This window comes from Thalassophryne amazonica, chromosome 18 (genome assembly GCF_902500255.1).
Source record: "Thalassophryne amazonica chromosome 18, fThaAma1.1, whole genome shotgun sequence".
Classification (NCBI taxonomy): Eukaryota; Metazoa; Chordata; class Actinopteri; order Batrachoidiformes; family Batrachoididae; genus Thalassophryne; species Thalassophryne amazonica.
The window spans coordinates 23,502,512-23,646,690 of NC_047120.1; the positions used below are offsets into that span (position 1 = coordinate 23,502,512).

Consider the following 144,179-nt stretch of genomic DNA (forward strand, 5'->3'; position numbering starts at 1 on the left):
AAAATTAGTAAATCGCAATATTAATAGTTATAGTTAGTTCTGGGTGAAAACACGACTTTTTTCATGTGTGTGTTTTTTTTTTTTGTAACGAGTAACGGCATGGCGCATAGAAAATATATCGGAGTAGAAGTATGCAATTAAGGTCGGAAATGTAGTGAAGTAAAAGTGAAAGTAAGCTGAATTTTAAAAACTCAAGTAAAGTCTCCCAAAACGTACTTAAGTACAGTAGTGAAGTATTTTTACTTCGTTACTATACAACACTGCACTTTTCCATCTGAAGCAGACTCTTCAAGTGCTTTATAACGATGCCTTACATTCACCCATGCACACACATACACTGATGCCAGCAAGGCACTCAACTGTGCAACAGGACCAACGTGGGCATTAAGGCCCAAAGTGCCTTAGTGATTCATTCAAGGATCCTTTGGTCACAACTTCTCTAGCCTGTAGATCCCTCTAACCTCTCTCTGTGGCTGACACTGGAAAATGGTGACACAAGATCCACAAAAAGATCAATTTCACAGAGATTTTTTTAAGGAACCTCTCATGAAGTAATACTACTACAATATACTGTTACTCACCATATGGCGTCACTGGGTTCTATCGTAGTATCTCAGAATTCTGCAGCACTACAGGCTCTGTAATACCACTGAGTGTCGTACCTGTAGACTCTCCCATTGTGAAATGTGCCTTTAGTTGGGTCGCCCAGCTTCTATCTGTATTTATGTGGAGACAGGTCGTGTCATCACGTTCCAGTTCAGGCCATTAAAGACCAAACGCTCTGTGGTTCCTGTGGAATGGACAACATCTGCTGAGACACTCAGGACAAAATATATGAAGTGTGAAAGTCTGGCAGGTGCTTTAAGATATATCCAAAGAATGTCAAAAGCTGAGTGCACGTGCGCCAGTTATTCCAGTTGAATTAAAAAGTGGCACCGCCAGTTTTCCTCGGTTAAATATAAAAACAATCACGTTAAAAGAGCCAGTGGGAATATTTTATACAGTATGTTTGTTTGATGGCGGTAAACAGATGAAATCTGAAGCTGATTGCAACGAGAGCAAATATTCAGTTGTGGGCCCCCGAGAAACCTGATGGGGTATGGAGGAGATGGACAGATATGGAAGAGGAGGTGTTACAGGAACATCATTATCATCTAAATAGCAATGCATCAAAGTCAAGCACACTAGGCTTTTTAAATCTCTGATGGGTTTAATTCATGTTAAACCTCAAACACACCCATGATGAATGAACCCTCTTGGGTCCAAGGGCATTTTCTACCCATTAGTCTAACCATATTCTACCATAGCTAATCCCCCCTTTAAGGTACTTACATATAGTCAGTGGTGGGCACAGTTTCGCTAATCCGCTAACTGCAAATTAGCAAAGCTAACTTTTTTGTTAGCAGATTAGCATTTCAGATAACTTCTAAAAACATCAGCGGACCAATTAGCTTCCGCTAAATTTAGTTCTGCTAACTTAGTCCGCTAACATTTTTTTTACTGGCAGAGTTAGCCATCTACTGGATGGCAGAACACTGGAGAGCGCTGAGTGGGCGGGCCAGGCTAAGCCTACCTGCATGGCTGTTGGCTGGCACCCTGAGCAACGTGACGGCGCAACAACAGAAGACCAGGGGGGAGGGTGCGCTGCTCCGTGTGGTGTCCACGCAGATTCATAAAAGTGTACTCTGTAACAGCTTCGCTGTGGGAGAGAAAAAGCTTGAGTATCGATCTTTTTACACAAGGATCATTCAATATCAATACCAGCGTTGGTATCGATATTATCAATATTAGGATCGATCCACCCACCTCTAATGGACAGTGAAATCAACCCAACATATAACCTGAATGGCATTAAGACACGTAATCGTGAGGATAACTTTGTTATGATGATGAAACTCAGCAAAATTAAATGAATTGCTGCACAGCTTGAAAATGTTTGTACCTCATTCACATGCTGAATATCTATATATTAAAAGCGTGCATGTGAGTTTATTTAGTACGTTCATTGTAATTACATAATATAATTGTAAATATGTTAAAAACACATGCATGACACAAGAAAGTGAAAACACTTATTTCCATTGTGGTCCATTTAAAAATGAAATGACAAAACAGATGTAATAATAAAAGAAAATAATATTAATAATACAGATAATATTAATAATACTAATAATAATACATCCATCCATCCATCTTCTACCACTTAGTCCAATTAAGGGTTGCGGGGGGGCTGGAGCCTATCCCAGCAGTCATAGAGCGCGAGGCAGAGTCCCTCCTCTTACCAGTTTGGCACCTTAGGAGCTCTCTTAAGGCCTAACGTGCTTTGCGGACAGCTTGCATCTTACCAAGGGAAATTTCTGAGAAATGTCTAAGAATTTGAGGAATTCTAAGATTTTTCTTAGATTAACATCACTAGGAACTATTTTTAACCTTACGCTGCTTCGTGGATACGGGCCCTGGTCTACAGTCTAACACTGTGCATGTCTTTATTTAAAGGCAGCACCATTCATACATATTTAAGTAATTATTTAATGACACATTTAATAAGTAATTATATAATGACATATTTATTTGTTTAATTTTGGCACTTTTATTCCTCCATACATACACTCCTCACATAAGCTGGTTATCGCTCTGCGTCACTTTTTTTGTGGTCACTGTCAACATAGACCCAATAGTATTTTTGACCATTTCTCATCTACTGCTCTGTTCACTTGAATAGTAAAATCTGACACATACAGCCAGGTCTATACGTAATTGGACAATGACAATTTTTGTAATTTTGCTTTTGTACACTACAGCAGCGTAGATGAAATGAAATAATCAAGATTTGCTTGTAGACTTTCATCTTTAATTCAAGGGGTTTAACAAAAATAGCACTTTACCTTTCAGGAAACTATTTTTATTGCCTCCACATTTAGAACCCATTAGTTGTTAGTCAAACTATTATAAGGATTATTGTCAATACATATTATCACTTTCACAGTCTTTAGGCAAGTCCGGGGATAGATAAGTATGTAAATATGTATTTCCAGGTTTACTGAATACTGTAAATCTGACTGGAGTAGGCAGTTTTCAAAAACTGATAGACTGTGCAAGAAGCAGACTAGTGAGGGAAGCCACCAAGACATGCATGATAACTCTGAAAGAGTTATAAGCGTTTGTGGCTGTAACTGGAGAAACTGCAAAGTGCAGAGTTTGTATGTTACTTCCAGTGGTGGGCACAGATAACCAAAAAATTAACTTTGATAACAGATAATCAGATAACTGAAAAGTTATCTCTGATAAAGATAAACCACCCAAAAATGTATCAGAAGTTACAGATAATCAATAACCAATAAATTCCAATATTGTCTCTGGTACATTTGCAACTACTAATACACTGAATTTGAGTTTTAATGCCACAATAGCTTCTAATAATATTAAAAGTAACAACAAACCCAAACAATGAGGCCACACTTTTGTCTTTGAACACCCTGCCCCCTGCTGGAAGCTCTTGTTTACTACACAGCTTCCAGTACAAAAACAACCTGAGAGCAGCCATAAAAACCAGCTCTCTATCAATCACAATGCTCCGGTCAGGCGGAGGTCTTGGAAAATAAAGTCATGCTGACTTATGGTTTTGATTTATAAATAACATTAATACAGATAGAATAACTCCATTAATGTCAATTCTGTCATTTTTACAAAGTTAAAATATAACATATATCTTTTAATGTTGAATAATGCACTAATTCTGAGGTTCTGTAACAAACACAGACAGATCACAAAGGATTCTGGGTAAAAGTGCCTCTGCAGTTTTGGCCCTTTTTAGATGATTTTTCATTCGTGCGAGAATTTTTTGTACCGGGTTTCAGGTTAATCACGCGTCCTGCATCGTGTAGTGTACATGGAGTAACAAGCTGCGTTTAACATCTCACGACCACCTCCAGATCGCCGACCGTATGGTCGAATGAAAATCAAACCTGCTTGATATTATTCTGGTCGGCTGTCGTGAGGGTATCCTGCTGCTGAGGGGCTACAAGCGTCCAACCATTCGCACTGTGCCTGTGCAAACACCGCAGAGCTGTCTTGTAATGTTATTTTTTTGTTATTTTGTTTTTAAACTTAATTTGTAAAAAAAAAAAAAAAGAAAAAAAAAAGCCATTTGCAAAGCCAAAAAGTTGATTTGACAACCATCTGATATAACGGGGGGTCAAAATAAATAGAACACTGCCATCTACTGGTGCCCAGATGCTTAGTACTTAGGGCGAATACTGCCATGAACACTACTGGCCAGTAGATGGCAGTAGAGGCCTGAAAACTTGCCAAAACAAAATCCCAGATAATCCGTGTCTGCTACATTTAAGATGCGTGGAATTTAACAAACACAAATACAACAACGTCTATAAACCCAGAGAATATATTCACGAGAGTTTTAGGCACTAGAGTTTAATGCTGTTGTCCGTGGAGCCTGAACAGAGTGTCTGAAATGCATTTGTCCTGTCGTGAACATACTGAGATTAGACTATCCTACCCATAATGCACTGCTGGGCACAGCATGTGCTCACTAAAACCTTAAAAATGAGCACATTACTTTAAAACTAAAACATATATCTGATATTTTCACTTTATAAAACGTCAGACATGACAGTAATTTTAAATAACGTCCAAAATTAGTTTGGTTAAAATTTGAACCATAAGTTAGGAATGTATGCCTCTGGATGACTTGGGTGATATTGCCAGCATGTTAGTATGGTGTTAAAGGAAATTTTTTTATTTTTTTGTGAGAACAGTTCTCTTTTGCCTGCAGAGGATAGAGTGGTTTCTTCTGTAAACAGCTCTCCTGTTTGCAGCGGTTAGAATTATGCATCTGTTAAGAAACTTTTAACAAGTAGGTGCTCAACTGGTTTTACATTTTAAAAGTGTTTGTCACTGTTCACCTATATTATGTTATAGGTCTGAAAGTTATCGGACAAAAATGTATCGGAAGATAATTAGTCTGATAATGGTTTTTAAAGTTATGTAAAAAGATAATCCGATAATGAAAACATGATCTTCGATAATTATCTGTTATTGGATTTTCGGAACTGTGCCCACCACTGGTTACTTCAACAGTTACACAGTGTAGAGTACAGAGTAGAACAGAGAAAGAATGTCTCAAAAAGAAGGCTTGAAATTTCAGCTACAGTTGGCTAGACTCAAGCCAAGACAGAATGAATTTTCTGGGATGAAAATCCTTCTGTGTTCCAGTCCATCATGAAGTTGTGATTGGTGGTCACATAAGCTGCACAATGCAAACTTTCTCCAATCACAATCACAAAAGCATATAATGCCTTCAGCGTTGTCATGGGTATCTTGGTTGCTTCCCCACTTGTCTCCTTAGCATGGTCTTACATGGTTTTTGAGCAGTGATGGGCAAAGTTCAGCAAGTCAGCTCACAGCTAATCAGCAAAGCAAACTTTTTCATTAGCAAATTAGCTTTTCAGCTAACACTGAAAACCATTAACAGACCAGTTAGCTTCTACTAAATTTAGTTCCACCAACATTATGACAGTTGGCAGTTTTCAAAATAAAATTTAACAGTTAAAAACATTTATAAACCCTAAAATCATACATTTCCTCCTGTTCTCGAGGTCGGTGCCACATCACTTGGGCGAGGTGGCCAATTCAAACGCGAGAATTTGTACTTCCGTGACTAGCCGCTTGGGGAAAACTCACTCGGGCTGCATTGATTGTTAGTTTGCTTTTGTTTCTAACTTGCTTCTAACAGCCAGCTGATAGCTACCATGACCTGGAACAGTGAGATTTATACACTAAGATGACCTGAAATTAACCACTGTACATTAAGATGACTTAATTTATGAGTCTGACCCCTTTGAAAAGTGACCAGATTACATGTATTTGTATCGATCTCGTCACCAACAAAACCCGCCCCTCGAGGTTAAAAGCCTGGATGACCGACCTTGAGAACTGGAGCTTATAGGCTAATCCACTAAGTGAAACTGATACATCGTGCGAAGACAGCAAGCGTCACCTCGCAGGAAGTCAAGCCACTGTACAATACAAACCATATTGTCGCTCATCAAACAAATTACATCCAGAGATGTAACATGGCGAATGCCAATCCGAGTGAAGGCAGCGTGAAATATTTTGGTTGGTTGCTTGAAAAAATAATCCATGAAGGTAGAATACACTTCCTGAAAGCTGTGAGTGTAAATGTTATTAAAATGTAAATACTTTAAAATCTAAAAACCCTGTTTTGTAACTAGATAACACCCCTGAGGTGCATCTCATAAGATGCTAGGATGAACGATAGCTAGCGATACAGGAATATCACAGTCAGTCAGGAGGTATAGCGTGTGCTGGTGCTAAACAAGATACAGCCAAATTGTAGATTACTGTGACAATACCACGGTATAAAAAAGTATAAAATATAATAAAATAATATAAAATAGTGGGGGAATAATGACATTATTAGCCCACGTTTGGCAAGCATCCATGCAAGGTCATGCTAACCTCCAGGGTGTGGCCTCGTAAATGATAATGTTTAATACTTCCGATAACTACTCTTTAATTTTTTTCCCTTAATTATTTATGTACACGATTATCAGCTGACAATGAAATGATCAGATGATGAAATTTCAGGCTTTTAATTCTGTTTTCTAGGGTTTTAGAGCCAAAAAGAAAACAAAAGTTAAAGGTTAGCGGTAGCATTAGCTGTATATTTTAGTGGCTTAGGGGTTTAGCGTTCTGACCGTTAACTTTTCAGTGAGATGACTGGTTTAACTGTGCTCACCAGTGTTTTTGAGAAAGACCTATTCCAGACACATTTAACACAGCACAGTTTGTATTTCTTAATGGCTGATGAAAACACAGTCTAAAACACATTCAGTGACACTAGTGAGTCACATTTTGGACTCTGAAAGCATGAATGACTGGAGGCTTTGCACTTTTTATCACCTGTGTGGGTGTAACACGGGCTGAAAGCACATTTCACTTTGCTTGCCAGATTACAATGAGTAATGGGCTGCGGGTCATTGGAACCTGGTTGGAACCTTTATTTAAATGCTATCACAAGTTCAAAATGACCTCTTCCATTCCCTGAACTAAATATGTGACATTTTCGCCCAATCCTGACTCAGCGCTGTGTTACACACAGCCATCTTAAACCATCTGGCTTAAATTTCCTGTGAGGTTCAAGATGGTCGGAGAGTTTTAAAAAAAAGGAAGCGGAGGCTAATGTAGTCAGGATGGACCCTGTCACTCGGTCTATCGCAGGCTGCTGACTGAGGGCAGTTTCAGCTGTAAGCAGTCCATGATTTATAGTCACCGCCTGAACTTTTGCAAGCTGAAGCCAACTCCAGTCCAGAGCAGTGACTCGGTCCGCTTTTGGCTATGGCCCGCCTGCGTTTTCTTTCCGTCCGTGCCAAAGTATTTCGCACAGCAATTAGCTGCGTCCTCATTCGGGTCTGCTGTCCCACCGGGTTAGTGAAGCCATTTATCATCCTCGGGGCTTGGAAGTGTGCAGGTACTTTCTGTAAACACTCATTGGCCTTGCTCATTCTGTTCCATCAAACCTTTGGAAGAGCCAGTCAATTTTTGGGGGGGAGGGGGGGGCGGTGGGGGTCCTGCCATCCATCCATCTATCAGATGCTTTTCCTCGACAAGTATGAAGGCAAAAACTCTGTCATTTCTCATAGCTTGTTTGCCCTAAAAGTTTATATAACAGCTGAGTGGATCCTTGTCATTTGATTGGTGGCTTGTATGTCACATGACATGGATTATTCGTACCATTTGCCGCTGTTTCATTGACTGTGCAATAGTTCTTTTTTAGCGTGCAATTTTGGTGCTACATGAAATGTGCTACTGCACGCCTCGACCACCACACACGCTCACACTACGGGCGGCATTTAGCTAAACATAGCAGAGTTTGCATTGCTGGCAGATGACAATTTGAAGGAGCTAATTGGCGCTGGTAATTCTTGTAACACACACAAACAACCAACCAAACAAAAAAATTCCACCACACTGTAAGCCCTCTGGAGGCATGAAGAGCTGTTAGGATGAAAAGCTGGACAAATTTTTGACGGGATTTTTCGCTGGACTGAGGAACTAAAGTCTTTTTTTTTTTTTTTGGAAGTACCCGAAGTCAGTGCATGGCATCACGGACTACATCATCTCGATTTTGGACCCGTGTTGGACTGTTAAGCACCAGTGGAACACCAAAATGTAAGTCCCTTTTCTGTTGCTTATAAATTCCTAAAATATCAAAAGACAAGGATATATTTTAGCCATTATATAAAACAAATAATGAATGTTTTTTTTCATTCTTTCAATTGAACATATATTCATACCATTGAACTCATAAATATTCATTATTTGTATAAGAAATAGAGTGGGTCCCCTCCTCTTTTTTTAAAAGCCCCACAGGGTCAACTGCTTTCAGGTCGAATGTCGAAACGTAAAGTTCGGACTTTGACAGCGCGGCTCAAATCCTCCACATGGCTAATGAGAAGGGAGGACTGTGGGTTTTATTTATTTATTGTATATCATTAATGATGTGAAATATTTTACTGAGAAAAATTTCTGCTGCTTTTTAATAGCAGACTTGACATTTAGCACACGTTTGCACAGATACAGATGTAAGATATGTAACCTTGTTAGGCGCCCATTAAAGAAGTGTTCGTGTTTTATGTTGCTCTGTGCTTTGAGTTATACTGAAACATAAGCGTTGGCTCTGCTGCAAGCATTTATACAGCCTGTAAGTGCCTGTGGGGCGTCGTTAAAACGCATATTTGAGCAGGCACAGCCATAAACTTATGCTGGATACATTTTTGTGTTCTCAACTTTTACTGTTTCTTCATGGGGCAGAAATTTATCCTTTAAGAGCCATTACTGCACAAACAGCTTCCTGACTGAGTCCGAATCCATCGTGAACTGAAGCGACATGTGTCTCAGCTAACGTTGCCCGCGTGCCTTCTAGCAAACTCAACCCTCGATTAGCTCAACTGAGGACATTACTGTTACATTTTCATGATAGACTGTTTCAATAATGAACAAACCCTCCTTGACGTCAATAAGAGCATTTCAGAAGAGCGAGCTTGAAGTGTCAGTGGCTCTAAATGTCGCCATCTTGGCTAAGTTTGACTCTGCTAATCCTTGCTAAACCATAAATGTGTAAAGAGGTGGAACCTGGCAAGACCGGTGTGATGAATAACACCCAAACAAGCCCATTTATTGTGAAACTATGCTAACAAGCTAGGTAACCTGATTAATGTATGATTTTGAGGACTGGGCAACATCTACAGCCAGCTTGGATACGGGTATTTACAATGTAAAACCATGGTTTGCATCAGTGTTGCTAACATTTTAGCAGCTGGAGTTTTAGCGGTGTAGCCTACACCTCTGCAGTGTGTATGCTACAGTGTCTGCTACACTGTGTAGGTGAGGAGTTTAAGCAAACAGGACGTAACCGTGTTACTGCCACAAATTTATCTATGATAACAGAAATACCAGATTCAAGTTCTTGCTAACAAAACACCTTTTGCCTGGTTCTGCGATTTATCAGCTGATTTAGCCACAAAACATAATTAAAAATCACAACATTATTGAAAATACAGGGATAAAACAAATTTCACTGAAAAAAAGCAGTTTAGAATTGCAAAAATGCCCCAATAACCCAGGTACTATACGTGTAGCTACTGTTAGTTCTAACATACAATAGTGCTAACATGCAAATTAAACAAAACTAAAAGCTCACTCACTGATGTTTTAGTTGGTCTATTACTACAATTAACTGCACAGAATTCTATTAAATTGCTCAAAAAAGAGCTATGTCCTGCTAGCACCATGCTAGCAGCTGGCTGTACAGCGATCATCCACATCTACTCTGTCACTCAAACTGACCATCCCCCTACTTATGCATACACATTTGTTTTGCTAAAATTTGAACTGATGAGTAATTGTCAAATTTACCCACCGTATGGTTTCATGAACAGTGAAGCTAACTACAGAAACCAAAACTGTGTTTCGTACTAGACAAGCATGTTTATTTCTGCTGTGATGTTGGACATTTTAACATGGGGCTCTATGAGGACTGACTCACATTTGAGTGGCCATTTGATTAACTGCGGATTTTGACAGTTCTCTGTTGGATTTACAGCAGAGGATTGGGTGTGATATGCATTGCCTTTTTAGGGAACAATAAGGTTATTTGAATCTTGAATCTCCATGTCAGCACTGGAGGTTGCTGCTTGGTTTTCACCTATATTTGCCTGTTCCTGGAGAAAATTACTCCAAATGTTTTCACAAATGTTGGTGTAGTAGTATGGCATGGATCTGGTGTTGAAAGAATCAAATACATTTTGGTAGATCTGGATCCAGCTCCATGAGAGGATGGAAGGACAGAGAGACCACATAGTACATGTGATTTCTTATTTTGTTTTTTTTTTTTAAATAAATTTGCAAAAATTAAAAAAAACTTTTTTCATGTTGTTATTATGGGGTGTTGTGAGTAGAATTTTGAGTAGAATTCCATTTTGGAATAAGGCTGTAACATAACAAAATGTGGAAAAAGTAAAGCTCTGTGAATACTTTCCGGATTCACTGTATTTGTTCCATTCACCCACTAAACTAGCTGATTGTAATTAGTTCAACTCTTCAGGCAGGTAGATGAGCTAACCAGTGAAATCACCTGTTATAGGTGCACAGGTGGATGCAATCCATTATAGGACTTGTACTCACTGAAGCTGGGGTTACCCACCTCAGGGTTCTGGTAGCTGATCTGCCAGCCTGGATTTTAATCATCGATCCTCCGTAAGATTGCAAAGGTGGCGAAAGAGCTGAGGTTGGGAAAACTGCAGGGACCTGTAGTATTGGGGTAGACCTCCACCAGGCAGATGGAGATGCTGCAATCCTTGCTTCCATTTGGGATACTGACAGACTGAAAGAAAGGATTTGTCATCTTAAAAGGAAATAGTGACTACATGGATTGTTGCATTTACAAGGATATTGCACTGCTGTCCGTGCTGGGTAAGGAAAACAGAAAGGTCTTTCTCAATAGGATTACATCCCAGATGCTTGTTTCTCAGTAACCAGTCTGGATTTATGCACATCAGTGATCAACTGCATCCTACTGTAGTTCTGGGAGCCCACAGAGCATGCATGACATGATAGCTGGTGACAGGTTCTTTTTCTTCTTCCTGTCAGTTCTGGTCTTTATCAGGCATGTGTTCTGCTAGTCTGTTCAGTGCATGCATGGGTTGGGTGTTTGGTAAAGACTCCGGCCCTGGCCCTGGACACTGGGGCCCCTCTTAGTCAGGAAAACTGCCCTAACATTTAAAACAATGCTATGATCTTTGTGGACTCAATAGAAGACCTGGGTGCAGTGCTAAAGAACCTGAGTGAAACGTCAGTGCCTGAGTTTGCAGTTGTCCAGGATGAAGACCAACATAAAGGCTTTCAATGACTTCCCGGATTCATCCATCAGAAATGTATCCATACATTGTGAAAGTCAAACTTGTGAGAGTCCCTGGGAGCTTGGCCTGTGTGGTCATGAGATGCCCCAGACCATCGTGAATCTCGGCAAGGATCCCAGTGCAGTGAACCACAATGTATGATGGTTTGAACAGGTTTCATTGTCCATAAATAATGATTACAGTAGCAAATGTGACTAGAATGGATGGTCATATGCGGGTTGCACTATAACAGTCCAAATTAGCTTCAGCTTCTCTGAGGGTAAGGTTCAGATTCGGTGAATGATAACTCGTTCAAAATTGTCCTCACCTTCTCTGAAGGTAGAGATACAAAAACGTAATCCAGAGGCAGACCATGTTCAGTAACCAGAGTGCAGTTAGTGATAGCGGTCTTTCCAGGAACTAGGCAGTAGCAATGTCCAAAATACAGAATGACGAGGAGGTTTCATACCATAGAGCCCATACAGCAGGTGAAAACAGAAGTCCGGAATGGCAGCAAGGTTTGATAATGTAGAGTTCCAACTCACTGCAGCTAGATCACAGGACAGGAGGAAAAACAGAGATCCAGAACAACAGCAAGGTTGGTAACACTGAGCCAGTAAACACAGGCACTTAGAACGTGAGAAAGCAGGGCAGAACCAAACACAATCTGGCAACCAGGAGACATTTTCAGAGTCCAAAAAGGGCGCAACTCGTTTACATTCAGAAGTGCGTGGACATGTGAACGTGGAGGCCAACAACCCAGAAGTCAAAACTAAGACAGGAAGATCATCAAAATAAGAGCGTTACATGTCAACACCATGAAATAACATGGAGGGAAAACACACCAAGAATGACAATAAAGTGAACACAGAGAAATATGACAGGACCCAAACTGTGAACCATGACATGCACGGACTTATGGAGTCATGACGTCACTCGACAGAGGTGTTTGTTCATTTTGAAGCTTTTGCAGGAGGATGAAGGTCCAAGTCTTGGGTTTCCTGGTACTTCTACACCTATGTTTTCTGGTAATTTATGCTCAGTGCCCCAACTTATGACATAAAACTGAAAAAATACCCTCCACCGAATGAGCATGGTCTTTATAATTTGAAGTAGTTTAATTGGTGTCCCAGTCCAAAGTATGCGTGTGTGTGTGTGTATATATATATATATATAGTTATTTACATTCATTAAGATCCTATTGTCTTACTTACAATTTGTACATTTTTAATAGAGCCCCTCTATCAATCAATCAATCATAAACAATATTTACATTCATGAGCTTTTGACAAGAGCAGAAGTTAGCTTTCAGTTAGTGGAAGTTAGCATGCACACTGATGTCCAGCTAAATCTCTTGTAAATCCTTCCAGAAGTGTTATCAGGTTACAAAAACAGCATTTTCAGTTTTAGAAGTGTTTATTTTTTGCTAGCTCTTATATAATATATGACAAAGACGTTTTACACACAAAAATGGTTTGCGGCTAGCCTTTGACATAACCACGCTCACGTCCGCAAACTGTCTTGTAAATCACTTCAGAGGGTTTATTAGGTTCCAAAAACAGCATTTTCAGTTTTAGAAGTGTTCATTTCTCATTTTACTTTACATAATATATGATAAAGACGTCATCTTTACACACAAACGAAATGGTTTGCAGTTAGCCTGTGATGTAACGACACTCAGGTCCGCAAACTGTCTTGTAAATCACTTCAGAGGTTTTATGAGGTTCCAAAAACAATGGTTTCTGCTAGCTTTCACAGAATATATGAGACACATGTCATATAAACACATAAATGAAGCAGTCTTACAGAGACCTGCCACTGATGTCACAGTGCCGCTTTGATTGGCTGTCAGCCCCCCCAGTCAAAAAAAAAAAAAAAAAAAGGTACAGAATGAAACAGAATGTGACTTTTTAATCTCTTAAAATAGTTCAAGGTTAGTTACCTTTGAACTTTTCCAAGGTCTGTGTCCCAAGAATGTTTCCTGTGAATTTGAAGACTCTGGTAGTAATAGGACTAGACTTATGCTGTACACAGTCAGACGGACAGACGAATGGACGGGCGGATGCAAAGTCTTCGTGATACCCGATGGCCACATTTGATGGCCATCGGGTAACAACCAGCCGCACTTGTGTCTTCAAACAATGACTGAGACGGACAGCAGCAGAAGTCACTCCTGTCAACAATAAACGGAAAACTGAGACTGCGGTAGAAGCAGTGGTGGGCACAGCTAACCAAAAAGTTAGCTTTGATAACCATTAATCACATAGCTGAAAAGTTATCTTTTATGAAGATAAACCGATAAACTGCTAAAAAAAAATTATCTTTATTACAGATAACCGATAACTATTAGTACTGATTTGGACTACACTGTCCGCTTCTGATAAACCAGTTTCACTTTAAGCGCCGCAGGGGCTGCTGGGTAAATTCAAGGATCACAAACAAAGAACACACGAAAAATGAATAAATAAAAAAATAAAACCCCAAACACTGTCATCATCTTCCAAAAGAAGTAAAACAGTATTAGAAGTCACAGTTTATCTCGGTATTAGATACACTGTCATTTACGAGCTAAAAGCTGCCGCTTTTTTCGCTTAATGCATTGATTGGCAGAGTAAAATACACGTAGTAAATATAAATTCTTACCTGTTAGTTTCAGTGGGATTCATCTGAATAAATAATCCACATAACGCATCCTTTTTTAAAATCCAAAACAGTGTCTAAACATGAAGAAAAGTCTCTCCCTCTGTACACACAGCTGCGCCATGAGAGCTCCTCTCCCCCACCGAGTCTTGGTGATTAAATTACAGCCACAAAGAAATAAAATAAAATAATGTTAAAAAATTAGTCTGTTTTGTTTTTGTGTCGAGTGGACAAGTCACTGTAACGTCCAAAGTGAACCTGAACTACACTACCCACAATGCTCCCAGTGTCGACCGGCCAATCACGTCTAGCGCTTAATGATGACATCATCAGCAAGCGACAGGCAGCCAGTCTGCTTGGTAGGTATAAACGCACAACAAACGGATTAAAATGTTTGATTTTAGGGTTTACAAACGTTTTTCACCGTTAAACTGTCCCCAGTAAAGAAAATGTTAGCGGACTGAAAGTTATCGGAACTAAATTTATCAGAAGATAGTTAGTCCGATGATGGTTTTAAAACTTATCTGAACAGCTAATCCGATAGCAAAAATATTAGCTTTGATAATTATCTGCTATCGGATTAGCTGAACTGTGCCCTCCACCACTGGGTAGAAGATAGTAGAAGATCGTCAACACTGCTTGGTCTGATGAGTCTTGGTTTTTGCTACAACATTCAGGGTGTTGGGACTGACTGAATATATTAGGTTCCTGTTCAACAGTTCAGGCTATTGATGGTGGAATGTTGTGGCAACTGCATGATGCTGTCATGTCAACGTCACCCAAAATCAATGGAATCATTTCCAGCATCTTGTCAATTCTACGCCAGGAAGAATTAAAGCAAAAGCTGAAATCATAACTCTTGTGACAGTATCCAAATATTTCTGGACCTAAGGACCGTCTTTGTTTCCATCCTAAGCGGGGTGGCTGTGGCTTGCAGGCCCCGGGGTTACAGCGAGTATCACACAGACTAATTGTCAAGGTTACGTCTCTGAGAATGATTGATGTGCGGCTGAGCTGGGTTTTTTTTCGGCCTGTCGGACGACTGGAATGTTTAATGTTCTCATTATTGGTTGCTGTGTTGTGTATATTTCTCTGTCAGCGCGCTGAGCCATGTGCACAGCCAGCGCACTTCAAAAGCCCGCAGGTCATCCGTCTTCCTCCTGACGCTCTGAATGTTCAGCCTCAGCTGAGTGCTGCTGATTTGTTATGACTTGAGCGCCAGCTGACAGACAGACAGGTCTCCAAAAAAAAAAAGAAGAAAAACAAGAAAAGTCAACCCATTTCCCTTTTGTCATGCAGTGAAAGCATCACTGGAATAAAGGGGACAACTGTCACAGCAGGCTGGCACCTGACAACTCTGTCATCTTGCTAATTTGCAGACATGATGGCTTGAAGTAGTTTGCCTTCTTTTTCTTTTTGGTTGAGTGCATATTTGCTTGTGGTGTTACAGATTCTTGCAGGTCACCATCTGTTTCAGAGCACTGCGGAGAACAGTGCTGAGGAGGGATCTCTATATTAAGCCACATTTTCATATTCATCATTAGTTCAGGGCACTAAGCAGAATGCATCATGGGTTGCTCATGGCTACACAGCGCAGAGTAAAAACATTGGACAAACCATCCACAATGTCACCCATAGGTAAATAGTAAATGGACTGCATTTATATAGCGCTTTTCCATCTGCATTGGATGCTCAAAGCGCTTTACAATGATGCCTCACATTCACCCATTCACAAAAACACACACACACCGATGTCAGGGTGCTGCCATGCAAGGTGCTCACTACTCACCGGGAGCGACTTGGGGATTAAGGACCTTGCTCAAGGGCCGTTAGTGATTTTTTGGTCAGGCTGGGGTTTTTAACTGAGGATCCTCTGGTTTCAAGCCCAACGCTTAATCACTAGACCATCACCTCCCAAAAAGTGTTCTGAACAGCTGGTTAGAAGCTCAAACGTGGTGGCTCCATATATTGCCATTTTGCCAACTCCTGGCCAACCAGTGTTGCCACAGTTACTTTAAAAAGTTACTTTATACAGTTACTTCATTAGCAGCTTTATGCAGTTACTTTATACAGTTACTTCATTAGCAGCTTTATACAGTTACTTTATACAGTTACTTCATTAGCAGCTTTATGCAGTTACTTTATACAGTTGCTTCATTAGCAGCTTTATGCAGTTACTTTATACAGTTACTTCATTAGCAGCTTTATACAGTTACTTCATTAGCAGCTTTATGCAGTTATTTTATACAGTTACTTCATTAGCATCTTTATACAGTTACTTCATTAGCAGCTTTATGCAGTTACTTTATACAGTTACTTTATTAGCAGCTTTATGCAGTTACTTTATACAGTTACTTCATTACCATCTTTATACAGTTACTTCATTAGCAGCTTTATGCAGTTACTTTATACAGTTACTTCATTAGCATAGCAACTTTATACAGTTACTTCATTAGCATAGCAGCTTTATACAGTTACTTCATACAGTTACTTCATTAGCAGTTTTATACAGTTACTTTATACAGTTACTTCATTAGCAGTTTTATACAGTTACTTTATACAGTTACTTCATTAGCAGTGTTATACAGTTACTTTATACAGTTACTTCATTAGCAGCTTTATGCAGTTACTTTATACAGTTACTTCATTAGCAGCATTATGCGGTTACTTTATACAGTTACTTCATTAGCAGCTTTATACAGTTACTTTATACAGTTACTCCATTAGCAGCTTTATACAGTTACTTTATACAGTTATTTTATACAGTTACTTCATTAGCAGCTTTATGCAGTTATTTTATACAGTTACTTCATTAGCAGCTTTATGCAGTTACTTTATACAGTTACTTTATAGTTACTTCATTAGCAGCTTTATGCAGTTACTTTATACAGTTATTTTATACAGTTACTTCATTAGCAGCTTTATACAGTTACTTTATACAGTTACTTCATTAGCAGCTTTATGCAGTTACTTTATACAGTTACTTCATTAGCATAGCAACTTTATACAGTTACTTCATTAGCATAGCAGCTTTATACAGTTACTTCATACAGTTACTTCATTAGCAGTTTATACAGTTACTTTATACAGTTACTTCATTAGCAGCTTTATACAGTTACTTTATACAGTTACTTCATTAGCAGTGTTATACAGTTACTTTATACAGTTACTTCATTAGCAGCTTTATGCAGTTACTTTATACAGTTACTTCATTAGCAGCTTTATGCAGTTACTTTATACAGTTACTTCATTAGCAGCTTTATACAGTTACTTTATACAGTTACTCCATTAGCAGCTTTATACAGTTACTTTATACAGTTATTTTATACAGTTACTTCATTAGCAGCTTTATGCAGTTATTTTATACAGTTACTTCATTAGCAGCTTTATGCAGTTACTTTATACAGTTACTTTATAGTTACTTCATTAGCAGCTTTATGCAGTTACTTTATACAGTTATTTTATACAGTTACTTCATTAGCAGCTTTATACAGTTACTTTATACAGTTACTTCATTAGCAGCTTTATGCAGTTACTTTATACAGTTATTTTATACAGTTACTTCATTCGCAGCTTTATACAGTTACTTTATAGTTACTTCATTAGCAGCTTTATGCAGTTACTTTATACAGTTACTTCATTAGCAGCTTTATACAGTTACTTTATACAGTTACTTCATTGGCAGTGTTATACAGTTACTTTATACAGTTACTTCATTAGCAGCTTTATGCAGTTACTTTATACAGTTACTTCATTAGCAGCTTTATGCAGTTATTTTATACAGTTATTTTATACAGTTACTTCATTAGCAGCTTTATACAGTTACTTTATACAGTTACTTCATTAGCAGCTTTATGCAGTTACTTTATACAGTTATTTTATACAGTTACTTCATTAGCAGCTTTATACAGTTATTTTATACAGTTACTTCATTAGCAGCTTTATACAGTTACTTTATACAGTTACTTCATTAGCAGCTTTATGCAGTTAGTTTATACAGTTATTTTATAGTTACTTCATTAGCAGCTTTATACAGTTACTTTATACAGTTACTTCATTAGCAGCTTTATACAGTTATTTTATACAGTTACTTCATTAGCAGCTTTATACAGTTATACAGTTACTTCATTAGCAGCTTTATACAGTTACTTCATTAGCAGCTTTATGCAGTTAGTTTATACAGTTATTTTATACAGTTACTTCATTATCAGCTTTATACAGTTACTTTATACAGTTACTTCATTAGCAGCTTTATACAGTTACTTCATTAGCAGCTTTATGCAGTTACTTTATACAGTTACTTCATTAGCATAGCAACTTTATACAGTTACTTCATTAGCATAGCAGCTTTATACAGTTACTTCATACAGTTACTTCATTAGCAGTTTTATACAGTTACTTTATACAGTTACTTCATTAGCAGCTTTATACAGTTACTTTATACAGTTACTTCATTAGCAGTGTTATACAGTTACTTTATACAGTTACTTCATTAGCAGCTTTATGCAGTTACTTTATACAGTTACTTCATTAGCAGCTTTATGCAGTTACTTTATACAGTTACTTCATTAGCAGCTTTATACAGTTACTTTATACAGTTATTTTATACAGTTACTTCATTAGCAGCTTTATGCAGTTATTTTATACAGTTACTTCATTAGCAGCTTTATGCAGTTACTTTATACAGTTACTTTATAGTTACTTCATTAGCAGCTTTATGCAGTTACTTTATACAGTTATTTTATACAGTTACTTCATTAGCAGCTTTATACAGTTACTTTATACAGTTACTTCATTAGCAGCTTTATGCAGTTACTTTATACAGTTACTTCATTAGCATAGCAACTTTATACAGTTACTTCATTAGCATAGCAGCTTTATACAGTTACTTCATACAGTTACTTCATTAGCAGTTTTATACAGTTACTTTATACAGTTACTTCATTAGCAGCTTTATACAGTTACTTTATACAGTTACTTCATTAGCAGTGTTATACAGTTACTTTATACAGTTACTTCATTAGCAGCTTTATGCAGTTACTTTATACAGTTACTTCATTAGCAGCTTTATGCAGTTACTGTATACAGTTACTCCATTAGCAGCTTTATACAGTTACTTTATACAGTTATTTTATACAGTTACTTCATTAGCAGCTTTATGCAGTTATTTTATACAGTTACTTCATTAGCAGCTTTATGCAGTTACTTTATACAGTTACTTTATAGTTACTTCATTAGCAGCTTTATGCAGTTACTTTATACAGTTATTTTATACAGTTACTTCATTAGCAGCTTTATGCAGTTACTTTATACAGTTATTTTATACAGTTACTTCATTCGCAGCTTTATACAGTTACTTTATAGTTACTTCATTAGCAGCTTTATGCAGTTACTTTATACAGTTACTTCATTAGCAGCTTTATACAGTTACTTTATACAGTTACTTCATTGGCAGTGTTATACAGTTACTTTATACAGTTACTTCATTAGCAGCTTTATGCAGTTATTTTATACAGTTATTTTATACAGTTACTTCATTAGCAGCTTTATACAGTTACTTTATACAGTTACTTCATTAGCAGCTTTATGCAGTTACTTTATACAGTTATTTTATACAGTTACTTCATTAGCAGCTTTATACAGTTATTTTATACAGTTACTTCATTAGCAGCTTTATACAGTTACTTTATACAGTTACTTCATTAGCAGCTTTATGCAGTTAGTTTATACAGTTACTTTATAGTTACTTCATTAGCAGCTTTATGCAGTTAGTTTATACAGTTATTTTATAGTTACTTCATTAGCAGCTTTATACAGTTACTTTATACAGTTACTTCATTAGCAGCTTTATACAGTTATTTTATACAGTTACTTCATTAGCAGCTTTATACAGTTATACAGTTACTTCATTAGCAGCTTTATACAGTTACTTCATTAGCAGCTTTATGCAGTTAGTTTATACAGTTATTTTATACAGTTACTTCATTATCAGCTTTATACAGTTACTTCATTAGCAGCTTTATACAGTTATTTTATACAGTTACTTCATTAGCAGCTTTATACAGTTATACAGTTACTTCATTAGCAGCTTTATACAGTTACTTTATACAGTTACTTCATTAGCAGCTTTATGCAGTTATTTTATACAGTTACGTCATTAGCAGCTTTATGCAGTTACTTTATACAGTTACTTCATTAGCAGCTTTATACAGTTACTTTATACAGTTACTTCATTGGCAGTGTTATACAGTTACTTTATACAGTTACTTCATTAGCAGCTTTATACAGTTACTTCATTGGCAGTGTTATACATTTACTTTATACAGTTACTTCATTAGCAGCTTTATGCAGTTACTTTATACAGTTACTTCATTAGCAGCTTTATGCAGTTATTTTATACAGTTACTTCATTAGCAGCTTTATGCTGTTACTTTATACAGTTACTTTATAGTTACTTCATTAGCAGCTTTATACAGTTACTTTATACAGTTACTTCATTAGCAGCTTTATGCAGTTACTTTATACAGTTATTTTATACAGTTACTTCATTAGCAGCTTTATACAGTTATTTTATACAGTTACTTCATTAGCAGCTTTATACAGTTACTTTATACAGTTACTTCATTAGCAGCTTTATGCAGTTACTTTATACAGTTACTTTATACAGTTACTTCATTAGCAGCTTTATACAGTTACTTTATACAGTTACTTCATTGGCAGTGTTATACAGTTACTTTATACAGTTACTTCATTAGCAGCTTTATACAGTTACTTCATTGGCAGTGTTATACATTTACTTTATACAGTTACTTCATTAGCAGCTTTATGCAGTTACTTTATACAGTTACTTCATTAGCAGCTTTATGCAGTTATTTTATACAGTTACTTCATTAGCAGCTTTATGCAGTTACTTTATACAGTTACTTCATTAGCAGCTTTATGCAGTTACTTTATACAGTTACTTTATAGTTACTTCATTAGCAGCTTTATACAGTTACTTTATACAGTTACTTCATTAGCAGCTTTATGCAGTTACTTTATACAGTTATTTTATACAGTTACTTCATTAGCAGCTTTATACAGTTACTTCATTAGCAGCTTTATGCAGTTACTTTATACAGTTATTTTATACAGTTACTTCATTAGCAGCTTTATACAGTTACTTTATACAGTTACTTCATTAGCAGTGTTATACAGTTACTTTATACAGTTACTTCATTAGCAGCTTTATACAGTTATTTTATACAGTTACTTCATTAGCAGCTTTATACAGTTATTTTATACAGTTACTTCATTAACAGCTTTATACAGTTACTTTATACAGTTACTTCATTAGCAGCTTTATGCAGTTACTTTATTAACAGTCGCCGACAACTTGTAACTAATAAGGTAAATAGTAATCTAACTTGGTTACTCTTAAGATTGAATAATCAGTAAAGTAACTAACTACTAATTACTTTGTTGATTATTCAATCTTAAAAATAACCAAGTTAGATTACTAGTTATTTTTTGAGTTACATTCTGGAGCTGCCGACAAGTTGTCCACAGTTGCTAATGAAGCAATTGTATAAAGTAACTTTTCAAAGTAACTATGGCAACACTGCCGTCAACCCATTAATAGATAAAGGGGCGGAGCATAGGCAAGACTGTGCTGAGGTGGGCGGGACAAATGGAATACAAACACCTCCCCCATTTCAGAGTTCTCAAACAAATTAAAGCTAGCAGGCGAAATTTGGTCTGAGTGTTTGATTCACACATTTTTTTGCAGACTGGACGGTGGCTTCGTAATATGTGGGTCGGTGCAAGTACAACAAAGTCTGACCTTAATAGGGAACTGTAGTCTTGTATGAGGGTGGGCGATAAAGCGGCAAAATGAAAGCGGCATACGTACTTCCGGGGAAAGCCTCAGTCTCATTATTCACATTAAATCTCACAAAAACCTACCGACACAACCTCTCCCGTGTGCCTCGTCTTCCCGTCTCCACTGGGAACTGGAAAAAACTGCACTTTTTGCGGCCGCTTCGGTGATTGCAGCCGAAAAACAAAACAGTACACCATTTTTTTTCCCATTAGAAGTGATGCTGTGTTTGCACAGGCTGTCCCAGGAAGTGGTCAAATCCCGCGATATCACGCAGGGGTTCAAAAGGGACTGTGGTGCCCAATTACAGTTGCACCATCGGTGGAGCTAATTTCTCATAGCTGCCGATACCTGCTAACAGTGCTAATGGTGCTAACATACAAATTAAATAATAGTAATATTTCACACACATATTGACCACACTCCTAACTATGTGCAACTTTATGCCTTATTGGGCAGCGCAGTCTCGTTTTGAAGGCGGGCGCTAAAGGGTAAAATATGATGTATATAACATAATTTCTCTACTTCCGGGGACAAAAACACAGCATTTTCTCTGAGATTTGGGGCAAATTGCACGCAAACAAAATTAAAATACAAAGAAAAACTGACAATGTGGTGGGAAAGTGGACATGTGTTGCGGTTTGTTTATGACCCGGCACTCAAACGTTTTGAGGCGGTTGTGCAACCGAGAGAATGTAGCTACTCTGGTTAGCTGTGTAGGCTAACACTTACTGACACGAGGCCTCCCATTTGCCTTGTTTTTACCTTCTCTACTGGGAACCAACAACAACAACAAAAACAGTTTTTGCGAGTGCTTCGGTGATTGCAGACGAAAACAAAACAGCACACCATTTTCCAGTGTGAAGTTATGCTGTGTACATATTGTGCAACCATAAGTTGTCAAATCCCGCGATATCATGCAGGGTTCAGACGAGACTGCGCTGCCCTATTAAAATTTAGACTGCTGACTTATATACAAATCCACCCACCAGTCCTCTGTAGTTTTCATGAATGGGAAATGTTTATTTCTGCTGTAAAATTGAGCATTTTAACATGGGATTCTATGGCGAATGACTCCATTTTGGACACAGCCTCAAGTGCTCATTTGAGGAACTGCAGGTTTTGGCACTTCCACGTTGGCTTCCTTTTAACTACAGCTGAGGTTTCCGCTTGTTACAGAGCCACTCACGCACAGAAAGTGAGAGGTGATGTACTGAAGATGTGAGGAAAGAAAAACCAGAATCTCAGTTCTTTTCCCAGGCCCTTTTCCAAGACTGATTGTTTTCTGCTGATCTAATTTTGGATCATACCACAACAGCCCATTTGTTTTAGAGAAAAATGATGTGCCACATGCCGCAGATGGAATCTTTTTTGAAAGCTGAAACAGATTAAAGACAAACTCTGCTCCTCGGAGGCGTAGATGACTCTGTCAGTTTAACCAGATGGCGGGTTTGATTCTGCAGACGGTCCTGTATGCTAATGAGCAGCCGTCCGTTATGTTTGACTGGGGAAAGTGAAAGGTCCATCACCTGTAATGGTCTGCCAGCTGGCATTATGCATCTTGCACCACTTTGGGTCCAAGCGGTATTTTTCATTTGAGGCATTATTTTGTTCCCTGCTATTTTCCATCACTGTCATTCTCCCAGTAAATATTTCCTTGGCCAGGAGGGTCACCAAGCTGTGTCCACAGCTAATTTCCTCTCATAGGTCAAGACAATAATTCTGGCACTAAAACTGTCGCGCTGGGCAAAGCACACGAGTTCGATAGTAACTTGATTAAGTTAGACTGTCGACACACTGCAAACACTGCAATACAGTATGTTAACAAACCTAATAATAGGAGGGAGGAGATAAAGTGGAGATGGCTGCTGTGTTTCTGTGTCACACAACCACCATCATTTCAGCAAAAGCAACACAATATGCTTTGTGTTGAAATCTAATTATTGTAAAATACTTTAATTTCTGCTATTGCTGGTAAAGTATTTATTTTTGGGGAATTCCACGGCAGATATAGTGAGTTCGCTTCACAAGAACAAGTCCCAGGAAATGCATGTGCAATGTTCAAAATTCTTGCTGCATTCAATGGAAACTGGGAATTTCCAACTTAGAAGGGGCGACTGAGAAGTTTTGAACTTGTCCAAAAAAAGTAGGGGGTGGTTCTCCATCTCTTACATACTGAGAAACCAACATTTCTCAACATTGCACCCAGCGAGTCAAAACAAGAAACTTCCCAATCACCCCTTGTTGAACTACAAAAAAATATATCTAACATAACTATGACAAAACATTAGTCTCTCCATAATTTTGGCAAACCAAGTAAAAATGCGTGAGTGTTGTCTTACCCGTCCAGCAGATATCCAGCAAAACTTTCAAATGAAATTTGTCCAGATTTGGTCAGGGTTCTTTGCAGTTGGATATCCGGTGGCTGACTGGTTGTGCTGCTGACTTCCTGTTTGATTTTATGTTGCTTGATGAAGGACAATGGCACCGCTTCACCTCCACAGTGTTAACACTCATATATTAGTCCATGAGCCACTCATCAATTTTGACCAAATCGGTACCACTTAAGGGGAATAAACAACACTTAGAATCCAGCCTCAGTGTATCATGGCCTACACAAAAATGTATGATCGCCATCACAGGGTGGTAGCTGGAGCCAGGTAGGGGTCAATGAAGAATTACACAAAGGTCAAACTTTAAAAATGCTCCAATCATGTTGAAAACTATATCACATTACTTGTCTGATCATAATGATTCCAAAAAGGTATAGTTTGGACCATCTGTGATGGAATGTTCTGGAGTTATGGGGTAAAAACAGCAAAAATGGTGACAAAGGTCAATTTCAGTTTGTACAGGGGTCAAAAATTAAAGTTGAAAAAATTCAGTAAAAAAATGATGCAAATTATTGTTTGGGTTAATAGGGTTCTAATAAGGAGTAGTTTGCACCATCTGTCATGCTTAGTTATCATGTTACAGATTAATATATGTCACATGTCGTAAAATTCAATAGATTTTGACCTTGTTTGACTTTTACTTTGGAGACCAAACATTCAGCACAATCAGAACTATTCCATTTATTAGTCCTTTTATTTCAACCAATAATTTGCATCATTTTGTACTGAAATTGGAGCAACTTTAACTTTTGACCCCTGTACAGACTGAAATTGATCTTTGTCACCATTTTTGCTGTTTTTACCCCATAACTCCAAAACATTTCATCACAGATAGTCCAAACTATACCTTTTTGGAATCGTTATGACCAGACAAGTAATGTGATATAGTTTTCAACATGATTGGAGCATTTTTAAAGTTTGACCTCTGTGTAATTCTTCATTGACCCCTACCTGGCTACAGCTACCACCCTGGGATTGCTATCATACATTTTTGTGTAGGCCATGGTACACTGAGGCTGGATTCCAAGTGTTGTTTATTCCCCTTAAGTGGTACCGAAAACCTGCTTGGCCCATGGACTATATGTAGTGTAGCGGTACCAGCTAAAGATTGGAAACTCTCCCAGCATCATCTGTCTCAGCACCACAAAAAGCACATCATGGTGTCTTGTCAGTATATTTTAAATTAGAGAAAAGAAAAAGTAAATTCTATATAAACCTTGAGGCGCAGTGGCATCGGTGCTCATCTACGGACACTGTAGCATGAAGTGGATGAGTCTCCAAGTCCCCCTGGATTGGACACCAGATGAGTGGGCTCGCAGCGCTGCCAACCATCCCACATTGGGCGGAACAGTCCCGATATTTACCCCCCATTTCCCATGTCCCTCATGGGTGTGTGCGTGACACCCATTAATCCCGCGGTTGTGTGGGTCCAGGCAGTGGTTCTCATAATGGCTTTCTATGGTGGGCATTCAAAATTATCACCTTTATTTTCTCAGTAATTGTGCATTAATGGGACCTTACAGATCAAGCTACCAACAATGGCTATTAATGGTAACACCATTATTATACAACATTAAATAAGACAAGAATTTATATTATATTGCAGCAGAGACGTCTGTTGTGTGTGTTGTGTGGGCCGCTGAAGAGGAGGTACTGCTGGCCCACCACCACCAGAGGGTACTCTGCCTGGAGTGCGGGCTCCAGGCACCAGAGGGCGCTGCCGCCTAACAGGAGTAGCCGGGGTGACAGCTGACACTCATCACCTATGACAGCTGTCACCACTCATCTGATCAGCATCAGTATATCAGCAAGACGTCATCTCCACCTCTTTGCCGAGATATCGCTTTACCAGGAAGGTAACGTTCTCAGCTGGCTGTGAGATTTATTCGACAGTAACCTTTTGTGACTTTTTGTGTATCGTGTAACAGACTCTTTTTCCAACAAGAGGTGGAGTTGGTTTTCCTGCCGTGTGAATTGCTGGGTGCATACGCGCCCACCTTTAATTGTTTTTTTGTTCTTCGCCAGCAGTACCAGATCCGACACGCGGAGGCAGTGGCCACCTGGGAGTTCGGGACTTGGCGGCTCCAGTATTCCCGGGGTCTGGTGGCGGAGGAAATCGTGTGGTTCCGGTTCTGCTTTGGACAGACGTCTCCTATCTTCGAGCCTGCCCACACGACACCTGTTGCGATTTGACCTTTTGTCTATTATTGTAATCTGTTGTGTTTGTTGTGCCCTTTCACAACAGTAAAGTGTTGTATTTGACTTCCTCCATTGTCCGTTCATTTGCGCCCCCTGTTGTGGGTCCATGTACCTACACTTTCCCAACAAGGTGATCCATTATGAGATTTCACCAAACAACAAGCCATATTATTCCAGGCGGTTGTAATAAAATACTCAAAACAACAGACTGCATTGTGATGCAGACTGATGAGACGTGATGAGAGTCAGAGGCGTTTAGCTCAGCAGCTGTCACTCAAACCCCTAATTCTGCATAGCTTTATGGTTTAAAATGTCTTAACCTAAGAAGGTACAAATCCCCCCCACGCAGTTCTCCTGGAGGGGAAAACTATCTATGTAGACCAAAACTGTTTTTGTACCAGCTTGTGAACATGTGTATTTCCGCTCTAAAGTTGGACATTTTAACATGGACTTGAATGGGAGCCAGCCTCAAGTGACCAGTCAAGGAACTGCAACTTTTTCTTCTTCCAGGTGGGCTTCATCTGATAGCATCCAAACTTAGTGCTCAGCATCTGCGAATATTTTCTTTTCTTTTTAACACCGTCTTCAGGAGAAAGCACGTGTGCACGTGCATGACCATCTTTGACCTTGCGTCCACGGTAGCATCCTTAAGATGTCTTGTAAATCCCTTCAGAGACGTTATCTGGTTACACAAACAATGTTTTTAGATTTAAATGTGCAGATTTAAACAGAGGGACCACCACCCCGGTCTGCCATTCCAGAGTCACTGTCCCCAATCGCCACGCAATGTTGCAGAGGCGTGTCAGCCAAGACAGTCCCACAACATCCAGAGACTTAAGGTACTCAGGACGGATTTCATCCACCCCAGGAGCCTTGCCACCGAGGAGCTTTCTAACCACCTCTGTGACTTCTGCCTGGGTAATGGATGAGTCCGCCTCTGGTCCCCAGTCTCTGCCTCCTCTTCGGAAGACGTGACGATGGGATTGAGGAGATCCTCGAAGTACTCCTTCCACCGCCCAACAACATCCCCAGTCAGGGTCAACAGCTCCCCACCCGCACCATAAACAGTGCTGGTGGAGAGCTGCTTCCGCCTCCTGAGGCGTCGGACGGTTTGCCAGAATCTCTTCGAGGCCGACCAATAGTCCTCCTCCATAGCCTCCCCGAACTCCTCCCAGACCCGAGTTTTTGCCTCTGTGACCGCACAGGCTGCGGCATGCTTGGCCTGCCAGTACCTGTCAGCTGCCTCTGGGGTCCCACCTACCAACAAAGATAAGTAGGACTCCTTCTTCAGCTTGACGCCATCCCTTACTTCCGGTGTCCACCACCGGGTTCGGGGAATGCCGCCGCGACAGGCAACAGAGACCTTGCGACCACAGCTACGAGCGGCTGCATCAACAATGGAGGTGGAGAACATGGTCCGCTCGAACTTCATGTCTCCAACCTCCCCCGGGATCTGGGAGAAGCTCTCCCGGAGGTGGGAGTTGAAGACCTCCCTGACAGAGGGTTCCCAGCAGACCCTCACGATACGTTTGGGCCTGCCAGGTCTGACCGGCTTCCTCCCCTCCCAGCGGATCCAACTCACCACCAGGTGGTGATCGGTCGACAGCTCTGCCCCTCTCTTTACTCGAGTGTCCGAGACACGTGGCCGAAGGTCAGATTATACGACTACATAGTCAATCATCGACCTCCGGCTCAGGGTGTCCTGGTGCCACATGCACTTATGGACACCCTTGTACTCGAACATGGTGTTCGTGATGGACAAACTGTGACTAGCACAGAAGTCCAACAACTGAACACCACTCAGGTTCAGATCGGGGAGGCTGTGCTTCCCGATCACCCCCTCCAGGTCTCACTGTCGCCGCCCACGTGGGCGTTGAAAACCCCCAGGAGAACAATGGAGTCCCCAGTCGGAGCGCTATCTAGTACCCCTCCCTGGGACTCCAGGAAGGTCGGGTACTCTGCACTGCTGCTCGGCCCGTAGGTCGAGACAATGGTGAGAGACCTGTCCTCGACCCGAAGGCGTAGGGACGCGACCCTCTCGTTCACCGGAGTGAACTCCAACACATGGCGACTGAGCTGGGGAGCAATAAGCAATGCAACCCCAGCTCTCCGCCTCTCCCCATGGGCAACGCCAGAAAAATGAAGCGTCCAGCCCCTCTCCAGGAGTTGGGTACCAGAGCCCATGCTGTGCGTGGAGGTGAGCCCGACTATCTCTAGTCGGTATCTCTCAACCTCCCGCACAAGTTCAGGCTCCTTGCCCCCCAGCGAGGTGACATTCCACGTCCCAACAGCCAGGGGCTGTGAGCATGGACTGTGCCGCCGGGCCACCTGCCCTTGACCGCCACCCAATCCTCTCTGCACCCGACCCCCATGGCCCCCTCTGCAGGTGGTGAACCCACAGGAGGGCGGGCCCACATTGCTCCTTTGGGCTGAACCCGGCCGGGCCCCATGGGCTAAGGCCCGACCACCAGGCGCTCACGCACGAGCCCCAACCCCAGGCCTGGCTCCAGGGTGGGACCCCGGCTCCGCCATACCGGGCGACGTCTCGGTCCTTGATTTTTCAGTGGTCATGGAGGTTCTGAGCTGCCCTTAGTCTGACCCGTTATGAGTTAGGATCACTCATAACTAATTTTGAACTAAGGATGAGGATCAAAGATCATCATTTACAATCAAGACTAAATCATACATCATAGATGGGTAGTCAATATGAAAGAGTCAAAGAAGAGTGGCTAAAATCAAGTGTCAGCTATCAGGATCAAATGTCAGGTTCAAGGATGAGTGGTCAGGATCACTCATAACACATATTGAACTAAGCTTGATCATTAGGATCCAAGATGATTGTTTATGACCAGTAATTGGCTTAAACAGTCATTGATCAAAATGAAAGTTTATCAGTCTTGTCTAAATTCAGCGATAAGGATCAAAGTTCAGGACCAAATATCAGGATCATAAATGAATGGTCAATGTAAAAAAATTAGAGCCAAACTTAAGTGATTAGGATCAAGTGTCAGCCATTAGGATCAAAGGTCAGGTTCAGGTATGAATGATCAGGATTAAAGGTACCTAGTCTGGATCAAAGCCAACAGTTTAGATCAAAGTAAATCAGTCTGGTCAATGTTCTGTGATCAGTATGAAAGATTACAGTCAAAGAGGCAATTAAATCAAAGGACAGGATCAAGGATGAATGATCAGGATCAACGATAATGAAGTGGGAACAAAGGTCAATGAAAGGTCATAATTCAGGATCACCAATCAGGTTCAAAATTCAGTAATCAAGCTCAAAGTTGATCAATATGGTCTTAGTTCATCTATCAGGATCAAAAACCTGGATTAAAGATGAATGATTAGGATCAAGCGTCAGACATTATGATCAAAGTAAAGGTTGAAGGACGAGTGATCAGGAGTAAAGGTACCTAATCTGGATAAAAGCCAACAATCAAGATCAAAGTTCATCAGCCTGGTCTATGTTCCATGATCAGGAACAAAGATGAGTGATCTGTGTGAAAGATTACAGTCAAGCATGCGTGAATGAAATCAAAGGTCAGGATCTAGGATGAGTGATCAAGATCAGTGGTAACTAACTGGGATCAAAGGTTGATGAAATATCATGATTCAGGATCAACAATCAGGTTCAAAATGTAGTACTCAAGATCAAAGTTGATCAGTATGGTCGTAATTCATCAATAAGTATCAAAAACTAGGATTAAAGATCAGTAATTAGGATCAAAGGTTAGCAATCAGGAGGAATGCTAAATGATCAGTATCAAAGCTTAGCAATCAAGATCAGTGATTGGGGTCAAAGGATCGGAAATGAGTTATCAGCAGCAAAAATAAGGATCAGGATCACAGGGAAGCAACCAGAAACAACACTGAACGATAAGAATCAAATTCACAATCAAGATTAAATGTACGATAAGTGTTCATGATCCCGGGATTGTTCATGTATAGGATGCACTTTGGTCCTGTGTTCAGATCATGATATGGATTTGGTGAACAAAAATTGACTTTTGTTCAGGGTTGGTCCACTGGAGTGGATCAAACTTTGGAAAAGGAAGGAAACTGTGGAGTCTTGGTGGATTTATACATTCTTTGAGTGCCCAACTACTTTAATTTTATTGAAATAGAACATGTCACATGGGACAACATTTTCCAGCCCGAGCTTGAATAAAACACAACAAGGTCAGTCTTCTACTTACTGGCTGATTGTCTTCATCTCAGATTGTCAGTCTTGAACACATTTGCCAGCACACATGCATAGAAATTCCCTCCGTGCATATGCCAAGACTAATGTTACGCCAACAGCGGGAGAGCTTTGGCTCGGTTTCCCAACCGGAGAGCACGAACACAATGCCAGTATGTCATACGTCTGAAGAGTGTTAAATTAAAGGCTGTTTACCGTGCGCACAGACCATTCATCTTACTCACTGCTCGTCTGCTTCGTGCACATTTGTCAGTAAGAGCTTCCACATGCCAGGAGGGAAAGTTTGGCTTATCACAGGCGGTTTTCATCGTCAGCCTGCAGTTAATTAGCCACCTCCACACAGAAAGGCCAGAAGTCATTAATCACCCGAGAACACATCCACTCACTGTGAGCAAGACGTTCAGAGACAAAAAGTTTGCCGCCTTTGACAGACTTCAAAATGGCGTCTGTCAGTGGTATGTAAATTACAGGGCACGCGGAGCGCTGACAGACGACGGGCGAGCGTTTAACCCGCTGTTGTTCTTTGCTTTCTTTGTGTGTTGACAGAGTGGAAATCACCCTTCTCTTCATTTTAGCCAAAAGACACGCTGATCAAAATGACGCTAATCTGAGTCGCTGTCTTGGTTTTTTTGCAGACGTGTCGGTAAAACCCGCCATTTGTGGGGGTCCGACTCGGCCTGTCAAAAGATGGAGCAGTGAAGAGACGCCGCCTGTTGGAAAAGCTTTCTCCTGCAGACACGTTTCTCGTGATGATTGAAGAACACGCTCCTCTGTGGACAGAACGTGAAAAGGTCAGCGATTATTCCTGGGAGACTCGCCCGCCTTAGTGTTTATACAAGCCATCAACAGTTTATCTAAAACTGGAAATCCCTCATTTGGCTCATTAATACAGATGACAAACGGTGTTGAATTCATATCTGAGCACAACACGAGGTGTGTGGAGATGAGAGATAGTCTGCATTTGATTTTGTTACCTGCTGTAAAATTTTCATGATTTCGTTTTATAAATGATTGGTTATTTGGATCAGAAATTTCAGTTAAATATATCATATAGCAGACAAACACACTGATATTTGAGAAGTGAAATGACAGTTTATAGGATTTACAGAAGTGTGCAATAATTCTTAAACAAAATTAGCATGGGCATAAATTTGGGCACCCCCAACAGAAAAATCCATCATTATTTAGTATATCCTCCTCTTGCAGAAATAACGGTCCTCTAAATGCTTCCTATAGCTTCTAATGAGAGTCTGGATTCTGTTGAAGGTATTTGGACCATTCTTCTTTGCAACACATCTCCAGTTCATTCAGGTTTGTTGGTTCTGAGCATGGACAGCCAACTTAAAATCACACCACAGCTTTTTCAATAATATTCAGGATCTGGGGACTGAGATGGCCATTCCAGAAGGTTGTACTTGTTCCTCTGCATGAATGCCTTAGTAGATTTTGAGCAGTGTTTAGGGTCGTTGTCTTGTTGAAAGATCCAGCCCCGGCGCAACTAAACTTTGTCACTGATTCATGAACACTGTTCTCAAGAATCTGCTGATATTGACTGGAATATGTGACTTTCAACTTGAACAAGATTCCCAGTACCTGCACTGGCCACACAGCCCCACAGCATGATGGAACCACCTCCAAAGTTACTGTAGGTAGCAAGCGTTTTTCTTGGAATTCTGTGTTCTTTTCAGCCATGCTTCCACCCATGGTTATGTCAAAATAACTCAATTTTAGTTTTCATCCTCTACAGCACCTTATTACAAAATGAAGCTGGCTTGTCCAAATGTGCTTTAGCATACCTCAAGCTACTGTTTGTGGCGGTGTACGCAGAAAGGCTTCCTCTGCATTACAGCATCACACAGCATCTCCTTGTGCAAAGTGCGCTGTATAGTTGAACGATGCACAGAGACACTATCTGCAGCAAGATCATGTTGTAGGTCTTTGGAGCAGGTCTGTGGGTTGACTATGACTGTTCTCACCTTCCTTCGCTTCAGCTTATCTGAGATTTTTCTTGGCCTGCCACTTTGGGCCTTAACTAGTACTGTGCCTGTGGTCATCCATTTCCTCACTATGTTCCTCACAGTGGAAACTGACAGCTGAAATCTCTGAGAAAGCTTTTTGTATCCTCCTCCTAAACCATGATGTTGAACAATCTTTGTTTTCAGGTTATTTGAGAGCTGTTTAGAGGCTCCCATGTTGCCACTCATTACAAGAGATGCAAAGAGGGGAAACATTTGTAAATGGCCACCTTAAATACCCTTTCTCATGATTTGATTCACCTGTGTATGGAGGTCAAGGGTCAATGAGCTTACCAAACCAATTTTGTGTTCCAATAATTAGTGCTAAATGTATTCAAATCAATAAAATGACAAGGGTGCCCAAATTTATGCACCTGCCCTATTTTGTTTAAATAATTATTGCACACTTTCTGTAAATACTAGAAACTTCATTTCACTTTTCAAATATCAGTGTGTTCATCTGCTATATGATATATTTAACTGAAATTTCTGATGCAGACAACCAATGATTTATAAAGGAAAATCATGAAAATTATCAGGGGTGCCCAAACTTTTGCAGACAACTGTATATGTCAAAGCCAATACTCAAGATCAAAGTTCTTCAGTCTGGTCTGTGTTCCGTGATCAGGAAGAAAGATGAGTGATGTAGTATGAAAGATTACAATCAATACAAATAAAACAAATAATGAATGTTTTTCCAGAATATTATATTCTTACCCTTGCACTCATAAACATTCATTAGTTGTATATTATTATATTATATATTATATCTATAGTCTTCTATAGAGACCTGGAAGAGCCGTGTTGAAGCTCAGAAAGTGCTGCTCTGGTTGTCCACTCACGCTCCCTACCAAACAAGCCAAAGCTAACAGGCTAACCTTGGTTTTGGTGTTTTTTAATAAAGCATATTTCTGGGAACTGGGCAGTGCCCCCCCCTTTCCACACACACACTGAGTACAAAAAATTATGATTGCCTTTTTTCTCTAATGATGGAATAACTTGGCCTAATGTTGTCAAGCTAACTATAGCTGCTAAAGTTGCTAGTGTCGCTAACATACAAATTAAGTAACACAGACGTTTCACTCAGTGGAAATACTGGACGTCTTAGAGGATCTGTTATGACACTGAACTGCCCAACAAGTCATATTATTACAGATATTTGTAATAAAATTTGTTATTTTTATTTTATTTTAGGTTGTGATCTGAAAGTTTCTTGAAGGTGCGTTTAAGTGCTGCTGTGAAGAAATGAAAAAGAATTTCACATTTAAATGCAGTGTAATGGTCTCAACTTGAATACACATAAAATAAGGTAAAAAAAAATCATGACAGAAAAGTGTTTTTGACATGAAAATTCTGTAAGGTATGTCTTCTATAATATGTGCATTCCAGTTGTAAGGTAGAACTCTACTTGTGTACATGATTACACTGAGGGGGAATGTAAAAATCTTTTGCTGGTTCTTCACAACTGCACTTGAACGCACCACTGTGGAAACAGTTTCCAGAGCATTTTGCACTTTTTTTTAATTGAATTGCCAAACTTTTGTGATTTTGAAAAACAGCAGAGGAATTGTTTGCTGTGATAGATGATGGATCTTAAAAAGTACCAAAAAGTTGATTTTAATAGTGTACCAGAGTGAACAGAACTCAGCTGCAATCTGAATGTAATTAAGAAATAATAATAATAATAATAATAATAATAATAATGAACAACCAAAATTTACCATCTTAGTTGTACTGCATGAACTTGTGTCATGCAGTATATATTATATAATATATATAATATATATATATCTATATATATATATATATATATATTATATATGCATATATGCATCTGTGTGTGTGTGTGTGTGTGTGTGTGTATATTTGGACACAGATGTGCAAAATGTCAGGTGTGGTCCTTTAAGGTGGAACATCAGGGTTTCCGCCAGCGTACACATTTATGTCAACCATGACTGCACGCACATGGTGATCAGCTGTGTTAAAGTGACAGGCAGCCCATAATTCACTGTTTTTGACATGGATGTGTGACAGGACATGCTGCAGTGCGCTGTTCCCCCTCAGGTTAAAGGTCATGATGCTGTTAAAAACCAGACCAACTGAAGCCTGAATCCCACATCCTGGCAGCACTGAACTTTCAACATAAAATGTGAAACATCAGTGCATCCACACCACAGGCTCCAAAGAAGAAAAGAAAGGAAAAAAAAACAGCAAAAAAACTACAAAAACTTTTTCTCACATATTCAGAACGGTCAAAGCTGTCCATAATGTGAGGATGTAGCACATCAGACAGGAGACAGATAAAAAAAAAATAAATAAATAATATATATATATATAATATATATATACACACACAGTGGGCCACTTGATTGTACATGAGTTTTTACGATAAAAACTTATTCGAAAATTTTATTACAGACTTGTAACAGACGCATCGAAATTAACATTTGATATATATATATACATATATATATATATATATATATATATATATATATATATGTATATATATATATATAAAAGGTTGGGTAGGATTACTTTGAAATGTAATCCAAAAGTAATCAGATTACAAGTAATCCAAATGTATGTACATACATAAATATAATCCACATGTAATCCTACCCAACCTTTTATATTATATATATATATATATATATATATATATATATATATATATATATATATATATATATATATACACAGAAGCTAATAAATAAATAACAAATATTAATTTGAAAATAAGTATACCCCAAATCAGAAAAAACTTTGGACAGTATGGAAAATGCAACACCCCACCCAAAAAGAAACAAACAAATAAAATGTGATTCTTACATTTACTCTGACTTTGATTTCATTACAAATGGTATGAACCCCCCAAAAAACAGTTGTTTTGTGTGGTCAAATTCATTTCATTTGTTAATATACATACATCCATTCCTGCATTTAAGGGCTGAAACATATTCCAAAAAAGTTGAACTGTTCGAGCATTTACCACGTTCCCATGCTTCTGTTAACACTTAAAAGATGTTTTGGTCTTGATGATACGAAAAAAAGAAATGTGTCAGGTATTATTTTGTGCTATTCTTCATGCATCTTTAGGTGTACAGTAGAACAGGGTCATCATTTTTGCATTCATCCTTTCAAGTTTTGACATACATTATCCACTGGGGACAGGTCAGGACTGCAGGCAGGCCAGTCCAGTATCCGTACCGTCTTCTTCTGCAGCCATGTTTTTGTCATGCGTATAGAATGTGGTTTAGCATTTTCTTGTTGAAAAATGTGTGGACTTCCCTGGAAAAGATGTTATCTTGAAGGCAGCACACGTTGCTAGAAAAATCTCAATGTACTTTTCCACATAATGCCGCCATTACAGAAACATAAATAATCTTTGCCAACGGCACTGACACAACCCCCATACCATGACAGACTCTGGCTTTTGGATTTTTTGGTGATAACAGTTTGGAGGGTACTTTTGGTCTTTGGTCTGGAGCACATGCCATCCATTTCTTCCACAGAAGAGCTGGAATATTGTTTCATCAGACCACAATACATGTTTCCACTGTGTGATGGTCCAACCCAGATTCCTCTGAGCCCAAAGACGTTGACACGGCTTCTGGACAATGCTAACACAAAGCTTCTTTTTTGCACAGTAACCTTTAAGTGACATTTGTGAATGTTACTCCATATTGCAAACTTGAGAGAGGTTTTCCAAAGTAATCCCTTGACTGGTTATATCAGCTATTGATGCCATCTGAGGGGTCTGAGTTCAAGGGTGTCAACTTAACCTTGTGCACTTGGGTTTTACTCATTGAAATTCCACCAGTCATTGAAATTTTGAATGATATTATGCACTGTAGAGAAAGGAATTTGCAAATCCCTTACCATATTTCTTTGAAGAACACTGCTTCTGAAACATTTCAATAATTTTCTTACGAATTTGTTAACAAACTAGAGATGCCATGTCCATCTTTGCTCTTCAAAGAATCTGAGTTTTGTGGATACTGCTTTAGTACCATATCATAGCTATAATCAGCTCTCCTATAGGATGACACCCCCATTTTTTAAAAATAAACAGAACCCATAAAAATTGTAACAAATCCTATGAAGGTCCTATAAAGGGAAGACAATTGGAACAGTGGTCTTTCCCAACATGTCTTTGTCAAAGAAAGAAAAGACATTTTGCCTGGAGGCCTATTTCGCCAACAAATCATACCATTTGGAGCATAATTTGGAAAAAACGTGACTTTTATGCAAAGCAACCAAGATAACTGAAACTTTGGCGACTGATCGTACACAGACTGAAGTTTACGTCCAGCAAATTTCAGAGATTTCAAGAAATTTGCTGGACCTTTGTAGGATTTATTACAATTTTCATGGGTTCTGTTTTTTTTTTTTTGTTGTTTTTTTGGGGGGTCACCCTGCATTTGAAATAACATCCATCCATCCATTTTCTATACCCGCTTTACTCCAATTACGGGTCATGCGGGGGCGGGGTCTGGGAGTCTGTCCCAGCAGTCATAGGGAGTGAGGCAGGGTACCTCTTGACTATCCATAAATTGCCCCGTTCCAACTTTTTTGAAATATGTTGCAACACTTAAATGCCGAAAAAGATGTATATTAACAAATGAAACGAACCTGACCACACAAAACATGAAATAGTTTGAAATAGCATGAAATCTGCAATGTGACAGAAGTGAGAAATGTGAGAATCAGTGTTTTTTATTTTTATTTTTTGTATTTCCCATATCATCCACACTTTTTCTGATTTGGGGTTGTACAGCTGTCAGTAAGTGTTTATAAACAAATAAAATTTTTAATTGAATAATTAAGGGTTTATATACAATTTTTGAATTAAGCTTTTTTTCAATTCAAAGTGAACAAAAACCTCTACACCACATATTTAAATTTAATTTTAAAAAATATACAGTCCCATATCTTTTCCATTTCCTACTGATTTAATCGAAATATAACCCAGTTGAGTGACTTGGAAATGTTTGTATCCATTTGACTTGTCTGAAGCCAAATGTCTGTAAAAGTGATCATTTAGTTGCATTTGCTCAAACTGCATCCCCATTGTTTTAAATTTTTAAGTAATTTCATGTTGTAGAAATGTGTTTTTCTTTTTGACATTAAAAAGCATGCTTTTTGTTTATAAATTACTTTGGTAATAAACTTTTTCTATGAAGAAGCCTGATTTTGTTCAGTTTCCTTTGTTGGGACAATAAAAAAATTAATTCTGTGGTGGAACTCTTCAATACAACTTTTACATAGTGTGTCCTGAACAACATTCACAGTACAATTAATCCTTCATTAATTGTAAGTACAATTGCATTATTTGTGGTATCTTAAAACTGATGACACAAAGACAGTAAAATACCTAAAGGCTTGAAGCTGGGGTGGAACATTTTTACTTCACATAATAAAAGCTGTAACACCAGTGTAAGAACACAAAGTGTACTACAACATGAAGTTAGAGTCACCCGGTACTCTGAGCGAGCTGAAGTTTAACTTCATGCTATGTTTGAATAATATGATAGAATATCAGTGAATAACCCACTGGATAATTTAGTGCATGTCCACATCGGAATTAAAAATTCTAAAATGATTTACAATTTTTGTCTACAAAGCAGAAACTAACACCATAAAAGTAAATTTGGATAATTTATTAAAATAATGTTAAATCCTTGTTCACATTACAAATAAAAAACAAAACAAAACATTTTTTAAGGTTCATTACGGCAGTTGCAGCTTCACAGCCCTGTGGTTGCCGTGGTGAATTGAAGGTGAGGGGTTTTATCACCACGTATCACCAAGCACATCTGGGCCTTTGAGAAAGTGGATATGACATCAGATGATATCGTAGAGCATTTTTTGTTTGATTAAATAGTTATGTTATTTCCTGTTCTTTGATTCATTTCATTAGTGACCACACTTTGTAGAAATGTTACAGATTTTAAATTACTTTTTAACCAAGCTCAACACTCACATCATTGACTTGTCTTAGTCAACCAGTAATCATTGAGCCTATTATCCAAACACAAACAATTGTAAAATATGTTTTCACCCTAATAAACTGAATAAAAGTCTTATTCATATATATATATATATATATATATATATATATATATATATATATATATATATATATATATATATATGTGTGTGTGTGTGTGTGTGTGTGTCTCCAATTTTAAAAAATAAAACAAACACTCTGCCCCCTGGGGGGGGCTGTTTGTATACATTTGCATTGGAAATAGAATAAGTAATAGATTAAATAAATGCATACATAAATTACCAATTAATCTTAACATTAACATTAAGAGAAATCAGTCTGACACTTCAAGTGTTAAGAAAAAAAAAAAACTTTTCTAAAAAAACATTTAAACCTTGATTAAATTTAAAGTTGCTTTCAAAAGTTTGGGCAACCTGAGGCAAATTGCATAGTTGGTTTTTGTAATTTATTCGTTTTATTTTTTTTTTAAACCATAAAAAATATTTTTCAAAACTCACAAAAATTCATAAAAAATAAAAAGTTGTTAATAAAAAAATATATCTCCACAATATTATAAACACACCCTTTAATACATCACAAATCAGCACTTTTACAGCCAGTTGGGGTTGAAATAAATCAATGAAAAACAGAAAATTACCTGTTTTTTATTTAATTGACATCGTATCATATTTGTTTAAACATTGATATATATATATATATATATATATATATATATATATATATATATATATATATATATATATATATTGTGTGCGTTAATTTACTTAAAGGTGCCCAAACTTTTGCAGGCTTAATAATTTCCTAAGCTTTAAACACCCAAATTAAAAATTAGAAGCAACATAACACTGAAAGATGAAATCATCTTTAAAATTAGATTTGTTTAAACCGCATTTTGTAATTTTATGGCCTCGTTGTCAAATGTGTTCGTTTGAATAATAATAATAATAATAATAATAGTCTCCTGCGGGTCACAGCAGCACCACCAGCGGATTCAGTGACGTGATAAAGCTGATTGATTTTCCACCTTCATCCTCCAGAACGCGCGCGCTCGCTCCACGTGACCAAGAGTTAAAACAAAACAAACAAACAAACAAAAAAAAACCTCTAAATGTGAAAATAATCCCATTTAAATGTGAAGAAAAGAACTCAGAATTCCTTCAGGTTTGAGGGGGATAAAAAAATCACGCACATCGAGCCATTTGGATGTTATATTAGAATTTAGTTTTTATTTTACTCACGCTTTTGAAGCTATCGCAAATAAATACACGGATCCACATCCCTGCGTGTATAAAACGACTTGACAAAGGGTCACTGGTATCCTAAAGCGGAGGCTGTGGTCAGTCTCTGTCCGTACAGCGCGTACGGGGAGTAGTAGGGCCCCGTGGCCGCGGGCACGGGCACGGGCGCGCCGGCGGGCAGCGGGCTCTTTGAGTACGGGTGGTAGCGGCTGCTCAGTCCCAGCGGGTGATGGGGGCCCCTGAGAGCCAGCGCGCCGGGGCTGCTCGGGCTGGCGTGCATGTGACAGGCCATGGCTGCGGCCGCGGCGGCGCTGGCCAGAGACGAGGAGCCTGGGTATCCGACTATCAACTTCTCCGTGCCCGCGAAGGCCGTGTGAGTCCGCAGGTGGCTGAGCAGCTCCTCCGAGGAGGCGAAGCGCTTGTCGCACGGTCCGTTCGCGGACACCCAGTTGCACGCGTGCGGCAGCGGGTCGTTGGGCAGCACGAAGCCGTACGGGTACAAAGGGTGGTGCCCGCCGAACGCCGCGGCCGATGAGTGCACGCCGTGCAGCCCGTGCGTCGGGTACACCAAGGGGTATCCGGATTTGAGCGCAGAGTCATGTCCGCAGTTGGCGCCCGACGCGCCCGACAGGTGGCTCGTGCAGTGGTAGCTGAGGCAGTAGGGGTCTCGGCACAGGCCCGCGGACATGAGGGAGGGCGGGGAGGCCCCGGCCAGCGGGCTGCTTCCAGCTTTACTGCACCCCAACGAGCCGGCGGCGGCCGCGGCGGCGAACTGCGCGCTCAGCAGCTGGCTGCTGGGCTTGGTGGGGTCAAGGGTCATCCCGTGCGGGAGGAACGGCTGCGCGTATCCCGCGTAGGCACCTAAACTCCCAGTGTAGGAAATCCCCGCGGGGGGCAAGGGGAAGACCGCAGGGCCGGATTTATAGGGGGAAACAGGGGCCACCAGTCCGGATCCGAGCACGGAGGAGGACGAGGAGCTGACAGACGTGGAGTCTGACGTAACCGTTTTGGATCCGGATGTGCTGTCCTGGTGCTGGCTGACGTCAGAGGTAACTCCACTTATCCTGTGGTTCTCCGCCGTGCTGTTCTTATTGCTGTCCGCCTCCTTCTTCTCCTCCTTGTCCCCCGTCTTGCCCTCAGACGGCGGCAGCGGAGACACCGACGTGCACGAGCTTGGGCTGCCTGTCCTGGGGGTGAACGGCTGGCAGGTGGCGCTCGGCACCCGGAAACTGCTTTTATCTCCACTCAGGCTCCCGGTCGAGTCCTTCTTCTCCGACGATTTGGAGTAAGGTTTGAAACTCGATTTGTCTTCGGCTCCGATGTCGCTCATTTTCAGCGGACCGGCTTTGGACTCCTTCTCGGTAGATCCATTCGAGGTCCCCGAGGAGAGTTTGGAGGAAGACGGCGGATCCGGTTTGCCGATCTGAGAGCACGTCTGAGCCAAAAGAGCCAGCGGACTTTTCTTGGCATCCAGCTGTAAAAAGAAAAACACACACCATTACAATCCATAAAATGGCAAACAGGTCGTGCGTATTTTACGCACTGCGCATACACTTATCTGGATGAAACTCAAAAACAACTGTGCGTAACGCGGGGCGCGTGCGCGCAGTCTTTGTAGGGGACACAAAATAAGATGATTAAACTGTCACGCGTCCTGAAATACATAACACGTACTTAACAGACGTGGCATGCGCGTGACACCGCAGTCCACGAGTTTGATCGTTTTCCAAAAAACACTGCGAGAAATTTTCGACTCCAAAAACAGTTTGGTCAGTCGGTTCTACACTTTGCACACCGCAGTGATGTTTTTTTTAAATAGTCGGACACTGGAGTGTGCGCGCAAATATATCCACACATAAACTCGTCTTTCTTACCTCGATGGGACTGATGGGGGTGGACGGTAACGGCTGAAGGTACTCCGGGTGCAAAATGTGTCCTGCTCGAGCCGTGAGCATTTTCAGAATCTTGATGGGAAGACGACTGGCTTGCCGCGAAGGGTCTGCCGGAGAGACTAGGTTGTTGTGCACGGAAAGCTGGTCTGCGCCCTTCTTCCCCGAGGAGCCTTTCTCCCACGCTGGATTCGTGCTATTTCTCACGATAGAGACCGTGGGCGATGTGATCATGACCCAATTCTCGCGGAAATGGTTGAAAAACGCATTTGGAAAAGATAAAAAAAAGACTCTCAAAGGCTCAAACGATGATGTCCAGTCCTTAAAAGAGACGCGGAGCACAATCCGTGCGTGGCACAGCCGCGCTGCTTCATCCCCCGGAGTCGCTCTGACGGTGTGGCTGCGCGTCCGAGTGCGCACTCGGTAGTGGTTCGCGGTCGGGAGGAATCACTCCGCCTCCTCATGGAGCAGCATCTGACACGCAGCCTCCGACACACAGAGACCCCCGAGGTGGAGGCTCGAGTGATCGTGACGTGTCCTGTTCGCATGTGAGGCGGAGGCTTGTTCGCGTTTTGCTGCGGCGCGTTTTTAATTTCAGAGTTTAATATGCGTCTGTGCGCAATTGGAGCTCTTACGCATGCGCCGCAGCAACGCTCCCCCCACCTTCCGCGTCCTGTGTGGTACTGGTGTCATCTTAATCTATTTATTAAAGTTTGCGTGCAGAAATAATAAAGTGAATAGAGGTTGATTTGGAGATCGCGTTACCACGGGCCAAAGCGCTGTGCGCTCCCTTCCCCCTTTCGCGTGTAATTTGGATGCGAGTGGAGAACATTTGGCTTTTTTTTTTTTTTTTTTTTCCCACCGATATATCCATCTGCGTGTTTCACATTTTCCGGGAACTTTCCGCAGCCTGTCATCTGTCACTGTCCTGCGTGTCAGCTATCTGTCAGCTGTCTGGAACTTTCAGTCAGATTCGGGTCAACTAGGATAAAGTGGATCCGCGGACGGAGCGGGGAGGAAAGGATACGTCTCCTCCTCACTCCTCCACCATAATTTAAACCCGTTATTTGCTCGGTCTGGTCAAAATCACCACTTTTTTTTAAAACAGTATAAATTGTCATGCGTTTTTACGCACAGATTGCGTGCGTAATTTGGGTTTCCTGACAGATCCTTTCTGCATATTCAAGCCAAACAATGGCATTTCCCCTCCTCGTGTGCCTGCCATTAATCATTAAAGTTTCCACGTTTCTTCGCATCGAACAGACCCACTTATCTTATTACTCAATAGCCTATAAACGTCTTGCTGATCAGGCGAAAGTTAAACATATGCAAGTGTTTCTGATTGATAACGGGGGTGCTGTTTTCGGCAGCGGCTGTCAGGCTGGGACACGGCGCTCTGAGTTATTAGGGCAGAGAAGGGCGACCATAAATTTTAACCGTCAGCCAAAAACTCCTTTATTGTGGACGTGATGGATGGCTCACTGCAGCAGACACCGAATTCCCAGCTTCATCCTTAAATGGCCGCGCGGTTGATTCATTACTTTTCAGGAAAAAAAAAAAAAACTCCTCCTGTTCAAACAAGGACACGTTTAGGAATTATACAGTTAGCGCAAATATTGATTTGTCTTTTGTTGTGAGATTTATTCATGATTTCAAGAAAACTGGAAGGAAAAAGAAGACTCACTTTTAAATTTTATTCATTACATTTTTTCCACTGTCAAAAAAAGAGAAAAAACAATGTGCAAAACTAAGAGTTAAGTACAGATAAATGAGTCCATCATGTCCTGAGTTTTAACACCTCAAAAACAATAAATGATCATCTTGTAAGAGCTAAATTAAAGAGCATATATAATGAGGATCAATTGATTAAAACTTAACTTTGATGCACCAGATTAATTAAAAAAGTAAGTTTGTTTTGCTGACGCCCCCCCACCCACCCACATATTATTTGTTCATATATATAGAAACGCCCACCTGAAATTCAATTAAATTAAATTACATGTAATACATTTAATGAATGGGGGCAGCACAGTGGATTAGTGGTTAGCACTGTTGCTCACAGCAAGAAGGTTATGGGATCGATTCCCACCTCTGGCCTTTCTGTGTGGAATTTGCATGTTCTCTTCATGTTTGCATGGGTTCGCTCCAGGTGATTCGGCTTCCTCCCACATCCAAAAACATGCAAAGTTGGTGAATTGGAAGCTTTACCACATTTACCATATATATATATATATATATATATATATATATATATATATATATATATATATATATATATATATATATATGGTAAATGTGGTAAAGCTGTAACTAAAAAGCTAAAAAAAAAGGTTATTTACATTTAGTGCACATTTACCATATATATATATATATATATATATGGTAAATGTGCACTAAATGTAAATAACCTTTTTTTTTTTAGCTTTTTAGTTACTTACCTTAGCCTGCAGTCCATTTAATATTGCTGCTCTCCACCAGTGTTGCCACAGTTATGTTTAAACATTACTTTATTAGTTACTTTTGAGTTACTTTATACAGTTACTTCATTAGCAGCTTTATGTAGTTACTTTATTAGCAGCTGCTGACAACTTGTAACTAATAAGTAATGTAACTAATAAGGTAACTAGTAATCTAACTTGGTTACTCTTAAGATTGAGTAGTCAAAAAAAGTAACCAATAGTTACTTTTTTGAGTACTCAATCTTGAAAATAACTAAGTTAGATTACGAGTTACTTTATTAGTTACATTCTGGAGCTGCCGAGAAGTTGTCCACAGCTGCTAATGAAGTAACCATATAAAGTAACTGTAAAATGTAACTAAAAAGTAAATAATAAAGTACACTCACAGAAATATTTAACCCTAACTTTTAAGATTTATGTAATTTTATTACATGACAAATTCTCATTTACTTTTTTTTAGATAATTTTAATACAAACCTACCTAATAAACCTTACATGATGCATATTCATTACTGGAATAAATGCTATTCATTTTAAATGCATAATCCTCATCTTTTTGTAATATTTAATTACTTTAAATCAATAATAATGACATTATTTATTTAAAATATATAAAGTATATTGTTTGAATTGCATAGTAATTATGTTACCTATGCCATTTATCTTGTATAGGTAACATAATTATTATACAATTCAAACAAGGTGTAAGGATGATGCAATGATGAGCGACACCAGCGCATGCAGCCAGACTTAACTACAGATATATAGATGAATTTTGAAGTCCATCCAAATAGTAACATAGTCTGATGGTAGTTTGTGGCAGTATTACGGAAAGTACATTTATCTATGGGTTCATGATGGGGGCACAAAAACGGGCCACTTTTTGTGAGGGGGTACAAATTAATTTCGTGACTGGACCACGAAATGTAGGGTGACAGGGGTCGGGGGGGGTTATGGTTAGGGATAGTGGGGGGTAAACATGATATAGTTATGGATAGAGTTAGGAGAAGGGGCGAATTATAAATAGCAAAATAAAAAAACTCACAAAAATCAGGCGCCTTTTGTGACAGGGGCATGGAAAAAGTGAGACTGGGCTGCAAATAGAGGGGTGGATCCAGCATTGGATTGCAATTCCAGCATTTTTAATTTATTTCCAAAAATGTCATCACTTCCACTTTACACCAGCCAAAAAAGTTCAATATTTATACATCTTGTTGTATCATTGTCAGATTTTTTTAAGGCAGACTTGCCTTTCAACCAGTGTCGCAGACAGAATGGCCCGCCCCTAAAAATCGGTCCGCCTTTTACATCTGCGCATGTGTCATTTCGGGCCACAACAGCACATCTGAGACGGAGTCTCTTCATCCAAAGAAATCAAATGGATTAATGTGATTATTAACCATCAGATGATAAAGGTAAAACCTCTTAAATCATTCTAAAGTCACTTTTAAGCAGAAACTAGGCTGTTTTATGCAGGTACGAGGTGACGCGCAGCGAACGCATAAGCTAGCAGCTCATTTAGACGTGGCACTCTGATCGCTTCCGCCGCCTTTTATGATGAAATAATGGTGAATACATGTGGAAATGATTGTTGTACAAAAGCTACAGATATCTGTCGCTGAGATAGATGATGACTGGAGTGCAGTTTGAAGCAGAAACGAGGTGATAATCCATGAACCGCCTCATCGGGGGGACGGATTTTTAGGGGGACCATTCGGTCTGCGACACCTAGACCAACATGTACCATGCACAAAGGTGAATGATAGAGTAAATAAAGGCTTGAAAGAAAAGCATCTAGGAGGAGGTATAGGATCAGACAAAGCATCAGCCACACATCCACTCATCAAAAAGATGAAGAGACAGAAGTAGAGTGTGCAAGTCCTTGAATCTCTGTGGTGATGGTCAAACAAGGCCTAATGAAGCGTTTGGAAAAAATTTTTTTTTGATCTCACTAGATGTCAGTATCTACAGTATTTAAAAACAGGATTGAAGGAACCTAAAGTGCACTGCGCTTTGAACTCTTATTTGGATAGACAGTGCCATCTAGTTTGCTCAGAAAAGAAAAACACCAAATGCTTCATGAGGCCTCACGTGGCCAAATCTAACAGCAGGTTCTTCACCTGTTCTTGGTCAACAAGAAAAAAAAAACACAGAAAAGATGAAGAGCAAAAAATAGTTTCCAGTTCTTGAAATATCATTTAGGCACCAATTTGTTCCATGTGTTATTGTTGCAGAAATGATGCCTCACATCTGTTCAAGGAAATTTATTACCTCAACCATATACGCTGTAGTTTCTGTTAGCATTTGGTAGTTTGTTTGAAGAAGGATTCCACAAAAACTACCAGGCTGATTTTCTTGGTGGATGGATGGGTGAAGAAAGAACCCATTCAGTGGGACTTTATCTGGATCAGGAGGGAAATTCAGGAATATGTTTGGTCTTTCCAAAACAGAGCGTGTCTCCGTGGAATAGGAGTTGGGCTACGAATATGTAGACCTGGGTTTGATTCCCAGTCACGCTTCCTGTCTGTGTCCTTGGACAAAACACTTAATGTGCAATGTCTCAATCCAACCACCAGTAAATGGGTACCAGCCTTGGTCAGATTGATGTCCTGTCCAGGGGGAGCCATAGACTCTCATCCACTTCACACTATCCAGGGATAAGGTCCGGCATCAACGGGCTTCAGGGCCTATGTAGGACTTACTTATTCTATTAGATGAATACTTATTACCCAAGGCCATCAAATATGGCCATCGGGTATTTTGACGGCTTTGCGTCCTCCATCCATCCGTCTCTCTGTCTGTTTGTCTGTCCATCCATCTGTCTGTCTATGTGTCTGTGCTCAGCATAAGTCCAGTCCTATTACTACCAGAGTATTCAAATTTACCAGGAACATTCTTGGGAAACAGACCTTGGACAAGTTCAAAGATGGCTAACTTTGACCTGTTTTAAGATGATAAAAAGTCACATTCTGTTTCCATCTGTTCAATTTTGTTTTTGAGTGGCCGGCACGACAGGCAATCCAAGTAGAACTGCAGCATGTCGTCTGTGGCTGGTGTCCAAAATTGCTTTATTTTTATGTGTTTATATACATTGCTCATATATTATGTAAAAGCTGGCGAGAAACAGACATTTCTAAAAATGAAAATTGTTATGTGCCGACACGGGTTGAGGAGCGGACCTGCGTCTGACTGAACCCAGCGCTAAATAACCAGAAAGCGGTTCCAAAAACAAAACATTTATTTCCCTTTCCGTGGAATAATTGTGTACAACATAATATATAGCTTGTCGGGCTTCGATCCCTTTGGGCGCTGGAGAGCGCATCGTCCTTCACTCCGCCAGACAAGCTATATATTATGTTGTACACAATTATTGCACGGAAAGGGAAATAAATGTTTTGTTTTTGGAACCGCTTTCTGGTTATTTAGCGCTGGGTTCAGTCAGACGCAGGTCCGCTCCTCAACCCGCGTCGGCACATAACAGTAGTTCCCGGCCATTCTAAAATGGACCCAGCGGCAGAAGCGGTTCCATTTGCCGAAAGAGTTCAAGAACACTTGGAGAAAATATGGGAGCAATTACAGCATCTCGCAAACCAAATTAAACAAACAGATGCCTGCGTTACGGAGCTTGCAGCGCAAGCCATTCCGCTTCCTGCTGCTCCAGCTGCGGCACCATCGATACCGGTGCAGATAACTCCGTCACCCAGAGATTCGGCTTCCGAACCAATTATTTGTCATCCGGAGCCTTATGCAGGAAACGTTGAAGCTTGTGCTCCGTTTTTGATGCAATGTTCTCTGGTTTTTGCTCAGCGACCGGCTTCCTTCTCTTCTGATGGTAGCCGTGTCTCATATGTGACAAATTTGCTCCGAGGTGACGCCTTAGCTTGGGTCACTGCGTTGTGGAGTAATAACTCTCCATTGTTAGGATCCTTTAAGGATTTTTCTCGGGAGTTCTGATTGGTTTTTGACCATCCGGTGAAAACAAATACCGTTGCCCAACGGTTGCTGAATCTCAGGCAGGGGAGGCGGAGTGCGGCAGATTATTCCGTGGATTTCCGAATTTTTTCTGCTCAGTCCGGTTGGAATATCGCAGCTTTAAGAGGAGTGTTTGTGGATGGTTTGAACGATTCATTAAAAGACGAGCTAGCAGTCCGTGACGAACCAAACGATTTAGATGAGCTAATATCTTTGGTTATTCGTCTAGATGATCGGATAAAGGAGCATGGACGCGAGAGAGGGCAGACATCAGAGTGGGTCTTTTCGTCTCGGGGCTTTCCCCGACACAGATCTGGGCTGCCTCTTCTTCGCCCCACTGAGACTCCTCCGATGGGACCCCTGGCTCCTCTTGCGGATGAGCCCATGCAGCTCGGAAGAGCTGAAGCCGCCATATTGCCCCGGTCACATAAGCGTCAAGAAAGATAGTGATGACGTATCTCCAGGTGTTCTGGGACAGGCACAATAATGGACACACAAAAAAAAACATAATTAGTTATGTGGGCTGTTTTTGTTTTTTTTGTGAGGGGTTATAAATTGTTTGGGTGTTTAGAGGTGGTTCTGGTGGAGTGAACGACTGGCAGGTCGGAGCTCGGCTGGACTCAGCCAATCGTCGGTTTTTATCATTTGAACTTAGGTATTTTCTGTTTGGGATTGGGTCGTTTTGTTTTGTTGTTTTTTATTTTCCTGCTTCCCTAACCCCAACTTCACTTGCCCTAAGACCGTTCGTCTTGTGGGTTGTGGGGTGGTGCAGGTTGGTCACGCTGAGTGTTTCTCAGAAGACCTCTGCACCTGGGGGGAGGGGGGGGGGGGTTTGTCAGGGGCGTTTTTTTGGGTTTGGTTAGGGCCCAGTTCCACTCCAGCCTCGGTGGGCCTTTGACCGTTCGTCATTGGTGTTACCGGGGTGTGGTGCAGCAGGAACATACCTCAGTCGGAGGGGTGGGCCGATCTGTTGCCGTTCGCCATTTCGGTAGTTCCGCCCCTCCCGATAGGCTGGTGGTATGGTCGGGTAGGGGCACCGGACGTATTTCCGGTTTTCCGCTGCGCTTCGGGGTTGGGACCAGGTTAGTTTTTCCTGTTTCCTTCCCCGGCTTAGTAATTTTGTGCCGTTCGCCAAAATGGAGCTAACGACTGGCTCTGGGAGTGATCTGGGGTCTTTCGGGGTGCTGGGGGAGGTAACAGGGTTTTCCAGGTGATTTGTTTGCCCCCGGGGTGTTTTAATGAAGTCCGCCGGGGGTTGGATTTTTGTGTTTTTATGCTTCCTCCCAGGTTCCACCTCCAGGGTTGATGGGGCGGTTCTCTGGGGGGGGGGGGGGGGGGGGGGAATTGATTGTGGGGCCGACTCACCAAGTGTGGCCGGGTCTGGGGTTCCTGGGTTGTGGGGAGGGGGCCTCCTGGGGTTGATGGTACGGTCCTCTGGGGGGCGCTGCTCCTCCATGTAAACCTGGGGACCTCTGTGGGATTCCGGTTTTGGTTGTATCTCCTAGAACTGGCGGTAAAGGTCTTCTGGGGGGGGGGGGGGGTGTTGGGCTGCATATCGTTTCTGGGGGGGGTTGGTTGTTATTTTGTGTTGTTGGGGCTGTGTTGGGTTTTTGCATTTGGGAGTTTTTCTTTTCTTCCCGGGGTTGGATGGGACGGTCCCCTGGGGAGGTTTTGGGTGGGTTTTGTGTTTTTTTTTTGTATGTTGGGTTGTATGTGGGACTTTTTTGGGGTTTTGTTGATGCCACCCGGCCTTCCAGCTGTGGTGCCCTGTCCTGCTGTCTGCTGTGGACCTTGGGAGCGTTACGCCGTCTGCTTGCTGTCATGGACCCCGGAGGGAGGTGTTGTTCTCGGGCCTGGTCTGTTCGGTCGCCGGGAGGCTTCCCGTTGATGGGGGGGTACTGTTGTGTGTTGGGGGGTTTGGCTGGATATTTTTGTGTTGTTTTCTTTTCTTTGCTCTCCAGGTGGTATGCAAACTGGGTTTTGTCTGTAGAGAAGGTGCTGGCAGAAGAATCCTTCACCCTCATCAACATTATTGGCTGCACTTGTGGAGGATGTCCACGTGCAGGCCTGATGACTCGCGGCACCTGTGGATGATGCTCACGTGCAGACTTAAGGACTTTCAGCTGAAGCAGATAATTAGATGGCGTTCTGCATTTAGGCCATGAGTGGTTCAAGCAGAATTGCCGGGAACACGACCTTGTGACGTTCGTTTGTGAGACGCTGAGGACCGCGCCTGGGTTTGACACATCGTGCCTGTGAAGGAGGACGGGTGAGGGACACATGCTATCAGCACACATCAGAGGTGATTGATTGTCTGAATAAGTGTTAATAGTAATTTGGTATTTTGTTACGTAGTATATTTGAACATTGATGAGAATTGTGCAGCTCGCTTCTCACGGCCGTGGCGTGCGGACTATGATCCTCCACCTGTTGTGAGAAGCTGTTCATTTACATAAAGCTTAAAGTCAGACCTGAATGTGTTGCTGATAGCGTGTGCCTTTGAAGGATATTAGTTGTAGCTGTTGACTTACCTCACCTCTTCTATCCTTCACAGAGTCAGTTTGTTGTGTCCACCTGGGGGGTGTTTGGCGGTGAATTTGAGTCCAGAAGCGCCGGGCTTTGATCCCTTTGGGCGCTGGAGAGCGTGCCGTCCTTCACTCCGCCAGACAAGCTATATATTATGTTGTACACAATTATTGCATGGAAAGGGAAATAAATGTTTTGTTTTTGGAACCGCTTTCTGGTTATTTAGCGCTGGGTTCAGTCAGACGCAGGTCCGCTCCTCAACCCGCGTCAGCACATAACAAAAATGCTTTTTTTTGGAACCTAATAAGACCTCTGAACTTATTTACAAGACAATTCTCGGACATTAGCATGGTGACATTACAGGCCGCTAGCTAGCTGTAAAGTTCTTTTTCGTTTGTGTGTAAATATATCCTCTTTGTCATATATTATGTAAAAGCTAGTGAGAAATAGACATTTCTAAAACTGAAAATACTTTTTTGGAACCTAATAAGACCTCTGAACTTATTTATAAAACATTTCGCGGATGTTAGCGTGGTGACGTGACAGGCTGCTAGCTAGCTGTAAAACTCTCTTTCGTTTGTGTGTAAATATATGCTCTTTGTCATATATTATGTAACAGTTAGTGAGAAATAAACATGACACCAGTGGATTACGGTGACCTTGGGGTCAATTTCAAGGTCATAGTGAGATATTTAATATATTGTCATTGTCACCCTTGTTAGCATGAAATCTCAAGAACCAGTTGACCAATTTCATTCATTTTTAGCATAAATGTGTACTTGGGTGATCCCACAACACTTTGCATTACTGATTTGTGGGTACTGGTGGGGGTGGGGGGTGGGGGGCGTATGTCATCTTCTGATGATGCATGTTACACATAGTGCCTTTAATTTTGGAGCCCAAGTTATTGGACAAACAAAATATAAGTATTTCTTTTTCTACACAGTAAAATCACCAGTGTTAAATTAACACTGACAGTGTACACATGGTCCCACTCTGACCAGAGTAGGGCCATATGTATACTGGTGATTTTACTGTGTAGCAGTCGTCACTTTTACAGCCAGTGTTCTTTAGACAAAGTAGCGAGGATGGACACATGAATATTTCCAAGTCAATCAATATGTCTTGATCTTGATTTGCATCAATCCATAAGAAATACTAACAGTATGGTAGTGTATGGCAAAGCTGTCTGGCGTAGGCAGTTCTTAAAAATTAAGTGATCGCACAAGAAGGAAACTTGACTTGGAAATGTTCACGTATCCATCGTCAAACTTGTCAAAAGAAAATGGCTGCAAAAGTGATGATTTGTATAAAAAGCAATACTTACATTAAGTTTGTTTCATGACTTACGGACTATGAAAATGGAATGGAATTTTTAATGTGATACTTTTGTTATACCCCTCAAATTAAAGAACATTGTTGAGGTGACAAGAACTGTGTCATTGTCCAGCTACTTATGGAGCTGACTGCAGGTCTAAAATAAAACAATATGATTGATGAATGCAGTATTTTAATGTTGGGCAAATGGAATAAGAAATCCCCTCCAAGTGACATGAAAATTCAGCATGTGGCAAGTGCAGGGCGCGCCGCGTCAGCGCCGCGACAGGCCGGCAGGATGTGACAGGTGTACAGTGGAGATGATGGTTAGAAGGTGCTATTGTTTCAGGGCGCTTTCTTGACCTGTCAGCCTGTGGAACAGAGGCCTGAGCCATGCAGGACCTTCACTGTCACATGAAGGCAGCCTTAAAAGGGGCCATATCCAGAGGAGGCTGATTGCTTCTGTTTAATTGATTTGCTTTGCACTGAGGCCTGTCACATTAATAATGGTTAAGTACAGCCCCGTGTGTCACACGCAATGGTGCGTCTGTCGGGAAATTAACAGCTTTAACTAACTGCTGCCTATGAGGCGGGAACGGTGCGATCAAATGTTTCATACTCAGACCAAAACCGCCATATTATAACTGTGTGAACAGCCGTTAAGTTCTCTGCACTTTTTTCCCTCGGCCTTACACCATGTTGGCGTTTACATTCTCTTCTTCTTCTATGATATTAAATCTCAACCAAATGTGAACAACATATATTAAAGCTGCAGTGTGTTGGATTGTTATATGTGATGTATGTAATATGTTTGTGTTTTTATCATTGTTGAATCTTAGAGTAATGTTGGAACCGAATGGCAAAACATTTTCCTGAAATTATAAAAGGTTTTCAGTCACTGTATTTTCTGGATTATGCCACTAGCCTGGGAGATCCTGTGCTGTTAATAATAGTAATAATACTACTACTAATAAAGTATTATTATAAATATTATTATATCATATATACACACAGGTGTGGTGGCCCAGTGGTTAATGCAGTTGGTTTCAATGTGAAAGGTTCCCGGTTCGAATCTCACCCCTGCCACATTTCTCCATGTAATGTGGAGTTGCGTTAGGAAGGGCATCCGGCATAAAACTTGTGCCAATTCCACATGCAGATCCACCTTGGATTTGCTGTGGCGACCCTGAGTGCAAACAAGGGAGAAGCTGAAGGGACTTACTTACTTTATATATACAACCCCTGGCAAAAATTATGGAATCTCCGGCCTCGGAGGATGTTCATTCAGTTGTTTAATTTTGTAGAAAAAAATCAGATCACAGACATGACACAAAACTAAAGTCATTTCAAATGGCAACTTTCTGGCTTTAAGAAACACTATAAGAAATCAAGAAAAAAAATTATGGTAGTCAGTAACGGTTACTTTTATAGACCAAGCAGAGGAAAAAAATATGGACTCTCAATTCTGAGGAAAAAATTATGGAATCATGAAAAACAAAAGAACGCTCCAACACATCACTAGTATTTTGTTGCACCACCTCTGGCTTTTATAACAGCTTGCAGTCTCTGAGGCATGGACTTAATGAGTGACAAACAGTACTCTTCATCAATCTGGCTCCAACTTTCTCTGATTGCTGTTGCCAGATCAGCTTTGCAGGTTGGAGTCTTGTCATGGACCATTTTCTTCAACTTGCACCAAAGATTTTCAATTGGATTAAGATCCGGACTATTTGCAGGCTATGACATTGACCCTAAGTGTCTTTTTGCAAGGAATGTTTTCACAGTTTTTGCTCTATGGCAAGATGCATTATCATCTTGAAAAATGATTTCATCATCCCCAAACATCCTTTCAATTGATGGGATAAGAAAAGTGTCCAAAATATCAACATAAACTTGTGCATTTATTGATGATGTAATGACAGCCATCTCCCCAGTGCCTTTACCTGACATGCAGCCCCATATCATCAATGACTGTGGAAATTTACATGTTTTCTTCAGGCAGTCATCTTTATAAATCTCATTGGAATGGCACCAAACAAAAGTTCCAGCATCATCACCTTGCCCAATGCAGATTCAAGATTCATCACTGAATATGACTTTCATCCAGTCATCCACAGTCAACGATTGCTTTTCCTTAGCCCATTGTAACCTTGTTTTTTCTGTTTAGGTGTTAATGATGGCTTTCGTTTAACTTTTCTGTATGTAAATCCCATTTCCTTTAGGTGGTTTCTTACAGTTCGGTCACAGACATTGACTCCAGTTTCCTCCCATTCGTTCCTCACTTGTTTTGTTGTGCATTTTCGATTTTTGAGACATATTGCTTTAAGTTTTCTGTCTTGACGCTTTGATGTCTTCCTTGGTCTACCAGTATGTTTGCCTTTAACAACCTTCCTGTGTTGTTTGTATTTGGTCCAGAGTTTAGACACAGCTGACTGTGAACAACCATCTTATGCAACATTGTGTGATGATTTACCCTCTTTTAAGAGTTTGATAATCCTCTCCTTTGTTTCAATTGACATCTCTCGTGTTGGAGCCATGATTCATGTCAGTCCACTTGGTGCAACAGCTCTCCAAGGTGTGATCACTCCTATTTAGATGCTGACTAACGCGCAGATCTGATGTGATGCAGGTGTTAGTTTTGGGGATGAAAATTTACAGGGTAATTCCATAATTTATTCCTCAGAATTGAGTGAGTCCATATTTTTTTCCCTCTGCTTGGTCTAAAAAAGTAACCGTTACTGACTGCCACAATTATTTTTCATGATTTCTTATAGTGTTTCTTAAAGCCAGAAAGTTACCATTTCAAATGACTTTAGTTTTGTGTCATGTCTGTGATCTGCTTTTTTTCTACAAAATTAAACAACTGAATGAACATCCTCCGAGGCCGGTGATTCCATAATTATTGCCAGGGGTTGTATATGTATATACACTCAACAAAAATATAAACGCAACACTTTTGGTTTTGCTCCCATTTTGTATGAGATGAACTCAAAGATCTAAAACTTTTTCCACATACACAATATCACCATTTCCCTCAAATATTGTTCACAAACCAGTCTAAATCTGTGACAGTGAGCACTTCTCCTTTGCTGAGATAATCCATCCCACCTCACAGGTGTGCCATACCAAGATGCTGATTAGACTCCATGATTAGTGCACAGGTGTGCCTTAGACTGTCCATAATAAAAGGCCACTCTGAAAGGTGCAGTTTTGTTTTATTGGGGGGGATACCAGTCAGTATCTGGTGTGACCACCATTTGCCTCATGCAGTGCAACACATCTCCTTCGCATAGAGTTGATCAGGTTGTCAATTGTGGCATGTGGAATGTTGGTCCACTCCTCTTCAATGGCTGTGCGAAGTTGCTGGATATTGGCAGGAACTGGTACACGCTATCGTATACGCCGGTCCAGAGCATCCCAAACATGCTCAATGGGTGACATGTCCGGTGAGTATTCCAGCCATGCAAGAAATGGGACATTTTCAGCTTCCAAGAATTGTGTACAGATCCTTGCAACATGGGGCCGTGCATAATCCTGCTGCAACATGAGGTGATGTTCTTGGATGTATGGCACAACAATGGGCCTCAGGATCTCGTCACGGTATCTCTGTGCATTCAAAATGCCATCAATAAAATGCACCTGTGTTCTTCGTCCATAACAGATGCCTGCCCATACCATAACCCCACCGCCACCATGGGCCACTCGATCCACAACATTGACATCAGAAAACCGCTCACCCACACGACGCCACACACGCTGTCTGCCATCTGCCCTGGACAGTGTGAACCGGGATTCATCCGTTAAGAGAACACCTCTCCAACGTGCCAAACGCCAGCAAATGTGAGCATTTGCCCACTCAAGTCGGTTACGACGACGAACTGGAGTCAGGTCGAGACCCCGATGAGGATGACGAGCATGCAGATGAGCTTCCCTGAGACGGTTTCTGACAGTTTGTGCAGAAATTCTTTGGTTATGCAAACCGATTGTTTCAGCAGCTGTCCGAGTGGCTGGTCTCAGACGATCTTGGAGGTGAACATGCTGGATGTGGAGGTCCTGGGCTGGTGTGGTTACACGTGGTCTGCGGTTGTGAGGCTGGTTGGATGTACTGCCAAATTCTCTGAAACGCCTTTGGAGATGGCTTATGGTAGAGAAATGAACATTCAGTACACGAGCAACAGCTCTGGTTGACATTCCTGCTGTCAGCATGCCAATTGCACGCTCCCTCAAATCTTGCAACATCTGTGGCATTGTGCTGTGTGATAAAACTGCACCTTTCAGAGTGGCCTTTTATTGTGGGCAGTCTAAGGCACACCTGTGCACTAATCATGGTGTCTAATCAGCATCTTGATATGGCACACCTGTGAGGTGGGATGGATTATCTCAGCAAAGGAGAAGTGCTCACTATCACAGATTTAGACTGGTTTGTGAACAATATTTGATGGAAATGGTGATATTGTGTATGTGGAAAAAGTTTTAGATCTTTGAGTTCATCTCATACAAAATGGGAGCAAAACCAAAAGTGTTGCGTTTATTAGAGGGAAAATTATTTCATATTCCTCTTATAAAAATAAAATGGAACATAAATTAGAAAATGACCTTGAAGAAAAAATTAAACATTTAACAAATAAATATGCGGCAGACGCAAGTGATCAAACTCTGATTTAAATACGTAATGCAAAATTCCAAATTGACAATATTATATTGAAACAAAAAACAGAGTTCCTCATTCAATGACTTAGATATAATAATTTCAAGCATAATAATAAATCAGGTAAATTTCTGGCAAATCAACTACAACTCAATAAGGAAAAATCAAGGATAACATCTATCCGGGATCAAGTTCGAAACTACACACAGTCACCACAGGAAATTAGTCAGATACTTAAGAACTATTATAGTAATCTATATTCATCAGAGAATGCACCTAATCCAGTATATATCCAGTCTTTCCTTGATAATCTAAACTTGCCTCAACTTTCTAAAGAGCACACTGTGTTGTGTGGGCCGCTGAAGAGGAGGTACTGCTGGCCCACCACCACCAGATTGCGCCCTGCTTGGAGTGCGGGCTCCAAGCACGAGAGGGCGTCGGAGCCGCTGGAGGTGACAGCTGTCACCTATCAACACCAGCTGTCACCCATCACCACCACTACAAAGACCGGACTGCAACTCCACCTCCTCGCCGAGAAATCTTCTACCATACAGGTAATTCTCTGCTAAACCTTAAATTCGAGTATTAGTCTGATCTCTTTTTGCAGCCGTTTTCCTGGGACGGATACCCTGTCTGCGGAGTTGGCGTTTGGTGTGGACTGCGACGGCTTCGCCTCCCACCCCACCCAGATAAGTGGTTATCTCAGGAGCTGCACGAGTGTGTGATTGGAGGTGGAGGTTCTCCCTCCTAACTGTGTACAGACTGTGGGATTACTGAGTGTGCGAACTCACACTCATCCAGAACTGTTTCTGTTTTCTGCCAGCAGTACCGGGTCTGACTGCTGAAGACAGTGGCCACCTGGGGCGCAGGGCTTGGCGGCTCCGGTGTTCTTCAGGTCCGTTGGTGGTGGGGGCTGTGTGGGATCCGGCTCTTCTCGCACCGGACGTCTCCTATCTTCGAGCCTGCCACACGTCACCTTTTGTCGGATTGATATAACGCATATTGGTATCTGTCTGTACTACGTTGTGCACCTTCACAACATTAAATTGTTACTTTTTGGCTATTCTCTTGTCCCTTCATTAACGCCCAATGTTGTGGGTCCGTGTCACGACACTTCCCCAACACACTGAATCATTAGACAGTCCTGTAACTATCATAGAACTACATGCAGCTTTGAATAAAATGCCTAATGGCAGGGCTCCAGGTCCAGATGGCTTTCCTCCCGAATTCCTGAAACATTTTTGGGAGATACTGGCTCCACTATTCTTTAGGACTGTTTCAGAAATTTGGACTAATGGTAAAATTCCCACTCATATGAATACTGCAGCAATAAAACTTACATTGAAACCAGACAAATACTCTACTCTGACCTCTAATTACCGTCCGCTATCATTAATAAATACCAATGTAAAAATCATTGCTAAGGCACTGGCATCTCGCTTAGAAAAAATATTGCCATCAATAATACATAAGGACCAAACTGGGTTTATTAAGGGTTGACATTCAACCAATAAAGTCAGAAGACTTCTCAATCTCATTGACAAATCACAGCGTAGCAATACAAAGGCAATAGTGGTGTCATTGGATGCAGAAAAAGCCTTTGATAGAGTCAGTTGGAGTTTTCTTATTAGAGTACTTCATAAATTTGGCTTTGGAGAATCATTTATTCATTGGATCACAACTCTATATAACTCACCAAAGGCCACAGTCACAACTAATGAGATTACCTCTCAAAGCTTCACTTTGCAAAGAGGGACTAGACAAGGCTGCCCACTCTCACTACTGTTATTTCCAATATTTACAGAACCACTTGCAGCTGCAATACGTCAGAACGTTAACATCAAGGGTATCAACTCTTCAATGTCTGACCACAAAATCAATTTATATGCTGATGATATCATACTATAGCTCCAAGAACCCTCAAAATCACTACAAGAAGTATTTAAACTGATCACTACTTTCTCACAACTATCAGATTACTCTATTAACTGGTCAAAATTGATGATACTTCCTTTAACTGAGGATTCATGGAATCCTTCACCTCAAGATCCACACTATACCTTTACCACTGGCAATATTAAGTACCTAGGCATAAACATCTCTTCTAAATTAGGAGAGCTGACCCATTTGAACTTCGCCCCACTCACTGACAAAATCTGTAATGATTTGAAACGATGGAACAACCTCCCCATCTTCTTATTAGGACAGATAGCAACTATCAAAATGAAAGTATTACCACAAATTAACTACCTTTTTTCAATGATTCTATTCAAGCCCACAGTCAAATGGTTTCAGACTTTAGTTTCGGCCATTTCAAAGTTTTACTGGAAAAATAAAAAAAGCTAAAATTAGTCTCGCTACTCTTCAGAAAAATAAATCTCTAGGGGGTCTGGAAGCACCAAATTTACTCCATTATTATCTGGCTAACCAGATACAATACTTGATTAAATGGATTCATCCCGATCCAGTCCACAGCTCCTGGATGGAATTAGAACAGTTAGAATGTAACAACATCTAACTCTCAGATTTACCCTTTATTACTACTTCCATTAAATGCCATAAATGTTTTAAAAATCTGTTGATTTCTTCCACTCTGACTGTCTGGTTGAAAACCTTAGAAATGACAAACTCACTAATGGAAATCTGTATAGAGGATCCTATTTGGCACAACCCAGACTTTAAGATCAGTAAAGCAACTCTTCATGTCAGCACATGGGAACAGAAAGGAATCGCACACCTTCATCACCTGTTTCAAAATAAAAGGTTTATACCATTTAATAACTTGATGCAGAGGTTTGGAATTATAGGAGGAAATTTTATTCATTACTATCAAGTAAAGCATGCTGTGATGTCAAAAATTCAGACGCATCAGTGCCCACCAGAACCACCAACATTAGTGACAGACATCAAGAACCTCCTCCCAATAAAGAAAACCTTATCTAAGGTATATAAGTTAATATCAGGTGTAGACACTGTCTTACATTTACCCATCTTAAAATGGGGGATGGACTTCCTCCTCACCTCTGACCCTGACCACTGGACACAGATCTGTAAAAACACATTTTCAATGACAAAAAATACCAACTTACAACTCATCCAATACAAAGTTCTTCATAGAACACACATCACACAATATAAGATGTATAAAATGAGCTTCTCAAACTCTGATGTTTGTTCACAGTATGAGCTAAACACCACTGATACCTTTTTTCATGTTCTTTGGCTCTGCTCAACTGTCCAGTGTTTTTGGTCAAAAGTCACTGAAAAATTGTCCTCTATCTTGGGATATAGAGTTCCCTTATCTCCTAATTTATGTTTGCTTGGTGACACGACAATTATTGAACTGCCAACTAAACAATCTAAAACTATAAAATTACACTCTAGGGCCTGGTTTTATAAAGCAGTGTGATATTTTAGTCTATTAAACTTATTTAGTCGACTACGGTTAGTCGCCCAACATTATCAGTCTAATCACATTTCACATCGACAGCTAAACTTATAGATTAGCCATCTTACGTTAGTCAATGATTTTCACAGGCATAACGACCTCGTGAGCGCCGTTGCCAAGAACCACCTTCAATGCTCGAGAGTTTTGTTTACTTCCAGGTTGGTTGTTGTCATGAACTATCCAGGCTTTGTTTCTTTAACTGGCTTCATTAATATTTTACAGATACATATGAACTGCAGAATGACATGCTTAGCTCTTATCCTAGCAGTTCTTCTTCTACACTTCCGTCAAGCCTTTTTGTGCACACAGTAATGCTCAGTGCAACAGTGATGCCCGGTGGCTAATGTGAGAACTGCCACAAACACATCATGACAGTCATCTACTACAACTGTGGCCAAAAGCGGAGGAAGCTCTTTGTTTGGAGGAATATGAGAGATGTAGGGGTGCTCTTGAGTGTTCCATCATGTGTTGGTACAAGATAGCCGCCATTTTTTGAGGTAAGACACTGAAGTTTTGTTGACTAAAATAAGATTAGCCTCCTCTGCACCAGGCTAAAAACTTTAGTCAGGTAATGCAAAACTTTAGCCGAATAAGCGCTTTGTGCAACAACTAACAGAAAAAAAAAAAAAAAACTTAGTCAACTAAGTGAGTTTATTCAAAGAAGATTAGATGGCTTTATGAAACTGGGTATCTCTATGAAAGGTTACTGAAAAGCAAATGGATACAAAAAGGTGATTTATCAAATGTATCACATTCAACACTATGCCAGAAGCTTCAATTCAAGCCAATCCCTGGCAGCAAATTGTAGGTCACAGACAAGATGGATTAATTGGAATTGGATTAATTGGCTTAATTGGAAGTCAATCCCCCAACTCTTAGGTTAATGGACTACCAACTCAGCGAAAACCGCCCTAAAAAAATCCACCCAAATTCAGTCACTAAAATCATCACATCCATCTCCTGACTGGTGCTTTTCACTTTTCAAAAAGTTGCTCATAGTGTTCTTTTGCCTTCACTATGTCAAATGTTGGTGTTGACACTGCTGATTCACCATCATCCAGAAACAACTGGATTTATAATATAATCAATAGAAATGCTTTAACAAAACACAGCTTGTCATTCTACAATTTGTATGCTTTCTAAAGTCAACTATCTGTTGCCATAATTTGTGATGTTAAGCAAAAGGAAAATTCTTGCAAATAAATTATTCAATTTCTCTATATTTTTTTTCTCATAAACTGATTTTTGAAAATATTTTGTTTGTTTTTCTCAAAAAATTGTGATTGTCCCCTTCCTCTTCCCTCTGCCTGTTAATTTTCCTTATATTGACCATAATATGCTATCCTACAATACACAGTTGCAGTTGATGATGCAGGTGGCGATTGTTGGCATATAATATCCCTGGACACTATACGTGCAGGCAGCAGTATGTTCCATCCATGAAGTTTAGCATACATAGTGGCTGGCATATACACCAGTGTTGTGGTTATATCAGATATGCCTATAGACTATTTTGCTATTTTAAATGCTAGATATAGTTTTTGACTTTAGATCAAATTGTTGCTGGTGTACACTCCAAATGCTTTTTGATAATTGATTTATCATTTTGAGACATAACCCCCCCCCCCCCCCCCCCCCGATTGATATTTTTGATGATTTGTTTAACATTTTTTTGGCCCAAATAACTAATTGACGAATCAATAAAATCACAGAATTAACTGACACACACACACACACACACACACACACACACACACACACACACACACACACACACACACACACACACACACACACACACACACACACACACACACACACACACACACACCTATATCTATATCTATATATCTATATATATGTATGGGCTCTAGATTGGGTAGTGTTTATAAAATAAGTAGATGACATTTTTCAAGGTTGGTAATAATTTATACAAAGTTTCTATCATGAGTTGGAATGGCGTGTGAGTCCAAAATGTTTTTAGAGCCTTAGACCTCAACAGTTTTTAGAAGAAGAACTCAACCTTTTATTTCCTGGCAATTACATAATTTTTTAATGTTAACTTACTGTCTTAATATATTTATAAATTGTTTACGGTCTTGTTATCATATACACACTGGATAAACTGTGAAACTGTTTTTTATCAGTTTTTTGTTGTCTGTGTGTGTGCCAAATAAATTCATTCATTCAGTTTTTTTTTATTACTTATATTTTGTCATTTGATTTTTAAATGGACCACAGTGGAGATCGGCCTAAGTGTTTTCACTTTACTGTGTCCGCCATGTATTTTAACATATTTACCAGTGGTGTCCAAAGTATTCCAGAAAGGTCCAAGAGGGTGCAGGTTTTCTTTGACTCCAGCATTAACATCACTTTGAGCAGATGGGATGAGTTCATCAGTGAAATCACCTGCTGGAGTATATTTGTATACAGCGTCATGATGAAGTGGTACAGAGGAGACAGAGGAGGATTTTATTAAAGAGAAGACCTGAATCTTCAGTTACAATTTGCCAGAAGGTACATCTGAGATGCAAGCCTAGATTAAATTTTTTGGTGAAAGAAAACCCTATATATATATATATATATATATATATATATATATATATATATATATATATATATATATATATATATATATATATATATATATATATATATATATATATATATATATATATACGTATGTATGTTCTCCACTCAGATTGCAATAGCCAATCACAGATTAGCCTTTCTGTCCATCATTTACCTGTATTTTGGCATGCTTGGGGCCAGAAAGTTATGTTGGATCCAAAAAGGCTAAGACCAAAAGTTATATTGTATCGGTTCCCGCTGACCAATAGCGTTAGAGCTTACTGCCAACAGCTAGCCAATAAGAGTGCGGCATACGAAGGTCAGGAACTAGCTGACAGACACTGGTTGAAAAAATGGCAACAAATATGTCAACAACAGCAGAAAATCGTCTGCCAGCGAGGTTTGCTGAGTTCACAGAGGAGGAACTGGTGGAAATATTGAACTCCAAGGATGCCAAAAACACTAAGAAGGTATAGACAAGCACGCTGCTGACATTTTAGAAGCATTCATCACATCAAAATCAATCATATGCTTGTTGGGGAAAGTGTAGTGACACGGACCCACAACAGGGGGCGCAAATGAACGGTCAATAGATGAGCCAAAAGGTAACAATTTAATGTTGTGAATGTGTACAACGATTATACAGACAATCACAGAATCTGATAGCAGTCAATACACCAAGGTGACGTGTGGGCAGGCTCGAGGATAGAAGACGTCTGTCCTGAGAAGAGCTGGGACCACACGATTACCACCGCCACAGAACCTGGTGAATACTGGAGCCGCCAAGTCCATAATTCCCAGGTGATCACCGTCCGCGACTGTCGGATCTGGTACTGCTGGCTAGGAGCACAAACAGTGAGATGTGGGTGTGTGCACACCCAGTAACAAAAACAGTCAGAAGGTGGAAAGTCACCTCCACCTCTAATCACACACTCGTGCAGCTCCTGTTACACCACTTATCTGGTTTGGGTGTGAAGCATAGCTGTCGCTGTTCACACCAAACGCCAATCCAGCAGATAAGGCACACCACAGGAAAACGGCTGCAAAAGAGTTCAGACTATTATTCAGTTTTAAGTCAGCAGAGAAGATGATATCTCGGCAACGAGGTGGAGATGACGTCCGGCTTTTATGGAGTGAGATGATGAAGTGTAGATGGGTGACAGCTGTCATGAGTTGATGAGTGACAGCTGTCAACCCCGGCTGTGTCCGTGGCGGCAGCGCCCTCTCGTGCCTGAAGCCCGCACTTCAGGCAGGGCGCCCTCTGGTGGTGGGCCAGCAGTACCTCCTCTTCTGGCGGCCCACACAACAATGCTGTTCACAACAAAATAAATTGATCTAATTTACTTGACTTTGGTGTTTGCTTAATTTGGGAGGGGGGTAGAGAACATAGCAATTGATGCATGGCAAGTCGTCCAACATAGAGAAATATTGGATTCAGAAAAGTTATATTGGACTTGGCTACGCCTCGTCCAATATAACTTTTCTTCATCCAATTAGTTTCGATAACCCTTAATCAGATAACTGAAAAGTTATCTTCTATGAAGATAAACCGATGAACAGCTAACATAGTTATCTTTATTACAGATAACCGATAACTATTGGTATTGATTTGGACATGACCACATCAGATTACATTGCTTTTTTCACACGCTTTGAACCCTGTGGTTTAAACCACCGAAATATGTCCATTATTGCATTGATTGGCAGAGTAAAATACATGTAGTAAACATAAATTCTTACCTGTTAGTTTCAGTGGGATTCATCTGAATAAAAAATCCACATAAAGCGTCCTTTTTAAAAAATCCAAAACAGTGTCTAAACGCGAAGAAAAGTCCCTCTGTACACACAGCTGCGCCATGAGGGCTCCTCTCCCCCAACGAGTCTTGGCGATTAAATTACAGCCACAAAGAAATAAAATAAAATAATGTTAAGATTAGTCCGTTTTGTTTTTTGTGTTGAGTGGACGAGTCACTGTAACGTCCAAAGTGAATCTGAACTACACTACCCACAATGCTCCCTGCGTCGACCGGCCAATCACATTTTGCGCTTAATGATGACATCATCAGCAAGCAATAGGCAGCCAGTCTGCTCTGTGGCTACAAACACACAACAAACGGACCAAAATGTTTGATTTGAATGATAAACGTTACCAGCAAAGAAAATGTTATCAGACTGAAAGTTATCAGAACTAAATTTATCGGAAGAAAATTGGTCCGATGGTTTTAAAATTTATCTGAAAAGCTAATCCGATAGCAAAAACATTAGGTTTGATCATTATCGGTTAGCGGATTAGCTCATATGGATTTGATTCATATGTTTTCACGTCAGACAAGCTTGAACCCTCGTGCGCATGTGTGAGTTTTTCCACGCCTGTCGGTGATGTCATTCACCTGTGAGCATGCCTTGTGGAAGGAGTGGTCCCGCCCCGTCGTTGGATTTTCATTGTCTGGAAATGGCGGAATGATTTGGGGTTTTTTTCCATCAGAATTTTTTCAGAAGCTGTTAGAGACTGGCACCTGGAAACCATTCGAAAAATTTATCTGGCTTTCTGTGAAAATTTTACGGGCTTCACAGAGAATAAGGACTGTTACTACAGCTTTAAGGACCCCTTTAAGGACGCTCAGCGCGCCGCGCTCCGAGCTCCGAGCTGCGACGACGCGGCACAAGCCACCGGACCATTTCTGAGCTGATGGCTCTGTGGATACGAGACCCTCGTGTGCTCTTTCTCTGGTTATCACAAGAGCTGGACATCAGCCATTTTCCAGCAGATTTCACTTTTAACAAGAGATTTTGTCATGGAAAGCCGCGCGGAGGCTTCGCGCGTCACGACCGATTCGCTTTGGAAGCGAGACAAAGGAACACCTCCGTTTCGGCGTGTCAGAGGACAAGTTTGGACATGTCTATCTCGGCTTTCAATGCTTACCAGTCCAGTAAGTATCAGTGAAATTGTGGAGAGCTGGACATGTCCAAACGTGTCCTCTGACACGCCGAAACGGAGGTGTTCCTTTGTCTCGCTTCCAAAGCGAATTGGTCTTTACGCGCGAAGCCTCTGTGCGGCTTTCCATGACAAAATCTCTTGTTAAAAGTGAAATCTGCTGGAAAATGGCTGATGTCCAGCTCTTGTGATAACCAGAGAAAGAGCACACGACGGTCTCGTATCCACAGAGCCATCAGCTCAGAAATGGTCTGGTGGCTTGTGCCGTGTCGTCGCAGCTCGGAGTGCGGCGCACTGAGCGTCCTTAAAGGGGTCCTTAAAGCTGTACTAACAGACCTTATTCTCTGTGAAGCCCGTAAAATTTTCACCGAAAGCCAGATAAATTTTTCGAATGGTTTCCAGGTGCCAGTCTCTAACAGCTTCTGAAAAAATTCTGATGGAAAAAAAACCCAAATCATTCCGCCATTTCCAGACAATGACAATCCGACGACGGGGCGGGACCACTCCTTCCACAAGGCGTGCTCACAGGCGAATGATGTCACCGACAGGCGTGGAAAAACTCACGCATGTGCACGAGGGTTCAAGCATGTCTGACGTGAAAACATATGAATCAAATCCATATAGTTAAAAAAAATAAATAAAAAGGTACGATACTTTATGGACAGACCTCGTATATATATATGTAAAATAATGTATAATAATGTTAATAATAACATTATATATATATATATATATATATATATATATATATATATATATATATATATATATATATATATATATATAATGCATTATGTATGACCACTGAGAGTAAAACAGAGTTATGAGATGACATGAAAATGGTGTTAAATCTGATTCAGATTAGGCTCTCCACCACTTCCAAAGAGCTCCTGACACACTACAGCGGTCATTAAGTCTCTGTGATATTTGCATGACTGACTGACAGTTTGAAATTGCTCCCGTCACCTTGATAGCGTGGTACTAATGTACCTTGCATGTGGACTGTCTTAAAGTGCAGGAAATTAGACTCTGAGTTGAGAGTCACCTTTCATCTGAAAATGACAAGAAAATAGATGGCCTTTCTTCTGAGTGTGGAGAAGGAAAAGGGCCCCACAGAAACTGGCATAGAATAAGAGGTTATAGGAGAAAGTGTCAGGAAGCATTACAGATATTATGTGTTTAAGACGGGACATTTCAGATACTTAAAAGTCATAGCCATTCCTCCAGAATACCCAAAATATCCCAACCCCCATCCGTGTCAAACACCGTGGCGCTGACATCATTTGCAACTGCTCAACTTGAACCTGACGTGAAGAACTTACACTATCTCTCTGAAAGTCAGACGACTGAGAGAGAGCTATGAAAGTTGAGGTGCAGCCAAGATCGCGGTAGTGAAGGGTCTTTTTCACTTTGTCTCCTCAATTAGTTAAAGCTGGTCAGGAGTAGGAGGTAAAGCCCGCGGAGATTATCTGCTGTCGTCCACTTGCCACGAGGCAGGTGAGGATCCTGGCACGTTGCAGTCATGCTGTAAAGAAAAGTTAACTTCACCAACCATCCCTCTTAGCACCGGAACCAATGATGAGCACAGCTGCCTCAGTTCAGCCTGACAGCTGCCGTATTAGCAGCTTCAGAACTTTGTGGAAACTTCAAGAAGCTGTTATAAGACCTGCTGTAGAGTGTCTGCACTTGTCTTTATCAAAATGAGTACAGTCGTTCCACGTATTACGATGCCAAAGTACTACCCCCAAGTTCATGTTTTATGCACGAGAAGTTGAGACCTGGGATTTGCAGGAGTTGTGTGCAGTCGAGGGTTCTAGTTTGGAAGGACCCCTGCTGTGTGACGCTGTGTGCAGGTCATCTAAATGACTCGTAGTGCTTTAGAAGAAGAAAGCAGTAAATCTTGTGTAGGCCCCGAGGTCCACTGGTACTGTACTTATCTCCGCCAGTCGATTGTTCCTATTTAAAGCTGTGTGGACTGAGACACTGCAGATGAGGTATCTTATCAAAGACAACACAGGTAACTGGGCATCAAACCCGGTGTCGCAGACCGAATGTCCCTCCTAAAAATCGGTCCGCCTTTTGCATCTGCACGTGTCATTTCGGACCACGGCAGCACATCTGAGACAGAGTCTCTTCACCAAATGTGATTATTAACCATCAGATGATGCAGGTCACACATCTTAAATCATTCTAAAGTCAGTTTTAAGCAGAAACAAGGCCGTTTAAAGCAAAAACTCTGTGAAAATTCGTGACACTTTGAAATGACCGACGCGCAGTGAACGCATCAGCTAGCAGCTCGTTTAGCCGCAGCGCTCTGATTGCTTCCGCCGCCTTTTATGATGAAATAATGCTGAATTTATGTGAAAATGATTGTTGTACAAGAGCTTCAGTGATCTGTCACTGAGATAGATGATGACTAGAGTGCAGTTTGAAGCAGAAACGAGGTGTTAATCCGTGAACCGTGGCTAATGACGCATGCGCAGATGCAAAAGGCGGACAGATTTTTAGGGGGGATCGTTCAGTCAGCGACACCGGGTCTACATGATGGGAGGCCCAGCTCTGCAACTACACAGTGAAATCACCAATGTAAAACTAACACTGACAGTGTTAAATTAACACTGCCAATGTTAAATTAACACTGCCAGTGTACATATGGTCCCACTCTGACGAGAAAGGGACCATATGTAAATTAACACTGCCATTTTACCAGAAATATGAATAGTCTTGTTATATGGCTGGGGGGGCCTGGCTGCCGGTTTGTTTCTGTCTTTTGGTTTTCCTCCCAGGTGGCTTGCGTTTGGGACTGAGTGGCTGTGTTGCTGAGGCTGTCAGGACCTCACCCTGATCACCTGCGACTCGTCAGGACTCACAGCTGAGGTGCATCTATATGGATTGGAACATGGTGGCATTTAAGACTGGAGTATACAGTGTGTATTTGCCAGAGACTCGACCTTGTGACCAGACGGGTGAGATCGTCGTCTTGGGAGCCATCTCATCAGCAGCGGATGCTGAGAACGTCCAGGTTTGATGCACAGTCTGTGAAAGAGGAGGGGGTGAGGTTTCACGCTCGTCAGCACACTTCCTGAGGTACGTTAGATTTTGTGACTAACAGTTATACAGTCAGTAAATGTGGTGTCCCTCACACCTTATTGTATTGAGCTGTTTGTTAGTCATGTATCAGCTTCCACTGCAGTGGAGTTTTGTGAACTGGATGTTCCATGCCTGCAGGTTGGGAAGCTGATCAGTAATCAAGCCAGGAAGTGTTTGCTGTTTGTACACCTTTAAGTGTTCTGTGTGTAGAGTGTGGACTCGCATAATGGTTCCTTCTTTCACAGACTCGGTTGTTGCGGCCACCTGGGGGGTGTCGGCGGGGTCCTTGGGTCCGAAACAGCTTCTGGCTCCGGACCGTTAGCGCTGCTGGGAGCGCACCACGCCAGGCCGCACCTTTTTGTTATTATATTATCACTGTTATGTATTAAATTCAGTTAGCCTTTGTACCGTGCTCTGCTTATTTCATACTGGGTCCTTCAAACGCTGGTCGGTTCTCCGAGCTGCGTCCGACACATAACAGTAGTCTCTGGCCAAACATCACGGACCCAGCGGTAGCAGAGACGGTAACGCGCCGGGAAGGCGGCAGCAGACGTTCAGTGGTTATCCGGATCAGTTGCGGGGCTCTCCGCCCGGAAGGTGCGTGTTTGAGAACCCATTACTGGATACTGATTTGTGCTCTCTTGCAGCCGTGTTCCTGTGTTGTGCCTTATCCGTGGGTCGTGGTGGAGTGTGACTGGCGACGGCTTCGCGTCACGCTCCGACCGGATAAGAGGTTTAAACGGGAGCTGCAAGAGTGCGTTTGTAATGGGTTCACGCGCATGGCGGAGCTCTGTTAGCACGGGTCGCTGGGCTTCCTGTGTTACAGTCGTAGCCCCGTTTCCCCGGACAAAGGTAACTACTGCGTCTGTTGTTTCAGCTCCGGCGTTATTTAGTTGAGCACATTTTGGTTGTGTGTTGCACTCAGCTGCGCACATAAAAGCAGCTCGTTTGTTTTTTCTGTCGCCAAAGGGGTTTTTTTGTTTTTAGCACTCTGGCTCCCCCTTGTGGTGACTGAATCACGTTACCGTCAAGCTCTTGAGTAGGAACAGGTGTGTTCCATTTGGTTGAGCTTGACGGTATAACTCACTGATTTGTTTTGTGTTAGTTCATTTTGTGTGGGTGTTGTTTAAGTTGGTTTTTGTGTGGGATTTTATTTTTTGTTTTCCACTATTTGTCTGGGGTTGTGACCCTGCAGCCTGTCTGACAATGAACAAAAAAGAAAAAAAAAGAAAAAAAGGGGGACCCAAACAATTGTGTGTTGGTCTGTTTGTTTTTTCCTTTTATTTTTTTTTTGTTTCACTTCCCCAGGGTTAGATGGAACGGTCCCCTGGGGGGTGATGGGGTGGTACTTGGGTTGTTTTTTCTTTTTGTTTTTTGTTATGCCCTCTCTTCTCCTCTGACTCCAGCCGGGTGTGCCGTGGTGTCGGCATTGTTGGAGGGGTGCAGTTGGGCTGTGCTGGGCGTTTCCCAGGTAGCCTCTGCACCCGGGAGGGGAGGGGGGGGTTTGGGGTATCTTTTTGTTTTCCCCCCCCCCAGTTTCCGCCCTCAGGGTTTGACTGTGGTGTCCTCTGGGGGGGAAAGGGCTGTAGGCCCATCTAGCCATGGACGGCCGGGGGTGGGTCCATTGGTCATGAGGGGAGGCGTCTCCTGGGGTTGACGAGTGGTCCTCTGGGAGGTGCTGGTAGTCCCCGTGGGTGACGTTGGATCCCAGAGGGACCTCGGTCGTGGTTATTACTCCTGGAGCTGGCGGGAGGCCCTCTGGGGGGTGTTGGTCCCTACATGTCGTTTGGGGGGGAGGAGGGGGGGGTGTTGTAGCATTTTTGTTTGTGAGCTCAAGTTTGGGTTTTTCTTTTCTCCCCTTCCCTGGGGTTTGATGGAATGGTCCTCTGGGGGGGGGGGGAGGGGGGGGTATTTTGGCATTTTTGTTTGTGAGCTCAAGTTTGGGTTGTTTTTCTTTTCTCCCCTTCCCTGGGGTTTGATGGAACGGTCCTCTGGGGGGGGGGGGGGGGGGGGGGGGGGTTTGGTTGTTTGTGTTTTGTTTTATGACTGATTACACATGTTTGGATAAAGGCTGACCGCACAGGTGTAGGAACTCCTGGCCACACCTGTGCTAAGAGACTGTCAGAAACAAGGGCAAAGATGCAGCCAGTTCAACCAGTCTGTTGGAGGATGAACGCGGACACGGTTTCCAGCCATGGTCCCTGGAGGGGGGTGTTTCTCCTGGGCCAGGTGTGTGTGGTCGCCGGGAGGCTTCCCGTGAGGGTGGGGTACTGTTATATGGCTGGGGGGGCCTGGCTGCCGGTTTGTTTCTGTCTTTTGGTTTTCCTCCCAGGTGGCGTGCGTTTGGGACTGAGTGGCTGTGTTGCTGAGGCTGTCAGGACCTCACCCTGATCACCTGCGACTCGTCAGGACTCACAGCTGAGGTGCATCTATATGGATTGGAACATGGTGGCATTTAAGACTGGAGTATACAGTGTGTATTTGCCAGAGACTCGACCTTGTGACCAGACGGGTGAGATCGTCGTCTTGGGAGCCATCTCATCAGCAGCGGATGCTGAGAACGTCCAGGTTTGATGCACAGTCTGTGAAAGAGGAGGGGGTGAGGTTTCACGCTCGTCAGCACACTTCCTGAGGTACGTTAGATTTTGTGACTAACAGTTATACAGTCAGTAAATGTGGTGTCCCTCACACCTTATTGTATTGAGCTGTTTGTTAGTCATGTATCAGCTTCCACTGCAGTGGAGTTTTGTGAACTGGATGTTCCATGCCTGCAGGTTGGGAAGCTGATCAGTAATCCAGCCAGGAAGTGTTTGCTGTTTGTAAACCTTTAAGTGTTCTGTGTGTAGAGTGTGGACTCGCATAATGGTTCCTTCTTTCACAGACTCGGTTGTTGCGGCCACCTGGGGGGTGTCGGCGGGGTCCTTGGGTCCGAAACAGCTTCTGGCTCCGGACCGTTAGCGCTGCTGGGAGCGCACCACGCCAGGCCGCACCTTTTTGTTATTATATTATCACTGTTATGTATTAAATTCAGTTAGCCTTTGTACCGTGCTCTGCTTATTTCATACTGGGTCCTTCAAACGCTGGTCGGTTCTCCGAGCTGCGTCCGACACATAACAAGTCTTGTATAAAGTACCTCAAAGTTATACTTGAGTGAAAGTACAAGTATCTTAGCATAAAATTATTTTGGTAAAAGTTAAAGTCTCCTTTACAAATATTACTTTAGTAAAAGTCTTAAAGTATCTGACATTTGCTGTACTTAAGTATCAAAAGTACATTTCTCATATAAAATGTACTTTAAGTAAAAGTACTGAGAGGTTTTCTGGCGAAGAAATGGTGAGGTAGAAAACCAGTATAAAATATTGTAAAAAGTTAGTAATGTTTTGTGTTTTTCCATTAATTTGTACATTTATTTAGTTGTTGATTCAGGTTTGTGGTACAGGAGTATTACGCGCTATTGTGCATCCATGTGTGTACATTTAGCATGTACATGGGTTGTGAACTTGCCGACGTGAGACAAATCTGAATATTATTTGATGTAAATATCACAAAAACTATGCGCTCGACTTTAGACCAGGTTTTTGCTGGTCCGGGTGCCTCCTGCCTCATACCAGCAATACCCCAACACAAGTATTGTTGCAGAAATGATCACAAAATGGTATAAATTAACAATCACAGGTCCCACTTTACCTCCTGTGCAAACTCTTAACATTGTATTTAGATTACAGAGGACCCATATCGAGCCCACTGCAAGCCATTAGCTTCTCTTGAGGCAGCAGTGTAAACTGGAAACTGTTACGGGATGAAACACTCGGCTGTTCATGGATTGCCTTTGTGCACGGAGCCTATTACATCCTAAATAATCATAATTCCTGGATACTGTATACCAAATGAGTCCGAACGACACCTCATCCAGTGTATTTGTTTGTGAAGCAGTCAGTGTAAAATCAAGCCGCCGTCTGCTCGCGTTGATCCCTCACATTTACTTCTGCAGATTTAATTTCTAGAGCCTAATCCGGCGTGAAAATGTACAGATAGCATGTTGTGACACTCAATGCTCTGTGCGGGTCGGGATGAATGTCTGTGATGGGCAGATTATTACCAGCACTGAAGCAGGTCTAAAGAATGATCTTGTCACATTTCACAGGCAGGATTAGTGATCTGCAGGAGGAGCGGTTCAGTCAGGAATGAATGTCATGTGGTCGGATGGAGAGAGCACGCAAGGTATTTGCAGAGACAACCTCGGACACCGCCCCATTTATTTTAGCGATCAAACACAGAGACTGATGGCAGATTTCTCTGTTGTTTGCATAGACTGTAAAAATAAAGGGGGAAAACCCTCCGTGATGTCAGCCATGTTGTGAAGATTGGGTTTGAAGATGAAGTGTGGGTGGCTCTGGTGGGTAAAGGAGAAGAGCATTGGATAGATTGGTTGTCTGCATGGGTGGTTGTCATCCAGGACCTGGGATTGTTCTGTGAATGTTGTATCACACAGCGCCAGCACATGTTGCCAGATTTGACTTGATGGGCAAGGCTGGTGACCTCGCCGAGGTGAATGAAGTGTGAACACGTCCACCTATCTCAAAGCGACCAATGTAGCTTAGGCTAACAGCCTAGATAACCTGGGTTTGAGTCCTGTTATTTTTGCTAACAGGATGGTGCACTAATAATGGGTGGTTTAGGTATTAAAAGCTATGACCTGCATGTAGCCACAATTGCTACAACACTATCAGTGTAGCTAACAGTCTAGCTACCTTGTGCTGGTTTAGCAGAGGACCCCAATGCAGAGAACCAAATGGATGGTAGTTAAAAGCTTGTTTAAAGTTCACAGAAAGAACACATATGATAGTCGATGGCAACAGGCTTCATCAAAAACAGGCAGAGGTCAGACACACAGGAGATCAGTCCAACAGGACTATCCAAGATAGTCAACATGCAGACAGTCATCTAAAGCGTAGACAACTAGAGCTGCTGGTGAAACTCTATTGTACCTGCATTTATGGTAAATGTCTGCCAGGTGGAGTTATTACTCCATTTCAAGAACCTTGAGTATAAATTGCTGTGGGACATTGCCAACAATAATCAACCTGTTGGTTATATTAATAGATCAGTCAATGCACAGAGAGTTCTCATACCAAGCGAACAAACAAAATAGGCAAAAAATAAGGAACTCAGAACAGCAGCAGTGGTCTAAAAACACTGAAAAATATAACGCGTGAAAGCGAGAAAGTATTAACTTATACAACCTTGCAATGAGGGGAAATTTTAACAGTGGTTAAATGGGCAGCCAATTAACCAAAGAAAAACATGAAACCAGAAGACTAGAAAGAGGAAACAAGGCTAAACAAAACGAACGTGGAAGAAACGTCTGTAAAAGCGCCAGAGAATATTTATCATGAGAAAGACTTAACCAGATAACACGGTGAGTAAAAAGTAACACGGAGAATTATGACAGAAACAGAATAATGCGGTGATCAAAACTAGAAGACCAAAACGTGACTCATGACAGCTACTAATACCTTCTAATTGCTAATATCTATTGCTAATGGTGCTAACATGCAAATTAGGTAATACTCAAATTTAACTCACTAAAAATATTACTTTTTAGATGGCCCATTAGTACAAGTAACCACACAGCAAGCCATGCTATCAGATATTTGTATTCAACACCTCAGGATGGTGCGTAAGGCCTGCTAAAACCCTGCTGGCCACTGGGTGCTAGGCAACACACATCAACAATTAGGTTGTCTAAAATTCAACCTGATGAATTTTATAACCTTCCCCATACAAATGTCATGAACTGGGATGCTAGCTATAGTGATGCAAACCGTTTTTGTACCAGAATGCAAACATGTTTATTGCCTCTGTAGAGTTGGACATTTTATCATGCGGTTCTATGAGAATTGACTCGCTTTTGGAACCAACCTCAAGTGGTCTTTCGATGAAATGCAAATTTTGGCAGTTCCTTCTAAGATCCCTTTTAGCTTCACCGGCGGTTGCTACTTGGTTGTGTGTGCTTTTATTTTGCACAGTCACCTGCGGGTAAAAATAACGGTACCGCAAACACAATGAGCGCTAGTATGTTGAGGATTTCTCAATGAGCCACAGTGATTGAGGAGAGGACGAGCGCTCAAAGACAACGTAACAAAGGCCGACAAATAAAATGAAACTTCATAAGACCTGCCAGCTGCGTCAGTTGTTATCCATATCTCGAGCGCATTACGGCGCTGCGCCGCAGCGTGCTGTCGACTCAGATTCATCACCTTCTTGAGTGTTTCTTTTAAGTCACAAGTGTCAGTGCGTCAAGGACTTTTTAATTGACAACTGAGTGGCACAGATGCAGACTGCTGCCTTTATTTCGGTGCCAGTACGGGTCGTGTTGTTTTGACGAGCTATTATTGGCAGAAGCCAGCAGCACGCAGCAGTCTGCCTGGAAATGGGAAGTGACATCAGACAGAGAGGAGCTTGTCATTGTCTTCAGGCAAGTGGAGTCCCGCCGCACTGTAACGGAGAGCAGCCTGTTGAAACGTCACTCAGGAGACTTCTGATCTTTGAAGAGAAGAAATTTGGTGGAATTCTAGCTGAAATTATTTTGACACTTGCTGTCAGGTTTTTGGAGCAGGGAAAAGGGGATGGCATCTTTTCAAAGAAATTTCTTTTTGGTAAATTACATTTATTGCATTTGAAGCTTTGATGAGCTTCGGCTTCAGCATGTGTCATGTCAAAGAATAAGAAAACTGACATTAAAATTATCTACGATATGATGATGCCATTCTGATATCTGACTAAATAAAGACTGCAGTGATTTGATTTGACAGTTGGAAAGTGGGTGTGACCATAAGGGGTTTCTACAGAACCACTGTTAGGCTCTTTTATTGTGGTGAGCGATCTCCAAAAGAATTGGACAGGAAACGGACTTCAAAGTTTAGATTCTGCTCTGAAGGTGAAAAAAGCTGGAAAAAGTTCAAGCCCTGATGCAGAGAGTCATCGGCAGCACGAGTCTTGGACCAGATCACATGCAAACATCTGGAACAAAGAGCCCAGGCTTTTGTTCCTCCAGCCAGCCCCCATGTGGGCGGCTCTTAGCCTGGTGTGAGTCAGCGTCTATGTGATTGGCTGCAAAGTGAAGTAGGCGGGTATTAGCGGGTGTCTGCTCGCGTTGCATTTGAGGTTGTTATGTAAAAATCTTATAGTGTTTGTGTATGTCGATGCAAAACAATAAATCAGTGTTCCATCATGCTGTCCAAACAGATGCGAATACTTTGGTTTTATCAATTAGACAGCTATAAAAATATCAGATGGTTTTATCAGTTAGACAGCATATAAAAGGATCTGATAGTTGAGCCAAATACAAGAACATTTTGTGTGTCAGCCATTTTAAAAAGCAGTTAGGTTAAGATCAGATAGTTACAAGGACATTTTGGATGTGCGTCGACCATTTTGTGATATGCATCATAGAACACTGTGACACCACACTTCCTGATATTTCATCACAAACGTTCTTAGCCTCAGTGAACCAATTCTGTATAACTGACATCCACCACACCATGGAACCATCCAGGGTCTTGGATAGCAACCACTCAGGCAAAGAATGGGACTATCCCCACCTGTGGAAGGAAACCATCCATCTGCCACAGGCAGGTAACACAGGAGGAGTAACAGGAAGACAGAGGCCGGGAATGAGAGGAACAGTAGTAGCCAGTAAACCAGTATTGATCATCATTATTACTTTACCAGGGCATTGCTAAGCCGGTATCATAGATTTACATTGATGGTATCTGGCTATACCCGCCCGCTGTGCGTGAACAAATGATGTCATAGCGCGCAGCCCAAGAACTGTCCGCAGAGGGGGAAAAAAAAAAAAGCAGTCGCCCAAAATGATAGCTGTCATTTTGGGCGACTGGGCATGGACGTCGGGCCTCTTGAAAATGCATACCGCTCTCCAAAAGCATGTTATTGTATTAATATGTCTGGTATTTATATTATGTATTTTTATTTATATTTGTTTTTCTTTTTTACCTTCACTTTTGATAATCTGTGTGCTTCTTACCCTGTGTGCTGCTGTACAATGCTGCTGAAACCTCAATTTCCCTGAAGGAGTCTTCCCAAGGGATCATTAAAGTTCTGTCTAATCTAATCAAACATGGGCCTCCCCTTGGTCTTCTCCATCTGCTGCGTTCCTCAACACTAAGTCGCCTATATGCTGGATCATGACCAGAAAAGTCAGCATCACTCAGTAGAAACAAAGGTATCATGTAACCTTTGTGCAAATCTCTAATGGAAACCCAACTATTGAAAGCCTGACCTTTGTCTTGAACTAGTACAATGGCAAATCAAGACACTCCAATTCCTCCCTCAGCTTCTCCAATTTTCCAATCAGAGCATCTATTGATTACACAAAGATCACAGAATTATCCATGAATTCAAGATCAGTTAACCTTTTCTTGCCAACAAAAGTAAACCACAAAGCCACTGGTTTCCCCAATCCTACTCAACACCCAGCCCATGCAAGTACTGAATCATATAGTAGCCAGAACACATCGGTGGTGAATACTTTTGTTCACTGCGAAAAATTCAGCGTTTCTGCCCCCAGTGCGTACAGCACTCACAGTATCTGTGCCTAGGCTGGCTATGAAGGCCAGCAACGTTTTGGAGATCCCACAAATTCTCAGGATGTTCCACAGAGCAGTGAGCAAATTAAACTCCTTGTGAAAATCAATGTATTCATGCTTTTGTTCAATAAGCACTCGCAGAAATAAGGTGCAGTCGATGGTTGACGTTTTGACTGTGAACCCAGATTGTACTTGTCATTGAGCAGCAGTAACTGGCACGGGACCTATTAAGAATAATTCTTGTGAGCATTGCTTCATGGGTGAATGTGAGGCATTATTGTAAAGCGCTTTGAGTGTCTGATACAGATGGAAAAGCGCTATATAAATGCAGTCCATTTACCATGGAAGGACCCATGCTTTTGTCTGAAATGGGAATAACCATGAAGCAAAAGTGTGTTAATACCAGAAGGACTGCCTTCTACTTTGCCAAAAGCAGGAAGAAAATGCATTCTGAGGATTCTAATGAAATATTGCCACATTGTGACCACGGCATATCACATTTTGTCCGTGGTGGTGCACCATTCTGGTTGTAACCTTCAGAGCAGAATCTGTCCTCTGGAACCCGACTCTCTGATCGCCCATGCACCTGTGTGGAGGTTCTGCTATCTACACGCAGGGCCGTTTCAAGGCATTTGGGGGCCCCAAGCAAAATGGACTTGGAGGCACCCCCTACGCCTCACCACCCCGCCATGTCTGCCCAAAGCCTACATGAACCACAGCACAGACACATCATTTAAGCTCACACTTTATATCAATAAAATGTTTCTTGACATTGCATTTGAACATCTGCAAAAATCCCACCACCATCCCATAATAACCAACACGTAGAGGTTAAATTGTGTAGTAAACTACAAAATCCAAAATACTTCAAAAATGTGCACAATAAATAAATAAAACATACTTTAAAAATGTTATTAAAAATAAGTTATTAACAAAAGTAATATTTAAATGTGAACAGGTATAAGTTGTTCACTTAAGTGGGACTAGATGTGGTATCATAGATATTATGTTAGTATGTCTACAGAGTTGCATTAGGAAAGGCATCCGGTGGAAAACTTGTGCCAAATCACCATCCAGATCCACCTCGGAACTGCTGTGGCACCTCCGAGTGAAAACAAGGGAGAAGCTGAAGGGACTTAACACTAAACTGTGCGGTATTCCGTTCACGTCACCTGGATCCCGTCAGTGTCTGTTACATTCGCTCCCTTTTGTCGTCTGCTTCACACCTGCTGTCACCAGATCACCAAATATAACTGCCACGTTATCTTCCCCGTTAGCCGTTAAAGTGTCTGTCTCATACAAACTTTGTAACACTGACAAAATAGCATTTTTCCTCTTGATATTGTTTTTCGGCACAGCGAGACTGCAGATGTACCTCTCTGATGTCACACTAAAGATTTCAGCATTTCAGCTACTTTTGGCCTCACGAGACCAAACGGTGCCACTGCAGGTGGAATATTTTGCTGAAATAATGTCTGTTAGAATCACAATCGATTCAATCATTCAATATATATTTTTTTCCAGCAGAACACAACAAATACTATCACGAAATAATGTGAATCAGCGACAGAAATAAATCACATCAGTTGCACTTTAAGTTTGTCATTGTCGGTATTTGTACTCACAGGTTGCGTGCGTGTCATGTTTTAATATTCTACACTCGGAGCACATCTGTTCTTCACAACCAGCCCTCGGTGTCACTCAGCTCAATAGAAGCACTTCATAATTCTAATGTTCTCTTCCAGTATTCGCTCCGCTGGATTACAGTGTAAATAAATAGCTCGGCGCGCGATGCATCTTACTGTACATTGATCATGAGCACGAGACCCCAGGCAACAATGCACAATAGAAAAATGGCTTCCTTATTTCCAGCCATCCGAGGTTCTGTGCCGCCCTTAATAGATGGAATGAGAACGTCTGCTGTGGTGTTGCAGGGTTTATGAGACCATTATGGCTTTTTATTGTGCATCCCTGGACTAATGGCTTTCCATAGTGCCACTGATTTACAGCCTGTCAGCTTTGTGCATGTCCATTAGAAGGACCGGCTCACATCAGGCCAGTGGTTGATGTGTTCAAAAAGAAAGAAGTCATATCTGAAAAATAGGCACCAGGCTTTTTTTTTTGTCAGAGTTTTTGTCTTTTTTGTGTCCACTACCTTTCTTCTTTATAGGATTCGTCAAATAATTATGACCATTTATCAGGAAAAAGCCTTTTAAATCTATTAATAATCATGAACACATACGTGTGCTTTATTCTTTGTACTCAGACTTTATTATAGTGTATTTCCAGCATGTAAAAGGATCATTGAATATCCTATATTATAATAGCCAAGTGGCATCGATGTATGTGCGTGTGTGTGCCTGCGTGCGTGTGCTTTGATCATGGAGAAGCCGGGGAGAGCTGATATTTGTTTTGCTTATGTGTTTTGGGTTAAGGATGAATGCTGCGAAAACAGAAAGTTGATAGGACAGTTTTTTGGGGGAGAAATTAGCAATTTTAGCTAACCAGCAAACAATGGACATTGTGCTGCAATGAACCATGGGAGTTAAGGGTTTTAAATGTTGTTGTTGTGGTTCATGTTAGTTTAACAGCGTTTTTACTGTTACTGATTTATTGTGTTTTGTAGTTCAATTGGTTTAGTCAGTTTATTTAGTTAGTTACATTTTGTTGCTGGTACCATAAGTGAGAAGTGTATTGCGTTTGATGTCTTCTACCACCATCTTTGTTTGTGTCTAAAATTAGAAGCACCTGCTTGCAGCAGAATGTAGGAAAGACAAAAAGGTGTGAGTGAGTGATTGAGTGAGTGAGTGAGTGAGTGAGTGAGTGAGTGAGTGAGTATAACTTTGATCAAGGACAAACTGAGCACAGCTTACATTTGCAGTTTGGTATGCTGATGTATTTTGGGTCACGGATGAACGCTGCAAAAACGGATTGTTGACAGGACTAATATTTTTGAACAAGTTACGGATATGGAGCTAATGTTGCTAACTACGTTCTTTACTCACATGCCATTCCAACAGGGTGCAGTAAATCATCTTTACATTAAAAGCTTGAGTTTGTGTGTGATTTTATTTATTAAGTTTAACGTAAGTACATATACTCAACAAAAATATAAACGCAACACTTTTGGTTTTGCTCCCATTTTGTATGAGATGAACTCAAAGATCTAAAACCTTTTCCACATACACAATATCACCATTTCCCTCAAATATTGTTCACAAACCAGTCAAAATCTGTTATAGTGAGCACTTCTCCTTTGCTGAGATAATCCATCCCACCTCACAGGTATGCCATACCAAGATGCTGATTAGACACCATGATTAGTGCACAGGTGTGCCTTAGACTGCCCACAATAAAAGGCCACTCTGAAAGGTGCAGTTTTGTTTTATTGGGGGGGGGATACCAGTCAGTATCTGGTGTGACCTCCATTTGCCTCATGCAGTGCAACACATCTCCTTCGCATCATCCGTGAAGAGAACACCTCTCCAACGTGCCAAACACCAGCGAATGTGAGCATTTGCCCACTCAAGTTGGTTACGACGACGAACTGGATTCAGGTCAAGACCCCGATGAGGACGACGAGCATGCAGATGAGCTTCCCAGAGACGGTTTCTGACAGTTTGTGCAGAAATTCTTTGGTTATGCAAACCGATTGTTTCAGCAGCTGTCCGGGTGGCTGGTCTCAGATGATCTTGGAGGTGAACATGCTGGATGTGGAGGTCCTGGGCTGGTGTGTTTACACGTGGTCTGCGGTTGTGAGGCTGGTTGGATGTACTGCCAAATTCTCTGAAATGACTTTGGAGACGGCTTATGGTAGAGAAATGAACATTCAATACACGAGCAACAGCTCTGGTTGACATTCCTGCTGTCAGCATGTCAATTGCATGCTCCCTCAAATCTTGCGACATCTGTGGCATTGTGCACTTTTCAGAGTGGCCTTTTATTGTGGATAGTCTAAGGCACACCTGTGCACTAATCATGGTGTCTAATCAGCATCTTGGTATGGCACACCTGTGAGGTGGGATGGATTATCTCAGCAAAGGAGAAGTGCTCACTATCACAGATTTAGACTGGTTTGTGAACAATATTTGTGAGAAATGGTGATATTGTGTATGTGGAAAAAGTTTTAGATCTTTGAGTTCATCTCATACAAAATGGGAGCAAAACCAAAAGTGTTGCGTTTATATTTTTGTTGAGTATAATATAATTGCAAATATGTTAAAAATACATGGATGATAGAAGAAAGTGAAAACACTTATTTCCACTGTGGTCCATTTAAAAATCAAATGACAAAATAGAAACAACAATAATAATAATAATAATGATAATACTGAAATAATAACAATAATAATAATAAGTGTGTGTATATGATAACAAGAACCTAAACAATTTACGATTACATTAAGACAGTAAAATAACATAAAAAATTACATAATTAACAGGAAATATAATGGTTGAGTTCTTCTAAAAATTGTTGAGGTTTAAGGTTCTAAAAACATTCTGGACTCACACGCCATTCCAACTCATTATAAAAACTTTGCATAATTTTTTTACCATCCTTGAAAAAATGTCAACTACCTATTTTATAAACACTACCCAATCTAGAGCCCATGGATCCCCATGGGCAACACACTAGTTAATATTTATTTTACCTTCATATTTATTACTTTCACCAAGATCAGGACTAAGATCCAGGTTATTAATGACTTTCTTGACTAAGCCATCAGATGTGTATCTGTATGTGAAAGTGTGGAACTCATAGACACCTTTACTTATCTCGGCAGTGGCATTCATGTCTCTGTATTGTTGGCTTTTGAGATTGAGAGACACCTGCAAAGAGCTTATGAAGTCATGAAGTTCTTGGACAGAGATGTTTGGTGATGGTGGTATCTTTGCACGAGAGTGAAAGTCCAAGTCAGTCCAAGTCTTTATGGTCCAGGCGCTTCCTTTTCTTACTGTATAGTTGTGATATACAGTGGCAACAGTGACGCCTTTGGTAATAAGTCTTCAGGTCTTCAGGTACCACTGGACTGACTTTGTGTCAAACAAGCGGTTACTTTAGGGAGTCTCAGATGAGGACTCTCACTTGAATTATGAGGCAGCAACAGCTATGACATTTTGTCCATTTGGTGCACTTCTCTGTGCACAATCCAGAATGTAGGTGTCTCAGAGTTGATGACCCTAGCAGCTGAAGATAGCCAAGTGGATGCCCAAATCTGCCTGGGTGTTTGACATCCATGACCCAAGGTCCTGGTATAGTGGATTCAGCAAGTGGATTCCCAGACTTCAGACTTGATCAAACATCATAATTGCAAGATGGTAATGTTTTGAACAATCAGAGACAAATAAAGCCAAAAAATACATCATTTTATCCGGAGTTCCTCTTTAACCCTCTGGGGCCGACGCTGTCGTATACAACAGCTAAGACCAAGCTTTACTAAATTCTAAATAACTTTTTAATGATATGAGATAGAAACTTACTTTTTTGCTGAAAAGTTAACTTGGCGGACTTTCGTGCCAGCCATCGGCCATCTTTGTACTCCTCATAGAAGCTGTGTGATGACGTGCGCAATGTGAGTGTCCAGTGGGAATTGGTTCACCGTCACATGGTTTTCCAAAATCCAATCGTAGGGCAGATTTACCTGAGGTGAAAAGCCAAATATCATTTTCAGGAGTGATATGTTACTAGTTGGCCCGTTTGAATAGCCCCTTTCTTTTCAGTGTTTGTGCCTCTCATTTCTTTAAAAACAGGGTGCAAACCCAACAGTTTTTTCTTGGCGCCCAACGTGGGGCGTCGACAGATCTTCTCGAGCGAACGGAGGGAGACACGCCGCAGACCGTGCACGGCCGATTCCACTAGAGGGATCGAAGGAAAGTCCTGAGGAGTGAATTCTCCGTCTGGCCGGTGACTATAGACGTCCACCTCCGCTCGCCGCAGTAGATTGACGACGCCTCCGAACCAAATGAGGGGCGCAACAAATTAACGTAAGTAATTACTGCCTGCCTGTGAGGAAAATATGTTGAGGAGGGGTTAGAGTCCCCATCCAGAATAAAGTGCGGGGGAGGGAGTTAGAGTCTCCGGTCCTGCCGGCACAGGTGGCGGAGGGGTTAGAGTCCCCATCCGGAATAAAGTGCGGGGGAGGGAGTTAGAGTCTCCGGTCCTGCTGGCACAGGTGACGGAGGGGTTCGAGTCCCCATCCGGCTGAGAAATACAGGAGGAGTAAGAATAAATTTCAGGAGAAGCAGTTAGAGAGACGCGAATTAATTGATCATTTCAAAAGTGAAACTAAGTGTGTTTGTGGTATGAATGAGAGAAAATTCTGTTTTTGTTGTTTTGTTGTAAGGATTTTGTTGTGTTATTTATGTATTATTTTTATTTTTTTTTAGATGAGGGCTTGTCTGTAATTGCAATTGTAATTGTAAGTGACTGAAGCACGGACAGCTTGATATCCCATTTTATCAGGGGATAAAAGTGGAGCCGTTGTCTGCAAAGTAGGTCATTTTAAGTCCATATGCACCACACTCACATATTCCCGACGAGTCTGCAAAGAGGGGGATTCCAAGGAAGGTCCGCCCCACGGGGTAGAAGCTTGACCTGAACTTTGCAGAGTGAAGGGGAATAGGTGAACAATATGGGAAACACATGCACAGAAAATAAGCCCCTATTTCAGGGCGACGAAAAATACATGCACAAACGCAATCCGGAAAATCTGAAGTACATAATTAAATGAAAAAAGAAATATGACTTTTCAGGTAAATTGGTCATGCCAGATTGTGAAGGTTTGGTGTTAAAGCTTACAGCAGCAGCAGCAAATAAAAAGGGTAACAGGAAAGTAAGAAAAGAAGGAGAGAGAGAAAGTGCAAAAGTATGGCTCAGTGAAGCACGGATGAGAGTAGAGGCCATAAAGAGGAAGAAAGACGAGAAAGGAAAGTCAGAGGGGAAAGTAATGTTTGTAAAACCTGAAGATAATGAGACGGCCGTGAGAGGGACATTTACAGGACATGCTGCAGACGGCACGGTCCTGCCATACGGGAATGAGGAAGATTCGGCAGTGGCGTTACAGGCTCAAATAACCGATCTAATGACCAGAGTTAAAAACAAGTTTAAACAGAAAGCGGACTATGGTAAAATAAATGCGTGTAAACAAAAGGCAGATGAGGATGTGGATGATTATAATCAGCGTTTAGGGACAGTTTTCCGTGCAAACAGCAGTATACCACATAATGATGATCAAGCGGGAGCATATCAAAATCAGCTGAAACAAGCCCTCCTGAATGGTTTGAAGCCAGAAATTAGTGCATGGATTAGAAAGCACAATGAGACCACTGACTCAGATGATATGATTAAGATACTGGACGTAACAACAAACACACCAATAAGTGACAACATTAATGAGTTACCAGAAAAACAGATAACAATCACAGTGGATATTCATGGAGCATGGTCATTACCACTCCTGAAAGAAAGACCTGGGGTGACTCTAAAGGTAAATGGACAGGACATGGATTTTCTCTGTGACACAGGAGCATGTAGGACAGTGATAACAGACAGACCTCCCGGAAATAAATTTGCAAAAGAAGTCGTTTGGGTAAAATCTGCAAATGGACATGTGAATTCAGAGAAAATATTGAAGTTTGTCAATTTTGAAGATCCTGAAACGAACCAAACTGCTTGTGTCTCTGTGGTTTATTCGCCCCATTGTCCAGTAAATTTACTGGGACGAGATTTGATGACTGCCTTATCTATAGGAGTCACGCCAACAGTAGGTGGTATGAGAGCTGTGAGACAGCCCGCTACTGTATATACAAATTTGGCCCAGGCCTGGCAGTACTCTTTGGATCTGTCGGAGTTGAGACAAACTGAACAATTATTGGAGGAAAGTCTGACGACCTGTGAAAACAGAGAACACGTAGTAATGATGTCACCAAAAGATCTACACATAACTATGCTATTCACTCCACGAAAGGATGAAAGGTATGGAGCAGGATTTCTGAAGATTCCATCAGAATTACAGACAGTAGCACACCTATACACAGACAGAAAAACCACCTCTGTGTGTAGTGTAGTGCTGACCCAAAGTGCAGACAAATGGTACAGAGGAAAACCTGAGGCTGTGCCGCATATTTCACTGACAAGGGCAGATACTCAGTCCTGGAAGGACCTTGGAGGAATTGCCAAAATAGCTGAGGAAGCAACTGATTGGCACGAAGCAGATGCAGTGTTGGTGTGAGATTTCAGTCCATCCACAGGCTTGTATCAGAAATACATGTTTGTAAGTGCTTGGACGACACCGGTGATACATGAAGTAGATCTGGACGATTGAAATTTAACAACATCTGTGTTGTTGACACAGGAAGATGAGACTTTATTGGCCAAACTGCCTCCTCATCTCTGGGTGAATGCACCCACAGATGTAGGACTGTTGAAAAATATTCCGCCAGTCAAAATTAAGCCACGATCTGATTGGAGACCACTGATCAAACAATATCCATTAAAACCTGAAGCAGAAAAAGGAAATGATGACTTTTCTAGGTATCTGTAATTATTGCAGAGCCTGGATTCCATGTTATGCAGAGAAGGTGCAGAAATTGCAGGATTTAATACACTCTGTACCAATGGATATGACTGACAAAATACAGTGGAATAAAGAAGCTGAAGAACAGTTTACAGCTCTTAAACAAGAACTTGTGAGTTCCACAGTATTATCTCTGCCCAATTATGCCAAGCCATTCACTCTCATGGTGGACACAAAACAGGGATTCATGTGTGCAGTCTTGCTACAACAACATGGTAATAAAAATAAACCAGTTGGCTATTATTCCAAACGTTTGGATACATTCTTATCGCCTGCTAGACAGATAGCATATACAGCAATGCTATTGTCTCAGCCACATATTACCATTGAAAGATGCAACACCTTGAATCCCGCCACGCTCCTACCTACTGAGACAGACGGTGAACCGCATGATTGTTTGGCAGACACACAGAAACAACAATTACCTCGACCAGACTTAACAGACGAACCATTTACAGATGGACTACATTACTTTGTGGATGGCTCATGTTTCAAAGATCAGAAAGGACAGACATTAACAGGCTATGCTGTTGTTCAATTACCAAATACTGTTATTGAAGCAAAACAGATCGATCATTTTAAATCAGCCCAAGCTGCAGAACTCATTGCATTAACCAGAGCTTGTATCTTGGCTAAAGGACAGAAACTGACAGTCTATACAGATAGTCAATATGCATTTTCAACAATTTGGTTCTTTGCAAAACAATGGCAACAAAGAGGTATGATAACCTCTACAGGGAAACCAGTGACACATGCAGGCTTACTCACAAATTTGCTAGAAGCAGTGACATTACCATCACACCTGGCATTATGTAAATGCCCAGCCCACACCAGAGGTACAGATTTTGTCTCCAGAGGAAACTGTCTCGCAGACAAAATAGCGAAAGAAGCAGCAGCTGGTCGATATGGCACTTCTTCTGTTTACACAGCTCAGACAGACAATGAACCATTAATAGATTCTGACCTTTTATTGGATATGCAAAAACAAGCACCAGCGCAGGAATGACATTTGTGGTTGAAAAATGGGGCAACCCCAAACCCCAAAGGACTTTATTGTGTACATAACAAACCCATCCTACCCAAAAGCTTATTCAAAGCAGCCGCAATTGCGACGCATGGGTAAACGCATGTGTCAACAGGGGGGATGGTATATATGGTAGACCAATACTTTACTACCTATGGATTTAATTTATACTCAAAAAATTTTTGTAAAGCCTGTGTTACCTGATTGAAACACAACCCACAGGGAAGTATAAGACCCCATAAGAGAACACATGAAAATTAAGTTAAAACATCACTGTGCTTACCACCCACAAAGTGCAGGATTAGTGGAAAGGAGAAATGGCACAATAAAAATAAGATTAAGGAAATGTATGGAAGAGACAAAACGAACCTGGATTGAATGTTTGGACCTAGTAAAATTGTATATGAGAATAACACCAACACCATCAGGTTTAACACCATTTGAGATACTTTATGGACGACCATATCGTCTACCAATTTTTGACATGGATACTAAAACAGCAGATGAGGAACAAACATTAGCAGATTTTATGAAAAAGACATTAACACAGAAAGAGATAACTCAAACACATTTACTGCCGAATAATTTTGATCTTCCACAGGACGGCCTTCCAGTAGTCCAGCCAGGAGACTGGGTGTTCATCAGAGTGATTAAGAGGAAGAACTGGTCCAGTCCTCGTTGGGAAGGTCCATACCAAGTGCTGTTAACAACACCAACTGCAGTAAAGATAGCGGAGAGATCAACGTGGATACATCTAAGTCACTGAAAGATACAGCGTGTGTTGGCTGCCTCCACAGTGTAAGAGGAAGTCTGGCTACAAAGGGAGTCTATTTAATTAGCAATAGATTGTCTCAACGCCAGTGAAGCAGGGAGATCCTTGCACTATTAGGTGAGGTTGGTTAACAACACTGTATCCTAGCAATCATGACTGAACTACAGCAGACCCCGGAGCGGCGTGCTCAGCGCTGCCGCTGCCGGACTGTTGGTAGGGCAGCCGGTTGCGTTGTGATCTTAGTGTGTTTCGTGCTCCTCGGATTCCTGGCCTGGTGGTTGACCCAAGAATTGCAGCTCACTGTGGACCGAGCCAGAGAACAACGCAAGCAACGTCAGAAGAGGTTTATTCATAATGTGAATGAGACAGATGGACACCCTCATATATACCATACTAATATGTGGTACAGATATGTTCATTTATTGGCTATGGAATTACATGTTACTAATTGTTATGTTTGTTCTCAAATGCCTATATCCTCAACACACCCAGCTCTGACGGCTAAACCGTACCCTGCTAGGGTGACAGAATGTCTTATCATACGGATGCATAATCAAACTGTATTTCGGGGGCAAATCTCAGCAAATCTGACAAGACATAATACCACTTGCCTCAGTGCAACCACTTATATGATAGGGATTTCAACAGAGGACGTACAAGCGTGCCCAAGTGCTGCTCCATTGACTAGACTGAAGGGAAATGCAAAAATATCATCACATGTTAAATTGTCATCACAACGGCCATTCCCGATTTGCTTTTACGGGACAGGGAATAAAACTGTAGGTAAAATTAAGAAACGTCTGTGTACCCAAATGTATGTTTTATCAAATAATTTAAGCCTAACCAAAACATATTATGTGGATGGTACTTATCTTCATCACATTGGACGGGGATGTAATTATACAGGCTCCTGTCCATGGGGAACGGATGAATCATGTGCTTATGTTAGTAAGTTTTTGCTACCACCTGTAAATGGTACTCCGATGTATGATGACATCTATTGGCTTTTTGGTTCCAGACTGTACATGAGTCTCCCACCAAATTGGGGTGGTGTGTGTGCACCTACCCAGGTGACTGACCATACATATGTGGTAGTGCCAAGGACCTCCACAGAGAAGAATGGCAGCACCAGACGGAGGAGATCGATATACCCAGATGTGTTACCACATGATCACATGTGGGGCTCGGATGTACCAAAGGACCAAAAATTGTGGTCTGTAGGAGATAAAATAGCACATTCACTGTTCCCCTGGATAGGAGTGGTAAAAAAATTCATTAATGATTGAAACTCTGAATTATCGATTGGGTCTGTTCATGAATGTAACTGAGAAAATAGTAGCAGCTCAAAACACTGAAATAGATGCTTTACGTACCATGGTGATGCAAAATCGCATGGTTTTAGACTTGCTTACTGGTTCACAGGGAGGAGTTTGTGTTCTGCTGAACACAACATGCTGTACTTTCATCCCAGACTCCATTCATTCAGTGGATGTGCAGGACACATTGGAAGAGCTGAATAAACTTCGTGATGCCAATGCATAAAGACACCCTAGCCGTGAATCGGTGGAATCCCTGGTCCTGGTTGACTTCAGGACCATGGTGGCAGTTACTATTGAAAATGGTGACACCAGTTATTATAGTCCTAATTCTGATTGGACTTTGCATGTGTTGTGTGATCCCTTATATCAAAACAATGGTTGGCAAAATGGTGTCAAATACATTTGTACAGTGTAATCTGGCTTTCTAACAAACTATGCCAAAATATCAAGCATTGAAACAGTCAGACCATAGTGGAGAAAACTATAATGACTGTACTGAGAATTATGATGATATTGAAAAGCTCACAACTCCAGTTCAAGCTTGAACTGTTGACGTGATGAGTTAACACACTCTTAGCCTATGAAGCTTTAGCTGAAAATGTAATAAGACAAGTGGTTAAAGTGGACAAATTTTCTATTGAAGTGTGTTTTGGACATGACAAACTTATGTAAATAAACGATAAACAGGGAGGATTATGTCAAGGATTTTATATAGTTCATGCTCTTATTATCATTTATTTTCTTTAGTTTATGCTTATATTATTATTATTTATTTTCTTATAGTTTATGCTTATTATTTTTCCTCTTTGTGAGAAGAGGAGATTTTTAGAAAGAAAGACTTGTTGACTGCATTCTTCATGAGTGAGCAAACTATTTTTCATTTTACATAAGTGCCTTATCCTGCTGTGGGAGCCGCAAGGTTCATGTCACAGGAATGGAAGGTTCCAGCAGTCACCTTGTCCCAATATCTCCCTCTTGCAGACATGACTCATGTGTAACCTCTCCCGACTGTCCTTGTTTGTTTTTTCTCATGTTGATGAACTAAATAAAAGGCTGGGCCAGAGGAGGAGATTTTAGGAGAGCTTTGTAGCTGAGCACTTACAAGCTGCTTCATTGTTCTCCTCTTCTGCGCAGAGCAAAAAATATATATTTGTCTCTCTCTGACTGGTTTCTTTTCAGTGTTTGTGCCTCTCATTTCTTTAAAAACAGGGTGCAAACCCAACAACGTACAATGATCAGTGAAAGCAGACGGAGCAGACGGAGAGCCTCTGATGACAATCTCACATGCTCAAACAAAGAGTGTGTAACTATCAGGATTGCTCCATTAGTTTGCATGTAAATGTTACTGGATAACTCTGTTGCTTTCTCTGCGTAAAGGACTGTTTACCATATCAATGGAGCGAGGGGGAGGGCTGTTCCTCAGACTGTAAGGAGCCAAAGTGGGCCAAAGTGTGAATGAAAGCTGCTTTAGGAGCAGCACAGAACACTCCAAAACACAGTAGAATTAGAAGTTTGTGATGTAACCTTTGTGTAATAGCAGACAGAAATTGCTTTGAGATGAAGACAAACACAATGCATGGACCATTTTGCATATATTGTTACTGGATAACTCTGTTGCTTTTACCATGAAGACAAAAAAAAAACAAAAAACAAAAAACACATCGATCATTTTGTATACAGTCTTTCACAGAAGACCTCAAATTACCTTTATAAAGTGTCAAAACAGTTGTTTATTATAGTTTGCTGTGTGTTTTGAATAAATGTGTGGAAAATTATTTTCCGCTTTACTTTTTCCTTTCTTATTTCTGATTGTAAACTTTTATTACACTTATAAAACACAACTATAGCATATATATTATGAAAGCACAGGTTGTCCTAAAAAAAAGAGACATAAAACTTGATTGTGCGATGTAGGGAGAGCTCTTAACAGCAATAATAAAACATTTATGCCAGACGAGTGAACTGTCCAAAAAATGCCCTCGGACCCCAGAGGGTTAAGAGTGGGCTAAAATAAGTTACCTCATTTATTTAAATTCTTAGATTAGATTAGATTACATAGAATTTTATTCATCCCTTGGGAATGAAGCACACAGAGTACCAAAAGTGAAAAAAAGAGAAAAACTGTTTGCAAATATAAATACACAATATAAATACTAGACATACTGATCAATACACTGTTAAACCGAACACTCCATTTTAATACAATAATTAAATTCATGTAACTCAAACTTTGAAAAAAGTTATAGTCACTCATTTCCATTAATTAAACTAACTCAAAAATGAATTGTTGTCATAACAACTCAGTTCTTTTAAGTGCATTTAAAGTTTTGGGGCATTTAAATGTTGGTGATGTATTTCCAGTGCATTCCATTCACTCATTTTAATTGAGTTTATGTGACGGAGGCCAGCAGGGGTCACTGTGCATATGTAGTTAGTAAGCCTCACTCCCAACAGCTCAAAATAATTCTCTGGTCACAAGGCCAGAGCCCTGGGTTTTAGCCTTCTGGTTAGAGAGTCTGACTTCGATGCCGGAGATCGTGAGTTCACGTCCCGAGGGGAGCAAATGGGCAGAGTCATAACAACACAACGCAGAGTCCACAAGTAAACCAAAGAATGCATAAAAAAAAAAAAAAAATTCAAATCCAAACTGTAAAGCAAAATTTTAGGCAGAAATTTGTCACTTTTTTTTTTTATTGAAAAACATAAACTAGGTTTACAAAAGTTTAATGAACTATAAATTGTTAAGTTGCTAAAACTTTAACAATTAAATTTTTGGTTTGAGTTCAACTAACTCATTGAGTTTTACAGTGTACTGGTTTACTGGCTACTACTGTTCCTCTCATTCCCGACCTCTGTCTTCCTGTTACTCCTCAGGAAGACAGAGGTCGGGAATGAGGAGTAACATTCCTGACCTCTGTCTTCCGGAATGTTACTTATCCTTATACTTATTATGTTACTTATCTTATCCAATCAGTGATCATGGTGACAATTTCAGACAAGCAAGAATCAGTGGGATGCTCAGAGTGGTTAAAGTAGCAAAGAACAAACAGGAAAGAATGTTTCATTTAAAGGGGATTGTGGGAGGATCACTGTACAAGAAGGCTCCCTCAGTCCTTCATCTGTGCTGCTTCTGTGACCTTTCATCTCACATTTTGTTCTGTACAGCTGGACGAGCTTTAAAGCCATTTCAGGACCGAGCTCATATACCTCAGATAATCTGTCCTCAATCTTCAATAAACCTTCCTTTATTATCTCATATACAAGGATCATCTGTGTTGAATTAGAGGAGAAAAGAGCCATGACATGTAACTTTCTTCAGAAGTTCTGACCGGAAATAGTAGACGGTGTAGCTTTGGATGAGTAAATATCTAAATGTTCAACAAAGGACAGGCACATAGAGGATGGCGTTGCCGCCTTGTTAGTGAAGTATGAAAGCCACAGACACAGGTTAGGAGGGTGATCCTTGACGGGGGTGGAGCCGGTCTTGCTTCACACAAAATCAATTGTGGCCTTTTGGTGTTGGCAGCCAGCTGGGCTGTGGGTGTGGAGGGGGAACACATGTCTGATACCTCCTGACTTTTTCATGAGGTTCTGTTTGAAGTTTCAAACCCCTGCAGAGAATTGTCAGGGCAGCGAATACTAAAGCAGGTGCCGCTTAAACCTCCGGCATATTGTCATCAATGAAGACCGTTTGATGAGAAATGTCAAATGAAGGGTTTTGGACCTCAAACGACTTCACCTTTAATATAAAGAGTTTTAAATATTAATGATAGCATCACCAATTAAAATCGATTGTAATGCCTCTTCAATAATCGCTAGCTTTGGTGTTTTTGTCATTCCAAACGGCTTTTAGATCATCGTCATGTTCACGCGCTGTGGAGAGCAAAAAGAAGAGGGGCGTGACCTCAAAGCATCTTTTGTTGGGGAGTCAGCAGAGGGTGGTGGATGCATTTCATGTGACGGGAGGAGGAGGTTGCAGGTATTGAGGAGAATGAGATGAAGTCTGCAGTCCTGGTGGTCCTGTCTTTAAACGCTCCTTGAAATAACGCCACCGTTCTGTCTGCAAAGGTGTCATCTCCCACTGTGGCTGGGACTGGGTAAATAAGTAAATGTCTACTAAGGTAGCTCTCGAGGACCAAACTTGGCCACCCCTGTGTTACAGTCACACATACATCTTGGCCTTCAAATATTTGACTGAATTTCAATGCATGTAATTGTAATTATGATCTTCTGAGGTCCCTTTGGTGGGTTTAGTGGATCAGATAACAGTAACACTCCTTCATTTATGGATACAAGCACCAAAATCGGCACACATACTTCTTAGATGTTACTCTTTTGAAAAAACGATTGGCCAGTTGAATTTTTACTAGACAGTCAGGTAGGGGTCAATTGAAGAATTGCACAGGGGGCAAAATTAAAAGATGCTTCAATCATATTGAAAGCTATACCACATTATTTGTCTGATCACAAAGACTCCAAAAAGGTATAGTTTGGACTATCTGTGACTGATGATTATAGAGTTATGGGGTAAAAACAGCAAGAATGGTGACAAAGGTCAAAAGTTAAAGTTGTTTCAATTTTGGTACAAAGTGGTGCAAATTATTGGTGGAGCTAATAGGATGAATAAATGGAAGAGTTTTGATTGTGTTGAATGTTTGGCCTCCAAAGTAAAGATTAAACAATGTCAACGTCCACTGGATTCTATGACATGTGATATATGTTACCCCCTAAGGTGATAAATAAGCATGACACATGGTGCAAACTATTTCTTTTTAAAACCCTATAAAGCTTTTAATACCTGGAGGAAACACACACAGACACGGGGAGAACATTCAAACTCCATACAAAAAGGACCAGGTAGGAAGCAACCTACCTTTTTACTGTGAAGTAACAGTGTTAACCACTAAGTCACTGTACTGTCTGGCCAGGAGGAATGCATTGTGTATTTGTGGATTTTGAGGAAGCTTATTACAGAGTGCCAAGAGTAGAGTTGTGGGATTGTATGAGGAAGTCTGGAGTGACAGAGAAGAACTGTATGTGAGGGTGGTGCAGGATATGTTCAAGTACAGTGTGACAGCGATACGTGCAATAGGAATGACCGATGCATTCAAGGTTGAGGTGGGACTGCATCAAGGATCACTTCTGAGCCCTTTTTTTGTTTGCAGTCGTGATGCACATTTGTCGGACAAGATCAGACAGGGGTCGTCATGGACTATGATGTTTGCAGATGACATTGTGATCTGTAGTGAGAGTAGAGAACAGGTGGAGATATGCTCTGGAGAGAAGGGGAATGAAAGTCAGTAGGATCAAAACTGATAACATCTATGTGAATGAGAGGGAGCCCAGTGGAATAGTGTGGTTACAAGGAGTAGAAGCGATGAAAGCACATGAGTTTAAATACTTGGGGTCGACTGTCCAGAGTAAAGGAGTGTGTGATAGAGAGGTGAAGAAGAGAGTGCAGGCAGGGTGGAGAAAGGTGGCAGGAGTGATTTGTGAGCAAAGAATATCTGCAAGAGTGAAGGGGAAAGTCTACAAGACAGTAGTGAGACAGCTATGTTGTATGGCTTAGAGACGGTGGCACTAACAAAAAGACAGGTGGCAGAGCTGAAGATGTTACAGTTCTCTTTGGGAGTGACGAGAATGGACAGGATTAGGAATTAACATATCAGAGGGACAGCTCAGGTGAGACAGTTTGGAAACAGAGTCAGAGAGGAGAGATTGAGATGGTTTGGACATGTGCAGAGGAGGGACCCAGGGTATATAGGGAGAAGGATGCTGAGGATGGAGCCACCAGGCAGGAGGAGAAGAGGGAGGCCAAAGAGGAGGTTTATGGATGTGCTGAGGGAGGACATGCAGGTGGTTGGTGTGACAGAGAAAGATACAGAGGACAAGGTGAGATGGAAACAGGAGCAGCCAGCTAGATTACAACCTAGTTAGAATATTTCTTCAAATGTATTTGAAGAAATAGTAAAGTTGAATGTGAAAAAGCATTTAAAGACAACAGCTAACTAGTCCCTACGACAACACAATGCGCTATTAGCTACTGTAAAAATGTTTCAGCATAAATACAGTTTCAATAAAAACTAGGAGTTTATTAGCAACCTTTAAGCCAAGACCAACCTTGCATTAGTCCTAGAAGATTGGTCCAGTCTTTTTTTTTTATTGCTTATGTTGTGTATGGATCTCGCACTGCATGTAACTTTTATTAAACTTTATGAATAATGTAGTGAGCATGCAGTACAAAAACAAGAGAATAACAGCAAAATCAAGAAATATAAGTCACTCAGGTACACTATAAAATATATTCTTAGTAAACTAGACAAAGCAACACTGACTTCTTCACTGGCCAAAAATGCTAACATAGTATAGCTACACACCTGGAGGTTCTTTTTCCAGAATCTGACTGCACAGTGAACAATAAAGGTAGACGTTGGCTATTCATCATGATTCTAATCCAATTACATTTTTTTCCACAAATCTGATTGGCTAATCAGACCATAAAATATCACATGGATGGTGGCAAAATATTTGACCATTTCACATTTGGCGTATTACTCCGCGCGCTGACCACGCGTGCTACTACGCAGATGTCAATAATGGCGCCATGACCTGAGGCCGAGAGAAAGTGGCGTAGCGACGAAGATGCCAAAATGGATTAATTTAAGCTACCATACGAAAGTATTGATGTGGATTCTGCTCACAGAATTTTCAGTTTGACATGAAGACGCTGTCGCTACGGTAAGCTTTGATGAGGCGACCACACCCTTTTTGTAATGGTTTTATTGAACTATATTTTTATATGGATTAAGATGTAGCCTTCAGTGCTGAAGCGGTCTTTCACTGAAAACACGGATCCATGAAAACGTTGGAATTGTATTAGAATGGATTAGATTAAACCATTACTTAAGAAATCCAATCTCGACCCTGGTGTATTTAAAAATTATAGGCCGATATCAAATCTATCACTTTGTTCTAAAATCCTGGAAAAAGTGATTTCATGACAGCTCATGGACCACCTCACTGAGAATAATCTTTCTGAGCCATTGCAGTCTGCTTTTAGAAAATATCACTCCACAGAGACGGCACTTACTAAAGTTGTGAATGGTTTTTTGCAAGCAATGGACTCAGATACCACTACAGTCTTGGTGCTGTTGGAACTTAGTGCTGTGTTTGATACCATGGATCATCATATTTTACTCGACAGGCTGGAGAATCATTTTGGGATTACTGGACCTGCCCTTGCATGGTTGACATCATACCTGTCCAGTTGTTCTTACTATGTGTTGTGCAATGGCACTTCCTCTGATCTTAGGGACATGAAGTTTGGGGTTCTGCAGGGATCCGTTTTAGGCTCCCTGCTTTTTTCCCTTTATGTAGCGCCCCTTGGGATTATACTGTGGCGTTTTGGGATTGCCTTTCATTGCTATGCTGATGACACCCAATTGTACATGCCGATAACTGCTGGTAATCTCATTCACATAAAATCTTTGGAAGATTGCCTTGCATCAGTGAGAAGTTGGATTTCTAGTAACTTCCTACTTCTAAATTCTGATAAGACTGAAATTATGGTTCTTGGTCCAGTGAGGTATTGGCGTCAATTTGATCAGCTCGCGCTTAGCTTAGGGTAGTGTATACATCATATGGATAAAGTGAAGAATCTTGGGGTAATTTTCGATCCTACGTTGTCTTTTGACCTGCACATTAAAGACATTACGAGGACTGCTTTCTTCCATTTGCGAAATATAGTGAAGATTCGTCCCATCCTGTCTATGGCTGATGCTGAGACTTTGATTCAAGCATTTGTCTCTTCTAGATTGGACTATTGTAATGCTCTATTTTCTGGTTTACCGCAGTCCAGTATTAGGGGTCTTCAACTGGTTCAAAATGCTGCTGCCAGACTTTTGACACAAAGCAGAAAGTTCAACCACATTACGCCCATTTTGGCATCCCTTCTCTGGCTTCCAGTTGCTGCAAGATTGGATTTTAAGGTTCTGTTATTAGTTTATAAAATTTTTCATGGACTTGCACCTTCCTATCTTGCTGACCTAGTTAGCCCCTATGTACCAGCTCGGGCCCTGCGTTCTCAGGGTGCAGGACTTTTTTGTGTTCCCAGGGTGAATAAAAAGTCTGCCGGTCACAGAGCTTTCTCCTTCCATGCCCCAGCTCTGTGGAACGATCTCCCAGCACACATACGGCAGTCGGATACTGTGGAGACTTTTAAATCACGTTTAAAGACTCATTTCTTTTCCTTGTTTTATCATTAGTGTTATGTGTTTTTATTCTTGTATTTTTTATGGTTTTGTCTTTTTATTGTGTTTTTAAATTTTTAATTCAGTTTTCTCTGTTTTTATTATGCCGTGTGAAGCACCTTGAGGTGATCTCATCATGAATTGGCACTATATAAATTAATAAATCTGAATTTGAATTTGAATGGGAATAACCCTGTTGTGTCTGATGATTTGTGAAGGGTAATGCTGGATTACGGTTGCAATTTGAGTAAAACGACTATTTGCGACCATAATCCATTACTGTCTGCAAATCATTGGACACAACAGGGTTATTCCCTAAGTACCACCAGTGTAGACATTTAACAACATCAACAACAATTTACACTACCAGTCAAAATTGCTGGTTCCATTGTGTGTCCAAGTGTGGACACACTTTTCCATTCAACTGAATGGGCAAAATGTAAGCCTCAAAAAATGTAGATCTTGTTCATTTAGAGCCCTAATAAAAGTTCCCCATTGATACCCATGTATGTCTGTTAGAGTATTTTGTTGAAAATGGAATTTCTCTAAGAATTGTCAAAGTTCAATAGATCCTTCAGACGCTTGATTAAAACCAATGACAAATGTTGAAAATTTGAACTGTTCTTTCCAAATATTTTCTCGGTGAGGTCAAAATGCCAAAACCTGGGTAAGTCGTACTGATATCAGTGAAAATTCACTATTTTCAATGCCAGTTTTGATACTAAAACATAAGCCTAATTTCTAATCAACAAGCCATTTTGTAGAAAATTACACACATAGAATAAAGCAATACAGAAAAAAATGGACAGTATTTAATATTATACTGTACAAAATACAGCCGGTTTATAATAAAATCAACAAAATGTCACTTCTTGTCTTGAAAAAATGACTTGAGGCAATCTCTTCTTTTGAGGTTGTTTTCACACTTCACACTTAAAATACTTTCTTTTCACTTCTCATGATCTTTTTGGAAAGTGAATGAATTAAACTTTGTTTCCAATTAAGCAATTAAACTTCCAGTGGCAGCATCCAGTCATGCAATGCTCGATTACCAATACTGTGAAAGTTAGATGTCACTGTAGGTCATTGATCGTGCAATAGCATTGTTAGATCACATGATTATTCTCAGAAATATTTATATTAATTCCCTTGACCATTCATGATGGATTAACACATTATTCATATGTTCATCATATGTCACAAGAATCAACATGGATTAAAGATTTCATTCCACAGACATCCATTACACCCAGAAAGACGAGCTAAATAATGAGCTGCATTGAAATGAACGGTGACTATTCACTATTTTGAAGGCCCACTGGTCAGAAGGTCCATCAGGCTGGATGTGGCAGATGGCGTAATGTCTGACAGCGAAGCCTCTGGATGGCGGAGGAGGGTGCAAATGGACACCCGGAGGTTTAACACTTCCCTACTGCCAAGCCAGAAGCCGAACGAGGACCTGCCACACAGAAACGTTCAAATCCCAAGGAAGATTAGGGAATGGCAAGGTGTTACTACTGTTTTTAACAGTTTTTTTCATACCACTGCTGTTGCTGCATGCTGATCGCTGCTAGCTAACTAGTTGACTGGCCTTCTTTTGGGACCTTCAGACCGATGGACCTTTGGAATAATGATTCATTTTTCATGTTGATCTGATGTATCAGACGCAGGACTTCGAGACAAAATTCTTCTACGGTCTGTTGGTTCTGAGCAGAATGTATGTTTTAACTTTCCAGTTTTTAATCCCACCTCAAAATTGTTCTCACTCTATAGTCCATCACTACTGCTTCACTAAACTAGCTGGTCTATGCTGGGCACATTGTTTAGCTTAACTGGAGCTAGCAAACTATGTTCAACATTATCTTTCTTTACATGTTAGTCTGTCCATCAAACTTTGAAGAACTTGATGTATGAAACCAACGTTTGTAAGGTCCATAGCACAATATTTGACTCTGCTCGTTGGAAACAGAAAGACCACACCAAATTTGCATGAATAATCTTCTAAAGGTAAATTTTTCTTCCTGTAGACACCCGTGCTAAAAAGTCCTAATTTATAGCCGAAATAAACATGTTTACAGCCTGGTACGAAAAAAAAGGTTTTGGTCTCTATAGCTAGTTTCCACTTCATGATAACTATACAGGGGAGTGAAAAACCATTATGAGAACCATCTCTGAGCCCCCCCCAAATATGATGTAATGAACACCCAGATTAAGGTTAGTTTGTTTGCTGAGCTTGTCTGTAAGATACTAATGTCGTCTTATTGACAAATTCCAGTATCTTGAGGACATTAGGTCATTAATCCATGATTACTGAGGAAACAAGAGGGTCATTGTTATAGTTAGAGGTCTGGATGGGACTGGTTCAGGCGATGGACCCAAATGCTGGGAACAAGGAACAGAGCGGGTTGTGAATGAAAAGATATTTATTTACAAGAAGGAAAATAATAATGCTGCACTGGGGAGCCTGCAGAGTGGCGAGTCAGCCTGCTCGTGGCGGTGGAAAATAGGGAGCTGCAGGTTCCCAAGCTAGACTTGCAAATGAACTGAAACCTTGAGAGGTTCAGAGCCAGGGACCAGGTGACCGCACAGAGCCAAGACCAGGAACTAAAAGAATTGAGGAGAAAGATGGTGAGTGATTGCATTCGTAACACAGGATACCTTTAACAGTTCACAGGAGGCTTAAGCAGAAGTGCTCACAGTTCTAGATAGAGATAGATAGATAGAGAATAATGTTCTTTTAGGAAATAAGGTTTACTGTTCAAGAATCGTTCACAGTTCATAAGTTATCTTCAGAGGTCAAGTGCCATGCATCTGTGACGCAGGTCCAATTAAGGAGGACCTGATGGTTTGAAAAGTGCTTAATAGTTCAATGTCAGAGTTCATACAGTTCTTAGGAAGAGTTCTTTAATGTGCACAGTCACAGGCAGGAATGAGTGAGAACAGAATCCCACTGAGACATGAAGGAACTTAACTGGAGTGGAGCAGAGCCGCGCGCTCTGAGCTGAGAGCCGTAGAGTTCCAAAGTGGCATTGCTGTGCAGATAGCTGGGAGCGAGGAACCAGGGCAGAGTGGGAGCCGCACAGAATAGTGTCTGGAATACCAGGAAAGACAGTTCACTCTAATACAGGAATTAGAGAGCTGGCCAGGTTACCTTGAGTTTAACTGCGAGAAGCTCCATCGTCTTAGCGCAAGGTCAAGGTCAGGAGTCTTGGAAAGCACCAGGCAGGACTATAACACTAGGAAGATGATCGTCAAGTATCTGCAAGCATCTAGAAGTATCTGGCAACAGTAGAACTGAAAGTCTGACTTTAAATCGCCTGCCGCTCATACATGGCAGGTATGCAGCCGTGATGAGCGGTGAAGCGCAGCAAGTGTGAATCGGCTCAGAGTGCACCATTTGGGGGAAAAACACATAAACTACAACTAGGATAAAAACAGGATCAGGAGGCAGACCATGACAGCCCTCATTTTTAATGGCCATACCACAGCAAAATCATGCTAAGACCCACCTAAGAAGTTGGACCCTCAGAAAAATGCTGAGTGAAATATCAGCCAAGGACAAAATAAAATGATCAATGTTTATTTATTTATTTATTTGTCTGTCTATCTTTTTAGCAGGATTACGTCAAAACTACTGCATGGATTTTGACGATATTTTGACCAAAGATAGATATTAGGCCATGGAAGACTCCATTATATTTTGGAGGTAATCTGGATCTGGATCCGGATTCTGGATGATGTTTGACTTTATATAGGCTTTGAAGGATTACTGGTTGCAGGATTATCTCAAAACTACTGAACGGATTTTGACAAAATTTTCCCCACAGATACATATTTGGCGAAGGAAGACTCCATTACATTTTGGAGGTGATCTGGATCTGGATCTGGATTTTGGATCAACTTTGACATAGGCTTTGAAGGATTACTGGTTGTAGAATTATCTCAAAACTACTGCACGGATTTTGACAAAATTTTTCCCACCGATGCATATTAGGTCAAGGAAGACTCCATTACATTTTGGGGGTGATCTGGATCCGGCTCCGGATTTTGGATCACCTTTGACTTTATGTAGGCATTGAAGGATTACTGGTTGTAGGATTATCTCAAAACTACTGCACGGATTTTGACAAAATTTTCCCCACCGATACATATTAGGCGAAGGAAGACTCCATTACATTTTGGAGGTGATCTGGATCTGGATTCTGGATCAACTTTGACTTTATATAGGCTTTGAAGGATTACTGGTTGTAGGATTATCCCAAAACTACTTCACGGATTTTAACAAAATTTTCCCCACAGATACATATTTGGCCAAGGAAGACTGCATTACATTTTGGAGATGATCTGGATCCGGCTCTGGATTCTGGATCACCTTTGACTTTATATAGGCTTTGAAGGATTACTGGTTGTAGGATTATCTCAAAACTACTGCACGGATTTTGACAAAATTTTCCCCACAGATACATATTAGACCATGGAAGACTCCACTGAATTTTGGAGGTGTTGTGGATCCGGATGTGGATTCTGGATCAAGATTTCACTTTATATAGGCTTTGAAGGATTACGTCAAGACTACTTCATGGATTCTCACCAAATTTCCCCACACATAGATATTAGGCCATGGAAGACTATTAAATTTTGGATGTGATCCGGATCCGGATTGGTGGATGGCAGAAATCTCTGTTTGCTCTTGTTTATTATTTAATTTGGATGCAGGAGAACTAATTAGCAGGTGACATTAGCGCCGCTAATGGTATCACGGGTGCTGAGTAGAGGTGGGCGGATCAATCCTAATATCGATAATATCGATACCAACGCTGGTATTGATATTGAACAATCCTGGTGTAAAAAGATCAATACTCAAGCTCTTTTTCTCTCCCGCATGGACTGACTGCTGCACACGCAGATTCATCAGAGTCTACTCTCTGTTTGTAAGAGCAGCGCTGCACTGTGTCACACAACACGGAGCAGCGCACCATCCCCCCTCTGGTCTTTTGTTGTTGCGCAGTCACGTGGCTCAGCCAGTTTTGTTGTGCTGTGTTAATTTTGTTGTATTGTGGTTTGTCAGTCATCTACCTCAGGAGATTTTGTGTTGTGTTGTTGAAGTTGTGTTGTGTGATTTTTTTTTAAACAAAAATGTTGATTGTGATAATAAAGTATTTTGTTGCCATGTACAATGGCAAAATTCTATCCTAGATCTTTTGGATCCTTTGGGTCTATGAGGCTGTATTTACTTGGTATCGGATCAATACCAAAATTCCCAGTATCGCCCACCACTAGTACTGAGACAGTTTTACATCGCCCAAGCCCCCCGTTCAGAAAACCACTGCCTAGTAACAAAAATATCTGTTAATCAAACGCCTGAACCAAAGTTTGCCAGTTAGGTTTAGCTAGCTGGGTAGCTATCAATCAATCAATCAAATTTTTTATATAGCGCCAAATCACAACAAACAGTTGCCCCAAGGCGCTTTATATTGTAAGGCAAGGCCATACAATGATTATGTAAAACCCCAACGGTCAAAACGACCCCCTGTGAGCAAGCACTTGGCTACAGTGGGAAGGAAAAACTCCCTTTTAACAGGAAGAAACCTCCAGCAGAACCAGGCTCAGGGAGGGGCAGTCTTCTGCTGGGACTGGTTGGGGCTGAGGGAGAGAACCAGGAAAAAGACATGCTGTGGAGGGGAGCAGAGATCGATCACTAATGATTAAATGCAGAGTGGTGCATACAGAGCAAAAAGATAAAGAAACAGTGCATCATGGGAACCCCCCAGCAGTCTACGTCTATAGCAGCATAACTAAGGGATGGTTCAGGGTCACCTGATCCAGCCCTAACTATAAGCTTTTGCAAAAAGGAAAGTTTTAAGCCTAATCTTAAAAGTAGAGAGGGTGTCTGTCTCCCTGATCTGAATTGGGAGCTGGTTCCACAGGAGAGGAGCCTGAAAGCTGAAGGCTCTGCCTCCCATTCTACTCTTACAAACCCTAGGAACTACAAGTAAGCCTGCAGTCTGAGAGCGAAGCGCTCTATTAGGGTGATATGGTACTACGAGGTCCCTAAGATAAGATGGGACCTGATTATTCAAAACCTTATAAGTAAGAAGAAGAATTTTAAATTCTATTCTAGAATTAACAGGAAGCCAATGAAGAGAGGCCAATATGGGTGAGATATGCTCTCTCCTTCTAGTCCCCGTCAGTACTCTAGCTGCAGCATTTTGAATTAACTGAAGGCTTTTTAGGGAACTTTTAGGACAACCTGATAATAATGAATTACAATAGTCCAGCCTAGAGGAAATAAATGCATGAATTAGTTTTTCAGCATCACTCTGAGACAAGACCTTTCTGATTTTAGAGATATTGCGTAAATGCAAAAAAGCAGTCCTACATATTTGTTTAATATGCGCTTTGAATGACATATCCTGATCAAAAATGACTCCAAGATTTCTCACAGTATTACTAGAGGTCAGGGTAATGCCATCCAGAGTAAGGATCTGGTTAGACACCATGTTTCTAAGATTTGTGGGGCCAAGTACAATAACTTCAGTTTTATCTGAGTTTAAAAGCAGGAAATTAGAGGTCATCCATGTCTTTATGTCTGTAAGACAATCCTGCAGTTTAGCTAATTGGTGTGTGTCCTCTAGCTTCATGGATAGATAAAGCTGGGTATCATCTGCGTAACAATGAAAATTTAAGCAATACCGTCTAATAATACTGCCTAAGGGAAGCATGTATAAAGTGAATAAAATTGGTCCTAGCACAGAACCTTGTGGAACTCCATAATTAACTTTAGTCTGTGAAGAAGATTCCCCATTTACATGAACAAATTGTAATCTATTAGACAAATATGATTCAAACCACCGCAGCGCAGTGCCTTTAATACCTATGGCATGCTCTAATCTCTGTAATAAAATTTTATGGTCAACAGTATCAAAAGCAGCACTGAGGTCTAACAGAACAAGCACAGAGATGAGTCCACTGTCCGAGGCCATAAGAAGATCATTTGTAACCTTCACTAATGCTGTTTCTGTACTATGATGAATTCTAAAACCTGACTGAAACTCTTCAAATAGACCATTCCTCTGCAGATGATCAGTTAGCTGTTTTACAACTACCCTTTCAAGAATTTTTGAGAGAAAAGGAAAGTTGGAGATTGGCCTATAATTAGCTAAGATAGCTGGGTCAAGTGATGGCTTTTTAAGTAATGGTTTAATTACTGCCACCTTAAAAGCCTGTGGTACATAGCCAACTAACAAAGATAGATTGATCATATTTAAGATCGAAGCATTAAATAATGGTAGGGCTTCCTTGAGCAGCCTGGTAGGAATGGGGTCTAATAAACATGTTGATGGTTTGGATGAAGTAACTAATGAAAATAACTCAGACAGAACAATCGGAGAGAAAGAGTCTAACCAAATACCGGCATCACTGAAAGCAGCCAAAGATAACGATACGTCTTTGGGATGGTTATGAGTAATTTTTTCTCTAATAGTTAAAATTTTGTTAGCAAAGAAAGTCATGAAGTCATTACTAGTTAAAGTTAATGGAATACTCAACTCAATAGAGCTCTGACTCTTTGTCAGCCTGGCTACAGTGCTGAAAAGAAACCTGGGGTTGTTCTTATTTTCTTCAATTAGTGATGAGTAGAAAGATGTCCTAGCTTTACGGAGGGCTTTTTTATAGAGCAACAGACTCTTTTTCCAGGCTAAGTGAAGATCTTCTAAATTAGTGAGACGCCATTTCCTCTCCAACGTATGGGTTATCTGCTTTAAGCTACGAGTTTGTGAGTTATACCACGGAGTCAGGCACTTCTGATTTAAAGCTCTCTTTTTTAGAGGAGCTACAGCATCCAAAGTTGTCTTCAATGAGGATGTATAACTATTGACGAGATACTCTATCTCACTTACAGAGTTTAGGTAGCTACTCTGTACTGTGTTGGTATATGGCATTAGAGAACATAAAGAAGGAATCATATCCTTAAACCTAGTTACAGTGCTTTCTGAAAGACTTCTAGTGTAATGAAACTTATTCCCCACTGCTGGGTAGTCCATCAGAGTAAATGTAAATGTTATTAAGAAATGATCAGACAGAAGGGAGTTTTCAGGGAATACTGTTAAGTCTTCTATTTCCATACCATAAGTCAGAACAAGATCTAAGATATGATTAAAGTGGTGGGTGGACTCATTTACATTTTGAGCAAAGCCAATAGAGTCTAATAATAGATTAAATGCAGTGTTGAGGCTGTCATTCTCAGCATCTGTGTGGATGTTAAAATCGCCCACTATAATTATTTTATCTGAGCTAAGCACTAAGTCAGACAAAAGGTCTGAAAATTCACAGAGAAACTCACAGTAACGACCAGGTGGACGATAGATAATAACAAATAAAACTGTTTTTGGGACTTCCAATTTGGATGGACAAGACTAAGAGTCAAGCTTTCAAATGAATTAAAGCTCTGTCTGGGTTTTTGATTAATTAATAAGCTGGAATGGAAGATTGCTGCTAATCCTCCGCCTCGGCCCGTGCTACGAGCATTCTGGCAGTTAGTGTGACTCGGGGGTGTTGACTCATTTAAACTAACATATTCATCCTGCTGTAACCAGGTTTCTGTAAGGCAGAATAAATCAATATGTTGATCAATTATTATACCATTTACCAACAGGGACTTAGAAGAGAGAGACCTAATGTTTAATAGACCACATTTAACTGTTTTAGTCTGTGGTGCAGTTGAAGGTGCTATATTATTTTTTCTTTTGAATTTTTATGCTTAAATAGATTTTTGCTGGTTATTGGTGGTCTGGGAGCAGGCACCGTCTCTACGGGGATGGGGTAATGAGGGGATGGCAGGGGGAGAGAAGCTGCAGAGAGGTGTGTAAGACTACAACTCTGCTTCCTGGTCCCAACCCTGGATAGTCACAGTTTGGAGGATTTAAGAAAACTGGCCAGATTTCTAGAAATGAGAGCTGCTCCATCCAAAGTGGGATGGATGCCGTCTCTCCTAACAAGACCAGGTTTTCCCCAGAAGCTTTGCCAATTATCTATGAAGCCCACCTCATTTTTTGGACACCACTCAGACAGACAGCAATTCAAGGAGAACATGCGGCTAAACATGTCACTCCCAGTCTGATTGGGGAGGGGCCCAGAGATGCTCCACCTCTTTGCCTGTTTATGGGTTGGACGGGAGTTGGGCAGAGTCAGCCGCTGCCAAGATGGCGCCGCATTTGAGCTTCAAATGGACTTTGCTGACACTTTTTAAAATTGTTCCAGTTGCTTATAGGTTTTGTTTTCGTTCCTCGAACCTCGATTAAATCCAGTCGAATTGCAATCAGTTTATCACCATTATTGAACATTCTCTGATATAAAAACCACAATTTTGAGGTTTGTGAACCTGCCTGAGGTGGCAGCTCAGTACATGACACACATCTCGCTGAACCGTGCTCCACTTCCAAACACGTGTCATTTGCTGACCTCCTGGAACAGATGCTGGTGCTCGTCTCATGGAAGTGCAATGTCCCGGATCTGGTGGCGCTGCCATATAACTGCTGTATAAATAGATTCCTGTGACAGCACCATTCATCTCCAGCCACCAGCACATCAACTTTAAAAGACAGCTCGCCCAGACCTCCGCGCTTGTTAGGGCAAGATCAGCAGTCCAGATGCCCAAGATGTAAACTCATGAAAGGAAGATTAATTTATCTGTCATCCCTGTCTTTGACAGTAGTTATAAATCTGATTTAGCCGCTGAACAGGGGCCAAGAAGAGGGGCAGTCGGACATTAAAATTTCAAAGGAGCGATAGCGAGAGGACCGACTTGTGACGGTCGGGCAGAAGTTGTGGTGAGATGTGCAGCGTGGTGTTTTGTTAGGTCGGTGTGGATAAAGGGGTCTTCTAAAAAAAATGGTAACGAGATCATGTGAGGCTCATGAGAGAAATGTGCAAAGGGGCTATTTACTGGTAGATAGATGGGAACAGGCGATACGATGCACTCACATCCTGTGACCATCTGCACAGGAGTCATGCTAGTTATGTAGATTGGACACAGATGCTCGGGTATAACTTGAAACTCTGTGGAGCGATTTGGACATGTGCTCCAGGCCATAGTTCACGCAGTGTCAAGTGGATTCTAACATGCCAGCGTTTTTTAAATGATTTTACTTGTGGTTTTTCACAACACTGGCAACTTATTTGACATTTATCACACAAACACTCAATGATCTGCACTATTCAACTCCTTCATTGATTTGAATTATATCTGTGTGAAAACACATGCAGTCTTGTATGAACAAAATAACTTGATAGGTTTTTATTTGATTTGGACCAGACTTGGTGGAATGATTGATGGACAGTCAAAGGCAAAGGGATTAGATTGTGAGGAGAAAAACGTCAAAGTCAAGATCACAGATCAAAGTAAAAATTTTAACCCCTTGTTTATATATAGGGGATATTACAAATGTAATTTTTAGGAACTGGTTAAAGATACACCCATGGTTGCTATGAAACAATAATATGAAATCATATATTACCTTTCTTTTGGTTACATAACCTCTGACCTTGGGTGACCTTGAAAAGTCAAACTAATGTAGAATAGATATTTTGAGGGATTAGTTAATGATATGCATACCTATGCAATGAAACACTAATATGACACTAAACACTAACACCTTTGTTTTGGGTGCATGACCTTTAACACTGGGTGACCTTCAAAGGTCAAAGTAATTTAGAATGGCTATTTTGACGATTTGGTTAAAGTTACACTTTTGGTTGATATGAAACATTAATATGAAGTCATATGTCATCTTTTTTGTTTACATGACCTGTGACCTTGGGTGACCTTGAACGGTGGAATTAATTTAAAATGGCTTTTTCTGAGAAATTGTTTATAGATACTGTACACCTGTGGGGACTATTAAACAGTATCGTCAATCCATATACCGCCTTTCTATTGGTCACACAACCTTTGACCTTGGGTGACCTTGAAAAATCAAGCTCTGCATCATAACTGTTTACCACAAACAGTTTTGCATCAGTCTGGAGCACATATGGTGGAAGGGTTGTGAGTTAGTGGAACAATTACGCGGTTCAGTTTTGGACAGAACTGTTGAAATGTTGAGTCAACAAAGTCAACACGAATCATATCAAACATGTAAAGTGCTCAATCTGCTTTTCTTTTTTTTAATTGGTATTTTGCGGCGTGTGGGACTTTTCACCCGCTTTGGGTAAAAGAGACGTGCTTGCCGGCGCGCTGCGTGACGCGCTGCTTTAAGGTGCTTAAGGTGAGGATTAAATGTCGTAGCACATTAAACAGCTAAATGACCTGATCACAGCGGCGTGGCGGTGCAGCGTGGGCGGGAGGGGTGACACACCGTGATGAATCTTTGCCTTTGAAGTCGCTGCTTTTTAATCGCGTCTGTGCTGCTTTCACTCACCTGAAACCGAAGTCTTTGTGTGGCAAACAGGACAGTTTAGTGACAAGAACAAAGGCTGATAGACGTGTCTGAGGCTTCAAAGAGACCGAGCAGCGTCTTTTACATCGTTGATTAATGAATGTCATGTACTCCTGAAATCATTAATTAATTTAGCAATATTGGAAGAGCTGATGAATCATTTAGGGCAGTGCTTTTCAAACTAGGTGTGCTTCCACCATAACATATGATATCATATATGATATCATATGTTATGATATCAACATTTGATACCATAATGTATGATATCAAATGTTGATATTCATATCAACATTTGTTGAACACTTCCTGGATGGACAATAGACAAGATGTTGTGAAATCTCACGGGAATTCAGTGGCAACTTCACACTGAAACAGGAAGTGCCAAATTTTGAGCCCACAGTGAAACAGGAAATGTCAAATGTTGAACACTTCCTGGATCGACACTTCCTGGATTGACAACAGACGAGATGTCATGGAATCTTGCGGGAACTCAGTGGCAACTTCACACTGAAACAGGAAGTGCCAAATTTTGAGCCCACAGTAAAACAGGAAATGTCAAATGTTGAACAGCCCCAAGCTGAACTTTTTTAGCCATGCTAAAAATGACCTAAATGACATGGTGAGATGTACACGACATCTACATATTAAAGTCCTAACATACCGACTGCTGATTTAAGTGCACCTAATTACATGATCGTGATATTCATTCTTCCACCGTTGCAGTTTGGACACTGTTTGACATCATTCCTGACACTGAGGCAGAGACGAGAGAGAATCTCAGTATGTCAAAGTGCCACTGCCAGAGCGAGGATTGATGTCCGCCAGTGTGTGCCCAAGGTCCAACAGTAATTGTAATCAGAACCTGACCCTATGATGTCCACAGCGGTATGCGACATGCCAAAACAGCCCGCCTTTGACAGATTGCCTTTGTGCTGTAATAACATAAGCACGCTCGTTCTCTCAAATTAGGAATTGCACGCCACCCACGCTCCAAAACAGGAGCCGCGCCATCGCTCCACCTCCGCGAGCTACATGCCTTGATGTTACATGATTTGCTTCTGCTTGTGCTGCACCACTTAAACCTGCAGCGAACAGGTGTTAGGAAATGAGACGGATTTAGAAATGAAAGATGTTGACCTGTTGGATTTGTTTTTGAGAAGAACGCCACAAACGCCTTCAGGGCATTTTGGCCAGTTGGAGCAGCTCGGCTCGGTAGCCTCCAGGCTTCTGCAAGAATGAAGTCCTCCGCGCTTCTGTCTCTCATTCTTACAGTTGATGGTTTGTGTCCAGCCTGAGGACAGAGGGACTCCTGTGCTGCTCTGTGGTGGGCTGTGTTCTCTGGAGCAGTTAGAAGCCTGGCAGCTCCACCCCGCGACTGTCCAAACACAGTTGACTCGATGCACCGACATCAAACAAAAAGCTTGACGGAAAGTTAACCACAGGGCACTGACCTTATTTATTTACTTTCCATGTTGAGAAAAGAGTCCGACCACATTTCCGTGAAACAAAATTCATCATTAGCGTTCACGATTGACATGACGAGGCTGGATTTGAAGAACGTGGCTATTTTCTTGACCGGGTTCTCTCCAAAGCCTGGCTGGATTAAACTGAAGTAAAGATTCCGAGCGAGTAACAAGAAAAGACAAGTTAATGAAAGATTCTCTCAGCGGGATCTTTGGCAGCTCTCATAACGTGCTGACATGTCAGAGAGAAATGAATTTTCTCAGCAATGTGTGCTTTGGAAAGCGTGCATCGCTGTCACAGATCCATCCTGTCATGAAATGCTTTGACGTTGACATTCGAGGTTAGACGTTACGTGAAAGTGTAAATAAACTTTCGAGGATCTTTGGGTCAGTGTGGAATGGAATTTATGGTTTCGGCATTTACTGTGCAGTCATCAGTCATCCCCCCCCCCCGCTGTCGTGAGCTCAGGTCTTGATCAGCAGAGCTTCTTTTGGCCGTGAGATGACCCACAGCCCATCTGGCCAGCTGTGAGTCAGATGCCTTGAACAGAGAACTGAAGAGATTAACCCATTCTGCACATAAGTAAATAATGAAATTAATTAAATTAAATTAAAAATCCCAAGAAGTCCAATTTATTCATTATTATTATTATTATTATTATTATTATTATTATTATTATTATTATTATTATTATTATTATTATTATTTTAGTGCTGCCATTAAATGCTTTTAATTTATTTGGGATTTTATGGCAAAACTTCAAGGGTTACTTCAACAAAATTATAAAAACATTGTACAGTATTAACCTTTTCTAATAATTTTTTTTCCTTTGTGCTTGATCGGTTACAAAATTTCAACACTAGAATGGCTAAAAGTGTAACTGTACAATGATGTAATAGTACAATTAATACACTGGTTCACTCAAACGCTGACAATAGGATTGCTGAAAGAATATATTAAATTCTTCTTCTTTCTATATATATATATATATATATATATATATATATATATATATATATATATATATATATATATAAAATGGAGAATATATAATGTGTTTTTTTAAAGAAATTAAATAAAATGAAAAAATATCAAATCAAATCTGGCCTGAAATTTTTACCGCTAGAGTGTATAACCTAACAAACACAAAGGAAAAAAAGAGAAAAGGTTAAAATTGTACATTGTTTTTATAATTTTGATATTCTATATTCGATCACCAAACATCAAACAGTTACATAAATCAACTCAATTTTCTTCCATTCGTTTAAACTACTGCAGTTCTTATTTAATCAAGCAACAGTTGATTTAATATTAATATCATGAGTCTGCTTTACATACCTCCCTTCTGTATCTCTCATAATTAATGTCTTTGTGCATCTTTTTAAATTGAAATTTTCACTTTGATTGCTCTTCCCCCGAGTTAATTTCCCAACATCAACCAACAAAGTTATACAGTGTACACATACTTTTAAGATTGGTGCGAGAATAACGATGCTTCAAGTTAATTTTCCCTCTTCAACTATAACCCAAAAACAGTTTTTGTGTGCTGTTTTTTCAGTCAGTTGCTGGACAATTTCAATGCATTTCAGCGCGATCTGCTGTAATCTTTAGATTCATATAGACCACCACCAGGGGGCAATACACTGCTCGACCGATCCCGGCAGATGACTTTGTGCATTTGTTCCAAACTGGTTATTACTGAGTAGGAATTCTATATTTACATTAGCTAGCCATGCTACATTGTCCAAACAAGGTTTTGAACTGGTTCAAGGAACAAAAACAAAACCCAGACACAACCAATATTACGCTGCAAACAAAAATGAAAAGCAGAAAGTTAACAGTGGTTAATGTTCTGTAACAGAAACATTTACTTGAAATAGTTGTAACCAGTTAATAACTTTTTTATTATTTAATTACATACTAAAATATTTTCTGCTTTCAATAACTTCTGTTATGTTCTGAGTTCACTTTCTATCCTCCTCTGAATACCATGCACATATTTGAATAGTGGAGAGAAATATTTACAAAATATATACACTGAGAACATAATTTTAATAATCAAGTTAACATTTTTATTATGATCTGGCCTCCTTTATCCTCCATCTACTCAAGCTAATGCTTGTTGCTTTTGTGCAATGTGTCAATTTTGCTTGTTCTCTTAGTCTATAAACCCTAACAGGAACAAACATATTTAGGGCTTACAAAAGTTTTTGACCTTCACACTTTATACAGAAAATGTTAACTGACCTAAAGTTAGTGGAAGTAAATTTAGGAAAGCTAAATGGAATGCTAATGGTTTTCAAGCTTAGCAGAAAAGCTAATCTGCTAACTAAATAAAGTTAGCTTTGGTAATTAGCTGTTTGCTGATCAGCTGAATGTTGCCCACCACTTGTATATCCATGATATAATAAATATGTGTTGTTTTGCACAACCTTCCTAAACAAATGCGCTACATTTTTCTGTCGACAGAAATGATTTGAAAGGATCACCTCTAATAAGCTTAGCATTTACTAACTTCAACACAGGGAACAAAGCCCTCTGCTGTTTTTACCAGGTGAATGCTTCAGCTATTAATGTGAGTCAGGCCACCTACTTTAATTGGTCTTAATCTGGAGTGAGCGGCTTTGATCTCTCTGACAGTTTGACTGCATTAGCACGAGTGTGCAGGCTAATCCTGCGCGTAGCTTGTTCTTTTAGCGCAGCCAGAGGCCTGTCCAACGATAATATGTCAGCTGAGGGATAAGCCTTCATCAAACAGCCACGTCTAAGCTTCTGGAAAATGGGGGTTGAAGGGCCACCGTCACGCTGTGCTTCACACAAGGATGGAGATGTAAACTAGCATCAGGTTTTGGAGCGTTCGCTCACGACACTCTTCAATACAATCCTTTGATCAAACCTCGAGGACATGTTTTTAAAGATGTTTCAGTGTTTTATGTCTTGTCATGAGTCATACTCGATGGTCAGTGCTGTGACATGAATGTCTGAGTCAATGAGGTCTTTGTCTCGGTTATTCGACTGCTTGCACGATCCACATGTCCAAACACTGACTCTGTGTCCGCTGCGCCTCCATAACACAAAGCAGTAAGACTGTGAAGTGTGGTTTTTTTTTTTCTGAACTCATGTTGAACTCCGGTGAATTATGATAACCATCTCAGTCAGCAGGATCTGCTTTCAGGAAAGGAACAGACAGATTGTGCCTGAGCTTCAGAAAGTCAAAGGATTTCATTGTTTCCCCGGTGATTATGTCACAAATCACATTGATTTTAACACCAGCAGATATTGAGTTGAGTCGATCTGGGTTTTCCTATTTGAAGACAAGGCATGGGAATGCAGCTCATCCTTCAAGATCACCATCTGTTTGCAGTTGGGTTTGTCCATTTCTTTCCATGATTATTCACAGAAGTATGAACTTTTTTTTTTTACAATGAGCAACAACCAACAGACTAAAGGCACCTTGACACTTTCACAAATTTGCAATTTGCTGTGCCAATGCGTGTTATTAGATGGTACGCACCTTGACACTTGCACAAATTTGACCCCTGCACTAGCACGGTGCAAAGGTAAACTGTGCACGCAATGACATACATTGACACGCAGTGTTTGTGAATAGCTTGCGCAGTGTTCATAGCTAGTTCACTCAAGTGGCATGAAATTTATACGTGCAACAGAGCACCGTTCACAGACAATTTACGACAAGTTTACTCACTGGCATGCTACATGATGTGCCAGTGCGGGGATCACATTTGTGCAATGCCCTGGGCATTCCATACGAAGTTCTGCCTGAAGAGGGAGTCGACGGACGCACAAGGGCCAATTGTATGTTGGTTGAAATGCCCATTCCTCCATATATTTCAATAAAATGTTTGAATTCATTGCAAATAAACAACATATTACAAATAACTTGCCGGTTTGGTCCCAGACCTGGCACTGTCTAGAACAAATGGATGGCACTGTCATGTGACCACTACCAGCATACACTGATGATGTCATCATAGGCAAGATGCTTCTGCAACAAGAAAAATGTTGTGAAAACTCATTTTTTGCTTTTATAGTATGTTGAGGTGACAAAATAATATTTTTTAGGGTGCACATTTAATCAACGTTAATAAAAAAATGATTTAGGGTGGGCATTTAAGCTACGCTGCATCCAGAAAGTATTCACAGCACTTCACTTTTTCCACATTTTGTTATGTTTACAACCTTATTCCAAAATGGAATTAATTCATTTTCCCCTCAAAATTCTACACACAACACTCCATAATGAAAACATGAAAAAAATTATTATTATTTTTTTGCAAATTCATTAATAATAATAATAAATTAAAAAAACAAAACAAAAAAATCACAAAGCCTACCATCCCTCGTTCTCAAGACCAGGCACCTATGTGGCTCTGCTCTACTCTACTCTATTCTACTCTTCTTTCTTTTTTTTTTTATAGATATTTAGATATACCTTAGTATACACTAGTAGAGTTCTACCTTAGAATTGTAATGCATTATACATACCTTACTAAATTTTCACATGTACGTAAGTATTCACACGCTTTGCTCAATACTTTGTCGATGCCCCTTTGGCAGCAATTACAGCCTCAAGTGTTCCTGAATATGATGCCACAAGCTTGGTGCACCTATCTTTGGGCAGTTTTGCCCATTCCTCTTTGCAGCACCTCTCAACCTCCATCAGGTTGGATGGGGTGCGTCGATGCACAGCCATTTTCAGATCTTTCCAGAGATGTTCAATTAGATTCAGGTCTGGGCTCTGGCTGGGCCACTCAAGGACATTCACAGAGTTGTCCTGAAGCCACTCCTTTGATATCTTGCCTGTGTGCTTAGGGTCATTGTCCTGCTGAAAGATGAACCGTCACCCCAGTCTGAGGTCAAGAGCGCTCTGGAGCAGGTTTTCATCCAGGATGTCTCTGTACATTGCTGCATTCATCTTTCCCTCAATCCTGACTAGTCTCCCAGTTCCTGCTGCTGAAAAACATCTCCACAGCATGATGCTGCCACCACCATGCTTCACTGTAAAGATGGTGCCTGGTTTCCTCCAAACATGACACCTGGCATTCACACCAAAGAGTTCAATCTTTGTCTCATCAGACCATTGAATTTTGTTTCTCATGTTTTGCCTTATGTCAACTCCAGGTGGGCTGCCATGTGCCTTTTACTAAGGAGTGGCTTCTATCTGGCCACTCTACCATAAAGACTTGGTTGGTGGATTGCTGCAGAGATGGTGGTCCTTCTGGAAGCTTCTCTTCTCTCCACAGATGAATGCTGGAGCTCTGACAGATTGACCATCATGTTCTAGGTCACCTCCCTGACTAAGGCCCTTCTCCCGCGATCGCTCAGTTTAGACGGGCAGCCAGCTCTAGGAAGAGTCTTGGTGGATCTGAACTTCTTTTATTTACAGATGATGGAGGCCATTGTGCTCATTGGGACCTTCGAACCAGCAGAAATGTTTCTATACCCTTCCCCAGATTTGTGCCTTGAGACAATCCTATCTTGGAGGATAAAGACAGTGTTCTGCTACTAACCTATAAAATTATTAATGGACTGGCACCTCCCTACCTAGCTGACCTAATTAAACCTTATGTACCGGCCCGGGCTTTACGTTCTCAGGGTGCAGGACTACTTTGTGTCCCTCGGGTGAATAAGAAGTCTGCGGGTCACAGAGCTTTCTCTTATCGTGCCCCTGTTCTGTGGAATGGTCTCCCTGCGTCAATAAAACAATCAGATTCTGTGGAGACTTTCAAGTCCAGACATAAGATGCACTTATTTTCCTTTTCATATGGCTAGCATACTGGTGCAGTTTTGTTTTACACTTTTTACTCTTTTAATTCATGTTATTAGTAATTGGAGCGGGCCGCGGCCTTAACTTTACTTAAATTTTGGGTCTTTTAGTGAAGCTTAGGGCTAGTGGCTGGCGATCACCTTAGTATTTCTTCTGTTTTCCCTGTTGATTAATGCTGGCAAATTATACAGTATTTTTTGTCTTTCTGATGCCTGATTCTGTTTTTTCTCTGTTTAAAGGTGCAGCGCCATCCAGAGATGGGAGTTGTAGTTGTGTTGGCGACCCTCCTGTCCTGTGCACCAACAGCAATTCTTGTATATTTGTCAGTGAATTGTTCTGTGAATTGTTCTGTAATTTATGTTTTGTAGCATGGACCAAGCAGAGGGTCACCCCTTTGAGTCTGGTCTGCTTTAGGTTTCTTCCTCAGAGGGAGTTTTTCCTTACCACTGTTGCTGTGGGGGTTGGTAAGGTTAGACCTTACCTGTGTGAAGCGCATTGAGGCAACTCTGTTGTGATTTGGTGCTATATAAAGGAAAATAAATTGAAAAATTGAATTGAAATTGAAATTGAAATTGGAGGTCCATAGACAATTCCTTTGAGACTGCTCTGATATGCACTGTCAACTTCATTGGACTAGCACCTCCTTGCTTAGTTGACCTAGTCAAGCCCTATGTTCTCTGTATTCTCTTGGCACAGGACTACTTTGTGTCCCTAGGGTAAATAAAAAGTCTGCAGGCCACAGAGCCTTCTCTTATTGTGCACCTGTTTTATGGAATGGTCTCCCTATGGCGATAAAATAGTCAGATTCAGTAGAGACTTTCAAGTCTAGACTTAAAATGCATTTATTCTCCCTCTTGTATGCTAGCATACTGGAATAGCATGGTACTATGCTTCCTATCCTTTTACATTTTTTTTATTAGTAAGGGAACAGGTCTCAGCCTCAACTTTATCTACATTCTGGATCTGTTAGTGAAGCTTAGGGCTAGCGGCCCAGCGACCACCTTAGTATTTTCTCTGCTTTCCTGTTGCTTAATGCTGATGAATTATACCTTCTGTGTGATTCTGCTTTTTTTCCCCTCTGTCTGAGGTGCAGATGACATCCTGACGACACGTGCTGGATTTGACGACTGCATAATTTCTGAAACGGACATGGAATGTAGAACGGACTCTGCTGGGGAAACAGGCTCACTGAATGGCATGAGCACTGCAGGATGACCCCTGCCTGTTGGCTGGATGCCTGCATGGACTTCTCATCAAATGCATCTTTTCTTGTGTGTTATGTTCTGTTTTGTAAAACTTTGTAAAAACCTTGTAACTGTTGTGAATGGTCTAAGCAGTGGGTCACCCCTTTGAATCTGGTCTGCTTGAGGTTTCTTCCTCAGTATCATAAGAGGGAATTTTTCCTTGCCACTGTCGCCTGTGTGCTTCTTCTAGTGGCTTACTTGTGTGAAGCGTCTTGAGGCAGCTTTGTTACAATTTGGTGCAATATAAACTAAATAAATTGAACTGAATTGAACTCTAGGAACTTACAGGTAGACAGTTGTGCCTTTCCAAATCATGTCCGATCAACTGAATTTATCCCAGGTGGATTCCCATTAATCTGTAGAAACATCTCAAGGATGATCAGTGGAAACAGGATGCAACTGAGCTCAATTTTGAGCTTCATGGTAAAGGCTGTGAACATTTATGTACACGTGATTTGTTAGATTTTTTTTTATCTTTATTAAATTTGCAAAAATTTGGGCAGCACGGTGGCTTAGTGGTTAGCACTGTTGCCTCACAGCGAGAAGGTCGTGGGTTCAATTCCCATGGCCTTTCTGTGTGGAGTTTGCTTGTTCTCCCCGTGTTTGTGTGCGTTTCCTCCAGGTGCTCCGGTTTCCTCCCACATCCAGAGACATACGGGTTAGATGGATTGGAATCTTTAAAGTTGTCCGTAGGTGTGTGTGTGGGTGTGTCTGTGTTTGTTTGTCTATTTGTGGCCTTGCGACAGACTGGCGTCCTGTCCTGGGTGTACCCCGTCTCACGCTCTATGACTGCTGGGATAGGCTCCAGCCCCCCGCGACCCTTAATTGGACTAAGCGGTAGAAGATGAATGAATGAATGAATGAATAAATTTGCAAAAATAAAAAATCTTTTTTCACATTGTAATTATGGGGTATTGTGTGTAGAATTTTGAGGGAAAAAAAATGAATTTCATCCATTTTGGAATAAGGCTGTAACATAAGAAAATGTGGAAAGTGTGAAGTGCTGTGAATACTTTCTGTATCCACCATACATCAATTAAAAAAGGGGGCGGGGTGCTCGAGGATATATATATATATATATATATATATATATATATATATATATATATATATATATATATATATATATATATATATATATACTATAGTGAGAGAGATAAAATTGGCTTAAGGTGGTATTCACTGTAATTTTGCTTTAGTATGTATGTCATTTATTTGAAATAGGCCTTTCACACTATTTGAAAATAAATTGTAATTCATGGCTGAATTTCTCAGTTTCATTTAATTGTTATGGCATTCATTTAAATATGTGTCCTCAAAAATCCCTACCATGTAAGTAAGTTTTGTTATATTACAATTTATTGTTTCTGCTTTATGCGTTTATTTCTATATGAAACATAAAGTGCACAGTAACCTAACACAATGAAAAATATGTTTCAGATATTCTTGTAATATTACGCTATAAAAATATATGGTCATGTGGTGTGAAGATCCAGACTTGCCTCTCTATTTCCTCTTTGATTGCTTTAAAACACTCTTGCTTTATGATATCACAAAGATATGATTGGGCATAGAGACAGAATCCTGGCGATTGTGTGGTTCCTCATTAGCCACTAGTGTGTTATTCTGCTTCTAAAGTCTAATCCTCATTTAACCCAACCCCATTACCTCAAGGCGTTGTGGCTGCGGACGCCACCTGTAAGCAGGTCATGTGGCTTCATCAGCGTTTGGAGCCATTTGGCCAATCTGCCATCCATCAGAAAGTAGGAAAATACGGAGTACACTCGGGACGTCGGTGGAAGGTGACTCCGCAGTCATGGGCACGAGGTAAAGCTTTATCAAGCGTGGTGGTGTTCGCTCTGACCAGCTGGCAGCAGCAGCAGACTCGGAGCCTGAGCGTGAGTCAGTCCACAGAGAGGCCCCGTGGCACAGCTGAGTTTGTCTTGTAAAAGTGCAGCTGTCCAAGACATGACAGCTACAGCATTAGCAGGGCCATTAAGAGGTGTAGAACATTTCCAGGGAAAGCGCTTGAAAAATGACAACCCCCGGCACCGCTGAGATATTAATTATATGCAACACCCGTGGAAAATAAAGGAAAACAGTTGGGAAGAGAAAAGATGCCCAGTTTTCTCACAAGCTGCTTTATTTGCACATCAAGAATTTAGTGCATACTAAAAACAGAAGAACGAAGTAATTTGGCGAATGGAAGAATGACTCTTTAGGCATCATATGCTGTAAAAAAGAAAGAATTACGAGCAGCCTTTTCTTAATTGAGGTCTTTTTCAAGAAGGGTTTGCAGTGAATTTTGTCAGTTGAAGGGGTGGCTGGACACCAAAATCATCCATGGACTAAATGGACCCATTAAAGTAAATAAATCTATCTAAAGTAAAGTAATGTAAAGTAAAGTAAAACAAACAAACAAACAAATACACCGCAAAGACAAGATATTTAACCCTCTGGGGTCCAAGAGCATTTTTTGGACAGTTCACTCACCTGGCATAAATGTTATATTATTACTGTTAACAGCTCTCCCTGCATTCCACAATCAAGTGTTATGTCTCATTTTTTCAGGACAACCTGTACTTTCAAAATATATATGCTATAGTTGTGTTTTATAAGTGTAATAAAAGTTTACAATCAGAAATAAGAAAGGAAAAAGTAAAGCGGAAAATAATTTCCCACACACATTTATTCAAAACACACAGCAAACTATAATAAACAACTGTTTTGACACTTTATAAAGGTAATTTGAGGTCTTGTGTGAAAGACTGTACAACAAAAAGGTTCAAACAATAAACAGAAATGCACATTTTGAACAATATATACAAAATGATCTATGTGTTTTTTTTGTCTTCATGGTAAAAGCAACAGAGTTATCCAGTAACATTCACATGCAAACTAGTGGAGCAATCCTGATAGCTTTGTTTGAGCATGTGAGATTGTCATCAGAGGCTCTCCGTCTGCTTTCAGTGATCGCTGTGCGTAATGGCGCAGGGCGCATTTGGAGCCCAATAGTATGTACTCATTGGAACACCCAGGGGGCTATTCAATGGGCCAACTAGTAACATATGACTCCTAAAAACAATCTTTGGCTTTTCACGTGAGGTAAATCTGCCCTATGATTGGATTTTGGAAAACCATGTGATGGTGAACCAATTCCGATTGGACACTCACATTGCGCACGTCATCACACAGCTTCTATGAGGAGTACAAAGACGAACGTCTGCGGAGTTAACTTTTCAGCAAAAAAAAAAAAAAAAAAGAGTAAGTTTCTATCTCATATCATTAAAAAGTTATTTAGAATTTAGTAAAACTTGGTCTTAGCTGTCGTATACGATGGTGTCAACCCCAGAGGGTTAATGTTCAAACTAATAAACTTTATTCTTTTGTGCAACTATTTGCTCATTTTGAAATGGATGCCTGCAACATGTTTCAGAAAAGCTGGGACAGGGGCAACAAAAGACTGGGAAAGTTAATGAGTGCTCAATGGATGTTGGATGAGGAGTAACACCTGAATTGTCAGGAAGCATCAACTATGACCCAGCATGTAGGCGCCTCAGTGTTGAGGATCCCAGCCACTGGAAAAGGCCAAGGGGGCACCCACATTTCACCAGGCTGTGGCAGAGAGGCCACCATCCAGCCATCCAGGGCCCAAGCTGATTCCGTGGTGTGGTGGATGCAGACACATGCAGTACCAGAACAAGGCTCCTAGGCCTTACCTTACATGACATAGACTCTCATTTGCATCACACTATGGTACCCTGAGGACAAACAAATTCTGTATAGGACTTACTTTTCTTTGTCCAAGAGGTCCATACATTAGAATTCTCCCATACAGCTCCTCTGCGTCATGTCTAGGTAAAGTTGAAGGCAGTAGTACACATGAGAATGAGGTTTTACATCCACATCATGGAAGGAACATCTGAACGAGTGCAGCAGGAGTTCCCTTCATTGTTTGGATGCTCTGGCTGTCAGCTGTTATTTTGGTCAGAAATCAGCACAGTGACAGCAGGAAGGAATCACTTTTTGGAATTGCAAAAGTTGCAGGAAGTAGAACTCCCGAAATAAAGTTGCAATTTTAAGACAATTTGAAAGCAAAATCGAAAGCAAAGCAGCACATTGTTCTTTCTGCTAAAACGGCATTTGTATTGAATTTATACTGCGGACTGTATCAGCCTTGTTTGCTTCACACATGGACAGGGAGTGACGTGATAAATGACACTGTGGCTTTTTTTAGGCAGAAAGCTGATAAAATAATTCGGAATAATCAACAAAACAGACAAAGTTAAATTATTATGTTTGCTTGCTGCAGGAACGTGTGGTTTGCTTTATCTATGTCCTTCAGGAGTGTAACCTTTTGATGAGTTGGGGTCCTTGCATGCTGACAGCACAGATGAAAATTTTAAAATGTAAAGTTTGCCAGAAGCTGTGCTGCAGGCCAAATGTGAGGAAAGAAAGAATTCTTTCATAATGGTTTTAGTCTTTGGACCTGATTTACCAAAGGTATGCGTGTGTGAAAACATGTGCAAACATCATAGCACTCACAAAAAACATGCATGCTAATTTACTAACAGTGCACACTGAGGATCGTGTAATTCAGATGTGCAAAATAGAGCATATTGTCCATTTAACGTGTTTGTCTTCATCAATATGCATTTTGGGGATTGTCCACCCGAGTGTGCAAAATTGTGGGAGGGAACAAGCAAATAGATAATGGAAATTGGACTGCATTTATTTAGCACTTTTCAATCTGCATCAGACGCTCAAAGCGCTTTACAATAATGCCTCACATTCACCTGATGTGAGGGTGTTGCCATACAAGGTACTCACTACACACCGGGACCAACTAGGGGATCAAGGACTTTGCCCAAGGACCCTTAGTGATTTTACGGTCAGGCTGGGATTTTAACTGAGGATCCTCTGGTCTCAAGCCCAACACTTTAACCACTAGACCATCACCTCCTCCACACATCAGGATTTATCAATGTCAAAAGTAAATTTAAGGAGTTCTGTTAGTGTTTGAATTTTGCACGTTTGAAACATTGACCTTAACATTTTCTTTTTAACTCCCCCAACACTCATTAGTTATTTTATGAGTATATCATTCATTATATTCATTACTTGTTCCATATATGACCTACTGTGTTGAAGTCTGGGGAACCATCTACAAAACTAATACAAATCCTATATTTTTACTTCAAAAGAAAGCTATAAGAATTATTTGTAAGAAACCATATCGTGAGCCAACAAATCCACTGTTCTCCGTTTGCATATTTTGAAATTTGGGGATTTCATTGATTATATCATAATACAAATTATGTTTAAAGCTCAAAATAAAATTCTACCACAACATGTCCAGGACTTGTTTCAAATGAGGGACTCCAGTTGTAATTTACGAGGAGTATTGTTATTTCAGAAATCAAAGATTCAAACTACCACAAAAAATCATTGTGCTTCTGTTAAAGGTGTTAATATTTGGAAAAATTGCCCGGAAAACATAAAACCACTTGGTATTTTGGTAAGCCTTAAAAGGCTCTACAAAAATTATTTGATTGCTTCCTACAAACTGTAGGAAGCAGTTTGTTAAATTAGGTTTACTTCTTTTGTCTTGTTTTGGTGTACTGCTGCTTGTATGTTTGTGTTTTTGAAATAGTAGTTCAGGGATCAATTTATTTTTGTATTAGTCATATGTATAATTTTTATATACATATGTAGAATTTTTTGTTTTTTTTAGTTAAAGGGGTAGGCGTTTATAAGCCTTGCTTCTGCTTGCACCCTTTCGTGGTGCACTGTTGGATTATTTTCTCTTTTCTTTGTATGTTTTGTTGATTTGCTTTGGATCTATGTGTGCCGAATAAATTCATTCATTCATTCATTCAACTTTTTGCGCTTGACAGGCTGCTGTTCCACCAAAGGGTGCTTATAAAACAGATATACATAATAACACAATACACTGAGAGTGAAAGCTATTTTGTTTCACAGGTCTACGGGCATGATCCCGGATCCTAGATGGCAACCATTCAAGCAGACAACTGGTTCAACTCCACTTCTTGAAAGTAATCCTCTATCTGCCATAGACAGGTGAAACATGAGCCTCCCCTTGGCTTTCTCCAGTTGTTGGTGTACTCAACACTGAGGCACCTGCATGATGGATCATGCTTGGTCACATGTCCATAATGTTCCCTCACAGTGCAAGTGATATGTCTCATTTGAGTCTTCCTAAGTAACTGCTCATTTGACACAAAGACATTCCAGCATTCCAGTAGGGAATGCCCCAAGTGAAGGAGTTCAAGTACCTCGGGGTCTCGTTCATGAGTGAGGGGATGATGGAGCGTGAGATTGGCCAGAGAATCATCACAGCAGGGGCAGTTTTGTATTCGCTCTACCGTACTGTTGTGACGAAAACGGAGCTGAGCCAAAAGGTGAAGCTCTCGATCTAGTGGTCAATCTTCATTCCTACTCTCACCTATGGTCATGAGGGTTGGGTCATGACTGAAACAACTAGATCGTGAGTACAAGCGGCCAAAATGGGCTTCCTCAGGAGGGTGGCTGGTGTCTCCCTTAGAGATAGGGTGAGAAATTCGGTCATCCAGGGGGAGCTCAGAGTAGAGCCGCTGCTCCTTCATGTTGAAAGGAGCCAGCTGAGGTGGTTCGGGCATCTGGGTGCCTCCCTAGGGAGGTGTTCCAGGCACGTCTATCTGGGAGGAGACCCTGGGGAAGTCCCAACGACCCAATCCTGGATAAGTGGTTGAAGATAAGTGACATTCCAGCAGCACCCAAGAATCCACCAAGTAGACCTGGTACCAAAGATCTCTAGTCATCACCTCATTTTAATAGCAAGTTTCTCGGAAGCACCAAAACATTAAAAGCCTTGGAAGTTGGTTCTCATGACCTTTGTCCAGTACCCTCACGACTCCGTAAACTCTTACCAAGTGAACAATTTGACAAGTGTTTCTCAAATTATAGTATGGTGTGTGCTTGTTTTTTTTTTAACCTTAAATTGATGAGATTAGTCAATCAGCTGTTTTAAAAAGGGGCCTTGAATTTGTACCGATGTGGCAACAAATCCACTTAATCAAGATCTTTTTAAGTGTATAATGACCACAAACAGACGTGACAGCACACATTTATTGATTCAATCTGTGGTGACTTTGTGTTTCTTCTGTACAAGTACCCGTCTTCACTGAAGTCATGAATGCTTAGTACTGCATTCGAGAAACCTTGGAACTCAAGGATTTATGACCCTGTACTTGGAAAATGTACTCTGAAGTGCCAATTGGGAAACCAAAGCAAAATCGATCATCCATAACTTCACAAAGAGTGGTTTTGATGTCATTGACTAGACAAATGTATTGTCCTGTATGTGATTGAAACAAAAAGTACTTTCGAAACAAAACAAAACAAACAAACAAACAAACAAAAAAACAAATAATGTGATTCGACTGATATAAGTGGTGCTTGGAAACTTGTGGGATTTCTGTTATTTTTCTTATTTAGTTTTTGTGTTGAGAAGATGGAACACTTTGAGATCAGAAGTTTGAATTTATCAGGCAAGATTTTGCTGACAGAATGGTGGCTCCCAAACAGAAGGTCCTTGGTTCAAGGCCACCATTGCCCCATTCTCTATGTACATCTGGAGCTGCACCAGGAAAGGTAATCTGGATTATAATTTGTGCCAAATCAAGTGGTGAATCCATACTGGACCCGCTGTGGTGTCCTCAAGCTAAAAGGGAAAGAACCAAAAAAAAAAAAAAAAAAAAAGATTCAAGCATGTTTGAATGCCAAGTGGGTAGAGGTCACACCCCAAACAGCTGCAATTCCTCAACACCAAAGAATACAATCTTTTCATAAAGTATGAAGAGTTTGGGCCCTGTTTTGGTGATCTATAGCTCATAATACCACCTGCGTAGTGCATTTGGGAAATGTCCAACCCCAATATTTTCATTGTGTGTAATCTGAGTGCAAAGGAAGTGTCAGAGCACAATTAACCATGGGTGTGTTTGTGTTTGTAACATGAATTACACTAATCAGATATCAACTGTCATTGACATTAATATTTAGCAGTTGTGTGCACTTGAACCTGGTCCATTGCTACTGAGATGGTGGACTTTGTAGGTGACAGAAGTGAGAGGTATTCTGGCAAGTGCATGTAAGGTAAGTCGCTACATGTGCCATGTTGTTTTTAACATTTGCTTTGCGGATAAACATTTATACAATTTGCTCTCTATGCTAACACACTCTTCTAATGTCATTTACATCTGTTCAGGAGCAATAATAAGCAGTTTACTAATCTTGCCTCATAAGCTAGCCTCTTTATCGCTTAATGGTGTTAGCACATTTTGTCCTAAGTGTTACGCTGTGGCCTAGGGGTGAACCGTGCCATAACATAAAGGTGACTCCCCCATTTCTGTACTCCCAAGGATGACCAAACACCTGCTGTCCAAAATATAACATAATTATTATTCTTAAACAACAGGCTTCGGGATAAGAACAATGTCAAAATAAAGAAAACAATCTACCAAATGCCTGCACTTTTCTAGTGATCAAATAAGACAACCAAAAGACAGGCATCTTACCTAACTTCTAGGAAAGAACCAAGAGAAAATGTGATCAAAATAAAACGGCTTCAAACCCAACCCCCCCCCCCCCCCCCCCCCCCAAAACAAAACAAAGACAAACAGTTACAATAATTACAAGAAAAAAAAATTGTCCTCAAGCACAAACAGTATCTATTTGGGAGTAGGAAGAAGGTGGAGCACTAGAAGGTGGCTTCAGCCATGGAAATATAGACTGGAATGGACGTGCGCGCCTCAATTTATTAGTGTCGCTCAGGACAGGAAGGCGCCATTACTAAGGGTGGAAATGTGCCGATCATCAATAATAAACTGACCGCTTTTTTTGCACTAGCGTTGCTATTTCTTAACGGGTTTTAATAAATGTAGGCTTGTTTCAAAGCCCTTTGAAAGCTCTTTCCAATGAACCTATGCGTGTGTGGGTAAAAAAAAACAAAACAACTTTTATGTAAAATCCAGAACTTTGGGGAAATTATGACAAACTGTGCTGCTTTTCTCACTCTATTGTCGCTATTTGTTAACAGATTTTAAGAAAAGTAGGCTTGTTTTAAAGCCTTTTAATTGCTCTTTCTAATGAACCCATACATGCCTGGGTAGAAAAAAAAATGTTTTATGTAAAGTGTGGAAATTTGGGGAATTTACTTTTTTTTCCTGTCATCATAATTCTCGAAGGATTTTTATAAATGATGCCTTGTAAGTTGTATTCAAGCTGATTAAAAGCTCGGATAAAAAAAATCCTTATGTATTAAAATATAAATCTAAAGTATGCCTTGCCATTGTGGTCATCTGCTTTTTTTCCACTGTAATATTATTGCTAGTCTTTTAATGACAACAACATATATATATATATATATATATATATATATATATATATATATATATATATATATATATATATATATATATAAACATTTTTGTTTCCGTATTTGTATGTATGTGAATGCAGCTTAATGAAAAGAACTTAGGCGTTGAGTTATAGTCTCAGTATACTGATATTAAATTGCAGCGTAATGACTTTAAAATAGACATTTGTTTTACATAATTACATTAAGGCTATTGTACTGTTCATTTTAGTACTGGAGAATTTGTTTTTGTAGTTGGTGCAATTGATGGTGAAGCACTGGCTGCCTTTTTCCCTCTCATTTCGTTTCTGTTTAACTGGCTCAAGGTGTTCTCTTCACCCTTAGTAATGGCCACTGTGCGGCACGCCGCTAGTCACGTGACGTCCATTCCAGTCTATATTTCCACGGCTTCAGCCCACTGAACTCTAGTTCAGTGCATCAGCCCTCCTTTAACATCCGAAGCCATCATTGCTGGACCAATCAGCCGGTGCCATCTGTACAAGCTCACGTGGAAAAAAGAAACACACACACAGCACACAAAATGAACAGTGCCTCACTTAGGTGGGGAGGGTAAACACATCTGTATGCCACAAAAATACTAAATATGACCCAAGGGTCATAACACAAGTGAAAAAATTAATACAAAAACATCTAAGAAAAGGGTCCAGGTTGAAAAATATTGATTTCCTTTATTATTATTTTTATATATGTTAAAAAAATTAAACAACAAAATTACAAAACAACACACCTTGAGACAATAAAATAAAATGAAATAATGCAAAAATAATGACCAAAAATTTGTGGACAGTGGAAAAACATGTGGCTCAAGTGGCAACATGGGTTCAAGCATCTCTCACATTTATCCTCTACCTGCAGGTAGTTTTCAGACTGTCTTAACTTTGAAAAATGTAAAAATCTACTCCATGAATGACTTTAAAGTGTATGAGTGTGAGGCGAGCACAAGAAGAAACTGTACGAAGCTCACCAACAACTCTATCCCACTATTCATCACTGAGCTGAAATCCCAGCTCCCCCCAGTTCTTAATTTGGAGTTTTATTGATCACAGAGATCCAAGATGCAAGTATAAATTTCTAAAACAACCTCCTTCGATGAGTCTCAAAAGAAAACAAGCTCTCCCATGATTGTCTATGAGGTCACTTGGGGAAAGTTACAGAAAGACTTATAGACAAAATATCTAACCTGAAAATACCTCAATAAATGATTTGTGGGCAGATCGTATGAAGCTGACAAACTGGCAAAGCTGTCAAATGAACCATCTGAATACAAATCAAGAAGGCATTTTATGCCTTTTTTATGCCCACTGAAAAAGCCAATATGTCCAAATATGATGGGGGAAACAGATGTTTGTTACACAATGGACCAGACAGAGATGCACCTACAAATTTGAAATGATTCCTAAATTGGTACCATATCTTTAAAGTATTGAGCACATATGCAGTGATCTTGGCTGAAAGAGAGGAATATATAAGAGCTGGAATAGAAGAATAGGAGCAAGAGTAGGCTTCCGACTTACACCAGGATAAACTGGGAGATTCAACCCAACAATGTATTTTATGAATGTGTGTTGTCCAGTAAAAGAATTTAAAATTGGGCAATGCAAGACCAATGCTAAATTTACATCTATGAAGCAATTATTTACGGATCTGTGGAGGTCTCACAGTCCAAACAAGAGCAATCGGAGATTTCTGATGGCAGCCAATTCGGATCCGGATCACCTCCAAAATTCAGTGGAGTCTTCCATGACCTCTCATGTATTTGTGGTGCAAATTTGGTGAGAATCTGTGAAGTAGTTTTGACATGGATGGATGGAAGAGATTTATTGTCATTGTCATTACATGTGCAACAACAACGAGATTACGTCCACACTCACATTTCCACAGACAAGATGTGCCGCCGCTAGCTTGGGGGGAACAGGGACCTGCCGCAGCTAAAACCGCGCAGCCCCCAGAGGGGAGAAGGGGTGGCGTGAGCGGTGGCTGGGATGGGGTGTGTGATGGGGGGCAGGAGGGGAGGTAGGAGGGAAAGTGGAGCATGTTTCAGTCTTTGTCCATGTGTGAGTCTGTCTGTCCTTATGTACTGGAGTGAGAGAGATAAGGAGGCAGCCAATCTTCCCAAGGCCGTAGAAATTCTTCTGGAGGAAAAACAATGGGCATTTTATCCTTGAGAGGCTGATAAGTCTGCAGTGTTTGTGGTTGAGCAGTGAAAAACACTTTTTCTAGCTTCACATGAACAAACCAGATCCCAATTATGAAAAATTCCCCGGCCTTAGAAATCTTCACCTTCTCCAGCAAGGCGCGCATTTGCTCCGAGATGTTATCCAATTTGCGTCTGAGTTCAAGGGTTAACGTTGTCTGAGAATGCATCGCCTTGCCCAACTCATTAATCATGACGGACAAGCGAGGGGTTGTGGTTTTAGCAGCAGCCGTCTTGCCAGTCTTCCGGTAGGTCAGGGCAGCACATAAACCAATAAGTACCAGCCCTCCTACTATGAAACCAAATATGAAAAAAATCCTCAACGTCCTCCACAGAGAAAGGCGCAAAGCATGCGACCTGCCACGTCTCCCAGGTGTCGAGAACATAGCCTGCAGGGTAAGCTCCATCCCGGCATGCAGGGTCCCCCGGCCCTGATCTTCTTGTAGAAAAAATGGTGTCAATAGCGTTCAGAGACCAGCTGATCAATTCCATGATTCATCCAATATAGTTTGAAGAATTCACAGCCTGGTGAAGTAGGGACTTTGAAGGATGGAGCAGAGATAGAGGAGAGAGGAGGAGATGCGACCGCCCTCGCTGGAGTCCCAAGCTGTTTCCTTCACAGACTATATAAAGTGAAACATGATCCAGAATCCAGATCTGGATCCAAATTTGGATCACTGTCAATATTTAATAGAGTCTTCCATATTTGAATATGTATCTCTGGTGCAAATTTGTTGAGAATCCGTGAAGGAGTTTTGACATAATCCTTCAAAGTCTGTATAAAGTGAAACTTGATCCAGAATCCAGATACAGATCTGGATCACCTCCAAAATTCAGTGGAGTCCTATTGACCTAATATATATCTTTAGTGCAAATTTGGTGAGAATCCGTGAAGTAGTTTTGATGTAATCCTTCAAAGCCTATATAAAGTGAAACTTGATCCAGAATCCAGATCTGGATCTAAAGTTGGATCACCGTCAAAATTTAATGGAGTCTTCCTTGGCTGAATATGTATCTGTGGTGCAAATTTGGTGACAATTCGTGAAGTAGTTTTGACATAATCCTTCAAAGCCTATATAAAGTGAAACTTGATCCAGAATCCAGATCTGGGTCCAGATTACTTCAAAAAATTTTATGGAGTCTTCCATGGCCTAATATCTATCTGTGGTGAAAATTTCATCAAAATCCGTGCAGTAGTTTTGATGTAGTCCTGCTAACAGTCAGCCAGTCAGACAAATAAATTAACGCAGATGATTTTATTATGTCCTTGGCGGACATAATAATGGGACTAATCATTTTATCCAAGGGATCAAAAAAGTATTTTTGCAAAAATAAAGGAATTTATTGAAAAATTTTAATTTTAAAAGCATTAATCCTCCCAATTAATCAATCAATCAATTCAATCAATCAATTTTTTTATATAGCGCCAAATCACAACAAACAGTTGCCCCAAGGCGCTTTATATTGTAAGGCAAGGCCATACAATAATTATGTAAAACCCCAACGGTCAAAACGACCCCCTGTGAGCAAGCACTTGGCTACAGTGGGAAGGAAAAACTCCCTTTTAACAGGAAGAAACCTCCAGCAGAACCAGGCTCAGGGAGGGGCAGTCTTCTGCTGGGACTGGTTGGGGCTGAGGGAGAGAACCAGGAAAAAGACATGCTGTGGAGGGGAGCAGAGATCGATCACTAATGATTAAATGCAGAGTGGTGCATACAGAGCAAAAAGAGAAAGAAACAGTGCATCAATTAGAGAAATAGGTGATGCATTTAACCTCTGAAGATCAGAATTAGTTTTGGCTATAAGTGGGGTAATATTGGCAGACAAAAGACCTGAAAATGTACACGTCACACATCAATACCGAGATACATGAAACCAGAACGGGAGATCTTAAATGGCAAATCAGCTTGCTGGAGTTGCAGAGCTGCTGCATTAATCAAATCAAACATTTACTTTTCTGAAGATTTAGTTTATATCCTGAGAAGGAACTGAAATGATCTTAAATAGAGAGATTACTCAGAAGAGTAAATGCAGGGTCAGTCACATATAATAACAAATCATCAGCATATAATGATAGTCTGTGATCAACATTATTACGGACAACGCCGTTAAAGTCCCAATGTCAACTGTGGGACCTTATATGTTGACAAGTGTGTGTTTTTCCAGATCATGACTGAATTTGAATTTATGCACGTGATTTCTTAGTTTTTTATTTTTAATAAATTTGCAAAAATCTAAAAAAACTTTTCACATTGTCATTGTGGGGTTTTGTGTGTAGAATTTTGGTGGAAAAAGTGCATTTCATCCAATTTGGAATAAGGCTGTAAAATAACAAAATGATGAAAAAGGAACTGCTGTGAATGCTTTCCAGATGCCCAGTATGAGGAATATGAAATAAGCTGACCTCTGAGAAAAGCCTTAAATGACTCCCAGAGTAACAAATACAATATAAATGGGTATTTAAATTAGTTATACTAGTGAGTAATCTAGTAAAGAAATCCACGTCATCAAAATTAGGTGCACAGACATTCACCAACAACACCTTCACTTGCCTTATTGTTCCCACAATTATAAGGTTTCTACCATTTTTATCTGAAATAACATCAGTAGAAAGAAACTGTTGTGTATTAAAATAGCAACTCTTGAGCTTTAGAATTAACATTAGAATGATAGACCTGACCTACCCATGGAAAACGAAGCCTATGGTGATCTTTAACCCTAAAACGAGTCTCCTGTAAAAACACAATGTCAGAATAAAGATGTTTCAAATGGGTAAAAACCTTTGACCTTTTGGTAGGATTACCCAAACCAGGAATATTCCGACAATTAGACGTGCCTGAACCAAGACAGATGGGATTTAAATTAGCCGCACACATTTATGCGAGGAAATAGCTAAACAAAGTACCAAATGCATCCAATAGAGCCAGGGAAAAATAAAATATCACCCAGTGGTGGGCACAGCTAACCGAAAAGTTAGCTTTGATAACCATTAATTCACTAACTGGAAAACTGAAAAATTCCCAGGATCACAAACACAAAACAAATGCACAAAAAATAAAAAATAAAACCCCAAACACTGTCATCATCTTTATCAAAAGCAGTAAATCACAGTATTAATAGTCGCCAGGGAACTCATCACAGACACACAACAGCAAGGAACTAACACGTATGATTTTAGGGTTTACAAACATTTTTAACCGTTAAACTTTACTCATTTACCAGCAAAAAAATGGTAGCGGACTCAAAATTAGCAGAGTTAAACATAGCGGAAGATAATTGGTCTGCTGATGGTTTTCAACATTAGCTGAAAAGCTAATCTGTTTATGAAAAAGTTAGCTTTGCTAATTAGCGGTTAGTGGATTAGTGGAACTGTGTCCACCACTGCGCCCCCCCCAACATACATCAAAAAATGTCTCCAAAAGGGAGACAGCTGTGCAAAACAAAAACAAAACAAAACAAAACAAAAACCCAGAAAAACGGTTGCTGCTATATATTAATTAGTGACCACAACGCAACTCGAGGAATAAGCCGCTCAAAGCCCAGAAGAAAAAAATTAAAAGAAAAACAGGAAAAGTGACTCCCACAGAATAAAAATGGAATAATAGCAGATACAAGAAATGGTTAAATAGTTCAGTGCTCCTATGAATGCAAACATAAAAAGCAAATATAATAGTGACAAGTTTTTAAAATAAGTTAAATAGTTTTGAGAGCAAATGAAATAAACAGCTGTGGCCTACAAAAGCACTCTTTGTGCAAATAAAGCATAATCACAGTGTGATTTCAATCCACTCAGCATCTGGAAGGAGGACTACACCAAGGAACTACTAAAATAAACAGGAGTAACAAAATAACCGAAAAAAAAAAACTGTAAAAAAGTGAAGTATGACATTTCTGGGCCAGGTAGGTAATGTATGAAAATATCACCCAACGTTCATCTTCGCATTGTACGCCTTGGTGTCATCTGCTGAAAAAAGTCTTTTTCGATGCCTTCATAGCTGATCTTCAGTTGGACTGGATTAAAGAGAACGTAGCGCACCCTCCATGCCACATAGCTCCCACCTGATTTTGTTAAATGCTGTCCGGGCCACTTTTAACAGCATGGTCAGGACAAACAAAGATCGTTGTATCACCAGGGGACAGCCATTGACTCACTTTCACATGCCGCAAAATATCTGCACAGTCACTGTGAAAATGTAACCTTGCGATAATGGGCCGCGGTCGCTCACCGGGTCGGGCTTTGGCTGGGAAGTTTTGTGCGTTTGATCCAGCAGCGGCTCCTTGTCCAACTGTAAAGTGTCCTTAAGCTTACGTTGTTCCGACAGGATGTCGACTCAAGGTAGGTTCTCACACTTATTTTCCAACTTGGAAAACTCCACCGTTAGTTCAACCACATCATCTGTGTAAGCAGAAAGCGACAGCTCCATTTTACCGACCGTTTCCTTCAAAGAGGCCAGTTCGGCATCTGGAGCAGCTTTATCATTTACAAGCTGTGTTTTCACTGATTGTAGGTCCGCTCTCATCATGAATAAATCATCTCCCAATGCCTCTCGGAGCTCAGATTTAAAAATCTCCGTACTGTCCTGTCGTAAAGTGGTTAGCGCAGCTCTAATTTCAAGGCCGCACCATTGATATGTTGTAGCCCTGACCACGGCGAGGTCAAGCCAGTGGGTGGTGAAGAAGTAGTTTAGGTCGTGATCCGGCCTCTTGTTGTAACTTGTTGGCATGAGTTTTCTTGCTTTTACCAGCCATAATAGGTTTAAAAAAGAACAAATACTCAAAAGAAACTGAAAGGGGTAAATTTCACAAGTATAGTTTAAAAAAAGTGCAATAAATAATAATATTAATAATAATAAAATAAATAACAATTTAAACCCAACAATTTAATCCCTGTGGGAGCCTCTGAACTCGTGACCCACTCCATTGGCTGCCACTGATAAGAACAGGAGCAGACTGCAGCGCATCATCCATGCAGCAGAGAAGATCAACTGCAATCTGCCATCCCTACAGGACCTGTACACCTCCAAGGCCCTGAGGCAACCAAAGAAGATAGTGGCCGATCCCTCTCACCCAGGACACAAGCTTTATGTTACCCTCCCCTCTGGCAGATGGCTGAGGTCCATCAGGATCAAATGGTAAATGGACTGCATTTATATAGCACTTTTCCATCTGCAATCAGACTCTCATAGCACTTTACAAATAATGCCTCACATTCACCGCGATGTCAGGGTGCTGCCATACAAGGCGCTCACTACACACCAGGAGCGACAAGGGATTAAAGACCTTGCCCAAGGGCCCTTAGTGATTTTCCAGTCAGGCTGGGATTTGAACTGAGGATCTTCTGGTCTCAAGCCCAACACCTTAATGACACAAAAACCCTCAAGACATAAAAACAGCTTCTTCCATCAGATTGGTACAGATTGGTCATCCCTGCACTGAAAGGTACTGTACATCTGCACACCAATCACATGCCTTTGCACAGCCCCATTCCACTGCATTATATTTATTTATTTACATAGTTTTGCCTATTTGACTCTTTTTCTTCTTCTTGAGTGGTTTTCATTTTCTTTTTATTGTTGTTTATGCACCAACAACACCAGCTCAAATTCCTTGTATGTGAGAACTTACTTGGCAATAAATTCGATTCTGATTCTCATTCTGCTCAATGGCGCCCCCTTGAATTCCCTTTAAGGAAAACTGAACAAAAGTATGAAAATCCTACTATTAATGGAAAAAAAAACTTGAAACACTGATGCACAATTAATACAGTTGATGTTAACATTTAATAAGTTCTTTCCTGAGGTCGTTGTGTGATCCGGAGGTCGAAGACAAGCTAGCTTTGACTCTGCAAAGGTCACGCGCTATGCAGACACCTTGTCCTTCCATCACAGAATAAAAACCTAAACCGGTTCCAAATTGGATATTTTCATCCTTTTATGCAGAAAGCAGATTTATAACAAGTAAATCTGCCTGTCGTGTTAATTGGGGATTCATTTGCCATGTTTTGAGTAAGTTGAAGGCATTAACTAGGATCCAACAAGGTGCCTCCTAATTAAAACCGCAAGTCCCTGAGAGTGTTGTAATTCCCATAAGAATGTTGCCCATTAATTGGTCATAACTAAAGCCTGTGCAGAGCTGATTAGAGTGTTGGTGGTCAGAGTAGTTTGGAGTCTGCTGGAGTTATTTCATGTCCTCTTCTCAAGGGAACACGAGGTGCTGATGATGGCCGTATAATGTCTATTCACACAGCCTCACGCCCCGAGTGCAAACTATGTTTATTATAGCCGCCCGAACCTTCGTGCCAGCCCTTGAAGTTACTTATGCAGATAAATACAGTGCCATTCATCATCAGTTCTATTCATAAATAGCCAATAAGTCATCTCTCCCCATATGGGAGATTAGACCTTGGAAATGTTTAAGCACAGGAAGTATTCAGTTCATGAAAAACATGAGTGATCGCACGTGCTGCCATCATCCGTTACTCATTACGTCTTATTCTACATGTCATTTCCTCGCTATTGTCTGCTGGGGAGGGGCGGGGGGCCCATAAAGAACAGCGAGGCCGGCTCATCATGGGATGCCGGCTGAGAGGAGATGGGGTGTTTTTTACTCATGCCGTAGTGTGCTGGTTTGCAGAGAAGAGGCCACAGAGGTGCACCGACTGATGAGAAGGGATGATATATGTAGCGCCTGTGTCCCAGCTTTCCTCTGGCCCATTGTCATTAATCACGGCCATTAGGCTCCCCCTCCACCGCTCCTCGCCTCGTCTGTGCACCAGCTAGTGCAGTCTCCCTTTTGTCTCATATCCATAAAGGGAAAGGCCGTATAGTATACTTTCCTGGGCTACCGCTGCAGAAAAACACAGACGCTAGCAAGGTATCATCACAGGACTTGGGCAGCTAATATGTAGATAAGTGGGTGAGTGAGTGAGTGGCTGAGTTATGCTATCCCACCCAGTTTGTGTAGGCAATACCTCCAAAACATTAAAAGCTATTGATTTGTAACTCACCACATGAAAAGAACATAAAATGAGGGCAACACCTATCATATTTGGTGAACTCTGCTGCACCACATCTCGAAAGAGCAACTTTGTATTATGTTGTGTCCGCCACCTGCTGGTTAGTTAGCGGATGTTTGATAAATTTTAAAAAATTACAAACAGCTGAGGTTGAAATTCACATCCAGTTTGTCTGCCTCCTGAAGAACACTGGATGTGTCCATAAATTGCATATATATAGTTGTCAAACCCTTCGCGACATCATGTATATTTGTCTCAAGTGCGGGTCATTGCTATCGTGGCAGTGCCTGACTTTGCCTAACTCCCTGTCAACCCAAAAGGGTGGAACAGCATGACCTAGGCGGGACAAATGATACCTAAATGCACCCACCTATCTTGAAATTACAAAGGTGGCTAAGACTCACAGGCTAGCTCACCTGAATTAGTGAATAATTAATAAAAGTACATTTTTTTTGTGGACTAGGCAGGGGCCCTTGTAACTGCTGGCTTGAGTATTCCAAAGTACAACCAGCATAGTCCCTCTATAACGGTGACACTGTCACCATAGCAAACATCACCAGGCTAGCAATACCTGTTAATGAGTGCTAGCAGTGTGTTGTCTGCTGTTTTCGTGCTGACAGTGTGAATGGCCACATATTTTCTAAGTGCCAAGTGAGTTAGATGTTTGTGTATATCACGTGGAATTTGGCCGACAACTGCCGCGAGAGGGATTGAATGGGCTCTCACAGGGCACACTCTGTCTTTCAGCTGCTGGTGTGCGCAAATAGTTGTAGCAACAGGTGTACGAGGCGTTAGAGGCAGCTACGATTTTTCACAATTGGCATGCAATTCCTCCTTTGTGTGCTGGTTGACTTAAATCATGTTATGTGTGAAGGGGCCCTAAGCATTGATGTGTCCACACCAGCTAACAGCCTCTGCTAACAGCTAATGGGGCCATTGACATAGCTATCACTCAAAGAAACCCTGCTCCTACTTATCCATAACTTTATGGCTAAAAATAGTTAAAATGAGTTGTACAAATATTCACCCCCCCTGCACAGTAAATACTTTTTTTGTACCATGATGTAAACATGCTTATTTCCTCTGTAATGTTGGAGAATTTTACATGGGTTTCTATGGTTATTGGCTTGCTTTTGGAGCCAGCCTCAAGTGGCCATTCAAGCAACTGCAGGTAATGGCACTTTTGCGTTGGCTTCATTTTTCAGCTTATCATTTTGGTGAAACGTGTTGCACACGATGTGTAAGTGTCCAAAAGAATGTCAAAAATAAAACCAGAATTAAAGAATATATCGAACATTTCTGGGGATGGTGCCATTGCTTTTTGTCTGTACTGCAAATTAATGATGGCACACTTGAAACAAGGCTCTGGATTGTTTGCAAACCTGTTTCAAACATTGTTCAAGAGTCTGTATCTAAAGCAAATCATGAGAAATTATCATGAGCGATGTTAAACGGTGCCTTACTACACAGTCAACTGTTTTGATAGAAATGTTTTAAAATGTTTCTGTTGATTTGCGCCCCCTGGTTCAAATGAATGAAGTATTTGTGTGTGTGCTTTTAATTTTGTGTTTAAATGCACCAGTTCAGTGCACGGTCTGTATGTGTGCTCCCACGTAACTTTCTTCTCTTTATGCCTCAGAAGGTGTTTTAGGACTTTGTAGCAGAGATTTTCCACAGGAAGGAGTTCAATTCTGAGTTCATAATTTAACCTCACAAGCCGTTCTGTTTTCACGATAACGTCCGGCTGTCTCGGCTGCATTCTGTGCGCTAATCAGCAGTCCGTGCTGCACTGCACTACGCCCCGCCGCTCTCCTCAGCAGTCTTCACGTTGTTAACTCTTGCCCCATACTCAGTGTCATCAAACCCAAGAGGTCTGATATGATAATATGTGTGAACTGAAATGTGAAAGCAATTCATATCACTTTGCGAGGGCTTTGAATGTTTGATTTGCATAACTAGAGAAAATGATATTACATGGGCATATTGATTTAATTTCATCCTAGAGCACTGTTAATTATGGTATCATAAAAGTGTCATCTCTTTATTATCCGCTGCAGAATGGGGGTTGATGGCTGGTGTTGGTGAAACACTGGCATTGCTACGGGAAGGCGATCATCACGATATTGTTTAGCATAATTTTACATTATGAGCCTGGCTTACGACACGTCATCAGTGTAGTTTTTTTTTTTACTATTATCTCTTGATCTTTGATTTTAAAGGTGAAGCAGTATCTGTTCTTACTTTAATAAAAGCCCGGTTGTACAATATTAGATGAATAAATCCTCCAAATTATATGCTTTGAATGTTTTATGTCTATTTTACTTTGCATGCCTCTCCTCTCTGTGCCAGTGTTTTATCTTTCCATTTGAATTGTTACTTATTTTTCTTTATGTGACAGAGAAAAGAGCTTTTAAGTCAACACATCTGCCGTTTGTCTTCCATGTGGTCTTTTTGTGTGTTTTCAACTCAAATAATGCATTCTGTGTGACATGATCATATAAAATTCATATAACATTTTAACAATCCTCAGGCTTTTACATAGTTTTATTGCTGTTATTAGATGAAATCAGTACAAAAAAAGTAGAAAACCTGTGCTCTGAGTTCACACACTCACATTTCAAAGTATCAGCCATGGAGAAAAATAATACTGTAATGGGCTTTCAAACAGTCTAAAATAAAATATATGAACTAATTTCTGTAAATTTAGCCATTTTCCTATATATTAGTATGGGACCTGAAATTTGACCTTGACCTCTCACCATGACCATTGAGCAATATTAACCAAAATCTGATCATTTCTTCCCATCCATTTGCCCAATGTACCTCCCAAGCCCCACATGCCATGCTGAAAAATGAAGCCAACACAGTAGTAATTTTGCAGGTCTTGATAGGCCACTTGAGGCTGGCTCCAAAAGAGTCACCCCATAGACCCCCATGTTAAAATGTCCAACTTTACAATAGAAAAATTGTTTTGGTCCCTATAGCCTGTCTTGACAATTGTGCAGGTGGTGAACATTCAGAACCTGTCCATTCCAGCTATTTATAAGCATGATGTTATGAATAACTGGGGTACGATGAGGTTGCTAGCCATAGCTGTGTGATGTTGGGAGGAGACCATGGCCCTGCTAGCAGTGCCTGCTAGTTGCTATGTACACAACAGTGTTTGTCCTTTCTGTGCAGTTTCGTGGTGGCGGTCCTTCAGTAGTGAGGAAAATCATCTCTTGATCATTTCCTGGACAGGGTGTCTACATCCAGTCTTGATTCTAGAGATACCTGTGTATGGATTTGTTAAACATGGGAATGTCATTGCACATCAACAAACACACAGTCCCTGACAGATCCTTCGTCTGGTCCAGTGGCTGAGAAATCCCAGACTATTGGGGTCTGAGGACCTGCTAGTCTTCATCCACCTTCACAGCCATTGGGTTATGAGCCATCACCTCCTCTGCCTAATTTGGCACTGAGAAGTTCTTGTTTCATCAGAGCCCTCTTAGCCATCTTGTATTCAGGGTTCCTGTTGGGCCTTCATGGTTATTATAGCAGCCACGGGGCACACAAGGTCCCCACCATATTTTTCCACAACAGGCAAGCCCCTACTTGAACCATTGTCCAGATGTCACAACATAGATGAGAGGTTGGATTTTGACACCCAGCTCTGGAGTTTATTACACATAATATGTCAGATAATATGTCTTCTGTGCAGTTAATTCTATGTTTGGATTTCTAAGTATTCTCTATGACAGCATTTCTGTTGAATTAATTTTCAGTATTATTTAATGTTTATGTGTAATATTTCCTCAAAATTCTAAACACAATACCCCATAATGACAATGTGAAAAAACTTTGTTTTTTTTTGAGATTTTTAAAAATTTATTACAAATTTTAAAAAAGTAAGAAATCCCATGTATACAAGTGTTCACAAGTCTTTGCCATGAAGCTCAAAATTAAGCTCAGGTGCATCCTGTTTCCACTGATCATCCTTGAGATATTTCTACAGCTTAATTAAATGTATACACCTACGGCTCTACAACTGATATAATATCTCACAAACTTACCAATATTTTAAACAAGGTACAAGACTGGCTTAATGATAATTGCCTTATGCTTAACACAACTAAAATAGTTTGTATGATATTTTCAAAAAGACCAGTAGAGCACAACAGTCTCAAAGTGTCTATAGGTGGAGATACTTGAAACGGTATTCCATTTCAAGTACCTTGGAATCATGTTAGACTCTAATCTTTCCTTCAAAAAACATGTGAAAAAAGTTAACATTGTAAAATTTAACCTTCAAAACTTAAAACAAATCAGGCTTTTTATTTTGACTGATGCTGCTAGATCTAGTTCTGCTTCTAGAGGGGACTGTGAGGTGCCCTTTCGACAAACTGCCAGAGGGTTGTACAAACTGGAACAGCCTTCCAACAACTATACAAGACAGTTCCACCCTGAGTGCTTTTAAAAATGAGCTTAAAAATGGCTCAAAAACAATCAAACCTGTCAACATGTGACATCTACTGTATATAATTTAATGTTTTGTATTTATTGTAATTGTTGTTTGTTGTTGTGTGTCTGAGGACTACAGATGGAAAGCAGCTTTTAGCTAAATCTGGCATACTTACACTATGTCATGAAAATGTACAAAGTGTTCATTAATGTGCATTGTCCTCATCAAATAAACAATAAAAGAAAGAAAGAAAGTGTGTTAGAATGATGGTGATCTGGGTGAATTTGTGCAAGATGTTGGTGTGGTATCCAACATGGCGGCAGCCACTAGACATATTATAGGGCTATTCCACAGAGCTCCATTCCTTCTGGTTTAATAACGAACAGCAAAGCTGGGCACGTTTTGAGGCATCATAGTAGCTTCTTGTTCCATCTTTGTTAATTTTGAACAGACTTTAGGTTACGGCTATCATTGGGATCTAATTTTCAAACTGTTCAACATTTTCATTCCGATTTGCAAAGCTGTTGCTTGTGTGTGGTGATGATGTGGTGTTCATACTCGTAACAGCTTCAGTTATGTTAGAGTGTCTTTAAATGGGATATTCCCAGTGAGTACAGCTTGTAACCTGTTTGATTGCGCTCCACTGGGGTAAAAATTAGAAGCTGAAGCAGCGTCTGTTGCGGTTCTGGACTAGGGCACAGCTCCTTACTTTCGTTTTCAGGTGAGTGGCTAGGTCTGTATTTTATAAGACAGCCTGTTAAGAGGCAAACTGGATTAAGCCGTTTCAACCCATTTTTGCACTTTTGTGGATCATGGGCTAAAAAAACAAAAATGCCAACAAACAAGCAAAAAACAACAAAAACACCACTCATTCATCTACCCGCCCACAACTGACCTGGATGACATAGAAGGATTTATATAACAGCTGAGTGGATCCTTGTCATTTGATTGGTGCTTTGTATGTCACATGACATGGGTTATTCGTCCCATTTGTATTGCATTGCATTTAGAGTGCAATTTGGTTCCATTTAGAGTGCAAATTTGGTTCCATACATTTGGTACCATTGCACTTTGCACACACACACACACACACACACACACACACACACACACACACACACACACACACACACACACACACACACACACACACACACACACACACACAAAAAAAAATGCACTCCGCTGTAAACTGTCTGGATGCATGAAGAACTGTTCAGATGAAAAGCTGAAATGCTGATGTGATTTTTGGCTGGACTGAGGAACTACACAGTCTTTTTTTTTTCTTTTTTTTTTGTGGAAGTCCAAAGTCAGTGCACAGCATCACGGACTACATGTCACAATTTGGACTTTAGCAGCAGTGGAACACCAAAATGTAAGTCCCTTTTCTGTTGTTTATAAATTAATAAAATATCAAATGACAAGGATCTATTTTACCTGTTATATAAAACAAATAATCTATGTTTTTACATTCTGGAAGCTGGAACATACCATTCAACTCAGCTTCGTCTCATTGAATGGTATGTTCCGGGTTTCACCTCATTAAATATTTGTACTATTGAACTCATAAACATTCATCATTTGTATAATATTGATGAGTGTTTCAACTGACTCTGCACTGTATTTAAAGTGCCAAAGTGGTTGGCTATCATGGATAACAGTGAAGGATCAACATCAACTCGGCAAAAGAAGATGGGAGTGACAGAAAATTATTATTTTCAACAGAGGCTAACCTGACAAGTATTGATTGGAGATTATCGCTCTTACAGGTTTTCCATAAGGAGTTGCAGGCTGTGCATAAGTCTGGCATTCAGCCAATCCCAAAGTGAGTCTCTCACTAAAGAAAATAAATCACTGCAGGCATCTGTTAGCGCTATCAACAACAAGCTAATGTCTGTTATCGTCAAGAATAAACAATTGAAAGAGATAATTCTTGATTTACAAGCACAAAGTGTGAGAGACACGGTGTTCTCAGGGATTATGGAACGCACGGGAGGACCCTGACATAGTTAATCATTAAAGAAGTGAAAATATCAGCAGACAACGTTTCACCGTGTGCTCTGGATTGGGGAAAGAATTCACAGAACACTTGTCAATGACACAGTTATGGTTCAATGCCAAGGACAACATCTGGGCTATGAACACATCTCAAGTGTGCCAAGTTTGGTGCAAAATAAACCAAAAAATCTTAGAATTCAACCTGAATCCCTTCCTTCCAAAGCTCAATATTACAAGCACTTGGGAATCCCCACGCTCAGCGGTGACCATTTTCCCCCCATGGTGTATGTGCGCTTGAATCTGGGTCGCAGTTGGGCTTCCCTCAGAAAGTAGCGTTTTGATTGGTTTGGAGGCGGTATTTCCTGGAGATTCCTCATTATGACATCGGGGAAATACCCTTCCTTGCCCTTGTTTTCAAAATTCTGTTCTTGGTTAATTTATTACAGAGATCATGATCTTGGAAAATTTCAATGGTTTTCAACAGCTTTGGAACCAATGATCAAGTCTATAGGATGCATTGAAAGGTAAATAGGATGTTTTAATGTATCATAATGTAAAATCTGGTGACGTTTTGTTGCAATCTGATAAGTGGAAGGCACATTTTCAAGCCTGGGTCAGAGTGATGTTCTGTGCCAAACTGCTGAGAAAACAATATGGCAGCCACAGAATCTGCCAGCAACTTCACTTAAATAATCCATGTTGTATGTATTGCATAATGAAAATAGAACATTTTAGTACTCAATTAACATCTCAAGATAATATTTATGGCAGTTTCTGTATTTATCATCCTTTGGTTTTCCTGATGTTTGCCAATCTTGTGTGGGGGATTCTGACCTGAGCTGAAGTGCAGCAGGGTCAATATCGGTGTCGTGGGTGACATTTTGTGTCAGACCTGACTTCTGATGTCTCCAGAAAATTTGAAACATTTATCCCCATTACTTATTGAAATATTGCATTTAGAATACAAATAAGCAACACAGGTAATCTAAATTTGATCACAGTATATCACTTTGTCTTAAGGCACTTTCTATTAGAACAATAAGCCAATCATTAGGACCTTCAAAATTAAATTTCTCTGGACTGGGTGGACAGATCTTGACAAATGAGGTATCATTTTGTTCGTTACTGTGGCCTCTATCTTTCTGTTAGATTTATAATGCTATTGAATCATTTTGAAAAATATGTCCAAGTGCCTAGCACAGATGGTTTTGAACCAGTAACCTTGTGTTTTGGAAACAAGTTCACCAACTGCTGCGCTACCATGCCGCACTATAAGTTTCACTTGTGATCTTTTTAATAAAACAATTCAAACATTTTGATTTATGAAAGTCAAAATGTTATTCAACACCTCAAAACGTTGTTGCAATTCATTGACTCAGTTACATTGTGCACAGCTAACTTAAAACAACTTGCGCAAATGTCTTCTTCTCATTAAGCTCATTACTGCCACCTTCTGCTTGGGAGTGTCCATCAAATATTAAAGCCTACCCATTAATCACATCTGCCAAATAAACTCAAAGAAATCTCAACTGTTCAAACCATTTTCTATCCATTCACTTTCTGTACCCGTTTATGTCAATATAGGGTGGTGGGGGCATTAATAATTCAATGCAACGCTTCTGAACACCAGTCTTTCAAATGTCATTCTTTATACTAGTGCAGTGCCCGTAGGAAGTTTGTAGTCCTATAGAAAATTGGGAGCTTAAATAGATTTCTCATGGACAGTCATATGAGGCTGTGTTTAAAGGTGGGGTGTACAAAG

The 144,179-nt window shown here is 40.7% G+C and overlaps 1 protein-coding gene across 1 annotated transcript; it reads right to left on the reverse strand.

Moving 5' to 3' along the window:
• Positions 1-39,963: 39,963 nt before the first annotated feature.
• On the reverse strand, positions 39,964-42,474 carry LOC117531181 (zinc finger protein 503-like). Its single transcript, XM_034194223.1, has 2 exons — positions 41,870-42,474; positions 39,964-41,469 (listed from the first exon to the last, which is right to left on the reverse strand). The coding sequence occupies exons 1-2, from the start codon at positions 42,116-42,118 to the stop codon at positions 40,066-40,068; spliced, it is 1,653 nt and encodes a 550-aa protein (XP_034050114.1). The 5' UTR covers positions 42,119-42,474; the 3' UTR covers positions 39,964-40,065.
• Between the last annotated feature and the right edge of the window lie 101,705 nt (positions 42,475-144,179).

Excerpts from the sequence above, each read along its gene's own strand:
- LOC117531181 (XM_034194223.1), bottom strand. The coding sequence starts at position 42,118 with ATGATCACATCGCCCACGGTCTCTATCGTGAGAAATAGCACGAATCCA. Across the intron at positions 41,470-41,869 it reads CCCCCATCAGTCCCATCGAG|CTGGATGCCAAGAAAAGTCC; the intron begins GTAAGAAAGACG and ends TTCTTTTTACAG.